This window comes from Gymnodraco acuticeps, unplaced genomic scaffold (assembly GCF_902827175.1).
Source record: "Gymnodraco acuticeps unplaced genomic scaffold, fGymAcu1.1, whole genome shotgun sequence".
Taxonomy (NCBI): domain Eukaryota; kingdom Metazoa; phylum Chordata; class Actinopteri; order Perciformes; family Bathydraconidae; genus Gymnodraco; species Gymnodraco acuticeps.
In genome coordinates this window covers 10,194-154,372 of record NW_022991444.1, presented here as the reverse complement: position 1 = coordinate 154,372, position 144,179 = coordinate 10,194, and the positions used below count along the sequence as shown (strand labels likewise).

Genomic DNA, 144,179 nt, shown 5'->3' with positions numbered 1-144,179 from the left:
GTAAGAAGAGTTTCACACTCAAATGTTTCCCCGTTGTGACTGCCTTTCCCGTTAGGACACATCTATACACTCATACTGTATCAGCAATTTTAAGTACATAAGAACACGTTTTGTATTAGTCTGGGTTGGATCCTTGCATGTAGTTGTATATTGTTATTGGGAAGTTTGGTTATGTTTGGCCTTGCATTGTGTCACAAGTTAGACACTTCTATTATTGTTTGTTTGGTGGCTCAACTAAACTCTCCTGTCATTTCAGATCCCGCCTTCCTCCAGGCCCTTGTAATCAGCTCACTTCCCTCACCTGGTCTCCCCAGCCCTTCCCCTCACCTGTTACTCATTCCCTCATCACTCCACAGTATTTATACCACCTCACTATCACTGGTCCTTTGCCAGATTGTCTTGTCGTTTCCGCCAAGCTCTCCAGTGAGTGTTGTATTCTAGCCTAGATTTTTGTCCTGCCAGGTTTTTGATCCCTGCCTGCCTGTTTACGGATCTCGAGTTCCTGCCTGCTCCCTGTCTGGTTTTGGTTGCCTGTCTGACGGATTTACTGGTTTTGACCCTGCCTGTCCCTGACCTGAATAAACTGAACATTGCTATACACTGGTTGTATCTGAGTCGTGCTATTGGGTTCTGATCTGTACCTGTGATCGTGACACATTGCCCTTCCTGGATTTCCTAAAGTTAAAGTTACTTTCAGGCCTAAGTTACAGCCTCCTGTGTTTAGGTCCACCCTGCTCCACTTTCCAAAATCAATTCTTTCTTTTAAAAACATAATTCAGTTTGGACAGTCCAAACAGCCTTTGAGTCACAGCAGAGTCAACAGAGCATGTCAGAACATCTTTAGCAGAGTGCAACTCACAGGGATAAAGTGCATACGTTGTGATTGGCTGTCCCTAGTGGATGCAGGGTCACAGATTCACAATATGAGCCTCACTGACAGAAACATTGCACAAGTCAAGGACTTTTCAATGCCTGGCGGCGCGAGACACCGATGATGAAAATCCCTAAGAGTTTCTGACATTGGACGTTTGTTAGTCTCCATAATGGGTATCAGACATATGGATTGTGTTGTCTGCGTCGCCTTGAAAAATAGGATCTCTGCAGCACGCGTCATAAAGCATCCAAACGAATAACAGGAAAACCTGAGTTATATCTGCAGGGCAGAGAGACAGCAGCGCTACATCCTTGGTCCGATCTGATAAGGCCTCTATCAGGAGGATGCAAGCGGTTTTATACCATCATTTATGTAGACGAGACACGTCTTCTATTGATCTGTCAGCAATCCTAGGTGTCACGGTGCATGAGTAAAGGTGTGCGGAACCTTTCAATTACAACATCTGAGGCCAAGTCCCTCTCGGTCAAACATAAATCTCTCAAACCTTGCAACTTGCTCAAACCCATGCATTTGTAATTATACTGCACATAATAATTTCCCTTTTACTGATCTTCACCCTGTACGAACTGCATCCTCGATTTCCTGAACTACAAAGGAGTTTTTACATGATTCTTATTAAACTTCTGCTCAGATTTAAACTAATGAAGTCATGATGGGAACTATATGAGGTCCCCACAGGTGACATACTGAAAAGATAAAGGGATAAGACGTCCCGCCCCCACAGGTGCAACAGAAAAGTGAGGGTGATGCCAGTCAGACGCTGTCCAAAGTTGGAATTTGTGTCTTTGGGAGTGTAGGAGCCATTTTAAAGGACGAGGACACAGGAGGAAGAGCATACCGATTCCACCAGCCCGGCAGATGCTCACCACAACTATTGACTGTATAATTACACCTTGGTATGTACTGTAAAACGCTAAATAAATATCATTCTAAACTGCAGCAAAGGACCGGAAAATCATCTGTTTGTGTCTGCGTCTGGATCATTCTCCAGCCTTCCTGTGAAGTAATGGCAAAAGGATATAGGACATTGTAATAATACAATTGCCATTACAGGGAGTTCCAACTTAGCAACGTTTGATGTGAATCCAAACTTCAGACAATGGGAGGACAATCAATATGCGATTTATAAATAAATCAAATGTAATAGTAAAACTGCTTTTGGCAACATCACCAGCACACCAAAGCTCTTGAGATTACCTTTAGACATACATTTCGACCCCTGGTGCGTGACCAAAATCATCTCTATGACCCACAAACACACTTTAAAAAAAATTAAGAAGTATTTTTGGAGCTTATAACTTGCTGGCGATGCAATGCAGTCCACTCAAAAACCTGTTATCCCTACTCGATTTGGCTGCAACTAATGTCAGATTTTAAATAACTATTCTATCTTTATGTACAAAAACAGCACAGAGACATCATGCCTTTCAGTCAACTACATAGAAATTAGGAGATTAAATAGTTCTATCAATATACAGAGATCTCACACGGCTACATGGGTCTTAACGTCTCAGAAGAAATTTAGCAAATGTTCACTTTTATGTAGAATGACATACTGTATCTACAGTTATGAGTCGGGCTAAAATCCTGCAACATGGATGGATATTTGTCTACCCCATGTTGACACAAAGAAAACTCCCAAGACAATATGTAATAGAAAGTTGGAAAAATAAGAACTTTCAGAAAAGAGTTTCACAGTCAAAAGTACAATTCTAAGTTAACCTCACACTAATCTCGTAATGATTAAAGCAAACATTTTATTAATGCAAGATCAGATCTAATCAGGCAGAATAGGTAACAATTGTGTGGGTGGTACCACTTTACAATAAGACTACCCTTATAAAGGATTCATAAAGGGTTTATAATTAGGTTATTAATGAGGTTGTAAACACTTTATTAATCATTAAGAACCATTTATAAACCAGTTCTAACATAGTTTTCATACATCAACACAGGCTCACTATTTGGCAAGATGACTAAGCCTTATATTGGCCAGTGTTGGGGAAGTTACTTTTAAAAAGTAGTGTTTGCTCGTTACTCGTTACTTCTTTAAAAAAGTAATCCCTTACTTTACTTAGTTACCCTCCAAGGAAAGTAACTTTTTATGTTACTCGTTACTTTTACGTTACTTTTATGTTGCTCGGCTTTGGGCAGAACCCCATCTCTGTTCCTAAATGTGTAGGCTTACATAAAGTTCTACTATGGAGGACATAACAGATATTTCTTTTGTGCTCTTTATTATAAAAAAATGCCACAGAGCACTTAACAAAACATTGGGCTATAGGCGTCAACACCACCACTAAACAATAATATCAAACAATATCAATATAAAATCATAATCATTAAGGGTTACAGGCTAGCCCCAAAATAGGTGCAAAGCTAGTGCAAATCATATCAATAGGCTACTAAATAGGCTTGGACTCGAAATATCATCATTTCCCCGGGGATCTTGAGCTACTAGCTTCATGCTAGCATGTTTTCCTTTCAAATGCTTGGTGAGGTTGGCAGTTGAGTTAACGGCAGTGGACACAAGTTTCTAGCCAGGGCACAACGTACACCTTACTCTCACATTTTCCCCCTTAGTTTCAACAAGTTCGAAGTAATGGGAATACCTCCATCCCTCGAATGTTAGCGTTGGCTGCGCCTGCTTCTCGCTTGCCATCACTGCTCTTCAGTCTTCATGCCACCACCAGCGGCCAGCCTCTATCACGTACAGTGTGGAATGAGAGCTCGTGCCTAATGCGTAAGCACGCAGCTGAGTAGGCAGTGTCACTGTCACTCGTCCCTGGGAAAAGTAACTTTGCGGCGAATTGAAGAAGAAACTACGTTATGTTACCACATTTTCCGTAGTAGCGCGTTACACTACTTTTTACCCGGCAAAAGTAGTTACGTTACTGTAACGCGTTACACCCAACTCTGATATTGGCACTAGCTTACTTCGTCTTCTTCATCAGCCAGCATCCTCGGTATCTGTAGTTCACTGAGTTCAGGGCCCCCCCCCCCAAATGCAGACACTCACTATGACCCGCGCATGCATGCACGGTTGTGGCATGACCACCAAAACAGAAAGATATGGACACAAGATGTGTACAAATGTATTTAGTATCCTATCCATTTGAACATGATTTAAGTGGGGGTGGACCTAACCTCCTCTTGGGGGGTCCGGGGGCATGCTCCCCCGGGAAGATTTGTTTTTAATATTGAAGTTAAAAGCATCAATCTGGTGCACTTTGAGAGCAACATTAAGAGATCTATGGATACATCTCTCAACACCCATATGAAACAGAACTGTAAGCAGATTTTTTTTAATTTATAGATATTTTACAAATCACTCCCCTTTCAAACTGTATTCTTGTTTATTAATAACAACTTTTTTTACTGTCATATAGTATTTTATACTATAAGAGAATAGATGAAAAATCTATTCTCTTATTTTTTAACTATAATGATCATATAAAGGTGTGCCTTTACCTCACTGAGCTGAGGTTATCAGAGCCTCTCAGTCTGCACACTAAATTGCACACTAAAACCATTATTTTAAAAAAAGAACTATTTCACATAAACCTCTGGTTTTTAATGGGGCTGGGGCGGTTCAACTTGATTTAGGGGGGGGGGGGGGGTGCACTATTGTTTATGGGAGCTGTACGCAATATAGGCGTAGTGCTGTTAGTATAAGATAATAAGATGTACTTTGTTGATACAAAATCGGGAAATTGTGTTGTTATGAAATACATTTTATTTTTTTAAATTTCTAACTTTTTTTTTTCTTTCAATTGTCGGCGCCCCCCATTGATTGATGCGCCCTTAGCATTCGCCTATACTGCCTATGCCAAGGGCCGGCCCTGACTGAGTTGATTCTCCCCCCTTCCATCTTGATGTTTCTTGGCATCTCTTCATGACCATTTATTTATGAGTTACTAAGATTTATAACTTCCAAAAGGGAGCCTTGTAAAGTGTTAAACAAATCACCATTTATTAATGAGTTACAACCATTTATAATTGGTTTAAGTTATATTAAGCCTTAAAGTTATGCATAAATTAGGGCATGGTCACATTGAGTGACAGGTCATTCCAGTGACTGCTGTTGTTAGCTTCCTGTCGATCTGCTAGCAGCTCCGTCATACTAGGACTCTGCCTGCTCAGCTCATCCGGGGAACATAACTTGAACTCGGCCGTGTTTGTTGTGCTGTTGCCTTGTGGACTATTCTTCATGCTTATTATATCGGACTATTGTGACTCGCTCCGCGTTTAAAACAGACGGTGCATGAATGCGGTTTTGTGGTAAGTGAAATTCAAGGACTTTATTTATGTGTTGCTTATGTTTTGAGTCAGCTAACGTTAATGAATGTTAAGGCTTAGGTTAGTATGTAAGCAAGTGGTTGCTACATATGTGCTAACGATGCTAATCGTAGCCTCCAAGTTATAACGTATTATTACATGGCTTAGTTGAATACTCGATTCTGATTGGTCAATTCAGAACACGTGACACGTTGTTAATACCGAACAGACTTATTGACCGTTGTTAAGGACGCTCACATCTTCAGAAAGAAGTCCGGTCGATTTAACTGTATACCGTTGGGCCGAAAAGCAAACTGCATGCAGTTTGCTTTTCGAACTGGGACATGAAAAACAGCGCAGAAGTAACGGGGCAGAAACCCTCCTTTTTACGCAGCGGAACTGACAAGAGACGCTTTTCAAACTGTTTTTCAAATGTAACAGTTTGAAAAGCAAGCAAACTGTCTGATTGTCTTTAGTTTTCCGCTGTCGTGTGATAGCAACATGGAGGATTTTAACATTAATTTTTATATATTTGGAGAGCACAGTAATTTGGAGGAATGGTTAGTGGCTGATGAGTCCCCAGTGAAGAAAAGAAAAAGACAAGAGGGACAAGAAAACAGCGGAGAAGTAACGGGGCAGAAACCCTCCTTTTTACGCAGCGGTCCAGACATAGACATCAAACGGCGACACATATTCAGTGTGCAGTTCCTTTGGCATTAGGGCAGGGATATCTAGATACTTTCCAAGGTTTGACATAATGAATTGTGCTACTTTTAAAGCAAGCAGCGATGTTTTCAAATCTGTAATCAAAAAGCTCCTCAAAAGCCCTATGGAAGCAGTTCCTGCCGTTGCTACGTTAGTTCAAACAGTAACAACGGACTATTTTTCTTAGCGGATGCATGTCAATTTAAATCAATACAACTATTTTTTAAATCAATAAAATAATTTTCTAAATCCATAAAAGCATTTAAATTAATATTGGGATTCATAATGTTACTTTGTTGAGAATGTGGCCATGTAATAAGCGGGATAATGTGCAGCAACTTGGTCATTATGGGGAAAAGAACACCTTCATGCCGATCTAGATCCCTCCGCTTCGCGTCGGGCTCCTGATCAGCCTGTCGGTGTTCTTTTCCCCATAATGACCGCGTTGCTGCACATTATCCCTTACATAGAGAAGTGTTAAGCATTAAGTGGGATAATACTGTAATAAACGGCTTCTGTTTGAGGTTGGTAAAATAAGGTCATCCTTGTAAGTTAGAGATATTTTATTAGATAGGTGACTGTATGCATCGCTAAGGTTGTGTATATTACAAATAATAATGTCATATTTCAAGATGATTACTTAGATATTACAATATGGTTGGTTGACCTGGAGTTCATTATTGAGCTTACACGTTAACGTCACAGTCATATCTGAAGAACGAACTCAAACCTTGTTCTTTTTATTAATTGTATTACCAAATTGGTATCAAATAAATAGTAAGTATTGGTAACACCAATGCTGATAAAGTAAACTATTTTATTTGAGTATTTGTCTCTGGGAGAAGGTACTGTACCCAGTTCCTATGTTCGGCAGTTACGGCCCGTCCACACAGCGGCGTGCGTTGAAGCTTGCCGGCGGGCGTGTCTGAAACTCGACCAACAACCAATCACATGAATCTCCCGCCCCTGACACACAAGCAGCAGTTTGATTGGCTAGAGCTTGTACTGGCATATGATTCGATTGGCTGACACTTCTGCCGAGGCGTCAAAAGTTGAACATTGCTCAACTTTTGCAGCGAGCCACGCCAGCAACGCTCCGCGTCGCTTCCCACAATGCAGTTCGGCGAAAAGTGACGTCACCCCATTCAAAGTGAATGGTGAAGCGTCAACACACGCCGCTGTGTGGACGGGCCGTTACGGAGCGTCCACACAGCAGCGTGCGTTGACGCTTGGAGGTGGGCGTATCTGAAGCTTGGGGATTTTTTGCGAGCAACGCGACCAACAACCAATCACATGAATCTCCTGCCCCCGACATACAAAGCAATAGCAATGTTAAAACGAAGTAAACTGGATATAAAATCCCCAAACAGGCGAAAACCTACCAGATTCACCCACTGCCTCTGCCACCTCCCTCCATGCCTCGCTCCTCCGGTTTGTATCCCGGTAGATCAACAGAGAATCATACAGCACCGGGTGATTCACTACCGCTATAATGAATTTTCCCTCCATTTTTTTGAATATGAGGAAATGACCTGCGTAGTCTCTCCCAGCATACACGCGGTTTGATTAGTGCTTGTACTGGCAGATTTGCATAAACTGGATTTCATTGGCTGACGCCTCCGTAGAGGCGTCAAAAGTTGAACATTGCTCAACTTTTGACGCCAGCTACGCCAGCAACGCTCCACGTCGCTTCCCAAAATGCAGTTCGGCTAAAAGTGACGTCACCCCATTCAAAGTGAATGGGCAGAAGCGTTGGAAGCTTCAACGCACGCCGCTGTGTGGACGGGCCGTTATAGACTGGGCTTTCTTGTACAAGAGAATTAAAAAAAAAATCAATATGGACCATTACTGTATAATTATCCTCAAATTATGTTATACAATGCACCTAATAAACAAGTATTGCATTTTGAAACATGATGTGCAACAATTTTTACTGTAATTTGTGTGCATTTTGTTGTTAACTAAGATGATGTTATGATTTATTGTTTGTTATTACATGGCTTAGTTGAATACTCGATTCTGATTGGTCAATTCAGAACACGTGACACGTTGTTAATACCGAACAGACAGACCGCTGTCAAGGACTTATTGACCGTTGTTAAGGACGCTCACATCTTCAGAAAGAAGTCCGGTCGATTTAACTGTATACCGTTGGGCCGAATAGCAAACTGCATGCAGTTTGCTATTCGAACTGGGACATGAAAAACAGCGCAGAAGTAACGGGCAGAAACCCTCCTTTTTAAGCAGCGGTCCAGTCCAGACATAGACATCAAACGGCGACACATATTCAGTTGCCAGTTACTTTGGCATTAGGGCAGGGATATCTAGATACTTTCCAAGGTTTGACATTATGAATTGTGCTACTTTCAAAGCAAGCAACGATGTTTTCAAATCTGTAATCAAAAATCTCCTCAAAAACGCAAGCAGTTCCTACCGTTGGCTTTTCAAACTGAAGACAAGAGACGCTCTAACTGTTTTTCAAATGTAACAGTTTGAAAAGCAAGCAAACTGTCTGATTGTCGTTAGTTTTCCGCTGTCGTGTGATAGCAACATGGAGGATTTTAACATTCATTTTAATATATTTGGAGAGCACAGTAATTTGGAGTAATGGTTAGTGGCTGATGAGTCCCCAGTGAAGAAAAGAAAAAGACAAGAGGGACAAGAAAACAGCGGAGAAGTAACGGGCAGAAACCCTCCTTTTTACGCAGCGGTCCAGACATAGACATCAGACGGCGACACATATTCAGTGTGCAGTTCCTTTGGCATTAGGGCAGGGATATCTAGATACTTTACAAGGTTTGACTTAATGAATTGTGCTACTTTTAAAACAAGCAGCCATGTTTTCAAATCTGTAATCAAAAAGCTCCTCAAAAACGCTATCGAAGCAGTTCCTGCCGTTGCTACGTTAGTTCAAACAGTTACAACGGACTATTTTTCTTAGCGGATGCATGTCAATTTAAATCAATACAACTATTTTTTAAATCAATAAAATAATTTTCTAAATCCATAAAAGCATTTCAATTAATATTGGGATTCATAATGTTACTTTGTTGAGAATGTGGCCATGTAATAAGCGGGATAATGTGCAGCAACTTGGTCATTATGGGGAAAAGAACACCTTCATGCCGATCTAGATCCCTCCGCTTCGCGTCGGGCTCCTGATCAGCCTGTCGGTGTTCTTTTCCCCATAATGACCGCGTTGCTGCACATGATCCCTTACTTAGTATGCACGTGGACGCTTTGGACATACCTGGAGAAGGAAGAAATGGGTCTTCGGAATGATGGGAGTTAAAGACAAAAGGCGGAGACTAGTGTTGAAACTAGTGGAGAAACGATCAAGATGCCACCTTGTCCCTCTGATCAGACGGCATGTTAAGTCAGGAAGTAGCATTATGAGTGATGAGTGGAGGGCATACAGGAGAGTGCTGAGTAACATGGGGTACAACCACTACACCATAAACCACAGCAGGTGGTTTGTGAACCCCCAGACGGCAGTCATATCCAACATATAGAAAGAGCTTGGTCGACCGTCAAAGGACATGTCTGTAGACTGAGAGGAATCTGTACATAGAGTTTGTTGGAGAAACACCTCAAGGTTCTTGAATGGTCATCTTGGCTTGGCTCTGCTCACCCTGATGGACTGCTTGGACGCTTGTTCAAGATACACAAAGCCTTTCCAGTCTTACCAAGTCTTTCATTTATGTCTGAGAAAAGCTTTTATGTTTAAATATGTGTATCAGTCATACTAAATAGCAGTGGCGAGCCGTGACTTTTATACCTAGGCCCTCTGACCCCGCCCCCCCCCCCCCTTCCCTCGAAAAAAAAATAAGAGTTATTACGTCGCAGCGTATACTTCAGCGGGATATCAGAACAACGGCCCGGGATGCAAAACGCATCAATGACAGCCACCCTCTACCACACAAAACAACACCATTTATATAAACACCTATCATGACAGGGCACCCACAGCCAAGTAACAATTACAAATGAATTAAGTCCATCCTCCTGTCCTTTTGGATGAAGCACTTGATGGCGAGTCATACAGCTGATCCTTTGCCACTCCAGTTTATCATTGTAACTCAATCTTGAAAATGACTCGGTTAATAATTTCGCAACGATGTCATCACTATCACTGACATGAGCCACCATGAACGAACTTATGCTAATCATAAATCTATCGATCATAAATCTATCGATTAGATTTATGATTGGTCAATTGTACTGTCATTTGACATTACTCTCTCATTGAGTTACTATAGCGGGCCCTCTGTGAATATACAGAGGGACCAACAAGCTCTCCCGTCTTCACATAACTCGAAAGGACGGTATTTAACCCTTCACATTCCAAGAGTGTCAGGGTGCGTGGAAAAGGTAGGACCCAAATGCAGAATTTTAACAAAAAGAGAGTTTTATTAAATAATAAAAGCTGTGTCAAAAGGCAGTATCCAAAATATCCCCAAAAAATGAGCAGCACAAGGAACATGGACCGTGGAATAACATGGAGGGAAAACAATGGACCGACATGGAACACAGGGGAAGACTAGACTAAATACACAGAAGGGTAATCACAGTACAAGACACAGCTGGGCAGGGGAGGGAGAAACACAAGGGCAACAGGTGAACACAATGAGACAATCAGACACACCAGGGAAACTAACGACAGGGAGGAGGACCAGACAAAACACAAGGAGGAAGACAAAACACCAAATGAACAGATTTACAAAACCCATAACCAGACACTAAACACTAAAACCGTGACATAAACCTAGGAGTGTGACAGAACCCCCCCCCCCCCCCCTCAAAAAAAAAGTCCAGCAGGGTGGGTGGAGGGGGACCGGAGGAGGGACACATAATTAGGGCCAAGAAAGGGTGGGTGGAGGGGGTCTGGAGGACGGGTGGAGGGCGGACGGCCCGGGGGCAAGGCAGAGACCAAGGAGGGGGTCTCGGGCGGGAGGCCCGGGGGCAAGGCAGAGTCCAAGGTGGGGAACTCGGGCGGACGGCCCGGGGGCAAGGCAGAGTCCAAGGTGGGGAACTCGGGCGGACGGCCCGGGGGCAAGGCAGAGACCATGGAGGGGCGAAGGCCACAGCGGGCGAACTCAGGGGGCCGAGCATGAGGGCAAAGGCAGCGGCAGGAAGAGTCAGGGGGCCGGGCCCGAGGGCGAAGACCACGGTACTCAGGGGGCCGGGCTCGAGGGCGAAGACCGCGGCTCTCAGGGGGCCGGGCTCAAGGGCGAAGACCAGACAGCTCCGGAGGCCGGGCAGAACCCGGTGTCGGCCGAACAGGAACCGGAGCCAGTGGGACAGGCTTCGGCAGGATCCCCCACAGAAGAGGACCAGGAGTTGGCAGGACCCCCGGCGAGACAGGTGATGGAGGGACCTCCAACGGAACAGGACAAGGGGTTGGCAGGACCCCCGGCAGAAGAGTTGTCGGCGGGACCCCCAGAGGAACAGGACATAGGATTGGCAGAACCCCCGGCAGGAGAGTAGTCGGCGGGACCTCCAACGGGACAGGACATAGGGTTGGCAGGACCCCCGGCAGGAGAGTAGTCGGTGGGACCTCCGACGGCACAGGACATAGGGTTGGCAGGACCCCCGGCAGAAGAGTAGTCGGCGGGACCCCCAACGGGACAGGACATAGGGTTGGCAGGACCCCCGTCAGGAGAGTAGTTGGCGGGGCCTCCAACGGCACAGGACATAGGGTTGGCAGGACCCTCGGCAGAAGAGTAGTCGGCGGGACCCCCAACGGGACAGGACATGGAGTTGGCAGGACCCCCAGCGGAACCTCCAACGGACCAGAACATTTGGTAGGGACTTGAGAGGGGACTCGAGAGGTGACTTGAAAGGGGACTTGAGAGGAAACTCGAGAGGAGACTTGAGAGGGGACCTGAGAGGGAACTTGAGAGGGAACTCGAGAGGAGACTTGAGAGGGGACTTGAGAGGGGACTCGAGAAGAGACTCGAGTGGGGACCTGAGAGGGAACTTGAGAGGGAACTCGAGAGGAGACTTGAGAGGGGACTCGAGAAGGAACTTGAGAGGAGACTTGAGAGGGAACTCGAGAAGAGACTCGAGTGGGGACCTGAGAGGGAACTTGAGAGGGAACTCGAGAGGAGACTTGAGAGGGGACTCGAGAAGGAACTTGAGAGGAGACTTGAGAGGGAACTCGAGAGGGGACTCAAGAGGAGACTTGAGAGGGAACTCGAGAGGAGACTTGAGAGGGGACTCGAGAGGGAACTCGAGAGGGAACTCGAGAGGGGACTAGAGAGGAAACTTGAGAGGGGACTTGAGAGGGAACTTGAGAGAGGACTTGAGAGGGGACTCGAGAGAGGACTTGAGAGGGGACTCGAGAAGAGACTCGAGATGGGACCTGAGAGGGAACTCGAGAGGAGACTTGAGAGGGGACTTGAGAGGGGACTCGAGAAGAGACTCGAGAGGGGACTTGAGAGGGGACTCGAGAGGGGACTCGAGAGGGGACTTGAGAGGGGACTTGTGTCGGTCGGTACGCCGACAGGACACGGGGAGCTGGCGTCGGCTGGAGAGCCAACAGGAGACGAGGGGCTGGAGTCGGCCGGTACACCGACAGGACTCGGGGAGCTGGCGTCGGCCGGTAAGCCAGTCCTGGAGCCGAAACTGGAGTAGTGACCATGGCTACTGGGGCCGGTACTGAAGCCGGAACCATGGCTGCTGGGGCCGGAACCATGGCTGCTGGGCCTGGTACTGGGGCCGGAACCATGGTTGCTGGGGCCAGGACTGGGGCTGGAACCATGGCTGTGTGGGCCGGCACTGGAACCGGAACCATTGGAGCACGGGCTGGAATCTTGGTCTTGCGTCTCTTAGAGATCCGTGGGCCTCCCAAGGCCTGGTCATACCCCAGGAAAGGGTTAGAGGCTTCGGACAAGTCCTCAGGACAACTTGTGAAAAGTTGTAGCCACTCAGGCAACATGCTCCTGAGCCAGGGCTTGCGAGCAACCTCCTGACGTGCCTCCTTCAACGCAGCCTCTCTACCCCGTCTAGATGAGGCACCCTTCCAAGTATAAAAAATGTACTCCAGAGAGTACCCAAGACATTCCGCCTGTAGAGAAAAATAATCTGAGTCTGCTGAGTCCACAGTGGGTCGGTCCATTCTGTCAGGGTGCGTGGAAAAGGTAGGACCCAAATGCAGAATTTTAACAAAAAGCGAGCTTTATTAAATAATAAAAGCTGTGTCAAAAGGCAGTATCCAAAATATACAAAAACAAATGAGCAGCACAAGGAACATGGACCGTGGAATAACATGGAGGGAAAACAATGGACCGTGGAATACAAGGGAAGACTAGACTAAATACACAGAAGGGTAATCACAGGACAAGACACAGCTGGGCAGGGGAGGGAGAAACACAAGGGCAACAGGTGAACACAATGAGACAATCAGACACACCAGGGAAACTAACGACAGGGAGGAGGACCAGACAAAACACAAGGAGGAAGACAAAACACCAAATGAACAGAGTTACAAAACCCATAACCAGACAGACAACACTAAAACCGTGACATAAACCTATGAGTGTGACAAAGAGAAACTGAACAGGCAGATTCGAAGGATTTATTTCTTTGGAAATGTTATTTTATATGCAATTAAATCAAGTTATTTAGGTAAAACTAATGAAAAATATATATATAAAAAAAAAAAAAGAAGATATTTAAAAAATAATGTTTTCAAATATGTTATTTTAGAATATCTTAGGGCCTCAGAGAGGGCCTAGAGGGCCCTGACGGCTCGCCACTGCTAAATAGTCATTATTTTGAGTCCTGATTTTCTTCATGTGTGAATAAAATGTTTTGCTTGGCTCTTTTGCATCTTACTTTGCATTTCATGTGAAAAATGTGTATTAGGTAAGCGTGAATGTTATAACTCATTCATAAATGGACATGTGTATTAAACTTAAAAACAACGCACCCTGTCAGTATAAATGTTAGTGACTCATCAATAGATGGTGATGTGTTTCACACTTTGCCATAAGGCTCCCTTTTGGCAGTTATAAATGTTAGTAATTCATTCATAAATGGTCATAAGAGATGCAAAGAAACATCAAGATGGATGGGGGAGAATCAACTCAGTGAACAACAAATACCAAGGATGCTGGCTGATGAAGAAGACGAGTTAAGCTAAGTAGCCAATATACTGTAAGGCTTAGCAGTACAGATACATGTGGGCTCACTATTTGGCAAGCAACCGGTCACAGTTGCCCTGTTTATCTCATGTCTTATAAAAGCGTATTAATGATTTATAAAGTGTTCACAACCTAATTAATACATTAATTACAAACTATTCGTAAACCCTTTATAAGGGTAGTCTTATTGTAAAGTGGTACTGAAAAAACATATGCTTACAGTGGCGAAGGAAATGCTCTCTTTGAGTTGCTGAGACTTTGTCTTTTGCTTACATTTTTTCAAAGAAAGATGTCAAAACGAATATTCCAATTTAGAATGACCAGTTATTCCCCTATGGTATCCCCATTATTAACTGTCACAGTCATATCATATTCCTTATCATATTATCCACAAAATGCTAGATTGAACTTCCAATAAGCCTCACTAACAGCGTGTCACCTGGTTCAGTCTTCAATAACAGACCGACTCTGCTAATGACCATATAGAACAGGCTTTATTTATACCATGACCTATTCTTCTTTCTTCTCTTTACTAACAATGTGTTGCATCTCTCTTATACACAGATCCACCTATACACCCACGCACACACACATAATGACGTGATGCAATTCAAAGTAAGAGGTTGCTCTATAATGAGGGTCATCATAGCAGACATGGACCCAGTTTATTCCCACATCATTATCACCTTTTCCTCTCTGCTCTTTTAAGAATAACCCTGTTATCTAATTGTACTCGTAAACATGAAGATACAGGCATGCATGCAAATCAAAGTATACTGTATCATAGTTTCAGTACAACTTTTGCAAAAATACCTTTAGTAGAAGCTATGCTCACAAAATCACCACTGCGAAAAGACACAACATCTTTGACACCCCCCCAAATTCCTTTAGTTAAAACAAAAACTTACATTTTTCAGAAATATTCAAATATTGGCAGTTATCTGAAACCAAACATGTCACACCTTAGTGAAGTATAATTGATAATAGTTGCATTACACTATTCATTGGCTATCAGGCTGAACATATTTGAGCAGTTTGGGACAATGGACAACATTTTGGGGGTTCATCTGGGTGTATCTGCGCCATTTTCCATCAACCAGTCATTGTTGCAGTGAGATTAGCAATTAAGCAAGAATGGAGTTGAGAACTAATTCAACCGGATTGTTTCACAAGTAACCAGTTTACAAGCTCATTAAGAGCTGAAAACTAAATCACTGTAAAACTTTATCCGATTAGCTCTATTACATTTCATCTCATAATCAGAAGATCGTGGGATCTAATCCAGCTCTACTTGAACATATCCCCACTAAGAATGTGACCTTCAAATACCTTGTTTTTACTATGAAAACACTGCCACAATACATTATGAAGATCATGCAGCACCACAACATTTATGGAAAGCGAAGAGTACCACAATACGCAACTATTTTACTAATTACTACTATTACGGAGTTTTATTATAATCCAGACACTGAAAACGTTAAGGCGTGTGCGGGTTGATCTAGTTCATTAGCTATCTTATTTTATTTTTGATTTAATAACAGACTATCTTAAACTATTCCATACTGTCTGATGAAACTTTATTCAGACATGGTAACAATATCCCTTTCAAAATCTGCTTAACGGCTGAATTTTTTTGCACGATGCCGCCAAACACTCATTTTCTCTGAGGGGAATTTTTTTGTTTATATTATCGCTTTACTACAGCATAACATACATTTAGTTTTTTATAGTTTTATGGTTAGGGTTTTTTTATTATAGTGTGTAAGCTTAACATTTTAAGCATATTACAGAAGTTTTCTAATGGTTCTCATTATAATTATATTTTCATTGCTGGTAAATATACACAAAGACTAAAATACAACAAAAGGGCTCTGCTGGTGCAGGCCACCACAAGTGTGTCTGCAATGGGAATCCCAAAAATGCTCAGCAGAGAGAGATTTGTCCAGTTTTAACAAGGTTGCTGGACAGTACATTTCCCCTTTAGCTTTTCTTCATAAAGTCAGAACCTTTTTGGCCTAACAAGGTGGAGGCCATTTAATGTGACAGTGGCTGTGAGAGCAAACATTTTGACAGCAGGGGAGTGGTTGTCGGTTTGTTAAAATGTAACAAGGCTGGTGTACGGAGGAATGTCTGCCTGTCACACAATGGGAATGATGCATCTCACTGTTATCCAGGATTTCCCCCCAAGAAATGCACAGCACAGAAAGTGAGATACAATTACAGGTCGAAGCAAATGAACACCTCCATTTGGTAAAACAAATACTCCAACCCGTTTTCTTTGTGACAAGAGATATTTACAAAGCTCAGAGTCTAAAACCATGCAAAAGATAAATCGTTAACTAGGGGTGTCAACATATAAGAATTTAGTAAATGACTGGTTAGTCTTGCCTATCGTCGACTTATTGGTGGATCGGTGGGTTTTTTGGTTGATTGTTCCCCTTCTGTTTTCAATCAATCAATCAATGTGTATTTATATAGCCCAATATCACACATTTTACATTTGTCTCAGTGGACTTCACAGTTTGTACAGAATATCAGTATGACAATACGACACCCTCTGTCCTTAGACCCTCACATCGTACAAGAAAAAACTTCCAGAGAAAACCCACAGTTTAAAGGGAAAATGGGAGAAACCTCAGGGAGAGCAACAGAGGAGGGATCCCTCTCCCAGGACGGACAGACGTGCAATAGATGCCGTGTGTGAATTGAAAAGATAATACATTTGCAACATAGGTAGTCCAAATGTTTGGAAATGCATGTTACATTACATTACATTGCATTTAGCTGACGCTTTTGTCCAAAGCGACTTACAATAAGTACATTCGACCAGGAAGACACAACCTTGAAGGAAACAGAATCATATAAGTACATCAGGTTTCATAGAGCCAAACATTTCAAGTGCTACTCAACTGGCTTTAGGTAAGCCAGTCCTTTATTAGTATAAAAGTGCTTTGTTAATAAATCTAACGCTCGAAGTGGAGTCGAAAGAGATGAGTTTTCAGTTTGCGCCGGAAGATGTGCAAGCTATCTGCCGTCCTGATGTCAATGGGGAGCTCATTCCACCATCTTGGAGCCAGGATAGCAAACCCACGTGTTTTTGCTGATGGGAACTTGGGTCCCCCTCGCAGCGAGCATGTGTGTATAATAGGAAGATGAATCCACGAGGATATCCATCCAGGACCTATGTTTTATGTTTCTTACAAGATATTCACATACAGCATAAAGTCAGCTTTTTATTTCTGCTGATTGCATTTACGCTCCAAAGAAACCTGTGTTGGCCACAAAGCTTATATTCTGATATTCCGAATCCAATGGGAAAAGCCCATTGCCTTAAGTCGAGGGAGCCCTTGCAACGCTAACTTCCGGGATGGCTTGCAACAATATGTCATCACTGCATCTATTTAGCCTAGGGGGTAAAACAAACAAAGGACAGAGTCTTGAACAGTATGTGTCCATACCCTGTGCTTGTATGGCACGTTAATGGATGTTTCAAACACTCTAACATACATTTACTGGCATCGCCATATGTGACAACCAGAACAAGGAGAAAGAAACCGTATTTATATTTTCAGTTTATTGCCTATTAAGGCCTTTTGAATTTTTACAAAAAAAGGTTTGACGTTTTCATACAGAAGTTTTTTAACTCTTTCTTAGTTTCCAATGAAAATAATAGACTAAAGTTGCCAGTGGGCACAATGCCGTCTTTGACACTTGCACTTCTGTCTGTTCAAAATAAATAAAAAGAAAGTATCATTGTGCATTTGTTTTTTGTTTGTCAAAATTGCAACAAACTGTGACTCCAAAGACCGCTAATAAGAATATTTCTGAAAATGTTTTCGTCCCTTTTGAGTGGTAACATGTGATTTCAATGTTTTAATCATTATACATTGAACAGATTTCAGCACTAACTGCTCATGGACAGTTATTTATGTAGACAGTACCATTTCAGCTGTGCACAGGCTTAACTACGGAAGCCCTTAGTCCCTAAGAGAGAGTAATGACAATAGGCAGATAAAGGGAAGTCAGCACATTAAACAGCATTAAGCCACTCAGTACCAGACGCATTACAGAGAGAGAAAGAGGGAATGAGCCGGGAGAGAAAATTGCAGCAAGGCCCAGAGAAAGGAGCGAGGCAGTGATAAATCGCAGGACTAATCCGAGCTACTACAGAGGGATTAAATCGTTCTCTGCTGCACGCCGGTCTGCTCCGTCAGACGGCAGAGGTTAAGCAGACCGTTCTCTCCCTGTCCTGTTTTTCTTTCATCCACTCTTCTTTTCTTAATCCGTCCAATGGCATTAGAGAGGTGTCTCACACACACACACACACACACACACACACACACACACACACACACACACACACACACACACACACACACACACACACACACACACACACACACACACACACACACACACACACACACACACACACACACACACACACACACACACACACACACACACACACACACACACACACACACACACACACAGTGTTGAACAGATGGAGGCTAATAGATGTCAGTGTTTCTGGTAGTCTGATGGGGGAGAGAGATAACAGAGTCATTGATTTCCCTTGTGGAAATGTATGTGAGTGTGTGAGCACGTGCTGCTATGTGTGTGTCTCCATTCCAATCGGCAGTATTATGAAGTTCCTTAGGAGAACAATACATTATATTCTATTATATTATTTAAATGTTAAATGGCTAAGCAGGGGAAATGGTGTACTAAATTGAGAAACATGTTATTAAAGCAGTATTAAAGTAGTAAACAAAAATAACTATTATTTGAGATTAAAGTTGTATATTGAATATAAACATATGCATAATGAGCTTTTTTTTAAATGAAACTATACGACTCAATAATATGTTTTCATGTTATAGGCATTAAGTGGGATCACAGTTCTGCATGTAGACTACAATGTTTTAATGGAGGGATAGTGCAGCATGTGTTACAGAGCAAACATAGAGTTACTAACATAGTTAAATAGCAAGGTGGTTGACTATGTTGTGTTCCTATATTGTACATTATTTCTCTAGCATTCCCATTATTTATAATATTAATTTAAGCATCACGTTTATTGCTGAGATCAAGCATGGATTATCAATAGGCAAAAGTGTTCAGCTGCTGTGGGAATACCCCGACCCCCAGGTGATCCAAGGGCTCTACTTTAGGCATGTCACTGTTTAGTCAGTGGTTAATAACCGCTCTTTTTGGCTGAGTGATACTATGTCTCTTCTAAAGTTGGAACAAATTAAGTTTACTCTCCGGGGTTCCTCAGATAAGTTTTACGCTCATTGGAGGCCACTGATCAGCTATGTAGACCGTCTTCCCCCTGATATGGTGTCGCTGTAGGGATTCTCCCTTTATTTATCCGTCTATAATTCTGATATGATTACTCCCCTGTCCGCCACACATGCAGCCTGTGTGACATCCCTGGATATGTGCTAGTATGTGTACATGTATGTATGTATGTATGTATGTATGTATGTATGTATGTATGTATGTATGTATGTATGTCTGTATGTATGTATGTATGTATGTATGTATGTATGTATGTATGCAGGTATGTGCATGTATATTATTGTATCTATCATTTTGTATTGTATTGATGTACTGTTGCCTCAGTACTCCGGGAGAGGGGTGGTTGGGATGGGGCGGGGTTAAGGGAAAGTGAGTAAGGGTTTTTTTGGGGGGGGAAAAATGAAAATGCCTTAATTGCTGTAATGCACTGTTACACTTTTTTTTTTTACATGTGAATACAAATATTTGGAAAAAAAATAAAAAATAATAACCGCTCTTTATATGGCACTTTTTTCCAAAAGGCACCGATGGCAGGGAGCTAATGTAATATGCAAGGCAATGAAAGAAACATCAGGAGCAGTTTAGGTTCTGCTTTAAGAACAGGAGAAGCTGGAGATCAAGATACTGAGGTTATTATGGCAATTGTATGCATTGGGAATACGTTGTTAACACTGTATACACCTCTGAAGCTCATTATATACAGAAGCTATAGGGCCTCAAATCCACACCTGCATTATTACCTCATCTTGCAGAGGCGCTGTGTTCAGACTTTATCCAGCCTCATTACATTATGTTTAAATTGTGTTTCATTCACAGAGTTAGGCATGTGCAATAATACATTATACTGTATACTGTGTATTCCTATTATTGTTCAACAACCATCACACTTTGCCAACTTCCCTGCATTATGTTTGTCCTGCTGCTTATTTTTCTATGCAATAAGGAATTATGAGCAACATTACAGCAGCACTATAGTTTTCTGTTTAACTCCAACTGAAGCAGATAGTGTGGCAAGTGTTAACCTGTTGCTTTCCTTGTCTAACTTCGTGGTAATGCCTGTTGTGTTCCCGGATCTTAGCAATTACTTTGGTGATTAAACTGCTATCAGGACTGTTCGAAATGCGGACACAAACTATGATATGTAGGCCACTGTTATATACACCACAAATGATGTATTTCTTGGTGGAATGTCATTAGGATAAAGATATACGGGAATTGAAATAAAAACACCACTTTCAACAAACATGCATCACCGAAAGAGAATTGTGAGGGAATAATTTAGTCTTTACTCCTAGATATTTAACCTTATTGCCTGTTGACGTTGATAACCAACCAATATTCTGTTATCTCCTTTAAGGAATGTGCTCCAGCACTTAAGTGTCAGTTTTATGGCCTGATGGGGGGGTTTACGACTGTGAGAATGCTGGCTTCTAAACACCACTGACAAGTGATTGAGTATTTCTAGTTGGGGGATATCTCTTCTAGCTCCACAGATGTTTACGCCTCCCCCAATATGCTGATTACCTCTCTGTAAACTAGTTAAAAGGTCTATCGAGAGATAGGCTGGGCAGAATTGACATGACAACCCACCCGTGCAGTCAGAACCTTTTGCTGCTGTGACTTGTGATATGAATTCTCCGGCCGTTGACTTGTAATAAACTACCAGTGTTTGACATCAAAGCTCCAACTCTCCTCGTGTCTCTCTGAGTCCTGACTCTCCATTGCTGCAGAAGTTTCCCTTACAAGAATGATAATATAGTGCAGGGGCTACTGTGTATGTAGAGCTGAATCTGTAGTCCACACACACTCTTTTTAAATTTCACAGGGAAGTTGTCACCCACAGAAATCTTCGCCTTACGCACGTTCTCTTGAAGCTGCAGATAAGAGAGATTTCTGCCACAACCTTCCCCTTGTGAATGCGTAATGACAAGCGTGGGTGTTTACCTCGGCGCAGGGAAGGTTCAAGCGTACACCATAACGCTCCTCTTTTTCCTCTTTCTGTATTCCTTGTGCAACCCCCACCCCCGGGCCCCCTACACCCACTCAACACCCCCCCCCCCCCCCTTCCCCTCGCTGCAACGGTAATTGGGTATGACATGGGATCAACTTGCGGGGAGCGAGGATGCATTCGAATGCACCTCACGTCGTCTTCCTCACGTCTCTTTTCCTAACCTGCTGCCTTCCAGCCCCTTGCTCACCGCTGTTACCGTAGCAACATCTGCGTGACTGCATCCCCCCCTCCCCCCCCCGTGTCATTTATTTTATTAAGATTGGCCGCTAGTGCCCAAATGTGTGCGTGTGTGCAACAGCTCGACAGCGAGGTGCATAGCAGCAGAGGGTTGCCAACATCCGAGCCAATTACCGCAGCCTCACTACAGAAACGAAAGCTACAACTCAAGGAAGAATGAGCAACGAGCAGAGAAAAATGTAGCCACTCGAGTCAAACTTGTTACATTAAGTCAATCGAGTACATTATTGCACACCTGGGTACAACCATATTTGGCTCACAGGAGACACACACCTGCCACGGAAAAGTCCACACAGCTTTGGCAAAATAATCCACATATTTCTTCTTCTCATGTCAAAATAATAAACACGAAAAGGTGAATTGCAGTTATTTTAAGCATTCAATTTCTGTTTTCAACCCCGCATTTCTTTTTCTCTATTTATTTGCAGCTCAAGCCTGAGGACAGCAGTTTTCTTTGTCTTCCTAATTATTTTTGATGGTATATCCCACAGGCTAAAAAGCTGGGAGGTTGAGGACTAGCAGCTGTTTGTAAGCAGATTAAATATGAATCGTGATACAAATGCATGTCTTCTAAGGGGCGTTGGTTCATGTTCATTGTCAAACCATCTGTTGCATGACTGTGAGAAGACCCTACTGAAACTAATGTTTGCCTCCTGTTTCAAATTATTGTTATTAGTATTTTGGTATGTCTTTGCTTCGGAAGATGAAAGAGAATGTTTGTTTACCTTTGTTATAACCAAAGAGAAACCTGACAAAATGTACTTATATATTCAGAACATTCCCTGGCTAACCCTGACCCTAACCCTAAGATCGATCACAATACATTTTCTAGAGAGCCATTCCAGACTGCTTGAGGACATCACACATTTGAGTTCACGGTAGTCAATGGGATTTCTACACCGGATTTCTGAAATATTGCACAAAATATGATCTTAAGCAAACGTTTATGATACTTGCACATTGTGTCCAGCAAGATAATCTCCGCATATAAACATAATGTTATGATTTTTTAAGCAAAAAAGGCCATACCCAGAGGTCAAAAGCTAACGTCTGGCTGTAATCCAACTACGTCACGGTTACATGGCTGCGAGGGTATGAATAGCACATGTAGCAGAGTTATTAGTAGATAACAAGATGATAATACTCACTTATTTGTGTTGCACCTCACAACTAAGACGTCTCGAAACTGAAATAAAGTTCAAGTTCAAATTGATATGACATGTCTCAGAAATCTGGAAGCAGCAAACCCTTGTGGAGCAGCTATTTTGTCAGAATACAGAAGCAGAGCACTGGTGTCTGTTTAGAGCACAGCAAAACAATGTCATGTTTTTTTTTCATGCCATGAAGAGCCACAAAATGATCACATGTTGGGATTGGAATAAGTCGTTTTCAACACATCAGTGCACAGTAAAAATAATTACCTTTCTTGGAGTTAGAGGTGTGCAGCCTGTTGCTTTGAGCTCTCCATCCAACAGCTCTCTGTGGCTGCTCCATAATTGCCTGCAATTATTCAAACTGGGCCACTGACAGTGTTGTAGAAGCATTTTGGGTCAATAATAGTGGTCAGCACTCACTATTACTGAATGAGAAAAAGTCCCAGTTTCACCAGTTCAAAGTTTTTAATGTGAACTAGCTGTAGTAGGAGTTTTTGTTTCCAGCAGTAACTTTATAAAGCTCTACTAGAGGAGGCAACAGTAAGTCAATGGGTTATATTACTTCATCAAACAGTGTTTAATGCTGTGTTAGTGTAACACATTATTAGCACCCTCTGCATACAAGTAGTTCATGGTTTCCACAACTTCTTTAAAATGAAATTCAAGGACTTTTTATGGACTTTCGAGATGTTTTCCCCTTAAAATTAAGGATCTGAAACGGCACATATTGAGACACAAATCAACATACAATGACCAATTTCTATTTATTTTCAAAATCTTCAATTGTTCTATCCAATATTTAGACACTTTCAAGGATTTCAAGGACCCTGGGAACCCTGTTGTGTAAGTATTTGTAAAATGTCAAATTTTAATGTTTTGCTTTGTCTGTACCTGCATATTTAATAGATGATCTAATTCACAAACATACCTTCATATACCTGAACTACTCAACCTGTGCCATACAAATTAGCATAGGTTAGGTGAGAGTTTTGAGGTACATGTAGGTATGTTCATTGCTCTTTAGTAATCAAAAGATAAACACCAATTATACTTGATTTTTACAAAAAGGAAAAAACTTTAAAAATTAAGTGTAAGTATACATATAAGGGGAAATATAGTGTGAAAGAAAGAACTTTAGACACATACTGTACCGGATATGAATGGTTTAATAAAATCATACAATACATCACAGGTTTGGTGGATTTAAGTCATGGCCAAGATTACCTGAGCTTATTCCTGTGTTGTTAAAAAAATATAAAACCAACAAACTCAATAGCGATAAAACCGAATCAGTTCTTCTTTTTCAGTCAAAAATCAAAACAAGGACGGTCCCTATGCACTCTTCATCTCACACCTGAAATGATTTCCTTCCTTTTCATACCGACAAAGGAAGCAGAGGTTTGGACGAAAACTGAATCTCACATTCAGATGATGACCCTGAATGATCTTCACAGCACAAATCTCAGAAATACTTTCCGCTGATCTTGTGAATGACTGAATAGAAAGTGTACCGACTCCGACCATAAATCTAATACTCACTCATTTCTCTTTCGAAAAGCTTTCCCTGCAGAATATAACAGTGCAGAATAATAAAGCAACTTTACCAGATGATACCGCAGATAAATAGCATAATAAGAACTTTTTTCTTTTAAAACATGGCATGCTAACAGCAAATCTCTCTCATAATTCCAAACAGGAAAGCAACAAGTGCCGCTCCTAGTGCCAAAGTGAAAGCCTACGTCAATAACACTTTTACCCTTTTCCTGCCACTCTTCATCCGTGATTGACCAGCAGGTTCTAAGAGAAAAAAAAGAAGAAGAAAGAACCGAGAGTTAGTCCATCTGCACATCTGCCACACCCTCCGACCTTTTGCATGCTCTCAGGTGAAAGGACTGTCCGTGTTTTCGGCACACTTTCCCAGCTTTAACGGAGCAGAAGTGAAAGGTCAGAGCTGCTAATAGTAGGGTTAATTATCTCAGTGATGGAAGTGAACCTGCTGAAAGATGTTCCTCAGCTCTACATCGATAGTTCACTGGCTTTCTCATGTTGGGACAAATTGCACCTACGAGAAGACAAAGATGTGTCCTTTGTCTTGGTATGTCTTTAATGATGTGTTACATATTTTATTTAAGAAACAAATAAGGCTATTTTTCTTCCCATATATTGTGTATTTTGTCCAATGTACTTCAAGTTTAGGCCATTTAGTTCTACTTTACATTTTAAACACATACAATCTGATAGCCAGGCCTTGATTAATCATGTGGTTACATTACTTTGTATATGTTGGGTATGTTTAACAACAGCAAAGTTTTCAATGTGGTAGAATGAAGGGAAATATATAAACTCAAGTGAGTGGCATCAAACAGCCAATCCTACAGCTCTTAATAAGTGTTGTCCCAGCAAACGCATATAGACTTTCTCATATGTCCTAATTGAAGACGATTCGCCTAGGTAATACAATTCACATATCATGATTTGTAGAGGTAGCATATCATAGTATGTATTGTTTATCATGATGTGCAGTTTGATTTTGGAAAGAGATTCACACAATAACCTTTCACCTTTCATAGACGCGAACCAATACAGGATTATCGAGACCAATTTGGATGTTTGATTGGAAAGATTCCCATTAACAAGGTATCTTCCATCATGCTTGTTTGTTTTTTTATCATTTCAGTGCCTGTTGCCTTTCACTCAATCCAAGTAGTGCAACCTGCATATTTCACCCAAAGATCAATGAGGTCCTTGAAACCCGAGCGTCTCGTGTCCCTGTGAGAAGACGACAGGTCTGACAATAAGGATTCCAAGCTACATTGCGCAATTTCGTCTCAAATACTGGGAAAGGCCTACAATCAGGCAACTAGGATCAATTAAAACCTTGAAATCCTGGCAAGATAATACACGAATCGGGCCAAGGTGATAACTAGCCAATTGAATAGAGCTTCACCACCATTTAGTCCAATTCTTATAACCTTGAGTGCAACCTATCAAAATGATCAATAAAAGCTGGTGATATACAGTACCTTTTAAGTGAGATGGTCTCAATAGCAGTATATTGTTCTGTATGGTGTTAAATGGTAGGTAATTGGCCTTCATTGAGAAGATTGATAAACTCTTTGAAGCCTTGGTAGTTATTTATTATGTTTTCTAAGGGAGACAACCGGATGGCTACTAGCTACGATTATAAAAGCGGATTACCACAGGAAGACTTGACCCTGACTATTGCATTGGATTTTTTTAAATGCAGATGTGACGCATTCAGCTTCAGACATATGCAGTTTTTTTATTGGACAGCTGCACAAGGCTGAAGTGGCAGTTTTTAAATAGTATTTTTAGTGAGTGTTTGCAAAGTGCGCCGTCATTAGTGCCGATACCCTTAAGGAAGGATCATGCAAGTAACAGGTGGAAACGCATCAACATAGTGTCATTATTATTCCAAATAAAAATAACAATAAAACACATACTGGATTTATACAAGCTGGTGAAAAAACATGTATTAAATAGGCCCGATTAGCATTACGGGGCTTTCCCTTTCCCTTTAGTGTGTTATATGGGTTTTTGTGGATGAAAATGGTGTGCAAAGTCCCAAAATTGACGCCAGACAGAGTTTCTCTCCAAGACACCCCCCCCCCCCCCCCCCTGCCTAAAACACCTCGATTGGACTCCTTTGTTTACTCCTGTAACATAATGACTTCACTATGTAACACTCACGCTTCTATTAGCTAGCCCTCCACTCATTTTACGTGATAGGCTAAGGGGTGGGACATCTCTTAGCGGTTGACCAATCACAACAGAGCCGGCCAGCTAATAACGCGTTAACGCAAAAAAAAAAAAATCTTATTTTAACGCGATTAACGCATGTGCATATTTTGTCCTCGGCCGCCCCGTAGTTTCAGAGCGCATCGAGTTTAAAATACTATCTATACAATCCAAGCACACTGCTGATGCCGACAGCCCCGCTCCTGCCGCCCGCTTGCAGCAAACCACACTTGAAAGTGTGGGGGGGAGACGCCTGGACACGTCTACGAGCAGCAAACTTTCAACAAAGATCGCGAAATGGGTGGCGACAGCTTGCAGGCCAATTAACATTGTGGAGGACGAGGGGCTGCGTGATATAAGTCGGGTCGCATCCAACGACTGCACTTATGAATTGCCTTCCAGAGCCACCACTGTGTCGAAAATACACAACTTGTATGAAGTCCAAAAAGCGATTGTAGAGGAGGATTTAAGAAAGACTTCCACAGTTGCGCTCACCGGAGACTATTGGACTTCACTCAGTAATGACAGTTACCTCTGGGCCACAGAGCATTATTTTGACCCACAGTGGGAACTTCAATCTCATGCTTTGACAGTTATGAAAACAGAGGAGCGGCATTTCGCGCGGATTACACGCACGCACGCACGCACGCACGCATGGCTGGTGAGGCACTGACTCTTTCAGAGTCAGATTTACAAATCTTATATTTTGACCTTAATCGAAATATTCTGTTATTTTCAAAAGCTTTTTTAGTCTGATGCTTCAATTCATTTTAAACAGACCGTTCAACAAAAGGATACCCAACATCTAAATATTGGATTGTTCTTTCTTAGTAAGATCCCATGTTCATTACCAATGTGGTCTTACCTTGACTTGAAGATGAAGTCCATGCTATCCTTCTGGACAACAATCTCTATTACTTTTTTGTAAAAGTCCTCCTTATCTTCCTCTAGTTTCAAAAGTCTAGTTTGTTGTTCGCGTCTATACCGTCTCTGCATAGAATAACAGTAGCAACAAGAACCTGTGGGCTCACGTGCGCCCCCTTCAGTGCGGCAAAGGTTATGGCTGCCTCTCCTGGTGCTTTTTTCATTGCCGTTGTACGGCGAGCCTAAATATCATATATACGTGAAATAAGTTATTTAGAGACTATGGATGGCGAGGATAAATGTAATAAAGGGATCTACAAACATTACATTGGTGACACACAGGGAGATGGTGCAGGCATGCGCTTAGGGCCCGCTTTCCAGCCAGTTTCTGTGGGGTGACGCATTCTGAGGTGAGGCAGAGCTCATCTGTGCCTCACCTCACCACACAGTAACTGGCTTGAGCGCGCTCACAAAATAAGTGACCGCGCTAAATTAGTGCCCGCGCTCCAGCCAGTTACTGTGGGCTTACATGAGGCAGAGCTCGTCCCTGCCTCATCGCTAGCCGTAGTTGTAGCGGAGCTCGGCAAATTTGCTGATTTTGACTATAAAAAGCGATTGGAATCATACATAAATCACATTTACAACACAGATCAGTGGATACATTTTATTATTATTACTATTTAGTTTTTCTTTAGTTGTTTTTCCGTTATATTGGAGTATGACAGGTGAGGCTCTGCCTCCCCTGCCTCCCCTGACTGCACGTCGCTGATTCATGAGTATATTTGTCATTGTTCAAATGATAATAAACAAACATTTGCATAAAGCATATTTGTCCACTCATATGTTGATAAGAGTATTAAAAACTTGAAAAATATCCCTCTAAGGTACATTTAGAACAGATAAAAAATGTGCGATTAATCGCGATTAACTATGAACAATCATGTGTTTTTACTCAACCAATTCATGGTTTTTACTAACCATTGTCAGTATTTTGTTACTTTGGCATCATTTTGAAACGTGTATTATAATTAAATCACGGTAAAATATGTTCATTTTGTTGTAGTTGATATAAGCCCCGCCCCCTCTCCAGCACGTAAACACAGCTGACAGCCGCAGTGAAACTCCAGCGATTAGAGCAATGCGAATATTCATATCGCGTCCGTTGTGAACGCAGCATAATGCAGTTCAGAGACCAGACCACTGCTCTGCCGCTTTTAAAGCAACTTCGAGATTTTAGCAGTGTGAGGGGCACAAAGGCCATGGTGCCCCCCACTTTGAGAAACACTGCACTAGAGGCACAAAATACAAATATGAAACTGAAAATGTTATTATGTTATCTCTAACTTTTATTCTGCAGGAACAGAGGATGAATTATTAAATCCACCCGAAAACACAACTCTCCTTGTGCAATTCTTTTTTCATTTAATGCTTTGTTAAAAAAACATATTCTGCATTGACCATTCAAGTTATCAATAGAAGAGTAACATATATTATTTATCCATGATTCTTTATCATAGACTCGAGCTTAAACCATATTCTCTTTTAAATGTCCTGTGGTGTCCTATTCAGAAATCAATAAGGTTTAGCCCTGCCTGGCTTTGGATGGTTTCAGAATCACTACTGGTCTGAAGTCTTCTAGTAACCCATGCGCAACAATGCAACGAACTGAATTGACTGAGGGCCTGGGGTGCATTGACCTGTCTGAGAGGCATTCATGTACTTTAGGTGCATGCATGTGTGTGTAGACTAGAGGCTCATGCTATCTGTTCTAAACACTGCAGAGACCGTTCCAGCTGTGAAAGTCAGACCATTAAAACCACAGAGAGACTCAGGGAGCAGGGTGATCAATATGGCTCCTCTCATCCCATCCCTCCGATTTCCTCTACTCAACTTACATTCTCTTCCCTCCCTTATCTTTGGATTTTGCCTTATTCTGCGCTTGAACAAGTAGGTGTTTACACACGCTAAATTACAATAACTGAATATTTGTTCAAAAGTGTTTGAATAAACTTCAATTAAAGCTTCAGTACATGAAGTGGTGACTTTTGACCAGTCAGTTCAATACTGGTGAGTCAGTTTTTAAACATCTCCTTTGAAAAAACTATTTTATAAAAGCACAAACTATAATTAAAAGGAAAAGACAACCTCTTTGTTTCTTAACAAAATTGAAACGTTTTATGTTTGTGCTAAGAGTGTTGTTGTTATTTGTTTGTGCAGTATTGGCAGTCCAATACATTTGGAAAACTTCAAGCCAACATGGTAAAAAAAAGAGTTTGTTGGGAAATAGAAATGTTATCATTGACAACCGGGCAAACTGATTTGGCAAATTGTGTCATGTGGTTAAAAATCCTTTGTGGTCAGCTTTTTTTCTTGAATCTCAAAAGATACGTATGCGTATATGAGAATGTCTTAAAAGATTAGCTCTTAATTAAATGCCATTTTATAAGAAAGGAGGGTAACATGATGGCGATGGAGGGGATGTGTAGGAGAGAATTATCTTCTACAATCAAAAATACAGGAACTAAATTCATTATCAACTAATCTGTGATAATTTATTTTTGGAGTATTTAGACACTCCAAAAAACTAAATTATCAAATGTATATCAAACAGAGATAAATAGCAAATCCTCATACTAGGGTTGCCAGAAACTGACCATGATCAAAATCGATTATTCGGCAGCCCTGGCGAATAATAATCGATTATTCGACCGACCGACATACGTGCAGTTATTTCACCTGCACGCATGTCATCACAACGACGTGGCCTTGAAGTGAAGTTGGTAATGGCCGGCTGTGCTGCATCTTTCTCTGTAACCTCTTTGGCGTGCTTCGCACTCAAATGCAAACGCATTGTTGAGGTTGAGCTGTGATAGACCAACGTCTTTTCGCAGAGCTTGCATTTAACTTCCTTTGGACTTGTAAGTTCGAAGTAGTTCCACGAGGAGGAACTCTTTTTACCTGCCGCTTTGTTCATCTTTAGTCGCACGTGTGAGGGAGAGGGGGGGTGGGGGCGGGGTCGGTGTGTAGCGTGCTGCAGCAGCAGTCTGCTCTGCACGCAGGCTTCCTCCAAGTTTACAGTAAAACAAACTGGTGGTGTGAGCAATGGCCATTTACAATTATTAATACTATTACTATTATTAGCATTAGTCTATATTTTGGTTGAAACTAAGCCAGAAAAAAAACAAAAACATAAATAATAATAAAAAAATATATAAATAAAATCGATTTTTAAAAATAATATTAGATTATGGAGACTGTAACGAATATTCGAATAATCACTGGCATCCCTACCTCATACTTGAGAGGCAGGAATTATGTTTTGCATACGATAGATAATTGTGTAAAATATGTCCCCTGCCTCCCCTGTCTAAATGACACCTCAGTTTTAGTGCTTTAGGATAGCCACAATTATATAATTGTGTATTGATGCACTACTGACCACGGCATTGACAGAATTAGCAATTAGTATCCATACATGTTCTGAAAATGGAATCTGTGGACTTCTACTCCATTAGAAAAAACTTGTAACACTTCAGAACTCACCCACTAACAAATAAATGGATTTCCCACCAGTTGCTTTAATTGAAGATCCATCCTGAATTTAAGTATTGACTAAGAAGACTTTCTGGTGTTACACCACACTGCTTCCCAGATAGCAAATTGGTATCTGTCCTTTTACAAGAATACTTTTTTCATTTTCACATGCACCTAGCCAGCAGATCACACATGCCTCTTTCACACCAACGCGTTTTCAGCTCCGGCTCTCAGCTGGAGCCTGAAAAGTACCGGTTTTTCCTGTTCACACCGCAGAGGCGCCGCCTCTTAGCTCCGGAATCCGGTTCACCTCCAGCTCCAAAAAATTGTCGGTATAGAGGCAAGAGCTTCGGAGCTAAGAGGCGGCGTCGCTTACGTCTCTCTTACGTCGAGGCAGGGGCATGGGCGAGATCAACCTCCTGAACAACAACAAAATGCCTGCGTGTGATGTTTGTAAAGTTCCAAGTAAAGTCGTCCCTTGTAAAGTCGTCCGATGCCTTCCATTTCGTTTCGTAAGAGGATAACCAAAGCGAACAGCGCTTCAATACAATCGGCCATTGTTGTTGTTGTCGATGTGAGGGATTTCCGCGCAGTTTGGATTTTATGAAGCAGGCACGTAAACGGTGACGTCATGACGCAGCAGCGGCAGCTCTGGGCGGTGTGAACAGAGCGGGAGCAGAAAAGAGAAACCGGAGCTGAACCAGAAAAACTCCCGCTCGGAGCTAGAAAGGGAAAAGCGCTGGTGTGAAAGCCGCAACAGAGAGGGTGAGTGCAGGTAGTGGGAAAGAAGAAGAGGGGCCGAACACAGTAGAAGATAGAAAGAAACAAAACTAACTAACAACAAACAGAAATTCAGGTGAGGTAGAAGAAGTCTGCCTGTTCTCCAATCTGCCTGACCCAGTGTAGCAGCCTTGACTCAATTGGAAATCCATTTTATCTGATGACTGGCAGGCAATTGGGGCTCCCAGGTGATAGACTGAGGCGCTGTGGTTGATAGGCCTGACCACTCCACTGCTGAGGGATGGAGGAATGAAGATGGGGGGAGTGGGGGTTGGAGAACATATACCCGCAAAGATTGTCTTCGCTAACAAAGTTCATTTGAGGTTACATGGATAATCAGGCTCCTCCCATTCCACTGCCCTAGCCGACACAAAAACGAACAGATATTTTCATTATCAGTTCATTTGTAAATAATTTTTACAAATAATCTATAAACCTTCAACCCAAATGTATTAAATATACAATGTCACAAAACACAGAAAAGTGGAAAATTCCAATCTGGACGATGTACAGTAACCGTGTAAATCACGATTTGTTTCCCCTTTTCCAGGCCTCTTCCAGGTTTGAAGTGTGTGAGTGTTAGATCGTTGGTATCAGATGCCCCTTTCCCACCAAAGCAGTTCCAGGGCCAGTTTGGAGCTAGTGCCCGACTAAGCACCGGTTCTTCCTGTTTCCACCGCAGTGGGGCTGGCTCGTGGCCCCCGAAAACCGTTTCTTATCTGGCCCCTCTCGACTGCCAGTCAAGAACCAAATACGTTAGGCTTACATCACAGGCGGGGGTAGGGGCGCTGAGTAAAGTGACAAGAACGCGACCTCACACTTAAAAAAAAAAATCACACTTCACACATATAAAGTGAGGAAACATAAACCAGGCATAATGTGATGCTGTATGTTTTTATCTACTTTTAATGAACATCCTTTCGCTGTTATTTCCCGTTTTTTAAAGGTCCCATGTCATGGCCATTTCTACTGATCATAATTCCATTGTTGAGGTCTACTAGAATAGATTTACATTGTGTAATTTTCCAAACTCACATTGGTTTCTCATACAGCATCTCTGTATAGTATGTGTATTCACTCTCTGTCCTAAACGGCTTGTTGGAGATCCTGCTCCCCCCTCCCTATACTGTGCTCTGATTGGTCAGCTCGCCCACTCCGTTCTGATGAGTCCACCACCGTTACAGCGGCACATCAGTGATTATCTGTTACAATAGCGTTAGCAACCAGAAAAGGACACCAGTAATGACAAACAGATGAGAATGCTGCGTGGGGTCTGGGTGCCGTGTTGGTGGGACGTTGCGCGGCTCGCTGCTGTGAGGAGCGGACAGTGTGAGCTGGGTTCATTTCCTGTTTGCTGCGTGGGGTCAGCGATACAGCGAGACATCGCGAATGGACACGGGAAGGGGGACGGGGTGCTGAGGGGGCTGCAGCACCCCCATCTGCGAGGCTCCACTAGCACTCGAATGTTGGAAGCACAGAATGGTAGATTTGATTGGACACACCATATGACAAGTTCAAGAGCCACTGTTTTCGGACAATGCAAATAAACTACCGCCGTGTGTACATTGCCTAGATCAGGGATGGGCAACTTTGATGGTGGTGGGGGCCACATCATTGATGTACTGGCCACCAGGGGGCCACAGATTCACTTGGAACACACACATACAAAAATTCCATGTGTTGTATGTAATTATTAACAAATATACTAAGTCTGACATCTTCATTGACATTTTACAATCAAAGGGAACATCCCCAAACAATGGGAACATCCTCTAATAAGCTCACTAAACAAATATCAGTTCACAGACATTTTATTTCATTTTTACAAGTGGCATGTTTGTATTGAACAGGTTATTAAACAGTGGAATAAAACTATTTTAAACTATTGGAAAGCACGGAAAATGTGTGTGTATTGAGATTAACCATTAGATGACATACATGAACACTAACCCAGACATTAGTTGTCTAACTTGAACCTAAAACACTTGTGGCCTGTCTCTGCATTCCCCTTATTCCACAATAAGGGGAATTTGTGGAATTTGTGGAATCAGCTTCCTATCCGTTTTTAAGAGTGCGCTTAAGACCTTCCTTTTTGATAAAGCTTATAGTTAGGGCTGATTAGATTCAGCCCCTAGTTTTGCTGATATAGGCTTAGTTTTTCGGGGGACATCTTACTTCTTCCTTCTCTCTGTCTATACCTGTGTACTCTCATGTTCCGATTAACCCAGCTTCCCCAAATTTCTTTCTTTTTGGTGTCTATATACGCTGGGATCCGGAGTCATGGATGATCCTGCGGTCCTGTGTCCTGGATTGCGAGCCCTGGATCTTGAGTCGTGGCTGTGGTCCTGGATCATAGGTCCTGGATGGATATCCTCGTGGATTCATCTTCCTATTATACACACATGCATTTCCAAACATTTGGACTACCTATGTTGCAAATGTATTATCTTTTCAATTTACACACGGCATCTATTGCACGTCTGTCCGTCCTGGGAGAGGGATCCCTCCTCTGTTGCTCTCCCTGAGGTTTCTCCCATTTTTCCCTTTAAACTGTGGGTTTTCTTCGGAAGTTTTTCCTTGTACGATGTGAGGGTCTAAGGACAGAGGGTGTCGTATTGTCATACTGATATTTTGTACAAACTGTGAAGTCCACTGAGACAAATGTAACATTTGTGATATTGGTATATATTTGCTATATAAATAAACATTGATTGATTGATTGAATGTCAACACAGACACCTGTCAGCCCGCGCACTCTGCTGTTCCTCAGCACCACTCCCCCTCCCTCCCGCTGAAATTAAGAATGAAAAGCGTAGTAATCATAGATAACACGGCAGGGTCCGTGACAGTTTGTATTCATCTGATTTCAAATAAACAAAGTCTTGGTTTTAAGAATATTAAACTTGTTTCGCCAAATTCAGATGATAAAAACAACTTTTAAGCTTGTAAAGGCATAATTACAAGAGGCAACTTAACGTCACAGCAGGCATAACAACAGCCGGTGTTTCTTGTGAGGGTTTCCCCGGGAAACAAACACAATACACACAAATGCGTCACAGATTATTTCGCGGTATTTGAAATCATCTACGCAGCTCGCGACGTAACTAGGAGTCTAGTGGACGGTATCAGTACTACAAGTAAAACAAATTAAAAAAAGGGCCGCAAAAAGAGGAGGTGGGGGCCGCATGCCCATCCCTGGCCTAGATAATGAATCGCAAACACCTGCAGTACTGCTATAAAAAAGCAATTTCCAAGTTTCACATGAAAGTGAACTTGTCAACATAGCTCTGGGAGTAAACAATAACACAATGATATTTATTTATTAACAAAAAGGCCAGCGAAAAAAAAAATCGATCTCTTTGGGAGTACAGGGAGTGAATTGGAGAGCAATCAACAAAGGAGAGGCAGGCCTCGACTCAAAAAGAGAGGGAGGAGGGGGAGAGACAGACGGATTGAGTGACAATGGGACACAAAAGACAGGCTGGTACAAAGTGGACTGTTCCGATAATGTTGGGGCTGCTTGCAGGCTACAAAAGCCAGTAAAAAAAACCACCTAAAAGCCCTGCTGTTGTCCTCTCTTATCCCAGCTGGTGGTCTTAGTTCCACAAAACCTCTTGCTAAGCGTGTCAGAGAGGGGGGGGCGATAAAATGCCAGCCAGAAACGTGGCAAGAAAAAGAAAAAAAAACAGTGTGTCAATTGCTTATGCAGCCGAGGTGGCTTTCAACGGAGCACAATACAGGGGATTGTGTTGTATTATTATCTGGGGCCCCCATCAGAGAATGCAGAAAGAGGGAGAGAGCGCAGGGGGTCTCGTGGCGCGAGCCGACAGGGGTGGTGGCGCTCAGAAAGGTCAGTGAGGTGAACAAAAGCTGGTGAAAATGCACTTCCTCAGGAGGCAATTGTGAGTACCCTCAACTCTACCCCTCCCTCTATGTCTCCACAACCCCGGCTCTCCCCTGGTTTGAGGGCTTTGAGGTGTCTGAGGGCCACTGGGGGCCACGAGGCAGATAAAAGGAGAAACAGATTTGGCTTGATGTGCGATTCGATCGAACACAACAGTGCAACAAAAGACAATAAATAAAGGAGTGGGGAGAGAAAGGGAGGATAGAGGCCGAATGAGAGGTGGCAGAGAGACTCGGGAGTTGTTATGTCTCTCAAAGAAAAAGAAAGTAAGAGAAAGTTCCACGTGTAACACAAGGGTTGCAGAAAGTAGTGGAGGACATTCTTTGTCAAAGACAGGCATCTGCGGGGATTGTTAAGTGTAACTATTTGCAACAAGAGGCTGCGCTAATTTCTTCTGAAAGGTTTGTGATGCAGTTTTCTTTTAAAGACATCAGATGTCTGTCTGAATGAGCCATTTTTCACAACACTTAAGCGCCTCAGGCGCAAAAAAAACTAAAATAAAGAAAAGCCTAATTCACTAAATACATAAATGTACTAAGTTGAGTGCTGGTTTGATACATTAAAAAAGAAAACCCACAGAGCACACAATACAAGGCAGACAAACAACAAAAGAGAAGGAGCGAGAGCAGATAATGACGCTCGGCGGTGATTGGTTGTGATCGGCTGTACAATGATCAATGCCGGCTTGAAAGGAGGCAACGCTGATGGTTTATGACAGAGAGAACAACTGCCAACAGTATGAAAATGAAATCAATAAGTAAACTGCGGTGCAGGGAGAGAGAAATGAAGGAGGCGGCCAAGAAAAAAAGAAAATATAGGGGTTTAGAAAAAGGAAAACAGATAGGAGAAGACAGAATAACACAAGAGAGACAAAGAGAGTGGAGTTAACCAGAAAAAAGAGAGATGCAGACAGGAGTAGAAGCTATGAAAGGCGTTGGTTTAAAGGAAGCAGAAAAACAAAATTGACAGATGAAGGAAGATTCATTAAAGATGGATACAAAAGAGAACAGTTTACAGGCAAAACAAACAGATAAACCAACTGATAAAAACGTTTTCAACAAACTCTGGGAGCCGATTTAAGCATAGTTGGGCATGTCTGTTAAGTACTGTAAAAATAGGTTAGGTTAGGTAAACATATTTCCATACAGAATATTCTTCCTTATTAAAGATCAGGAAAACCGTGTCCTTTTATAGAGAGCCTTAGAAATACATACATATTTATATGAGGACCTTTTACAAAGTACTAAATAAAGCATTTTAACTTTAAGATAAAACTGCCTAGTTTGTTGACTTGATTTATAAGTCTCATACACCTTTTCCACCTAAGAGCTCCAGGGCCAGTTAGGAGCCAGTGTCTGATGTGAACCAGTTCTTTGAGTTTCCACTGCAGCACGGCTGGCTTTCGGTCCTGAACATTGTTTGGCATTTGGAACCAACAATCTACTTGGCTGGAACCAAGAACCACATAGGTAAGAGGGTAATATGGAGGCTGAAGCAACAGTACATTGTGATGTAGCGAATAGTAGAAGTGACGCAATGACGTGGCTCCATCCGGGCACTGGGCAGTGGAAAACGAGGGGTTACGTATGGTAACCCTTGTTATATAAGCACAGGCGGAGCCCTCTACTGGACTCTATGGGTACTACCCCTTGATCATATCATGCAATAATTTATCCACTGAGACTTCTATAAACGTAGCCGGCCCCGGGGCGGGCCTACCTGAATGCGCGCGCATCTCACCGCATAAAAGGAGGCCTCGCCTCCTGACTGTCATCCTACACCTCTCTTCAGCGAGCAGCATAGGACCGGCAGGGCCCCGAGTGGAGGGCTCCGTCTGTGCTTATATAACAAAGGTTACCATACGTAACCCCTCGTTATATCTCTCACAGGCGATGTATACACGCGCTGTCATCCAACACCTGTCGTTCCATCTCACTGCCCCTGACCGGCTTTCTGGTTAGAAGCCGCTGCGCCTCACTCACCTCTACCTCGGTTGTAACCGTGGAGAAGTCCGGGCTGCGGCTGACATAGCACTCTGGCGCGCTTACCTCGTGGAAAGTGTGCTCAGAAAACAGTGCTGAGGGCTTCCCCCGTCCGCCCATAGGCAGACGGAGAGAGTCCCCAGCCCCGTATGGGCTCACTGTGCACCACCTCTCCCGAGTCCCTAAGGAGCACGTGGAGAGCGCAAGTGCCCCATGTCCCCCACACTCAGACACGCTTACCCCGTGAAGAGTGTGAATGGACTATAATGTGGAGGACTCCAGCCCCGTATGGGCCCAGTACGCGCCACAGTACACTGGCGTCGACCAAGACGCCGCCGTGCATATGTCCTCCACACTCACGCCGTTAAATAAGGCTGTTGACACAGCCACAGCCTGTGTAGAGTGTGCACGGACCCCCGTGGGGAAGGCTCTCCCCGCCTGTCCGTAGGCATGCGAGATGCACTCGCAGAGCCAGCCTGCCAGGCGCTTCTTGGACAGAGCTTTACCGGCCACGCCGCCCCCAAAGCACACAAACAGCTGTTCAGTGCGTCTAAAGGCAGCCGTGTGCTCTACATAACATGCTAGCGCACGCACCGGGCAGAGGAGGTGCAATTTATCCTCCCTGGCCCCACTATGGGGTGGAAGATTAAAGCCCCCCAACTGAATAGGCCAGGGCATGTCGGGCAGGTCCGGTGCTCAAGGAGTGGTGAGTCTACTTTTCTTCTCTTTCTCTATTCACGTCTTTGCGCAGTGTTCACTTCCGCTCGCTGAAGAGAAAGGGATAACAGTCAGGAGGCGAGGCCTCCTTTTATGCGGTGAGATGCGTGCGCATTCAGGTAGGCCCGCCCCGGGACGGCTTCGTTTATAGAAGTCTCAGTGGATGAATGCTTGCATGATATGATCAAGGGGTAGTTCCCATAGAGTCCAGTAGAGGGCGGAGCCTGTGAGAGATATAACCAAACTGGTTTCTATTTGGCTCTTGGTTGAACGAACTGCGAACCAGCAAGGAACTAGAATGTAACTGATTTTCAGATGAGAAGGGGTATTGGTGGTTTATATGAGTTCTTATGCCTTGTGTGTGTTCAAGCAGACATTAATGATGGCCCTCAACTGATTGATGATGTCCAAATAGCTGCTCAATACATCTTAAGCTTTTATTGTTTTAAGCATGCTGTGTCATTATTAAAAAAGTATTAAAGTGTATTCAACCATATAACACTTTGATGGTCCATTGCGTTTAAAAGTCAACACGCTGCCAACGTATGACCTGCATCATGACGTTTGTCAGCTCATTATAGTAATAATAATAATAATAATAATAATACATTACATTTATAAAGCGCTTTTCCTGGTGCTCAAAGCGCTTACAAGCAAGTAAAAGAAAATAAATTACGAGCATCAAAGCTCCATAAGACTCAGACTGCAAGGAATCTGGGTGTGACCCTAGATAACAACCTGTCCTTCACTGCAAACATCGCTGCTACATCCCGTTGCTGCAGATACACGCTTTACAACATCAGGAGGATACGTCCCCAGCTGACACAGAAAGCGACGCAGGTTCTGGTCCAGGCTCTCGTCATCTCACGCCTAGACTACTGCAACTCCCTCCTGGCTGGTCTACCTGCATGTGCCATCCGACCTCTGCAGCTCATCCAGAATGCAGCGGCTCGTCTGGTCTTCAACCTTCCTAAATTCTCCCACACCACTCCGCTCCTCCGCTCCCTTCACTGGCTTCCGGTAACTGCTAGAATCCACTTCAAGACAATGGTACTTGCGTACCATGCTGCGAATGGATCTGGCCCTTCCTACATCCAGGACATGGTTAAACCGTACACCCCAGCGCGTGCACTCCGCTCTGCATCAACCAAACGGCTCGCTGCACCCTCGCTGCGAAGGGGACCCAAGTTCCCATCAGCAAAAACACGTGGGGTTGCTATCCTGGCTCCAAAATGGTGGAATGAGCTCCCCATTGACATCAGGACAGCATATAGCTTACACACCTTCCGGCGCAAACTGAAAACTCATCTCTTTCGACTCCACTTCGAGCGATAGAACTATTAACAAAGCACTTATATACTAATAAAGGACTGGTTTATCTAAAGCCAGTTGAGTAGCACTTGAAATGTTTTTGCTCTATGAAACCTGATGTACTTATATGATTCTGTTTTCTTCAAGTTTGTATTTTGTTGGTCGAACGCACTTATTGTATGTTGCTTTGGATAAAAGCATCAGCTAAATGCAATGTAATGTAAAAATATTATCCCTACATTGGTGACGCTATCTGTCATACATTGACTACGTCTTCTGACCTTCATGGGTAAGCTTTAACTTCAGGAATATAAGAGAAAATAAAACTTTTGGTCAATCGAACTTCATCACTGCACAACACAACTTACTGCTGTCTTCTGTCAACTTTTGTTCAACACTGTGAGCTGGGGTGGAATAAAAAAAGTTAAAGGATAGCTTTTTTATTTTCTTGTCTGCAAGCAGTCACAGCTAATGAGGCACAAACAGACCTTCAACTGAGAGCAGAACAGAAACAAGAATCTGACAAAATTGTCCTCCAAAAGAACGCTAAATGTTTGAATTAAATCTTTTCAAAAAAATAAGTATTAAACAATTTGTTAAGAATTTAGATATGTTATGTCTGTTTTATTTCGGGTTTCTTCAGTGGGCACAAAGTCACAATGGTTAAAGCACCCTGAGTCACAAATAGAATGTCAAAGGATTAAAAAAGTGCCATCTGCTCCATGGTACATCAACTTTGTAGAAAAGTTTGGCACTTTGAAAGAGGATATAAAAACACTGCAAGACTTTAGCCCCAATTAAAGCAACCTACACTAATTTAAAAGCTCGGTGAAAACTTCCATGCCTGAGATTTTATTTTTTCTGTCTGAACAAATATAAAAATCGGAACTCTGTTCGTTAATTAGGCCTAGTTTAAACAGAGCTACACGACACTTTGCAATGTTTACTCACGCATAGCAACGAGGTGAATGTTGAGTTTGACTACTTGTACGCTTCATACAGTTAGTGTAAAAAAATTGGAGGAAGAGCTCATACCTAAGTGAACTGTGTGTGTGTGTGTGTGTGTGTGTGTGAGTTTGTGAGTTTGTGGTCAGTTTCAGGTCCAGCAAGCAGCACTCATTCTTCTTCATTAGTGTTGACTGCTGAGGGGCCTGCTATCTCTTTTTCTCTCTAACCCTTCCTCTATAACTGCTTACCTGCTCCCGATGCTTATCCCTTTCTCCCCCATTACTCCAATTTATGACATGAGCCTCGTGCCTCCTCCACCCTTCCCACTTTCCCCCCTATTGTGCATCTTCCAAAACCTTTCTCCTACATTTTCTCTCTTAACCAAAGTTCCAACCCCATCTCCAATCATCCCTTGTCTACATCGACCTTTGTTCTTCAGTGACCACCTCCTTCTCTTCATGATTTCTCCCAACTACTGTGCTTCCTTACTATTTTTTTCCCTTTTCCATCTTCAACTGTTCATTGTTTTCCATAATGTCTACAATGCAAACAAAAAATGGTCTCGCTATATTAATTCTTCCTTGCTTTTGTCCTGCGTTTTTCAGTTTTCTTTTTTAGAATGTCTCTCCAAGCAATCAGCGTAAAGATCCCAGGAATGGCGCCGCCTGTTGAAGCACATTTTCGTAGAGGACAAACAGTGGTACTACACATCCACAAGCAGAGTTGGGCGTAACACGTTACAAAGTTACTGTAATAATATTCCTTGTGTCGGTAACGGAGTAGTGTAACGCGCTACTTTTATAATTCAGTAATCACACTACAGTTACTAACATTGCCCCGACACGCGTTACTTCGTTACTTACTAAAAATCAGTCATAATCAAACCTCAACAAACACCTGCAAAGAACACATGCTAAGGTGAAGCTAACGCACAGCTATTTGTTGTTTGTTTATATCACGTAGTCTGTTCTTCTTCTCTGTTTTCCGGTTGTTGCCTGTTTTGAATGACGAATACACACTACCGCCGCCTGCTGGTAAGGAGAGTTATTGCCACTCACGCATGCGCAGTTCGTACGTGCTCGGCTGAAGTCTTTGCGGTGTGCTCCAGTCTGGTTCCAGTGCAACACATGGCCAACACGCAGGAGAACACGCCGACACAACAGCGTGAGCAGAGATAGACTGCGCAAAATACAGATATCAGGAGACAGAGGACAGCCATGGTCAGCTAGGAAAACATTCAGGAGCTGGATCAGTGTTATGCGACAATGGAAACTGAACTAAAGAGAACATTTGAAACTTTAGCAGTCTGCGTGATCTGCCTGCAGGGAGGGGCGGGCCGGCCCTGCGAGTAAAGTAACGAGTAAAGTAACGAGTAAAGTAACGAGTTACTTTATGTAGAGAGTAACGAAGTAGTGTAATATATTACTTTTTTTTAGTAACGACCCCATCTCTGTCCACAAGGTCATTAGGGCACAAATTGTCACGATCTGTCTGTGTTGTGTTTTGTCTTGTATTTTTCTGTCTTTGGTTTCATGTTTTATTTTGAAAAGTGTTCACCCCCTGTCTTGCCTGTCGCTTTCTGTCTGTTTTCCCTCCTACCTGATTACCCGATTGTGTTCACCTGGTGCCCCTGTGTTTTCTCCTCCCTCCTCACCTGTGTCTTGTTTGTGTGATTAGTCTTGTGTGTATTTAAGTTCTGGTTTTTATGTCTGTCATTGTTGGTTCATTGTTTGTCGTTGACTGTGTTCACGAGGTAGTGTTCTGTTTGTTCCTTAAAACCTTGAAATAAAGGGATTTTTTCTGTTTATTCTGCATTTGGGTCCTGCCTGCTTCACTCACCCTAACACAAATACACGTTATCATGGACTTACATTGGGAAAGGAACATCTGTAAATCAGTCGGAAATGTTATATTCCTTTTGTTAACCCTAATTAAATTATTCGGTCTACAAGAATGTATATGCCCTAAAAGCCGAATACAGAGTTATGCTACCTCTCCTTTATTTGACTGAGCCGAGACTGGGAGATTCAAGGCGGGGCTTAAGGAAACTCAAGTATCCATGCTCTATGGGCCCAGGGTACTTTTTCTACCTACAGTCAGTCCATTTTTGGCTTCATGTACCATTGAGAAACACTTTATCCAGTTTTCTTTATAAATCCATAATCAGTGCGTATCCCAGCATTCATCTCCCCTTTTTCTTAACCTATTTATTCATTTGAACCTGCCTATAGAGGAAGTCTGCTCTATTATTTGTTTCACTTAAACGGATATCAAGCTACTTCGTGTTACCGTTTAATCTTAGGCTTCACTTTACACCTAATCTTTTCTTCTTTCACTGTCCTTTCTTATCATGCCTTAGCGCTCCTCTCCTCTTCTTCCTTTCCATTCATCTGTTTTTATGTTCAGTGTTTTTCAAGGCCTCTCCATTTATTCATCACTGGCCTTTCATATATACTCCACTAACAGTTTCTTGGTTTATCTACATCATGTTTTTTTGTTCCTTCTCTTTGTATTTTCATCTCTTTGTTTGTCTATCTGTCGGCAGAGTAGCTGAGCCGCTGTGATCTCTGTACCAGCATGACTCCTGTTCAATCAACAATAAAACTGAAGGTAAAAGAAAAAAAAATCAATATAAGGTTTTATACCGCTGTGATTCACTGGCTTTGCGAAAGTCTGTTTGCATTCAGATTGGCCGCAGATACAGATTTATTATCAGTGTATCAGTACTGTCCATAGGGTTTTCTTTTGAGAATGGACTTGTCAAAACTTGATGAAACTATTTTCTCTTTCCCCTTATCTTCTGGTGTGCTGTCCACAGGGAATCATACTTGCACACTAAGCATGCCTCAGAAACAGAACAGATTCCTACACAATAGTCTTACTCTCTCTTAATCCTCTTCGTCTCCAATGGGACCCAAGGCTTTGTTGTTCTGCCCCTATCAAGACCTACCATTTTGAATTAAATCAGTCTTTTAAAAATTCTACACCATCCCGCTGTGGAAAGCTTGCCCGCATTGACTACAACACGTCCCTCCCCAACCCTAATTATATTAATAAGATAAGAACAAAAAAGATACTGCAAACATTTCTTAGTAAATTGCAATGTTGTCAATCGATACTTCCTCTGGTGCTAGGAAAATTCCAATGTGTTATATCAAAACGTCTCTAAGAAAGATAGATATTTTCAACAAAAGGGGTTTAATGACACCTAATTTAAAGCTCAGTTGAACATTTCAATGACCAAGTTGAAATTTGCAAACATTCATCTGAAAAATGCCAATATCCATCAACTAGACAAGCCTATGCATCATCTTCATAGCAACGATCACTGTAATTCTAACTTCCAACTTTCTTGGTAAGAAACAGTAAAAAATAAATAAACAAGATAATGGCCAATTCGGGCCGTCCAACCGTTGTGCAATGTGACCAAAGGGCCTGTATTTGTTGATCACATTTCTTAGCCTTGTGTCAAACAGACATAGTTTTCATAGAATCCTATCTTTCCTATGTCAAGAACGCTGCTCTTTAAACAGCTATTAATTTGTAACGGACTTGAAACGTACCAGTTTCAAGTCCGTTACAAATTAATAGTCACTGAAACTTTTCCATACAACGTTTTAAAGGTTTTTTGTCACGTTCAAATCATTGATCTGAGCTTGACTTTAGTTGTATACTATGTTTTAGTTCCTGCTTTGTTGGCAACCTTCTGAAACTAAATGTTGGCACTGCTTAAAGAAGGGATGTCCAAACTTTTTTCAAAGAGGGCCAGATTTTATAATGTGAATATGCCGTGATTGGTCCGCGGGCTGGAATTTGGGATGGGACGAAAAAAAATGTAGGTTCCAGGAACTTTCAGAAAAACAAATGCAACGGCTGGTTCGCAACAAAAGCAAGTAGGATATTACTAACACAGGACATTATTTAGCAAGCACTGCGTGGAAGTGCTATAAAACCGGTTTTATTTGGAATTTCTGCACATTTGGACAATGTTTTGTAATAGATGATCTAAAATCAGCTTGTCACCAGTTTGACTACATTTTTTCAATGACGTTGGGCATTGGCATTTTCAGTAAAAGTGTGTAGTTGTTTTAGTATACTCTAAATCAGGGTTGGGGAACCTTTTTCCTCTCAAGGGCCATGTCAAATGTTTCAACATCCTCTGAGGGCCGCACAAATTATTGACCTCTGCTTAAAAATACTAAAATTACAGCCCATTCATTTCGCCTTTCTTTCATGCTGTGCAAAGGAAAAGCAACCTCTTAATCCAGATATCTTGCCATGACTCACGCATGCATTCACGTGCACGGTTGTGGCATGACCACCAAAACAGAAAGATATGGACACAAGATGTGTGCCAATGTATTTCGTTTTCTATCCATGTGAACACGATTTAAGTGGGGGGGAAGATTTTTTTTTTTTTAAATGTTGAAGTTAAAAGCATCAATCTGGTGCACTTTGAGAGCAAAATTAAGAGATCTCTGGATACATCTCTCAACACCCATATGAAACAGAACAGTAAGCAGATTTTCTTTATGGACATTTTACAAATCCCTCCCCTTTTAAACTGTATTCTTGTTTATTAATAACAACTTTGTTTTACTGTCATATAGTATTTTATACCTGCTTACTTTATTCTCTTATTTTTTTATAACTATAATGATCATATAAAGATGGGCCTTTACATCACTGGTTGTAGAAAAAGCTTCCTATATTCGTTAGCATAGCTAGCTAACCAGATGCTAATAACAACAAAGTTATTGACTGTATGATCAGTATGACAGATGAACAGATCGCCACTGGGCTTTCAACTAAAGACACAGCCACGCAAAAACTGCGGCATGTGTACGGCTCCTTATGGGTACTGCAATTTGTATAGTGCTGGAGCGGCGTTCCGGTGCTCTCCGTCAGAACTACACCCCTGTCAGACGAGACATATACCACGTGATGACACGTTAGGCTCGTGTTGTGTTCAAGGACCCTGACCTTGGCCAGGAAAAACAGGCACTCGCTTGTTTAATTATTTTGCGGTCTAGATTTCTTTAATTTTTTTCTTTTTTGCGTGTTTATAAATTACCTCGAGGGCCGTACCAAATGATCTCACGGGCCGTATACGGCCCGGGGGCCACAGGTTCCCCACCCCTGCTCTAAATAGTCAGAACAATTCAACAAACTGCTAGATGGAACAGATTATTGCATGACAATCAGTTGTGTAGCAGAGTTTTCTGCACATCCATGTCTTCTGTTTCATGTAAAGTGACAAGCTGATTTTACATTATGGTAAGGGACCGGTCTAATGTTCTTTTTTGCTCAGTTTTTGACCTCCTACTGCGGATGGGGTCACCTCTATTAATTTAACGAGACAGACATTTAAAAGTGGGATGTGATTCATGTGCAAATTATACAACTCTGAGAAAAGCTCCATCTTAACACAGCACTTAATAAATCTGTAGTGGCCTCTGATGGACAGTGGACATGACATGTCATCATTCAAACCTCCTCCGCTGTTTCAACTAGCCCTGGATGTCAAGACTGTCAGCGAGTGAACAGTCCAACAACTTAAATTATAAGCTGAGCAGAAGAAAGGGGAATTAAAGGTGTAATTGAATGCCTCTCGCGCAGGAGAAGGACAGTCAATCTTAATGTACTGGGTAATCTTTGGAGAATGTCTTACAGTATGATGGCTGACAAATCTGACATCTAATCAGCAAGTCCTCTTACTGTCCCTCACATTGGCTGTCAGGGATCAAGGACTTCAACTACTTCGACAGGTAACCAAAACACATAGGAAAGGTAAAATTACAAGAACAACTGGTCCTATTTAGTAAGAATCTACAGATTATACTAATGGGCTGAGCATATCTATCTCCTTTGTTGATGAATGTGCATAGAGCAAGACAAATAATATTCAGCCTTATTTTCTCTTGATTCCTTATATGACTGTATGTCTGCTGTTCAACTGTTATTCACGTTATACATCTAACAGACATGTTTTTTCCTTTTGTATTATATTCAGAAAAATAAACCTTGATCTAATGCTATTAGTCAAGGGTTATGTCTGGCTTTCCCTGTAATGCAGAGAAAGATCTCTTCAGAACAGCCACCCTTAACTATTATCATCAACAGTCTACACACATAATCTGACTTTTCACATTTGATTAAATCTATGACTTGAAAACATCAGATGTCCTACCTATTCAGAAATAAAATAAAAATAAAAGCAACTCTCCTGCCTGGCTGTTAAAAGCTCAGTCAGTTGATCACAAGGGACGTTGGTAGAGGAACGGAGTACTTTGGCCGTCTTTGCAATAATTTTGCAGCAAATGAGCTCACAAAAGCAAGGCATTTAGCACTTTACCATTACCATTAAAGTCAGTTTTGAAGTTAGGCAAAATATGAGACAATACTTGAATTGGCAAAAATAAATGAATTACAATGGTTTGACTGCAGGAATTAGATTGGACATTAGGCTTCTTCAAGTGAAGTTCTGCGGTAACAAACCTACAACAAGGCACTGAAACAGTCCGGGGGAAAAAGACTATGGACGTTCCTCATTTGCTGTTTCTATATGGCCATTATGCATGAGATCAATACCAATTACTCTTTATACACGATGTTTCCAAATCTCCTTTTCAATCACCCTGCTGCTCCTCAGCACTCTATAGTTTTTTGTCTCTCTGATTCTACCTCATTCTTTTTTCTATGTTAGGTCCGGTCTATCTCTCCAGTCTGACAGGCAGCTTTAAACTTTAGCCGTAACTCCCTTGGGATTAGACCCAAAGCCTTGTATGTCTGTACTCCGCAGCAGGGCTCCAGACATCAACGTGTGTGTGTGTGCTTCAGTAGTTGGCCTTGCTGGAGTGGAAAATAACGGCGTTTAAAGTTTTTCTGAGGTCTCAACTTGCGGCCGGTCAGATCCCAACCTCGCTGTAGCTCCTGTGACACCCTCATTTCTCTATGTTTCTTCCAAATCTCTTTACTCCCTGTATATCCTTCAGCTTGTCTTCTTTTCCTCTCCTTTCAGGTATTTCCTCACCTTTTCCAATTGTCTTCGTTCTTTTACCACGTTCTCTCCTCTGATATTGATCAGCATCAGAGGAGGCCTCTCTCTGAGACTGGCTCAAAATGACTTTAGAATCCCACCATGCACATAGACAGTGCATGCATGATTGTGCGGCATATGTATTCCCATCCGAGATTGCAGATAAATGACTAGAAAATCCTGCCGTGAGTCTGGGCAGAGCTACATGTAGCTGTGCCCACGTCAGACCCAGACTCCCAGAGGGTAATGACTGGTGTTCGTCTTCTCGGTCTCTGTGGGATCCTCCACTCATTTGCCATCAAACACGCACACATGTGCACAAGCATACACAAGCATACACAAAGATGGTGCTGTAACCCAGTGGGAAGTCGTCTGTGATTTGCAGGCCTGTGCACTGACCTGCTGCGGCACTGATCAAAACACATCACAGTCGCTTCTGTTAGGCTGCAAAGACAAAACAAAAAACTGGACAACATTCAGTCCCACTGAATTCCTCTTTCACAAAATGTAAAAGCCTGGGAAAGACAAGACATCATCTGTTTGCTTATTCCCCTCAGATGCTTTATAGTATCATATCTTTCTTAATTTATCTTCTCTTGCTTTTTCCAACATTTTGAAAGGTTTCAAAGCCATATTAATGGATTAGAAGAAATAATTTGTCCTCATTATTTTAAATGCAAAAAATTACTAATCAGTATTTCTCAACAGATTGTTGAAATGTCAAAGTTTTTTGGCTGCAATTTCACAGTTACAAATAGACGTATGTAAGGCTAGATGTTATTAATGATTTTTTAATAATTAGTTATAATTAGCATAACATGACCTTTATTTGTTTGTTTGTAGCCTTTATTTAACCAGGTGAAATCCCATTGAGATCAACGATCTCTTTTTCAAGGGAGACCTGCAGCACATTGGCTACACAGAAAAACAACAGAAAACAAAAAGGACATCAACTATAATTTATAGCAATAATGTGACTAACTACATGAAAATACAAAGCCAAGATTTGACGTTAAACTAGAGTTATGCTTTACAGTAAATAACATGACAGCTCCACCAATGAAGTTGTGTTTTTAGCGAGATTACGGAAAGTACGTGCCCGTTTTTTTATAAAACTTGATGAAAGGGTGAATGGTCCAAAGAAGAACCCATTACATGTTGGACTCATTCTACACCATGCGTAAACTAACCCTCATCAAGATGGCCTTGGCAGACGTCTGCACTCTACAACAGTGCTTCTCAAAGTGTGGTCCGCGGACCACTGGTGGTCCGTGAGCGCCCCCTAGTGGTCCGTGAGTATATTGGTAAAATTTCACATTTTAAATAAATACATTTTAAGTTTTTCGCACTCTCGCGGGAATATCTCCGCAATGGAACGAGCTTAAGTTTCACGTTCGATTGCATGATATAGCCCAGATAAGCACCTTCATCACACATGTTGCCACTTGTTTGTACAATTTTCAGGCGATTTGTAAAAAACGATGTGTTTTTGGATATTTGTGGAGTTAGGTGGTCCGCGAGTGTTTTTTTATTGGTTAAGTGGTCCTTGGTATGAAAAAGTTTGAGAAACACTGCTCTACAACTACGTTTCTAGTTTTTCTTAATTTAATATCAATATGCTAGATTTTGTCGCAATTGTAAATGTAGCTGAGGAAAGTAACAATAATACACAATACACTTTTGTTTGTCAAAGGGCGTTTCTATTCAGCTCTTTCTAGCTATGATAGCTACATATTTTCCTTTTACATGCTACTGAACAAGGCTAAAAAGCTAGCTAGCAAATAGACATATTAAATCTATAGCTTAGCATATGACATTCATTCATATGAACATATTCATTCATTTTGAGATTTTCCTATGATTAGCTCGAAATTCAATTTAGATTAACGACAGCCAACTTGCAGCATGTCATGACAATGCTACCATAACAACTGTAAACATCATAATAGAATAATGTCCTAATATTATAAATACATGTAAATCTAAGGAAACGTACTGACGTTGATTTTAAGGACAATACAGACTCAACATAATTTGATATAGAACATTAGGATTAATAAGCATTCATTAATTATTACTAGCTTTGCATTAAAAAGGCTATTTTGTGTTTAAACATACTGTAGAAAGTTCAACATGACGAGTTGCTTTATTCCTCCAACAGTGGGTCAGACCTTTTAGTTCTTTCAGTTAAATCACGGCTTACTCTGTATCTACTCCACTGGAAAAGGAAAACCAAGTCATCAGTGATAACTGAACTGTGACAGCTTCTAAAGACACATAATGGAGGAAAAACTTTCAAACTTCCAAATTGACGTTGAAATTGGGTGAAAGTCAGGCAGACGCCTGAGGGGCTAATCAGGAAGAAATACATTGATGTGTAGGTTAAAGCAGAATGCATGTTTCAACACACACACACACACACACACACACACACACACACACACACACACACACCACACACACACACACACACACACACACACACACACACACACACACACACACACACACACACACACACACCACACACACACACACACACACACACACACTACACACACACACACACACACCACACACACACACACACACACACACACACACACACCACACACACACACACACACACACACACACACACACACACACACACACACACACACTCACACACACACACACACACACACTTCAAAAATTCTTCCCTTCACTCCTCGTTATCACACAACAGCTAATATGAAAATAGACACATCACACATACACAAAAACGCACGACATCAACGCTTTTCAGGACATTTGACTTGGCACACATACAAGAAGACAAACAAAGCTTTAGCTGTGTGTATACAAAGGTGAGTTTTCATGGGTTTTACACAAGACAGAAACAAAGCTATAGATGCCATTAAGAGTTCACACACCACCAGCATAAGAGCAGAGGAATCGAGTTACAGCGAGCTGATTATCACATGCTGTATTACTGTATGCCGGGGAAGCCTCCGTGCCCCTGAGCAGCGCAGGGAAGGGCATGCTTCCAGTTTTCTCTCCTGCAACTTCCCCTCCCCAACTTTCTGTGCATATGTAACTTAAAGCTGCTGCTGCACACGCTTGAGGAGAAGAACCTTGTCTTCTGTTGATTAATAAAACAGTAGAGCCAATTGAGGAATGCTGAGAGATAAAGTACAAAGGCTGGATTTTACAGAGTGCATGCATAAGCAGTGGTTCCTAACTGTGTTTCAGTGTGGGTGAAAACTGCAAAAAAGGAAGCGTGATCTCATTGACTCACTGAATACATTGTTTACAACTTTACTTTGAAACCGCTCTAATTGAAAGACGATTACTTTTCCAATCAGAAAATGGCAAACCAAAATCAACGTATTTGAATTGTGTGCCCTTACTGTGACATGTTTCCATGCTTTAATGTTCAGAAAGCTCTTTTCTCATACTGCCTGTGCTGCAGCACCTCTTTTCACCCTCTGTATGAAACGTTGGGTTACGTATTGTAACCCTTGTTATATTAGCACAGGCGGATCCCTCTACTGGACTCTATGGGTACTACCTTACCCTGCGAGCATTCTCCCACTGAGACTTCTATAGACGTTGCCGGCCTTGGGCGGGCCTACCTGAATGCGCACGCATCACACCGTATAAAAGGAGGCCTCTCCTCCTGACTATCATCCTACACCTCTCTTCAGCGAGTGGAATAGGACAGACAGTGCCCTGAGTAGAGGGCTCTCGGCAGGAGGAGAGCAGCCCTCCAGCCCTGTAAGGGCCCAGCGCGCCTCTCGCCCATCCCGGGACCCTCAGAGGGCCCGGGAAAGGCGACGGCGCATCACGTCCGGGGAGGGGGTCAGATGCCAATTGACCCACAACCCCCCCCTACAAATCCTGTGTTGCCCCAGCAAGCACAGACGAGGAGAAAGAGCCAGACATGTCCAAGAGATAAAACCTTATGAAGGGGCCTGGCGTCGACCAAGACGCCGCTGTGCATATATCCTCCACACTCACACCGTTGAATAAGGCTGTTGACACAGCTACAGCCCGTGTGGAGTGCGCACGAATCCCCGTGGGGCAGGCTCTCCCTGCCTGTCCGTAGGCATGTGCAATGCACTCGCAGAGCCAGCCTGCCAGGCGTTTCTTGGACAGAGCTTTCCCGATCACCCCGCCCCCGAAGCACACGAACAGCTGTTCGGTGCGTCTAAGGGCAGCCGTGCGCTCCACATAACATGCTAGCGCACGCACCGGGCAGAGGAGGTGCAGTTTAGCTTCCCTGTCCCCACCATGAAGACTAAAACCCCCTAACTGAATAGCCCTCGACCTGAACGCACTCCTTAGGCTCTTGGGCACAAAGGAGGGGCTCGGTCTGAGTGTCGCGCCGCTCCAATCACCCCGAATCAGTAAACAGCTCGGGTGCACCGACAGAGCGGTTAACTCGGACACTTTCTTTGGCTGACGTTAAGGCAAGAAGCAAAGCTGTCTTCCACAACAGTGCTTTTAGGGAGGAGAACTCCAGAGGCTCAAATGGTTCTAAGACCAGAGCTCCGAGCACTAGGGGCAGGTCTCACTGCGGGGTGGAGGCATGCACTACTGGGCGCAGCCTCCTGACCCCCTGTAAAAACCGCAACATCAGTGGTTGACTAAAGGCTGACCTGCCGCCAAATCCCTCATGGCAGGACGAGATGGCTGCTGCATACACTTTCACTGTGTAATGCGCAAGCCCTCTGTCCACCAGTAACTGTAAGAAGGAAAAAAATAGAGCCTAACTCACAAGATAGGGGCTCTATTCTCCTCTCCTCACACCATCGCTGGAATCCTAGCCACCTTGGCCTGTAACAGGCTGTGGTGGATCTAGCTCTAGCTGCCTGGATAGACTGAATAACACTGTCAGACAATCCACCCTGTCTCAGCCTGTCCCTCTCAGGAGCCACTGGAGAGGTTGGCCGAGAGTGGGTAACGCCCCGATTGCACCTGCCTCTTGAGACATCGCCCCCCAGAACTGGGGAACCGCCCAGGGCTGGCCCACCTTCATCTTAGGGGTTTCACCAACTAATCGACTAGTCGACTAGTCGACTACCTTTACCACTAGTCGGCGCTGTAGGCCCTAGTCGACTAGTCGTGAAAAAAATGGAGGTAAACGAGGTGCTGCAAAATGCTTCAAAACACGTCCGACATTCTTATGTATGGCAGTACTTCAACAAAGATGTAACCAACTCCACAGTGAAGTGTCAGTTGTGTACAGCTGTACTGAAGTACAACAAAAATACATCTGCTATGCGCAACCATCTGAAGATGAGACACCCGCTGCCGACAGCTAGCACTAGCAGTAATGCTAGCACCAGTGAGCAACGGACCGGCGTCAGCACAGGACAGAGGCAGACGAGCAGCAAGAAAAAACGGGTCAACAGTGATGCGGATGATGAGCTAGGGTTTACTGCCAGCGGACACTGCATATCCCCACAATGGATAACCCACTGGAGTGGTGGGCAGAAAACGTGCACCGCGTCCCCCGTTTAGCCAAGCTTTCGAGGAGCTATTCCAGCCACAGGCACCCCGAGTGAGAGGGTTTTTTCCCTGGCAGGCAACACTGTCACCCGAAAGCGGTCAAGCCTCCTTTCCTCACATGTCGATGCTTTGGTGTTCCTCAACGCAAACCAAAAATCTGGAAAGGTGGACGTTATCGTGGAGGACAGCGAGTAAAGTGTTGCGCAATGCTCTGTTGCGCACTGGATTTACATGGCATTTCAGTAAACAGTTTTTTGCTGTCGATTTTGGTGAGTCCAGTTACTGTTTGTTATTTACTAAGTCCAGTTACTGTTTGTTATTTACTCAGCCATGTAACACAAATTAAAATGCAGTGTTTAATGTAACTGTATGAGTTCCGATATAAAATACAGTTGTACACCTCTCTTTGTGTGTCTTTATTATGACGTAACGACTAGTCGACTGCTATTTTGAAAAACGTGTCGACTAGTAAATATTGGTAGTTGTGAAACCCCTACTTCATCTGTGTCATCTCTAAGTACCACAGCGCCCCGACGCGGTCCGGGGAGCCACTAGGATGACTGACAGACATTCTCGCCTCCCTCTCCCCAGGAGAGGGAGAATGAGACGCAGCGGTGGAAAGGCATAGCAGCTTCCTTGGCCATGGCTCGTGTGCATCCGGGGACCCCCAAAACCGGAGGTTGCCCTCCACTGAGGGGGGGTGGTCACCAGCCGCCGTTTGTGCCTCTTGGGATCCAAACCCAGGCAGGAGAACCACCTCTGCAGGCGGCGCATATACAGTAACCCCAGCGGGACCACAATGTGAGCAGCCGCCATGAGACTCAAAGTCTGCATGACAGTTAAAGCTGTCACTGTCGCCCCCTGTCGCAGCCTGTGAACCGCCCGGAGAAGGGACGCACTTCTGCTCTCTGACAGGGTGGCGCGTAGCACGCCTGCATCGAGCACCACTCCCAACTACAACGCCTGTTGGTGAGGTATGGGGGTGCTCTTTTTTCAATTGATCGCAAAGCCTAATTTGGTTAGGTGTGTGATCAATTGTGCTGTGCAAAACATTGCCTGTTCCCGGGACCCAGCCATGACTATGAGGTCGTCTAGTAAAATAAAACTCATGCCATGGGCGCGCAGCGGTTGAAGCGCAGTGGCCACACATTTGCTGAATGTGCATGGGGATAGGGAATAGCCGAACGGCAACCTGTTGTACTCGTAGGCTATCCCCTGGAAGGCAAAACGCAGACACTTTCTGTGCTCCGGAGCAATTTCTACATGAAAGTACGCGTCTTTCAGGTCGATGGTGGTGAACCAATCGCCTGGCTGCACAAGCCCCAGTAACTGTTTCATAGTTAACATGCGGAATTTCCTGCAGGAAATGTGGCGATTCAGGCCGCGGAGATCTAGAATAGGTCTGAATTCCCCTGTCCTCCTGAGAACCAGGAAGTACATTGAATAAAGACCCTTTTCTCTGTGCTGAGGGTGCCCAGCCTGTTTCTGCAGACACAGCCTGTTTCTGCACCAGAGCCTGAATCTCTGCTGAGAGGAAACACATCTCCTCTTGGGAGGACAGATTTACCTCTCGCATGTCCATAAAAAGAGGTGGGTGTGGGACACCCACAAGACAGTGGTCCATGTGATACATTGGTACAGTGTATAGACATGTGGTACAGTGGGACGCTGCAAAACTGGAGTGAATAGCGTCCTTCAGCGTCCTCCTGTCCCTCCACCTTGTTAGCACACAGCTGAGTTTCCATTCCCCAGAACATTGTGTTAATGGTCAAGCCCTCAGCCGTGGGGCCGCAGCTATGAAGCTGTGATACTCTCTGGTGACCCGTTCCGCCGCAAAAACTCCCCGCGAAGGGAAGATTTGCCCATGGAGGGTTGACACAGAAAGGGCAGATTATTTACTGAGGACCCTGAACGCACCGCCGCGCGCTCTTGTGTGAGTGCGGGCTCCGCCATAATGCAGCCTTTACCACCACGGGTAAACTGCATTGGAGTCTTGCTCTAGGCATAGTGTGTTCTCTGACAGCAATACGCCAGCCATAATGTCCCTGTACCCGCATAGCGCTCTCCTTTAGATAGCACTCCCTGCGGTTCATCCCTCTCATCTGCGCATGCCCACTAGCCACCTCCTTTACAGGAGCTACAGCTGGGGCAGCGAATGGGGAATTTGTACGGTTAACATTGTGTGTAGGCCTAAGTGTAGCCTTTGTGGAAACAAAAGACACTTAGATTTGGATACAGATCAACCTCAAACGTAGTGATCTGTGCATTATACAGGGAGGAGGCGGGATTCGCTCCCTCGTCCCGGGCGGAGAGATTTTCTCCCCCCGCCAGTCAGATCCGTAAAGACGGAAAGCCCGTCCCCGTGAGTGCCGGCACGCCGGTTCCACGTGGTGGGCCGAAGAGGTGGAGGGCGCCGCGGGAACGGGATCTCCGTGCCGGCACCTCTCCCTTCGTCTCACCTCTCTAATGAGGTATTTGAACGCACCGTGGCTCGCCCTCGGGGGAGGGGGGCCGCGCGCGCCGTCACAATGCCGTCTCTTTGAAACGGACATTATGTGGAAAAGTGGAATTGTGGAGAGAAATAACGCTTACTCTGGGATAAATGCAATAGTCTTTACTGAATGCATTTTTCCCACACACACACCTCACTCCAGAACTAGAGTTTACAAACGTAAACCTCTCACGAGGGCCGCGCGCCCACGTATTAACGCTGTATTTCCCATTGCAACGGTGAAATGCATGAATCGGAGCTATTATACCAGGCAAGGTGTGTTTTCTGACAACAGCACGCCGGCAATAGCGTCTCTTGAACCCGCACAGTGCTTTGACAGCACTCAGTTTATTCCACTCACGTGCACACGCCCACCTGCTGGCTCCCTATACTGGGGTTTACAGCAGTAAAGGTACTATATAAATAAAGGGTATTATTATTATTATATTTATTATTACTATCACAACATCATATATTTTTTTATTTTAATTGTATATTTTTTAAATCAGGCAGTCTCATGAACAGTAAGACTTCTATTACACCATAAATATAGAAATAATAAGAATAATTAAAACTGCGGTTACAGTCGTGCACAGTTGTGGACGGGCCCTCGCGTCTTTGCGCCTGTCGGGGAGGGTCGATGGTCGTCTTGGTCGTCTCGTCCATGCACACCAGTCCTCCGAAATGAGCCGTTTGTCATTTCTCAAATGTTTGCGTGCTCGACTCCTCGGTCCTCGGGCAGCGACCCGGAAACGGATTTGGGCGCGCCGTCTCGAAGGAAAACTAATTTCTCTAAAGGCTCATCGAGGATCGATTATCGAGGAGGCTGTCTGGAGGAGCCGTAACCGAGGATACACTGATTTACAGGAGAGAGGTGAGAGGAGAGAGGAGTCTCTCTGGTGGAGCTATAACTGAGGTTACACTGATGTAGAAGAGAGAGGAGAGCGAAGAGAGAAGTCTCTCTGGAGGAGCTATAACCAAGGGTACACTGATGTATCCTCCGGAGTCGATTTCAGGCAACAGTGATGTTTAAAAGAGGCATGACGCATGGCTGGACTTATGTCAATATGTCAATGTGACTTATGTCACAGCTCTGCAAACTGTTCCTGTTGTGATTATAAGTTATTTAAGATGATCAAATGTGCATCAGACTTTCTGCCCTTTACCGTTTGTTTACTCACTAATCACATCTCCCCTGGATTTTTTTAATACAACTGCTTTCATTGTGACGCAATGTTTACAGTGAGAACAGCTGCTGGGGTCAGTGCAGAAAGCAGAACAGTGTGTATAATATATAACACTCATTAATATATGTAACAGGCCTACATTAAGCACTTAAAATACACTAACGTGCATGCAGTTACCAAGGCATTGCAGGTGAAAAGGATAAAACAAAAAAACACATCACTTCACAACTTCCCCAGATAGTTACTTACGTCAAGTCAGTATTTTCCCCTGAAATGTTATGTTTAAATATGCAGATTAGCTTTAAATCTATAGATGAATTCAGACATGGTAAAATGAACACCATTTATATGTGTTTCTTGGATGTTTTATTTCCATTAGAGTGAAAGAAAACGTGGAAGCAAAATAGACCAAAATAACAAGTACATGAAAAAAGGATATTTTTGCCTGTAATGTCCCCAGGAGGAGTTCGCAAAAATGTGCTTAAAATGCATGAAAAACGACAAAATAGCCGAATGTGCCAAGATTCGTGAAGTTCGGAGGAACTATATGTGACTACCAAACAATAGGGGGCGCTACTGAGCTGTTTTAACAAAAAATTACGATATTTATTTTGTACATTCTTGAACCACTGACTGAAGTAGTGGTTCTGTCTTTTACATGTAGGATTCAACCCCCCTTGTATTGATTTGTTTTAAAAATGAACAGACACTTGAGTCATTAATTTGTAGTGATAGAATAATTGTGGGATTTCTATTGCATCCACCTCATCTGCAACGAAGGACGCCAACGCAATTTCCGCCATTGCAAACCGAGTCAAGCCGACTCCGAGCTGTCCGACTTCAGGCGAGCTTTTTGAGACCTCCCCCGGCTGCAATCGGCTATTCTCGTCTACTTTCGAGGCGAGACGCAGCTCATCTCAAACAAGCGTATTGTCTAAAAAAAGAAACAATTATTTCATCCATCTGTTCTTGAGTTATACATTTGTGGTGGTTTTGGCGCCCCCTATAGTCCAAAATGAAAATGCTTTGGTGTCCCCAAGACAGACTGAACCTATATGTGATATTTGGATACATTGTTGATGAGTTATGAGCATTTCTTTCTAAGCCCCGCCTTTTTGCAAATACGTTTTGATTAATGGCGGCCATATTTATCGACTGAACATGCTCATTTCCTAGGGTAATGTGTGTGACCCTCCACCGATGCTGTACACTAAGTTTGGTGTCGAAAAACCAAAAATTGAAATTTAAGTGAATATTTCACTGTTTTGAACATTATGTTAATTTTAAAAAGGCGGAGCTTAGGGGTCCAAAAGGATAATTTGTAGAGCAGGTCGAGACGGATAAGTGTGCAAAATGTCTGGTTATTCGGACTTACGGTGAGACTATGTACCTTTTTCCGAAATGGGATTTTCATAGGTGGCACTAGCGAGCAGGTTGGACAATTTGAACCCATCGACTCCAGAATGTCAACATTTTTCCCGGTCCTGGCATCCGTGCAAAATTATTCAACTTTTGAAGCGTCCTAAGGCCCTCAAAAATGGGTTCTAAGGACGGGAAGAATAGTGAAGAATAATTCCTACAATAACAATAGGTTCCTAGCACTCTCGTGCTCGGGCCCTAAATATATATATAATATGTTGTCCTCATTGCTATGATAAGAGACTGGGTTACAGGAATTGTAACTTAAAGGGGACATATCATGCTATATTTGAACAATATATTGTAGGGCCATACCTATTTAAAGTATATAAATATATGTTTTTTTTTCAAAATACCAAACAGACCCTGCATTTTAGCCATGCCTCATTTCGCTCTATTGGCTCTTTCCAGCCCTGTTTTTGCAGGGGGCTGATTCTGTGAGCTGCAGCTGACCACGCCCCCCTGCAGGAGAGAGGAGCGTGCTCTGAGATCAGCTGCTAGGCTGCAGCAGGGAGAAAAAGAGATCTCCGCCCTCTGTGTTTTATTCTTATAGAAGTAAGAAGTTGGCATAAGGGGAACTGCTTTAGGCTGGTTACTAACAGCTGGTTATCCTAACTCGGGCCCCTCCTTTGCAGGGGGACGTGGTCAGCTGCAGCGCATGCAAAGACAGGGTAGAGGAGAGCAAAATAGAGCGAAATGAGTCATGGCTAAAATGCATGACCTGTTTGGTATTTTGAAAAATAAAACGTATAAATATACCTTATATAGGTATGGCCCTACAATATATTATTCAAATATAGCATGATAGATCCACTTTAAATAATCATACTCACAGTCTACAGTGCAAGTTGCTATATTTTCATAGATTTCTAGTGATGAGACTACAGTAAATAACGCTGCGTCTGACTTTTTTACGACCCTATCTGGTTTATTTGAAATCAAGTGAACTACTTTAAGGATTAGTTTTCAATTCTGGCAATGTTAATAAATTTAGTTGCTGTCATATTCAGGAAATACCCAAGATGTCATGTCTGGGAAAATGTATAGTTGTACGGCTTGTTAGACCAAAACCATCATAAAATTAGACCCAAAAGGCTGAACGCCGCAGTGACAAGCTGAACTGCGACTGAGGACTGATGCCATCCCAGAAACCCAGACTGTGTTTGAAAAAGGTGTCATTTTCAGCAGTGGTAGGAAAACAAGTTTGGTAGCACTGGAGGATTGGATTTCATACTTTTACATCAGACATTCATTTGGAAAGCTCTTTCTAATGACAAGACTTTTCTCCGTGTAAAAAACCTAAAGTGACAGCACTCAAAATCCTTAACTTGGATCCTTAACTCCCCCAGAATAAGTTTGACAACTTGAGTTTCTTTCTTTTACATCAGACATAGTGCTGCCCTGAAAATAACACTGTGTCTGTCGATGGAAAACATCAAAAGCCACCACTCCGACGGGGTCGTCATGTAGCAAACTTCATGTAAAGTACAATATAATATTATCTTTACATACGTATTATTTTTTAGTAGAAGGTTGCAATAGATATGAGTCATGACTATATATGGGAGTAAGTACAATTTGTGACGGTACTTTTGTTTTACTAACCCTTTGGATGTTCCCTGATATTCCCTCACTCACCTTCTTTGCCGCATTGATACACTGCATGTATTGCTTGGCCAGGTCGGAACACCTTAGGGTCTGGTCTCCGTTATCCCTGTAGCATGATAGAATCTGAGCCTGCAGGCCAGAACATACCGGGTTCATATTGCGAGACCTGCCGAAAACACAGGGGTAAACAAAGATGGAATCATGAGTGACGTTAGCATAATTTTAATTACAGATTTTAAAGCACAAGAACCCCAAAGAGCATAATGACAAACAAAAATCCAAGAAGATAGCGCTTGAAAGGATTACTAGATACACTTATTTCCTAAGTAGTTCTCGATGGAAAAAACATAAATAAAAACAAACAGGTCTCCCTTGAAAAAGAGATCGATGATATCAATGGTTAAATAAAGGTTTAATAATAAATACAAATAAAAAACAAAGTACAACATACATTTCGAAAGACATCCTTTTTGCCCCTTTTTTAAACTCCCTTACTTAAAAATGAGCAACAACGCTCTTGTAAAAGCGTTGTTGCTCCTAACCTTAACCCTTTTTTTTGCTTTGTCAAATGCACTGATTTTTAAATGTACTGTACATTATTTTGGCTTGGATATTTTTGGGTGTTTATTAGCTGTATTAAATACTTTAAATACCCAACAACTTGATATGTAACAGCAGAAAATACACAGTTAGAGATTATCTGGGGAACATTTTGAAGCCAAACAACTGGATATATTTCTTAGGAGTTGGTATGAAATAAGACTGATTTGCTACTTTTTTAGTAGCAACCTGAATATGTAAGCTGATGCAAAGTGCCTTAAACCTCCATTATTTCTAATAACCAGCAGGGGCCAAACGTCCATAGGTAAAAAAGAGGTACGATTATATAGAAGTTGACATTCTTACAGTATATACAGTCTAAAGGAGATTACCCGGACATTCATTATTATTTCAAAGTTTGAGACCGAGAACTTTTCTCTTCTTTGCATGTGAGAAAAACAACACATTTACTCCCACAGCAATGATAACAATGTATGACTTCAAAAGACTGACTGGTACAGTTCGCTTTGTCCAACTTGATGCAAAATAGAAAACTATTAAAAAAGAAGAAAACAAACATGCAAAAGAAAGAAGTCTGATTAAAAGAGGCAAGACAAAGGAGAAAAACAATTAACAACCTCAACCACTGACACCGGTTTAACAACCTATGGCGTGTGTGGTGCATGCTTCTTTGCAAATCATGCAATTAGGGCAAAATCACATTTAATTGAGTGGGTAACATTGTTCTGATCAAATACAGCAGAAAAGTGAGCCTTGAGAGACAGAATCAGCCGTGCTTAATTTAATGTCGGCTGTATTATAATTGGTCTTTGCCTGTCTATCTGTGTGATTGTTAACTATGACAGGCCTGCTGCTTGGGTGCCCTGCTGTAATGGATTCTTACTGATTGAAGCAGAGACAAGCGGGTTCAATACACCCACGAAAGGCACATGCACAGATGTACACACCTACACACAATTTGTAGTACACCGTTAACATGAAAGCACCACAAACTTGTGCACACCTCCAGACATGCCGACTTGTCGATCTTCTCTATGCAGTCCCCCCTGCGTTTCTCAGTAAGGAGCATTTAACACCAGTTTAATTGAAAGCCAAATTAAAGGGTCTTTATGGCTTTGATTCACAAAGAAGCGCTGACCCCCGTTTCAATTACAGCATATCCATATCCACAAAGGCACACACGTGCACTATATCATCTGCGACAGTATCATGAATGCAAAGACTGAGTTTATCTGAGCATGGGTGATAGAGGTTAAAGTGAAAAAGGAACAGAACAAACATATAAAGGAAGGAAGTAAGATAAAACGATGAAAGGGAATGAATAAAGCTTTCTTTGGTATTTAGGCCCATTTCCAAAAGATGACAGCCTATCCGATTACTCCCCCCCCCCCCATACCACCTCCAATGGCTTATCTTCCATGTTTGATCTGTCTTTTCCCACTTTTTGTCTCTGTATTCCCTCCAACTCCTTTCTTACTTCTCCCTCGCTCATCCCCCCCCCTTTTTGTCACATTAACAACGTAGAGAGGACAACACCAAAGCGCGCCATCTTTATCTCTCTCGCCGTTTGAGGCCACTGAAGATAAGGAACTTTCCTTTAATTTGAAATAAATGACCTTCATCAGGGAAAGCCAAAGTCTCCTGATAGCGCTGCATTGGTTTATTAAAGGCGCTTGGAGCAGAAAATTGGCTCAGTCGCAGCGAAAGCTAAAGCCCTGTCCACATGCCACACCAAATTGAAGGTGAGGTCTTAAATCAACAATATTAACTGAGCCGCTTACAAAAATAAATAAATAAAAGGAAGTGAGAGAGCTTTGGTTTTTTCGCCGGAACGAGCAGCATCCCTGACAAGCCATGTATTTTCTCTTGAAGTGAATGTGTGTATGTGCTGCGAACGCACTTTATTGTGAGAGGGAGCAGTCATTTTTTGGGAGAGTTCTCCACGCATCTGTGAGCGGTAAATATGACAAACAGTAAGATTAGTGTCTTAATTAATGGTACTGCCCATTATTTTTATCTCCGGCAGCGAAGGCGGAGGCGGTTGGAACACAGAGGCCTCAGACTTCAGGACCACGCAAACCAGCTTACCGAAACAAAGAGAAATTAAAGGGGGAGAAATTTGAAAATGGAAAAGACACAAAACACACCACCAACTACAAAAGCCTCTGGCAAAGCTACGAGACTGATAAGAAAGATGCTTTTTATGGCCTCTTATCTCTTAGAGTTAGCGATGTTTTTTGTGTGTTTTCCTTACTGGCTTTGGCTATGAGGCATTGTTTGTCCTGCATGCCATTTTATTTTTATCCTGTCAACTACAAAGTATTGCTATCTGTACTGTGTTTCAGGCAGCTAATTAGAAAATGGTGTTAACATCTCAAAGGAAGTAGCGCCCAAGGAAAATTAAGAGAATCCAACATTGTTAGTGACTAGAGGGCTACAATACCGACAACGTTTATTATGTGTATGTTCTAGACTTTTTGTTATTTTGCTTGCCAATACCACATAGTATTCTCCAAACAAACAGCAAAAGCGTATATACCCCTAACCCTAAATTATAACCCTAAAACTCTCAGATTGAGATGTTAGAGGACCACTTTAGGACAGGATATTTATTTGGGAAATGGGTCGATTAACTGAAGTCATATTTAGGTCAGACCTACCATTGTAGGAGAAATGTAATTGAATCAAATGTTTCTGCTAAGAAGAATCCATGGTGGTTCTGTTGAGCGTAGTTGGTTTCATTATTAAAGGTTATTGAATCCTTCAGTAGTGAGGTTGGAGTTCAAGTTTGCTATCCCAACATCACAACATACAGCCCAAAGACATTTTCTTTATTTTTATTACCACGGTAATACAAATCTGCTATTTTCGAACAATAAAAAAAGAGGGTGGTTGGTAGGAGCCATCAGTTTGTCTTTAGTCTTTAGTTTTTCACAAAAAGCCTTGCAAGAACTGTCTTAATATCATATACTACACATTTCTAGGGTCAGGCATCTACATTGACAATCATTAAACCATGGCATTTCGTCTGGTGGTTCTCGTATCCCTGAACAACTTGAGCCTCAACTGTCAGGATTAAAATAATGTTTGATTTAACACTCGGCTACATTCACACACTAGAACTATTGTGAAGTCCTCGTCCGACCTCTATTGTCAAGGACATTGCAGTTGTTGTAGCGACTGCAGTCTTTTCTGCAATAGTCCGCAACCTGGGTGGACAGGGATTTTACAGACAAGGCATATTGGTTACATCTGCCAAGCCACAGATGAACATACAACTCTATTTAATGAACCAAGATCAACAGAGAAAGAAAATTGCCAACATTTTGGGAAATACGCTTTGCCGAAGAGAAAAAGTACATGGTACCTGATTCTAAGATGAGAAGATGGATACCACTCTCATGTCTGAAAATTGTTTAAAAATATCACGGTAGTTAAATTAGTTTGCATGTTCATGACTAGACCAGAAAGGATGGATCAGGGATCATCATCTCAAAACTCCTGTAGTTTAAACCCAACATTAGTTTGACATAAATACAATTTAGCCTGGTTCTTCTCATTGCTAAAAGTGTATCAACACAAATATGTAATACAATGTTTTAAAGCTTTCCCAAAGGCTTGAGAATGAGCTACTTCATTATTTCTATATGATTACTTACTTTTATAATGCTGCTACCGATATTTTCTACCTTGAATGTTATTAGATTTTTATTTTGTAATGTGTGCTTCCCTCTTTTTTATTGATAGTCTACTCTTTTAGAAAAGAGAACAGTAAACCTGAAGTAAACAGGTCCACCCTTATCTATTGAGGCAGGAAATGGCATTTGACATGTTCAGAGAGCTAGAATTCCTGGACACGCTGTTTTACCATTAACCAATTGATTAAAATACTCGTGTTGTGGTGAAGTGAAGTGAAAACCGAGATGATAAAAAGGACGAAAGAGGGCAGGAGAGGTGAAGAGGAAAACAGCTAGAGAGACAGAGATGCCTCTTATCTCTTGCTTGTAGCTTGTATGCACCTGCACCCTGACAGCTTTTCAATTGGCTAAGGGCACACATCCTCTTCTCCTCATCTTCTATCTCCAAACCTCTTCAGTTCTCCATCTACAGTATCCATTTATATCCCAACCAGGAAGACAGGGTCCTCTATAGCAGTGGTTCCCAAACTTTTTGTGCCCAAGGCACACCAAAGGACAAGTAAAAATCTCAAGGCACACCTATTGTGCAAAATAGCCGTTATAACACGTGTTATCACTCATATCATGTAAAATATCTGTAAATGTGCATAATTATTTACTAATGCCAAATAAAATGTGACAAAGACAACTATATTACTCATGACATATTTATTAACGAAATATTTCAGAAATTATTTTGAAACTTTATCAAATTAGGCTTCATCAAAGCAGCAACACACTCAGTTAAACTAGACAGGTCACAACATTAAAAATGAGGCAAAGCAAACTCAGCAGAAATTCAGCACAGAGAACTGTCAATGCAAGGAAGCTGCATTGTCCATGGTCCTGAACTACAAATTATAAATGTAACATTTCAGCAATCAGCATTGAAACATGTGCTATTGTAAATATTTGTGCCGACTTACAAATTAGTGAGATACATGTGCCTGTCGGGGCGCGCAGAATGTTTTAATCCTTGGTGGCACTGAGGAGAGGGCCACTCGCAAGTCCTGTTCAACAGAGAGCCGTGACCTCCTGTTGTTCTTCATGTAAATCAGAGTAGAGAACGCCAACTCCAGAGATGGGGTTGTTACTAAAAAAATGTAATATATTACACTACTTCGTTACTATCTACATAAAGTAACTCGTTACTTTACTCGAGCACGTACGAACTGCGCATGCGTGAGTGGCAATAACTTTCCTTACCAGCAGGCGGCGGTAGTGTGTATTTGTCATTCAAAACAGGCAACAACCGGAAGACAGAGAAGAAGAACAGACGTGATATATATATAAACAAACAACAAATAGCGTGTGCGGTAGCTTCACCTTAGCATGTGTTCTTTGCAGGTGTGTGTTGAGGTTTGACGTGGTGTTTACAGCAGTGGATAACAGCTTCTGGCCTGGACACAGTTTGCACCTCACCGTCACATTCCTGTCTATTCTTCGGACGAACTCAAAATAATGGGCATACCTCCACCCCTTGAAAGTTATCGCTGACTCAGCCATGTTTATGCAGCACTGCACGTGGAGATGTGGACGCGCAAGTCGCGCAGATTACGTACATATAAACCTACAAAGTACTGATATAGTCAATTAAAAATTAAATAATTATTTTTGTGTAGTTGTATATTGCAATAATAACGTATGGTTGTCACAAAATCCCACGGCACACCCGGACTTGCACACCGTTTGGGAACCACTGCTCTATAGTACTCACACTACACTTTGTCTCTCATCTCAAGTATTTAAGCAGAAGAAAAGTGCTTAATTTCATTAAATACTTACTTTAGCTAATCCTTTAAAAATACTGTTTTTCAGAATATCTTTTCTTTCAGATTGTTTAGGCACATCTAATGATTGGTCATAGCTTCTACTAAATAGAAAAAATGTTTTTAAAATGTTTTTTTAAGAGTTTGTTTTTGTGGTTTTTGCTGCTCGGAAATGTTGCCCCTATGTAACAACTTTAATTTTGGCAACTTAACTTTCTACTATTTCATATAAAATGGGAATATAAAGGTTTGGCACGTCAGATTCAGGAAATTACCATAATGTTCAGTAATTTTATGTCGAAAATGATTTGTATTAACATGATGAATACATTTTAATGAGCAATCCTGACAGTTTAAAATTAAAGAATGGCCTTAGTGGCATAACTGCTTTAACTTTTTATTCCCTGTCCTTCCTAATCAGGCTGCTTTATAACTGTTCTGTCGGAGATTCAGTGGCATGAAACGTACACGTTTAAGATATATCAAAATCTGATTTAAGTGAGCTAGTGGGCGATATTGAAAAATATATTATCACGATATTTTTCAAGCAGTATCACGATAGACGATATATATATCACGATATTTTTTCATGTCGGTTATTATGGTTATTTTTCAAGTTACTTAACAGTACAAGCACCTACAAGGTAACAGAAACTAAAACAAAAAGGAGTAACAGACCAAAATAGCATTTCAAGCTGGTTTTATTTCTGAAATGAATCCCTGAATGAACAATTCAACATTTTGATATGGCTTCAAGGCACAGTTTCTCAGTATAAAAATGAACTTTCTGAGGTACAGTAGCACTAGCGTGTCAAACAACTCGGACTGAACTACCAACACGAAAGCAGAGGTGCGCTGACATTGTGAAATCGATCGGGCTTGATATATGGTGAAATTAAAATCAGTAGGTGAGGCTGGGGGAGCGGGAGGGGAAGAGGCTCTCCGTCCACTGTCATAGCCCCCTGCGCCGCGCACGGAGAGCCTCTTCCCCTCCCGCTCCCCCAGCCGTTCAAATCCAGTTTTGGACAGTCTGCCGTGGTTCCATCCCATTTCAAGTGCTGTTCGAGGCTCGGCGTAACCCTCGGAGCACACTCTCCAATCACAGAGCTTGAGGACTATCACGGGGTTTGTCAAACAGAGCACATGGTGTAGTCCAAACGATAGCTGGGGATTCTGGGTAGTGTAGTGTCTTCTGCCATCCTTTACTCCGAAAACATATTTGTTTCTCCGAATCGAAGGGGAAAAATACAAAAGCATTGCACACAATTTAAACTAATCAATGTTGTGTAATTAACAAGGATAATCTGGTGTTTTTTAGTCGATGAGTAGTGCAGATATCACTAAAATAAATCGACAGTAAGGGGAATACTTACTTCCGGGTGCAGGGCTCGACATTATAAATGGCCCGCTGGCCCGGAAGCACTATTTAGACACCCCGGGCCAGCATAACGTACTTTCCACTTGCCCACTCGGGCCACTAAAATATTGTTTAAAATTTTTTTTTTCCTGTGGTATTGGTATTTTGACTAGCAATTTTGTTAAATTGTTTCGTTTATTAACGCTACAACATAGCGTTTCGTGAGTCGCTTGTCGTTGTTGGGTGAAAAGCAAACAGCTGTTTGCTGCGGAGCGCAGCGCGAGCAGGCTCCAGTGAGCGTGAGCGGGCTCCTTCACTACAGACTATCGCGCCACCTAACCATTCGCCAAAATGTTTTTAATACCAGTGGTAACCGGCCAAGCGCCGTGCAAAAAACAATCTTCAAATAAAAGAAAGTCACCGGAGGAGTTAAAGGAGAGTGACAGGGAGCATGAGAAGAAGAGGGAGATAAAGTTTCAGCCAGCTTGATCGATGGAGTTGGCTTCTATAGAGTGGTGCAGTGACGCGTCCTAAAACCCTTTTTATAATCTATCGATTAGATTTATGATTCGAACATTATAAAAGTAGGGTAGACATGTGGAGATTATCCAGCTGAACAAAACGTGCATTTATCAAACAGGTTTGTTTTCCACAGACCTTATTTCCAGCTATTTTCCAAAACCCTGTGGAGAAATTCCATTGCTTTTTGTCGAGGGAACCAGCAGCTTACTTCCTGGTTTTAAGACGCGTCACTGGCTGCACCTCTCAATATGATGCCAATATAAACAAGGTCTTCTGTCGGCTCTGTACATCAATGCCGACCTATGCTGACAAGTAAGTGAAGAGTAGAAAATATAAAGGTATTGGCTATAGGGAAATGTCCCAGCAGTTTAGGATAATGAAGGATCTAATCTGATCTATAGCCATTACATTTCTAACTCCTGATGACAGGAAGGCAGAAAGTGCATTATACAAATAATAATACTCATAATAATAGCAGACATTTTTTAACAATGACCACAATATCATTATTTTAATAAACCAAATATGAACAATTGAGGAAAATGAGGAAGAACTGATTGTTCAAATGTTGTAGTACAAGTAGTAATGTAGTTTGTGCATAAATTACTATTGCAACAAATGTGTTAATTTTCTTCATTATTAGTCGATTTTTTTTTTGGACGAATGCTCCGGGCCAGTGGTTACAATGGTGGGGCCAGTGACAATACAATTCCACCGGCCCGGAGGGCCAGTGGCTTTTTACCCTTAATGTCTACCCCTGGGGTGTACAATTCTCCGTTATCCAATGAGAATGGACGCTCACATTGCCTTTAAGGGCAGCCGACACAAACGAATGCCGTGCTTCCATGAGCGTCAAATCCCGCCGCAGATGGGAATACATTGCAATCAGTTGAAAGCTATTTGCGTCCCTTTATGAAGCTGAAGGAGCCTAGGAGCGTCACAACTGCACGCCACGGGACCCTGACCAAATGAAATGTATGGAGTGAGAGTGTGTTGGCTAACCCTAACCCTAGCCGGACAGGGGATCGTGTCCGTCTCTGTGGCTTCAGGCTTGATCGCCGTTCAAATGACAGTTTTAATGATCTCAATGGGAATGGTTAGCGTTTCATATGCACGCAAATAAAATATAAGCTAACAGAATCAACCAAGACAATAAATGAAGTGCAATACTGTCTGAATCCTGACTAGACAGCTTTAGAGCACGTCTTTCACATCAGTTTTTTTTTTTTAAAGTTTTTTTTTAATTTATTTTTTATCACGATAGATACGATATCTCTGAAAAAGCATATCGTGGAGACCTAACATCGTCACGACGATATATATCGTCATATCGCCCACCCCTAAGTTACTTTCCAGTTTTTTGTATTCCTCTTAAAGCACAAACACACTGTCGTAGTAGTCCAAAAATGCGCTTGTGGATCTCACATTTCTGTTTGTGGATCTCAAATCTTTGCTCGTGGATCATCTTTTTACACACACAGAGATTTGAGACAAACTTTCCGCCGGTCTCGGCTAAAATCTTTTTTTCGGAAACCACGTGATGGCGACATTTCCGCATGGTTTTCAAAGTAAGAGCATGATGGTTTGTTTAATGCGCTGTTTTTTTTAATGAACAGCGGAACGTTAGATGCATTCTTTGTCAGAGAGTGGATTAGGCTCTCATTTATTCTGTAATCTAGTCTAAATCTAACCTCCGGGGAATTCGGTAGTATTTCTTTAATGGGTGGTTAAGATGTGAGGATAACAGTGTGTCTGTGTTTGGGCTGAAATAAATATTGTATTTCACCTGTATACTATATTGGCTACAACATGTCCACTTCAAAAGAACTGAGCCATAGTAAATGGTTCAATGCCTGTGAATCGGATACAAATTTGTTTGAATACAGTGCATTTTGTATCTACAAGGAGCCCAAATACGTCAGGCAGGCAAACAATTGCACAATTTGATTGGAGGTTGATGATTGGCGTCGATATATTGTGAGATTACAAACAATAGGGGATCAATGCTCTAACTAAACTTGATCTAGGACTTTCTTGGCTTGTCAGTGTTTAATATTTCAATGCAGAATCAACTTTCACTACTTTTGACTTTTAACATTACAACCGTTTACATTTACAATAGACGTTAACTTCATGAGCATCATCCTTTAGCAGTGAAGAACTGTTTCCCATATATGTATATTTAGTGACTTATTGGTCCCATTGTACTCTGATTTAAGAGAATCTTCTTAAATAACAACAATTTTGGGTGCAAAAAGGCTAGACACTGATAGACACTTTGAACCATTTGTGTATAAGTAACAAAAACAAAGTGCCATTATCTCACATTATCAACCAGAGTCAGCAAACTTCTTACAGACTCTGGCTTCAAAACTGTTTGAGTGAAGTTTCACAGTGTGCATGACTCCAAACCCCGTTCCATTGGCCACTGTCTGTGTCATTCTGTGTTCTGTTTGAGTAAGTGTGTATACGTGCCTGTATGTTTGTGATGCGTTAATCCACAGTTAAATCCTTGTAGCAAAAAAGGAGCTTTAGCTGCCAGCTCTCTGGGGTTTGAGCGGACCCGAGAGCACAAGGTCACTGTCCTGTAGCACTCTGAAATGTCAAACTCAACAGAGCATGAGCCTAAATAATGTTCTATTTCTCAATACACATTTAGATGTTCCCATGCAACTTCTAAACTAAAGTTTTGCATGAGGTTGGATGAATTTAGGAGTGAATGACAACTGTGGCAGCAAGCATTAAGACTACTCTGCATTACTTACAACTTAACAGAGGTATTTAGCATTGACAAGCTTGACCTACCTGTAGAATAACAGATGGAGTGTAATAAAAATGAGGCTTGAAACTATTTTCTTTTTGAGTCTGGATGCGTTTAATGTGTGAAAGTAATCAAGACACTATCCTCTTCAGTTGAACATATTAGAATGACAACTGAGACAGAGACAGACGAGGCAGATAACCTGCGTCAAAACGCTCAGGTCAGTATCCAAGGAATTTGAACAAGGCCAGCTGTCTATTTATGGGCTTAGATATGACTCATAATAATTTGTGTGAACATACAAATAATTTGTGTGTAAATATGTGATTTGTAAATGTAAAACACCATCCACAAATGCATTTAAAAGATTTGCAAACTCACAAATACATTTGCAAATGTAAAACGGATCTGCAAATACGCAAAATATGTTTACAAATTTAAAAAAAGATCTTTGAATACCTCGTTAACATTTACAACTTTCGATCAGGTATTTGTGAATCCATTTTGTATTTGTCAACCAAAAATACGCCTTTGGATCTCACATTTCTGCTCGTGGATCTCAAATCTCTGCTTGTGGATCGTCTTTTTACACACACAGAGTTTTGAGACAAACTTTCCGCCGGTCTCGGTTAAAATCTACTCGTGTCACTCGGTTATATTTCGGTAAACCAAGTGATGGCCTGCTGATGACGACATTTCCGCATGGTTTTCAAAGTAAGAGCATGATGGTTTGTTTAACGCGCTGTTTTTTTAATGAGCAGCGGAACGTTGGATGCATTCTTTATCACCACCATCATCATGTTATAGTGATACAGTTAGTTTGTGGTTCAACTTTCTTCATTGTTTTTTGTGTAGCGGGTCAAAGTTACAAAGCACTTCAAATCTTATTAATCGGCCTAGTTTTACCTTACCAGTGCAGTGGTAAGGTAATCTGTAGAAAAGCACCGTATTTGAAGCCCAAACACAGACACACTGTTATCCTCACATCTTAACCACCCATTAAAGAAATACTACCGAATTCCCCGGAGGTCAGAGCTAGACTAGATTACAGAATAAATGAGAGCCTAATCCACTCTCTAAAGCCTGTATATAATTGTCCATAAACGTATGATACAGGAAGCTTGCATCGTTTTATCTTCTATGATAAAACGCTTGTGGATTAAGAATAACCTTCTTTCAACTCCACACACACCACCTCCGAACGAGCAGAGGATTATTGGTATTACTGTACGGATCCCCCAGAGGTACTGTAAGATCACCTTGTCTTAAGCATCAGCACAGATCAAAAGAATGTTGGTAATGCTTTAAATCTTTCTGTAATGGGAGTCTGGTATTCCTAAATTGCAGATGTCATCGTTCAAATTAACCTAAAACCCATTCTTGTTATTGTTAAAACTGAGGTTAAGGGCTTAAGTGTGAAGGTGTAGCAGGTACACTTCCATTTGGCAGGATGGTTATTCAGAATTGTACCCCTGATGCTGTATTATTGAAATGTTCCTCATATTTTACTTCCAGTGCATCTGCAAGTCGCTGTCAGCTACTGGTAGCAGGCAAGTACTCTCACTGGGTGAGGAATTGGTTATTCCCAAATGTTGTTCTTTTTTGTATCTTTGGCCATCTTCAGTTGGCTATAAAAGCATTTTACACTCCAAAGTCATTGCTGAGATCTGGGAACATGGTGGCACTGCTAGAAAAGTCAGATGAGCCAAGAAACTCAAACTGTCAGGCGATGAGATGGGTTCTAAACAGGCCAACAGTTACAGCAGTTTGTCTGAACCATTGTATTAAGTGATGAAAAATGGAGTTCAAGTATCATGTGGTTTTTTTCACGTTATGGTAAACGGGTTACCATTTGGAAAAGTGTATGCCTAAACACTGGCAACATACAAGACTATTAGGGCACCTGATTTACCAGATGATCTGAGTTCAAACACTCACATATACATTTAGGTATGAGATCAAGATTCAAAGCTCAAGTCTGTCTGTAAGCTTCCATCAACCTTAACAAGCATATGTTTTGGTAATCATTTTACTGATTGTCTTTCTTTTTGCTTAAAGGTTGTGGTGTTTGACCACAGTTGTTGCTATGACACTTGTTGAGTACAACCTCTGCTTTTGTTTGATCTTCAAAGGATGTTGTGTTTTTGGTTGAGTTTGTTTATTATTGGGATTGTTTGTCTGTCTGTCAGCAGGATAACGGAAAAAAACTTGGGGGCTGTGGGTCACCATGGGTCGGGGAGAAACTCCCTCTGGAGCAGTGTTTCTCAAACTTTTTCATACCAAGGACCACTTAACCAATGAAAAAACACTCGCGGACCACCTAACTCCACAAATATCCCAAAACACATCGTTTTTCTAGAACAGATTATAAATCGCCTGGAAATGGTGCAAACAATTGGCAACATGTGTGACGAAGGTGTTGTGCTGGGCTTTATCATGCAATATAAAGTGAAACTTAAGCTCGTTCCATTGCGGAGATATTCCCACGAGAGTGCGGAAAACTTAAATTGATTTATTTATTTCAAATGTGAAATGTTACCAATATACTCACGGACCACTAGGGGGCGCTCACGGACCACCAGTGGTCCGCGGACCATACTTTGAGAAGCACTGCTCTGGAGGGACCTTTGGGAATTTAGCTTTTGCAGATCATTTACATGCAAAAAAACCTTTATATCACACTACAGGAAAGGGATGGACTGTCCACTCCAAGTAGGGAATGAGTCCTTACCCCAAGTGAAGGAGTTCAAGTATCTCGGGGTCTTGTTCTCGAGTGAGGGAACAATGGAGCGTGAGATGGGCCGGAGAATCGGAGCAGCGGGAGCGGTACTGCAGTCGCTTTACCGCACCGTTGTGACGAAAAGGGAGCTGAGCCAGAAGGCAAAGCTCTCTGTCTACCGGGCCATTTTCGTTCCTACCCTCACCTATGGTCATGAAGGATGGGTCATGACCGAAAGAACCAGATTGCGGATACAAGCGTCCGAGATGGGTTTTCTCCGCAGGGTGGCTGGTGTCTCCCTTAGGGATAAGGTGAGAAGTTCGGTCATCCGGGAGGGATTCGGAGTTGAGCCGCTCCTCCTTCGCGTCGAAAGGAGCCAGTTGAGGTGGTTCGGGCACCTAGTTAGGATGCCACCTGGGCGCCTCCCTAGGGAGGTGTTCCAGGCACGTCCAGCTGGGAAGAGACCAAGGGGTAGACCTAGGACCAGGTGGAGGGATTATATCTCTTCGCTGGCCTGGGAGCGCCTTGGGATCCCCCAGTCAGAGCTGGTTGATGTCGCCAGGGAAAGAAAAGTTTGGGGCTCTCTGCTGGAACTGCTACCCCCGCGACCCGACCACGGATAAGCGGGAGAAGATGGATGGATGGAGGAAAGGGAAAACCCCCAATACGCTTAATATGGCCTCTTTAAATCCAAATCAACATGAAGATACACAGACAATGTTTAACTAATGGAAACAGATGTCAGATGTCTGCATGGATGTCTAGTTTTCATTAGGATGAATGCAAAAAAAAACAATAAGAGGACAATCCAAGAATATAATTAAAACACAGATAAACACCCTGGCCACAAGTCGGTTAATAAAACTTAATGTAACAAATATTATTTTCCCGTCATCTATGAGTACTTGCAGGACTCTTGTTATTGGCAAGCCCAGTTACTGGTGTAACACAAAATCTAACAGCAGGTCAAGACCCGGGTGTTTTTACAGACTGCAGTTGCAATAATTAGCTTGCTTGCCAGGCTGTGGCTCATTACAAGTCCACAGCGAGAAGCAAGGACGGGGATACAGGGTATTGTTCAATTCGGCTTAATTAAAGCAGCCAATTAAAACACTTATCGCATTAGTCAGGTGTGCTCTAGGGAATGTTTCAATTTGACTTGTTAAAAAAAATTGAAAAAACCAGCAGATTACTATCTATCTATTGCTACTTATTATTCTGTGTGTGTATGTGTGTGTGTGTGTGTGTGTGTGTGTGTGTGTGTGTGTGTGTGTGTGTGTGTGTGTGTGTGTGTGTGTGTGTGTGTGTGTGTGTGTGTGTGTGTGTGTGTGTGTGTGTGTGACTCTTACCTCACATTTGCTTCCGTCTTGGAGGCAGCACTGTGGAATTCCTCCTTGCTCTGTATGTATTTTTCTGAATTCTAAATGACAAGACAGGGAGACATAAACATAATGCATAAGTTGAGCTTTATTTTTTTGTTTATTATATGTTACATTTAGTCACAGTGTCGTATGTTCAAAACATTATCACAATCATATGTGGGTTACCAGATTCATGCTGTACACCTGTTCGACAATGTTGAGCCATATCAGATATAACGATATATATGTTATAAAATGTGTTAGTGTTTGGCAACTACAAATATTAAGTATTTTCATAGTAGGCTACGAGTTTAAAGTATGAAATGTTTGACAAAGAAATTTGGACATACTTTTTGTGAGAACAAAATGAAAACATTAAAGTCTGTTTCTGTATAGGTTAAAAAAAGAGATATGACATCTCCAGATGTGCAGGTAAGCACAGCGCAGCTAGCTTTTCCCCCCTTCCTCCCCTGCTTTCTCTTCCCCTATTCCATATAGCAGCTTGCATTCTCCATTGTCTTTCAATTTTCCACATTGTAGCTTCGGGCTTTGAACTTCTAGACTTATGAGTTCAAAGCTGCAACTCTGAATTCCACCTGTGATTTAACCTGAATATTACCTTTACTCTAAGATGAACCACATGGGAGACCCCGGGCCAAAGAAGCAAAGCTACAGTGCGAAGAAAAAGTTGTGGAGCTGTATTTTCATCCTCAGGAAAGCTATGCAAATCCAGCTTCTTCCGGCAAAACTGAAGCTCAGCAGTAGCAAGTTGCCTTACTCGTACATTTTTAAAGAATTGGTCAATTCTGACTGTGCAGCTTGCCTGGTGAGGACAAAACCCCAAGCACGCAGGCAGTGGTATTATGATAAAACAAGCAGCTAATCCACAACAACTGCAGCCTTTCCTTTGCTGATCCTCCTAGCTTAGGCCTCCCAGCACCAAGTACCCACTCCCCAGCTCCCAAATATTTAACCAGCAAACTGTACCAGCTGGGGAGGAAAGAGGCTAGAGGGGAGGTAAGAGAGGAAAGAAGAAAGAAAAGCAGCAGAAGGCATGACGGTAAGAGGCAGGAGAATATTTGTGTTTGCCTTGACTTTTTAAATTGGATTGGGCCCAGTGTGTGCACGTGTCTAAGATAGGCAAGGTACAAAAAGGAGTGCTGCCAGTGCCATATGTACACTAAATTCCTTATGCAGTGGACAAAAAAGTGAATGTAACTGAGGAAAAAAGGGATTACAAAACACACCTACATAGCTATGTTATGATTAATCTTGAATGGTTTGGGTCAAAATAGCCTATTGGTTATGACATAGGACCTGACCCAAGCATGGACTTCTAACAAATCCAATCGCTTGAAGCAGGATTTGCTTCATAATGCCTTTCAAGAATACACCACGATACTTGAATGATTTGAAAGTCCACAAGAAGACCATGACGCACAGAATTGAAGAGTTCCTGTGGTACTTGGTGATATCAGACCTGAATCATCCATGTACAAGTGTGTGGTCTGATTTTTTAGCAGCCTGGTGTCATCTGCATTGGATTTAACCAAGGTAAACAAGACAAAATATAGAAATGGCAGAGTGCCCTGATGCAGCACATGACCGAAACTTTTCCATGTGGTTCCGAGACGTCTTATCTCATTCATTGTGAAATTGAGCGCACATACACAAGACTGACAGTTTACCATAAATGACCATGGACATGCCCTTAATCTACATTTGCATATTGATACATCTGCCTATTCAACCACTCATTAGACCAGTCATACCTGCCAGTGAAGAGAATGGCAAAGAAGCAGTGTAACAAACAAATTGGTGCTTTATAGTCTAACCAGGCCACCATTTCTTTCTCCCTTTACCCATATTGCATTTATATTACAGCCATTGACATTCGCAATTCTGGTTTTCTGGTCTTAAATAATCCAAAAATAATTATATTGGAGAATTGACCATGTAATGGAAATGTTTTGTGTAAGGGTCCAAAAAAAAAAAAGTTATCTACCCTGCTTCAATGAAAATCAGACACAGATGAAGATTAGAAATTCACCATGGATGAAAGCCTCAATATAAAAGAGATAAAGATGGATTTATAAAGGCTTGAGAAACAATGTTATTCAATAACTGAGATAAGCTAAATCCTGTTTCTATCTCAATATAATGAGGCACAGCATTAGGTTGTTTAATTTGAACAGACAAATGAACAAATGGCATAAAAGGAAATAATGGAACACTTGCATCGAAGCTTCGTCCAGACCAACTATTACTTCTTGCTTCTCTTGTCCTACCACAAATGTTCCAATGTACTTTCCTTTGTATGCTGCATATATTCACTTGTTTATAGGGACTTTGAATACAACTATTAGGCCACCTGCAGCCTTTTAATTTAAACGTTCCTATTTCCTAGGCGCTCATTATGTTCACTCATTTGACGTCATGAAGACCTGTCTTGTCCTCTCTTGGTAGCTTAGTTTTTTAAGGCCCCGTCCACACGGAGACGATATCTGTTGAATCTGCTAACGTTCTCTATCGTATAGACGGTTCGTCCACACGAGGCCGACACGGAAACGCGGACACGGAAACGCGGATTCGGAGCCCGAATCCGATACACGTTGATAACGGCTCCCAAAGTGGGTAGGTCTGAGGACGAAACGCTTGTGGCTCCGTGTGTACACCCGATACGATCATTCCCTGAAAACGATAACGCCATAGCCCCGCCCAGCGTTTCCGCCAGGGGGGCGTCTTGCCGTCATTTGACGCCCTTATTCGGCTCGGGACGCCCTGAACTCGAGTCGAGGGCGTCCAAAAATATGAATAATTTGAGAGAAGATCGAGAGTTTTTATCGCTTGAAATAACGAAAAGGAAAAAGGACAAGGACATCCATCTGTTGGAGGGACAAAGGAGTCTGGTGGGATTCTTTTCGGAGTATTGAAGATTGTTTCCCCGACATCGGCGGTGCCTGCTAAAGGACAACACACGGACGCGATGAGCAGTGCTAGTGGAGCACGCGCGTGAACTGCGAGCGCCAGAGCCTCGCAGCGGCGAAACTGAGGCTCCGTGGTAAACTGTGGTAACATGAAGAGCCGTGTGGGAGCCGAAACAGCCGGCGCTTTAAGAGAGCCGAGCCATTTGATCCGGCTCACTAACTTTAAAAGACAGTATCTGTAAGGGACGGCTCAAGTCAAAATGTAAGTGTCTCCCCCCCCGCTCTAGGGGTGGACGCCCTCTCAGCTCTGATCTGGCGGAAACACTGGCCCCGCCTCTCCTGCTCACCCCCGCGTCATTGCTGATGCGTTTCGCCAACAACAATGGCGGATCACAGGGTTGCGTTCGTGCTCCAGACGCTACTGACCATGATACAGATTTTAGTGCAAAATGTACAGCTCCTCTACCACAACCATCAGCAACAATAATAATACTAATCGTCATCAGTCTTCTTTGCTGCTTTTGGTATATTTTGTGGCGGAAGTACAGCGCCACTTACAGGCCCGGCATATGTACTACAGCGTCTCCAGCGGGTCGAGCAGTCTCGTGTGGACGGACACGTTTCTTAAGCCAATTCCGTGTGGACGGAAGACTTTTTTGATATCGAATTTGGTTAGTTTTCGTCTCCGTGTGGACGGGGCCCAAGTCAATTTGGTGGTTTTCCTGATTAGTAGTCTTTAGGCACAAAAAGTGGTCCCAACATCTGAAGCTCTAAATGCCATTATGCTTTCCATCTGAATAATGGTGGCATATGGTCGATATTTTTGAGCGAATGTACCATTTCCTAACCAGGGTTAGGGCTAAAAGCAAGAGGAAAGTTGATGTGCATGGGATAGGAAAAAAAAGTAATGAAGGAGAAACCAATGCTCATTACTTTTTTAAAGATGGCCATATAAAAGCGTGCAAAACATAGCCTATGTGTAGAGTGTCAAAAAGCCTGTTAGCTGTAAAAATGTGGCAACAGCTGCACTTAACAGTCATCAGCCATCAATAACCAAACAGATTTCTGCTTCCCTACTGATGATGATTGCAGCAATTCTCCCCAGCTGTCTACACATGTTTACAACCATCCTTCGACTATGGGATCCTAAATTTGGTGCTTGTTTGGAGTCAAAGGCAGCCTCAAAAGTAATGAGGTAGATTTGTTTAATAGTGTAGTTCCATTGCTGTTCGCTCATTAAAACAAGGTAATTATGACAGAGGTAATACTGAGCTCAGATCAGGATATAGAGCATCTCACTCTATTGGTCCATGTAGGGCATTGATAAGGTTGATGTATCCTGGCTGAAAGTATCTGCTATGAAATAAACACATATGGCACTAATGTAGGATAGACACTTGCCAAAGCAGCAAAAGGCTTAAAGAGGCCACTATGCTTTATTGGGGTTTTCTCTTTCCTATAGAGTATATAGGGTTTTGTACATGTAAATGGTCTGCAAAGGCTAAAATCCCAAAGGTAACGCTAGAGGGAGCACAACATCACTATGTAACACTCACGCTTCTATTGGGTACTGCTACACCAAATACTATATGATATTCCGACATATCTCTAAGCAGTTGACCAATCTCAACAGATCCAGCCAGCTAACCAATCAGAGCTCTTGTTTTCAGATGAGTATGAGAAAAATAAAGCGCTTTTTAAATATGAATGCATGTTAACGTGTCACAGAAGAGGCACAAAATACAAAAAGGATCCTGAAAATGAGCATAATATGTCCTCTGTTCATTTTTGAACAAATCGCAAACCTTGGTCAACAAGTTGGTGGCTAAAAGAAAACTAACACACACTCCCACAAACACTCCCACCTCATCTAACCTTTTGGTATGACCTGAAAGTGGCAGAGGCATTTACTGAACCACACAAAAGGATTCTTGATGGAGTCACACTATTGACCCTGGGCTTTGAGTAGAACTGTATATGTGTGTGTGTGTAACATGTGTTACGTCCTTAAACAAATGTACTTCCATTTATCATTCTACTTCTTTGGTGTGTATGTCCTAATGTATATTGTATACTGTTTTCTAGCCCTTGAGGGGTCAGAGATGTCACTAATGGAAAACCTAGTCAGCTAATAGTTATGACTTACAACTCTGGCAGCATTAGTTTGGACCCTACAGAATGTATGGACAACGGTGTAAAAAACGGGGTTATGTAACATCTCTGCTTTAGAATGTAAGTTTAAGATAAACATCATAAGTGGATTCAAGTTCAATTTACAGGTAAAGTAATTATAAGAGAAAATGCTCTTGTAGTGCATGGCAGATGTTAAACTTAAACATTATCAGATATAAAACACAGTATAAATCATGCATTTTACAGCAAAAAAAATGTAAGACACAACTTCAAATTCACCCAAGAGTGTTTACCACAACGTACAGAAGTACTTTATTTTGTTGCGAAGGCAAAAATAATTAGGTATCAGGAATGGAAACCACAACTCTGCAATGTTTAGTGATGTAAACTTATTTTGCAACTCATATCTTCATCTCCAGATGGGTGCAGCCTCAGAGGAAATATTGCTAACAAGCTCAACTAATAGGCACATTGGAAGTCCTCGCTGCAGCATATTGAGCAGATAGCTTTTCACAGGATGAAAGCGTTAAACTTTGACTCGGGCCCAGGGTGTATTCATTTCCATAAGAAAGTGCAACACAGCAAAAAAGTGGAGTTTTAATACGGTACTAAAAAAAAGTTCTGATTAGAAAGCCAACGTGCCATTGTTACCGCGTGTGTGTACGTACAGTATATGTGAATATACAGAATGTGCATAACCAGAGTTCTCCTCTTCTCTGTTTGACCAGGGAAAAGGTACTGCCATCGGCTTCATTTACTGCTAAGCTGTGTGTGTGGGCCAAGTGGCAAACTCTGGGGAACAGCCGGGACGCCAATACGGAAGTGCCACACACTGCAGTTCATACATGGGCCGCTAGGGACTGGCTGCAGAAAGGAGCAATGTCCATAGACCCGTGTTAAATGTTAAAATGCCCAACTTTACAGCAGAAAAAAACATGTTTCTACCCATGGATGCAATAAATATTATTATCGATATAGTTAGATTCCACCTTCATGATTATGAATCTGTGAGTGAATTGTTTTCTAACACGACCATTTTATTTATATTAGGTCTTAACGTTTTTGCATAAATTAGGGCGTGGTCACTTTGATGGACACGTACATGCCTCACTGTCAGCTAACAGCAACTTGTTCACTCTGCTAGGCTACAACCATAGAGGCTACAACGTTAGTTAGTCATAGTACTGTACTTGACCCTTTAGCTTTAGCCATGTTCGTGGTGATTGTGCCTTTTAGGGAATATTGTTACAAATACCAGACAATTAAAATGTCGTGCTGTGTGCTTGAATGTACTAACAGAACTTCCAAGAAGTCTAAAATGATAATATTATACATGTTAACCCCGTTCGCAGATGTTTGTGTGCTTGGTAGCTTAGCTTGTTACTTATTAGCCAGCTAAGGACGTAACCCTTTATGCATACATATACATTTTAGTTTATGATTCAGCCTTGGGTAAGACTTTTATAGTCTATGGCTATGACGCCCATAATGCTAAACGGGAGCAAATGTTAATAGGGGACCCAATTATCCCAGTGGTGGCCGCCGGAGCTAACGGAGCCGCAGGGGGCTAGCTCCAGCCGGCGTCCCGGAGCTAGCCCACTAGTCCGTCTTTTCTCAATGTGTGAATGACAAGCATTAAGAATAACAAAATATAGCTAATTCTCTTGCAGATTGTCTCATTTGATTATGAATGTAACGTTTATATAGGGGAACTACACTGTTAGCAGTAACTTGTTATGCATGTATTTCATGTTAGCTTAGCTTCTTAGCCTGAGCTAGCTCTGTTTACTTCCAGTTCGGAGGCAGCAGGTCCCGCCTCGGCTCCGCCTCTTTGCCCTTATTTGGAGCAGGCGGGATTAGACTCTGACGTCACAGTCGAGCCGTTAGTGGCCGACTCCGCCTACTAAGGGCTTCTCGGCAACTCTGCAGAATCCTATGGGTGACGTCACGGACACTACGTCCATTTATATATACAGTCTATGGTGTGGTCGTGTGTCTGTATATTTCCAGTGCGCTACATGGAGGCGCCCGCTGTGAGTGTGTCAAGGAACCTGTCAGACTTGAAGGAGGATTATTATTATCCCCTCCTGTATGCTCTATTTCCACCAGCTTCAAACTATACTTTACCATAACAGGAGTGTGCGTGAGAGAGTGAGCAAGCAAGACGAGACGGTAAGAAGGAAGAGTAACATATATATCAAAAGGTGCATGTGAAACCAACAATAGACATGTGCAAAAATCAAATAAAAAATTGTGCTAATACATTTCCTGTATTGACATTAGTGTTACGTGCTCCCCTCTTTTTTGTCTTCTCTGTCTCTCTGCTGTGCAGGTACACCTGGGTTGCGTTCCAATAGTCCATTTAGCTTAGGAACCTTCCTAACGGAGTGAAATGACCCGGAAGTACGTCACTGGCAGCCATGATAAGTGCCGTTCCAATTCTCTAAATTAAAGGAAAGGAGGTTTCAAACTTCCTTTATAACCTCCTTTAGCTTAGGAACCACTGGACCTCCCTTACCGAAAGGAGAGGAGAAAATGCTGCCCCACAATGCATTGCAGCCGCAGCATTTGCCGTCACTCAACAGTCGGCCGTTCACGGAAACAAACGATTATGACCGAGCAATTATATAATGAAAGTTACGGTGCTTATTAAGCATTTTAAAACGTATGTGGTAAGTTGCCAAAGTGCTTTGTTTTGAACGTTCATCAGTATTATAATCAAAAAGAGAAATATGAACGTTAGTTTTTACTGAAATTATCAAATAAAGTCAGCATTTCACAGCCTTTACTGAGCTGTGTGGGGTTTGTTCAACTTTTAAAAGATGTTTGAATGGTGATGTACACAGTGATAAATGTTAAGGACAGTGGCGGCCGGCCCAAAGGGGCGCCGCCCCACCTCTTCCCACATACAAAAAAATATATTAAAAAAAAAATAAAATAAAAAAATATATATTTAAAAAAAATACATTTTATATTTGTATTTTTAATTAACAAGGTAAATATCATACAATTGGTATCAGTAAAATGTATAATCTACAATAAAATCTCGTTTAAAATTGTGTTACGATGTCTAAAGTACTGATAAGTCACATGTTTCCTGCCTGGCCTTGCCCATGGCATTCGTTTATCATTACCGGGCGGAGCCCCCGAGACAAACAGCAGCAACCAGCACGTTAAAAAAGTCTCAATAGTAAACTGTGCCGCCGAAACATGATTTCAGCCAATCAGCGCCGTCAAATATTTTGGTCACGAGGGCGCTGACGTTGGCGCCCACGTTGCTTACGTGCCTTGACGTGAGTTGTTTTTTAGACCAAGGTGACGCAGTATGAGAATATATGAGAACTATGAGAATGGCATCGTGTGCAGGTGGAGTCGACGGACCACGGCCCGCACCCAATTCAGTGCAAGAGCTACTCTCCAATCCTTTTGAAAGGCGAAGTTTGGGAGATAAAATCATACTTAAAGACCTTGGACCGGACCAACCCGATTTGTGCATATCACAGAATGCTCGTGAGAAAAGAAAATCATATACGCGAAGTTTCACATGTAGCTGGTACAGCAGAAAGGCTTGGCTAGCTGGATGCAACAAGGTAAATGCTGTCTTCTGTTTTCCATGCTTGCTATTCAAACAGCCGGGGACAGATACGTCGTGCCCGTGGACTGTGAAGGGGGTAAATGACATGAAACATTTGTCCGAAAGAATTAAAAAGCATGAGCGCACGAAGGCACACATGACATGTACCATTAAGCTAGCCATGCTAGGCAAAGCTAACATGGCTTTGATCAAGGGTACAAGATCTCAGTTATGAAGCACAACGAAGAAGTAGACAAGAACAGGCACGTCTTGTCGAAGATTATTGATTGTGTGAAATTTTGTGGGGGCTTTGAACTGGCTTTGCGTGGCCATGATGAGACCGACACGTCCGACAACCCCGGCGTTTTTCGGGGTTTAGTTAACCTGCTGGCCTCGTTAGATAGCGTCTTGGAGGAGCACCTTAAAGCGGCTACCGTTTTCAAAGGCACCTCAAAGACGGTGCAAAATGAACTGTTGGACTGCATATTAGCAGTTACTAAAAATTACATTATGGAGGAGGTAAAAAATGCCAGTTATTTAGCTATTCAGGCGGATGAGACCACTGATATTTCCACCCACTGCCAGTTAGTCCTTGTGCTACGCTACATCGATCCCCATAACAACGTCCAGGAGCGTTTTTTTGAGTTCATCCCTCTTCAAAATGCGAATGCTGACATAGTTGCCACCGCGCTGATGGAGAGGCTGGGCACTATACTCCCCGATGGACAACAGGGCAAACTAATCGCCCAAGCCTATGACGGTGCAGCGGTGATGAGGGGAGCTAAAGGTGGAGTTCAGCGGAAAGTGAAGGATGTTTACAGTAGTGCGCACTACATCCACTGCTATGCGCATCAGCTGAACCTCATTATGCAGCAGGCAACATCCCACATCCCCAAAATAAGTGCATTTTTTTCAGACCTTGGTGGATTTGCTGCATTTTTCTCCAGGTCTTTTAAGAGAACTGCGATCCTGGATCAAGTGGTGGCACACAGACTTCCTGGCACTTCCACAACACGATGGAACTTTCACAGTCGTGCTGTTAACACTGTGTATGAGCAGAAGGAGAACATCCTGAAGTGTTTCAAGACAATCAGAGACTCAGGTGACTTTGATCCCATAACAGTGAGAGAAGCTGGGGGCTTTGTGAGAATGATGGAAGATGACGTTTTTGGCTTTTTCCTGACATTGTTCCACAAGATAATGCCACATGTAGACATGCTGTTTAGCCAACTGCAGAAGAGGAACATCGACTCTGTCTACATCAAAGGACTCATCAAGAGGTTCACCAGCAGCATACAGACAATCAGGTAAATCATTATTTACAATGGCTGAGATGTGCTTATTATAGGAAATCTATTAAACCTAAATGTGATTTAGCTGAACACAATAGACCAACTCATACATACTTGTTTAAATATCTTAAACAGGCTAACTGGAAATGTATATATTATATAACGTTTATAAGGTGTATCTCTGACTACTATTTCAAATAGTCAAACCTAATTTGTCAATTCTTCCCACAATGAGTAATTGTACATGGTTACTTGTGGTTTGGATCAGGGACTCCATTCCTCCTGATGGATCTGTACAACAGCCGCCCACAACAAAACGGAGGGGACTTGGACATGAAGAGCAACAGCGGTTGGCTAGAGAGGTAAGCAGTAATAGGAAGGTGTTCTATGACCAAAAGCTCCTTTAATAATATAGGTAATTTCATATCACAATAATGATACATTTCACAATAAAGCCCATTTTCTGTAAATTCAATAAATAGGTAGGCTAGTTAAAATATCCACATAAAAGGCCTATTGCTTATTACATTCTGAATTGTATACACTTAACAAGGCCTAAACTGCAAAAAGTGTCCCACAGTCTCTACATTTCAAAGGGGATCATCAAGACAGATCAGAAAAGGTTTAGGCCTCCAGAAGCAACCACAGGGGACAGAAAGGGCCCAACAATAAATGAATGAAGTGTAAACAGTCATTAAATGTATATATTGTAGTGACTTAATTTTAAACAGTAATATTGTTCTGTTGATGCTCAGATAGATGTCCTGTTATTCTGATAGGTTCCATTCACAAGAAAGCTCTTTGTTTGTTACACATCGTATAGGGAACACTAATGACATTATGACTGATAGATGTGAAAAGGTGATTCTGTTATTTATTATGTCTTGATTTTTTCATTGTGCATTATTTCATAGGTATGTGATACCATACTGAGTCACGCAAAGGAGAGATTCTCCTTCACCAAACACCTGATCAGCGCCACCCTCCTGCAAGGAGAACTGTTCGAGCAACACAGCCAAACATTCCCTGAAGCAGCGCTGAAAACAACTGTGGAGGCCTACCCTCTACTGGACAAGGCAAAGCTCAAGACGGAACTGTCCCTCGTCTATGACACTGACCAGTTCAGGGCTTGCAGTGGTGCTGTTAATCTGATCCAGTTCTTTGTTGACAACAATCTGCAGGAGACATTCACAGAGACTGTCAGTCTTCTGAAGGTTCTTGTAACCACACCCATGGCTACGGCTGAGGCAGAGAGGTGCTTTTCCACTCTGAAAAGGATCAAGACTTTCTTGAGGAACAGCATGACACAGGATCACCTGAATGCTCTGGCTATGCTGTCAATTGAGAAAAAACTAATTAGCAGCATTCCTGACTTCAACACCAGAGTCATTGAGAGGTTTGCCACTCAGAAGGAGAGAAGGGCAAAATTCCTCTACAAATAAAGACACACACATACACACACACACACACACACACACACACATACACACACGGCCAACCCTTAAAAAATAAAATGCGTTTTATTAGAGAGACAATTAAACGGCCGCAGAATGTTGTTTATTTTACCTTTTATTTAACCAGGATAGGTCTCATAGAGATTAAAACTCTCTTTTTCAAGAGAGTCCTGTATTGTGAAGTTACTTTTGGATACCAAAGATGTTTTCAATGTTGTTCAACCACAAAGTCCAGGAACATGAGGACAGTTTGGAAACCTGTTGCGTTCGACTCATTTACCCCAGAGGAACAGTTGTTTATTGTTTCCTTTTGTTTTTGTTATTCAAAGCAGTAAAAAAGGTGCTATAGGCCAATAAGCTGGATATCACTTTATGTATGTAGAGAGGAGGTTTCCCATGGTTGTGTTAGAAGTTTATTAATAAGTGGGCATTTATCACAGAAGTGATTGTTCTGTCTCCACGTTTGTTGCATTGTCTGTGATGTATTTTCCAACGGTTATAGCTCCTCTTGTCCTGTCCCAGCAACACTACACGGTTTGCAGCTCCACCACATTTTTGGTTTATCTTCGGTGTCGCTTTAAATCTGCTTCCCATTGGACTAAAACCTCCACGAAATCTGAAGACAGATACTTGAAGTTATTTAAACCTTTTGCAAACTTATTTATGTTCTTTCTTGCTCTAGTCTTGCCAGTTACATTGTACATAACAGTTTTAAGAAAGAAAAAAACAAAGACCAGTTCTGAGAATACAAATTCCTGGTAAAGTGTAGATGTTCAGGTTGATAAATAATATTTTCCACACTGAAGATTATGGAGGTATTGATCAGTCTTCTCATATTTGTAAGCCTCAATGTGTCTTCTCCCCCCCCCCCCCCCAACATCACCAGAAGTCATAATTTCTGAAGAAAAAAAATTCCCCCCGTGGAGGGGAGCCCTACCAGAAAAATAGGCCACCAGCCGCCACTGGTTAAGGACTTACGTTTATAATAAATACATCTGTATTGATTTTAAGATCTTTTCATAGTTCATACAATCATACGTATTGGGATCATTTGTATTAATGTGGACCGGAGGGAGAGGGTGACGAGCATAAGTTTCACTTTCCTTTTTTATTTCAATTCTAACTTTGGTCATGAAGAATATGTTTCTCTGTTGTCCACATTCATAAAGCATAAAACAACAGCATCAGAGCACGGTGCAGAGTCTCTAGATGAGTTTACAGTAGTCCCTCGTTCTTATTAAACATCCATGTTGTAGTCCGCTGTATAGAAAACTGTAGTTTCCATAGTTTCCCCACAGCAGCAGACGCACATTCATGACGTCCGCTGGCGCATCATAAACACGTCGGATAGTCAAAGTGCATTCGGATTCTCTAAAGTACCGCAGTCTCTTCTCCTAAGTCCTTTTGAATTCTCCTATCCACTATCCCTTAACCCTGTGACGTTTCACTCAGAGGTCAAGGGATAGACGATAGGGTTAGACATTAGGAGCTGATTTTTGGATTATCGGAACGCAACCCTGGTCTGCCCCTGGCTCCGCCTCCCCCAGGTGTTCCTAATTCCATTCAGCTGGGTACTTAAAAGGAGAAGCTGGAGGAGAAGAGGTCTCTCCCCCGATCCTGACGCCGAGAGACACACTCTCCTTGGAAAAGACCTTCTTGTGCATTTTTGAGCTGTTGCGTGTTTTGATAGATGTGCTGATGTTTTTCCTGGAGGACCTGGTAGTCCAGTTTTTTCGCGGCTTCATTTTGTTTTCATTAGGGCTGTTAGATTGATTTCTGGTAGGGGGGGGGGGGTGCTCTGGGTCCTACGGCCCGTGTTGTGGTTGGCTCGGGTTCCCTCTTTTGTTTTGTTTATTTTGGCCAGTCTTCCAGACCTTTCTTTTTGTGTGCCGTTTTCGGCTGTTTAAGAATAAACACACAGTATCTAATTACCTGTTTTTGCGTGTATTATTTTATGTTGCGGGTCTCCCCACGAGCCACTACCGCAGAGTAGAGGATGGGCCATAACAAGAGACATGGAAAGACAAAGATGGATTTGTTCTAACAAGAACACCTTTGGTTTGTTAGAAACATAAGGTGCATTCACACCACAGTACTTTTGCCACAAAGGTTCATGAGAACTTAGTTCATGAGAACTCTTTAGTTCAGATCGCGTTCACACTGGAATAAGTTCCTGGGGAAGGATTAGGCAAATGAAGCCGCTGACGTCACTTCTTCTTCTTCTGCTTTGGGTTTACTGGCAGGCCGCAAACAACTTCACGGCGTATACTGCCACCCGAAGTCCCCGGCCGGAAGTCAGAAGTGCTGTGCTCCACATGTACCAGCCATTGTTAACCAATCAGAAGTTGCCCATTATAGAAGGTGATAGACAGATTGATCCAATCACCTGCCAAGTATATTTACTTCCAATGGAGCTTTCCTAGATGGTGTGGTAAAACAAACCATCTGAGTCAGGTTAGTAATGCTCCATCACATGTTTTACATCTATTACAGGGTGAATCTTAAACTGAAGCTTGACTTTAAAGCAACCCAACGGAAGTTTCATGTAAGTTTAGTTATTGCACTCGTAGTTCAGTTCAGTTTAAGATTCGTGGCTGCGGGGGTGCTAGAGAGGGGAGCACGTTGATACGACCTTCCTAGCCGGAGATATGGCCGCATTTTACAATAAACTTCCGTTGGGTCGCTTAAAAACAAATATTGCGAATCGCAATCGCAATATTTGTCAGAAAATTCGCAATTAGATTTTTGCTCAAAATCGTGCAGCCCTATAGGGTAGTTCAGACTAGATGCAGTGCCAGGTTCAGTGAATTACTTTACAGGCGAGAAAGCAGGCAATGTATATTGTAATCAATTCAGAATCAAAAAGTCATGTGATCGTCCACATATCAACTGTTTAAAGGGAACATGGTCAATACAGATTGGTGGCCAATCGATTGAAGCACATTTAATGATGAGAAGATCAAAAAGTGGCAGTAAACTTTAACAAAGCAAACAGGAAATACATTGACAGCACACAACATTAAATAGTCAGCACTATGAAATGGATAGTTTGTGTGTCATGTCATTTTCTGTTAAGCGATTTTTCGGTCTTGTTGTCATTCCATGTTCTTCTTTACTCAATACAAGAAAACAACAATCTCTATTCTAATGCTTCCAATTAATCTTGTCAAATTTTGAACAAGTTCTTGCCAGCAAGTATGTTAATGCAAAGGTGTAAGATACTGTAACATAGTTATAAGCCTGGCTCAGTTTCACTTTACCCATCTTGGTTTAGTTCAGCTGAGCAGTTTGAGAAAACTAAAGCTCAGGCATTGAGAACACTTGGAGCAGTCAAACAGAGTAAATCCACAGCATTATGAGGCTACTGGTGCGGTCTGCAAACACACCGAGCCTGAGGATAGAGACATAATTCCTCCATTTACATATACAGTACACGTGCACCTGAATATACAGTATGCATACATATCTCTCCGTATTACACACATACACATAGTGGTCTGTCTCCAAACATCCTAAGCCCAACGACAAACACAGCTTGTGCCACCCGTACGACAGCCTGCCAGTCTCCTACTCCCTATGCAAACCCACTAATGAGACAAACATAAATAGCCAGGCTTCTGAGTCCAAGACTGTCCAGAGCCTGTTTTAGATATTGTAACTACGCAAGGAATAAAAAGAAAAAGTGGTTACCTGTTACAAATACCTGTATCTGGCTTGATGATTGTCTCACTTTTAAACGTCATGTCAATAACCTGCTTAAAAAGCTGAGGGTTAGGCTAGGTTTCTTCTACAGGAACAAGTCCTGTTTCTCGCTTGAGGCCAGGAAAAGGCTAGTCACTGTGACCTTTCTACCTGTGCTGGACTATGGTGATTTGATGTATATGAATGCACCTGCCCATTGCCCGGTCAAGTTAGATGCTGCGTATCACAGTGCACTGAGATTTGTGACAAACTGTAAAGCATTAACCCATCACTGTACCCTGTATGCAAGGGCTGGTTTGCTTTCACTAACTGTACGGAGGCTCAGTCACTGGTACATTTTTATATACAAAGCCATGTTAGGGAAACTTCCATCCTACATCTGCTCCCTGATCTCACGGCAAATTGTAAGTGGCTACTGCCTGAGATCGCATGCTGTGGTTTTATTAAATGTGCCAACTGCTAGGACTGTCTTAGGGAAGATGGCATTTAGATGCGCAGCTCCTCTGTCTTGGAATAGTCTGCAAATGAAATGGAAACTGAGAAATCTGGTGCCACTAAATGTTTTTAAAGCTCGGTTGGATGCTACTCAATCGGAAGCTGTTGGTACCTGCACATGTGGATAGTTATGTAAATTGTAAACCCTGTAATGATGCTGTATGATGTCCTTTTTGTTGTTCTGTTTATGTTTTTATGTTTCATGTGGAACCTACTTGAGCAGGTCTCCCTTAAAAAAGAGATCAATGATCTCAATGGGATACACCTGGATAAATAAAGGTTTGAAATGAAATGAAAGACCTCTGTGTGTGTGTGTGTGTGTGTGTGTGTGTGTGTGGCCTATAAAATCCACAAAATAATTGGAGGATATTGGTGTTATGTGCACATTTTCACACTCAAACACACACACATATACAGTGTACATGCACACAAAATCATCTTCCATCCATTTAATCTCCAGCATGCTTTGACTCTCCACAGCCATATTATTATTCTTTCTCTCTCTCTTTTTCTAATTCAAATCGCTTCCGTAGCATGACAGAAATACAAGATTTGGGTAGTATACAAAACTGTCCAGCTGGTCAGAAAGTGGGTGGGCCTCAACACACACTCCACACGGGGCATCATCTTCCTCCCATGTGGAGAGGGGGGGCTGGGAGTCCCCAATGTCGAGTGGACCTACATAGCCACCAGGCTAGCCCACCTGATCCACATGCTTAATAATGATGATGTCACCATAAGAGAAATGGCCAGGGCCTCACTCGTGCTGGATCTACAAAGAAGGAAGATCCCCCTGGCCAGTGCAGACCAGAACAACTTCCTCGGCTTCAGGAGGAAAGACTCTGGGAAACTGGACTCTCAGGCCAGGGGCTTCGGGGTCTGACTGGCCAGATCTCAATGACCTCTGCAATCGGACTGGAGTCCAGCTGAAATGGACAAGACTCAACACACTGACTGAAGTAGGTCTGAAGTCTGAAGTCAGAAGGACTGAAGTCTCTGATGAACTGATCACAGACCCCAGTGTGGTTGTGAAGGCCGACATCACAACACCTCAGGAAGAGACTGTGGAACTGCACAGAGACTCTGCAAGGAGGGTTCTGCTCAGCATGAAGCAGTCTGAGATCAGGCAGCACTGGTGTGGACTCAGATTACAGGGAAAGCTAGCCTGTTTGGGGTTTGCTGACCACTCAGTCTCACACTCAGTGTTTAAGAACGCCGCTGTTGGTGAGGATGTTCTGACATTTACCATCAAAGCAAGACTGCAGGTATTACCCACTAAGTACAATCTGTCCACCTGGTACCCTCGCATTCACACTCCATTCTGTTTAAACCATCAGGATTCACAACAACACCTAGAATCCATTGCACACATAACAAATGGATGTAATGCATACAAACGCCTGTACATAGCCCGTCATGACCGTATTGTGGACATTGTGTCTGATGCGGTACAAAACATCTTACCATCTAGTGCAGCAATGTACAAGCACACTAGAGTGCTACCAGAATGGTTTGGTTTTACCAATGATGTCTTTGCTAACATCCCAAATACACCTGATGTTGTTTTTGTTGACACCAACCACAGGGAGGTGCTAATATTAGAAGTAGGATGTGCCTTTGACCTGTACATGGACCAGACTTTCCAGGACAAGTATATCAAATACCAACCACTGCTTGATGTGATAACCAGCTTTGGGTACAAGTGTAGATATAGCATACTCATATTCGGAAGTCTTGGCATGTATATAATGCACCATGATTGGTCTGAGATATGCTGGAATGTCAAAGAGAAAAGCCAAACAAATTGCCAAATATTGCTCTGTTTCAGCTATTATTGGCAGCTTAGCCGTGTGGAGAAGGAGATGTATGGAGTCAGATTTGGGTCAATATTCTAGTGCGCAAAACAAGCTACTCACGAGCGGAAAATGTGCTTTTACACGCGCATGAAATGACCCTCGCGCGCAGATTAAACCCCCGCGAGCGGCTATGCGCTCGCTCGCGAGCGGCTATGCGCTCGCTCGCGAGAGGCTATGCGCTCGCTCGCGAGAGGCTATGCGCTCGCTCGCGAGAGGCTATGCGCTCGCTCGCGAGAGGCTATGCGCTCGCTCGCGAGAGGCTATGCGCTCGCTCGCGAGAGAGACAGCCCTCTTGCTCCCTCGCGGGAGTGTCAGCCTCACTCGCTCGCGGAGTCTGTCTACGCTCGCGTGAAAAGTTTCTGGCACTTTGGGGCGGAGCCACTGGACTTTGATTGACAGCTGCCAGGAAGTCCGGAGTTGCCAGGTTTGATAAATGCCTGAACTACCAAGAGCCGAGGAGTGACAGCTGCAAGATCAGTTGGACGCGATTGAATGGTAAATGTGTCCATAAAAAACTATTATATTCGTAAAGTGTACAGCTAATATATATATATATATAAATTAATTTTATATAAAACAATATATTTTTGAGTGGGCTGTATATGTCGAAAACTGCTAGCTACTGTCTGCTGCACCTCCCTTACGAAATGAACTATAAATTAACTATAGTATTACTATAGTATATTATAAGAGTTGTATAGTGTCCTATAGTCAGTTTGTAGTGTTCTGTAGTATTTTTCACCAGCTATTGTATTACTATAGTTTTTTCTGTAGTGCCATTTTATTAGCTATAGTAGCCCTATAATATTTCAATAGTAATACTCTGTATCTAGATCTTTGTAGTATTCCTATATTATTTTGAATAGTATAACTATAGTATAATATATAGTGTTTATGTAGTTGTTTTAAACACACTATAGAACACTCCTAATAGCATAATATTGTCATAGTGAATGCATATTATTACTATAGTGTTTGTAAAAGTATTACTATAGTGTTTTTGTTGGTGTTTCCGTATTAAGACTATATTATTTTAAATAGTACTACTATAGTATAATATATAGTAATAGTATGATGTTGTCATAATGAATGCATATTATTACTATAGTGTTTGTAAAAGTATTGCACTCCTAGAATTAATGTCATTTATTTATATCAAATGAATTGAGATATATATATAGCCTATATATATATATTAGCTGATAGTTTTTTATGGACAACTTTACCATTCAATCTCGTCCAACTGATCTTGCAGCTGTCACTCCTCGGCTCTTGGTAGTTCAGGCATTTATCAAACCTGGCAACTCCGGGCTTCATGGCAGCTGTCAATCAAAGTCCAGTGGCTCCGCCCCAAGGTGTCAGAAACTTTTCACGCGCGCGTAGACAGACTCCGCGAGCGAGTGAGGCTGACACTCCCGCGAGGGAGCAAGAGGGCTGTCTCTCTCACGAGCGAGCGCATAGCCGCCCGCGGGGGTTTAATCTGCGCGCGAGAGTCATTTTATGCGCGTGTAAAAGCACATTTTCCGCTCGTGAGTAGCTTGTTTTACGTGCTAGAATATTGACCCAAATCTGACTCCATGGAGATGCTATGTGTTCCCCTAAGTGTTCTGTGCTGCTTAGCCCCGATATATTTGATTCCCTGTCTTATGTAATATAATTTGTGGAACCAAATAAAGGTATTCAAATGTGTGTGGGTGGTTCTATAAAATCCACGAGAAGAATTGATGGATAGTTGGTGTTATGTTGCACATTTTCCACACACACCACAACACACAAACACACCACACACACACACACCACACAACACACACACACACCAGAACACACGACACACAACACACACACACACACACACACACACACACACACACACACACACACACACACACACACACACACACACACACACACACACACACACACACACACACACACACACACACACACACACACACACACACACACACACACACACACACACACACACACACACACACAGTGTACATGCACACAAAATCATCTTCCATCCATTTCATCTCCAGCATGCTTTGACTCTCCACAGCCATATTATTATTCTTTCTCTCTCTTTTTTTTCTAATTCGCTTCCGTAGAATGACAGAAATACAAGATTTGGGTCGTATTATGTGAATATGTTGTGAATATAACGGTGGAGGCCATTTGTCTCTGAACCTCTTCAGTCCTTTCTCTTTCTCTGCTTGCTTTTATTCTTCTTTCACTTAGATTGTGTTTTTCTGGCATCAAAACAAGTGATACTGATGGAGGCTAGTAGCAAAGAAGTCATTTTACAAACTTGAGGCTAATATCAAAGAAAATAAATCAATATTCTTTAGCAATGAGTCCATAGAAAAGCTTCTCTTTTTGTTTTTCCTTCTCATACCTCTATACCCACCTCAGTTTTCTTCTTCACCCCCCCCCCCTTTTTCCAAACTGGACTAACATTTTTTAATTTCAACAAGTCTTCCGAACTCGAGGGAAAACGAGTCATTTGTCATTTTCCTCCAAACAAAAAGCCCCATCGACATTATATATCAATGTCTTCCAAACCAGAAGCACACGTGATTAGTTTTACACTGGTTCAGGTTTTCCCAGGTTTAAGCAAAGGAGTTAATTAAGGTGAGGGAAAGATCATGGTTTGGGTTTAAACAAGACAAAGGTTCTGTGAGGCTTTCATTGGCCCAGTGGAGCTTACAATGCTAACGTTACAATGAAACCAGCAAGCTGATATAGATTGCTTTATTGTTTATCTTGTAAACCATGTACATAATGTGCCAAATACTTTTGGATTATTGTCAATAATATAAAACAGTACAGCTGAAGCTAATCCGTCATTATTAGTTATATGATATTTTTGAGTTGATGATAGCCAAACCGGAAAAACTGTTTTCACCAAAGGAGATCAAAGTTATTAAAATCATTCATCTGGAGACCATGAATATCAAGTTATATCATAAATAAGGAATAAATCAAGAGAAAATGTAAATATTGCCATCACTGCTACCCGCTAGAATGGCTTAGAAATACATGGAAAAAAGTTCTAATGGATTTTGGACCAGTTGAAGGCAATGCAACAAGAGTCAACCCATCATTGACAGATGATATGCAACAATGTTTTTATTTTCTTTACTGAAAAAGCTCGATTTTCCTGACACTTGGTTTGAAGGGGACCATGGGCCTAATGTGAACTATGGCCTATACGAAGTGAATCACATGCTTTGTTGGGTTCCTACCTGTCTCTATAAGTGGTTAAGTTCCCCTGCCTTTGCTTCTGCGAGTCATCATTCAAATGAACCAGGGTCTTCCATGAGGATTTTGTTTTGGACAATTTCACAAGCAACCAATACTTTTGCTTTTCTGGTAACGACCGCAACAAATGTATTCTGTTTCTTTTTCTCTTATCTTATATTTTGCCTTTTGTACTACTGTCTTACAACCTCTTCTTATATATCTTTCTTTCCTTTTCTCACTCTCACTGCACTCTTTCCCTTGCTCTCACACTCACCTTTTTTGTCTCTTCAGATGTTTTTTTAATTTGTTTCCCTCTTTTAATATTGCTTCTCTTTACTGATTTTTCTCCTATTTCGCCTTCCCCCCTCTATTTCCAAGTCTATAGTTTTGTGTACAACTTTGGGAAAGAATCTAATAAATGTATGTGTGTGTGTGTGTGTGTGTGTGTGTGTGTGTGTGTGTGTGTGTGTTTCAAATGTGTCTAAAGAATTTTCATTGGGTAATCAATGTTTATTTAGGCTGCATGCATGATAATTAGAATACAGATGTTGTGTGATGATGCTGTAAACCTGTCAATGGAAGAAGACGGAAATAGAATCATGGGGGAAAGCATGAAAAGAAAGAAAAAAAGAAAGAAGCAAACCATTTACTTGTTTCAGAAAGCCCAAACTTCAGATTTAGCCAAACAGAAAAAAGCCCATTGCTCGAGTCAGTGGCTTCCAACAACTCTATCCGCTTTTGGTAGCTTATGGCAGACACTAAATATAAACTCAACCGACATGCACATATGCACACGGTTTATTCCAAACCTGCTGTGAGATTTTCTTTAGTTCAATTTTCCAACAGTACTCTGGAATTAACAAAAAAATGAACCTGTACGTACACTAAAAGAAAAGCCAATAAATAAGCGTTTCCCTTTCTTTGAGGGGGGTTAATATACAGTAGGTTGTTGTGCATGTAAATAGACTCCGAAGGCTAAAATCACAAAGTTCCCTCCAAAGGGACTTTCTCTCCCACACACACTCCCCCTGCCTGAAACGCCTCCATTGGACTCCTTTGTTTACTTCAGTAACATAATTATATCCCTATGTAACACTCAAGCTCCTTTTGGCTAGGGCTCCTACACATTGTACGTGATAGGCTGAGGGGTGGGACATCTATGAACTGACCAATCACAACAGAGCCGTCCAGCTAACCAATCAGAGTGAGCTGGGCTCTGGTTTCAGACAGAGGGTAAAAAGAGGTAGTATGAGAAAAATATAGAGCTTTTTGAACATTAAAGCATGTAAATACTTCTATAGAGGCACAAAATATATGACCCTGAAATTAGATAAATGGGGCCCCTCTAAAGGCTGAGTATATGATTGAGTAGGGCTAGGTATCAGTACATTAAAAAAATATTGGTAACTTTTTTTAATGTAATGTTACGTCACCTTGATTAGCCCACTGCTTCAGCTGATAAAACGCATACAGTCTGTGAAGTTAAGTTTTGTGTGTGTTTTAAATAAAACAAATTTTTACTTCAACACTTGTATTCGTATATTTGTAGAAATATGTTAATGGTAGGGAGAGGTGGTGGCCTGTTATTCAACTGTATTCCCATAATGGGTTACAATGAGTTAGAAAAAAAGAAAGGCAAATTAAATACTCTGTTGGTATTCTTTCAAAAAGGTACTATTTCCTTAACACTGGTATTATCATTTCTATACGGTACAAAGCTACAAACATATGACCCACAGAGGGTAACTGTTGCACTGCAGGGATGGCAGTCACATGGCCCGTGTGACTCCATCTGCTCCCAACACTCATTTTGCAGGACATGCTTCAATTAGCCATTAACCCTAACCCTAGCCATAAACAGAACACCTAGATTTGACACATGATGTCCTGCAAAGGTCTTCTCCATCTAAGAACTAGAGGAGCACTTCCCTCAGAGAGCCGGTCCATCGTGTGCAGCTGAGACTTAACTCGAGGCTTCCACACCTTTCCTGCCTGCTAAATGTCAGCCGGGCAAATGAAAGGGGATGAAAGGGTTTGTGAGGGCTCTGTGGAAGCGCTCAGGTTAGCTAGAATCTGTGTTTCCTTTTTACCGACACACCTTGTGCTTTTCTGACGGATCTTTGTAGGATCTTGCCATTTTTTTTGGCTAGTTTAACTTTATGTTATACAGAAAAAGTGCATGCAATAAAACCCAATAAATAGCTTGGTAACAACCCACCATGTTAATGTCACACAGTGCTATTTTTACAAGGTATGTTTCTGCAGATGTGAATGACAGGAGTCAGACAGCCAATGCCATTCATTTTGCAAAAGTTATCGATCAGTTACGTCCATTTTCAGTGTTGTAGTGTGCTAAGTGGGTGAACTTTCCCAAATCATTTGGACAATAATAGCGTATGCACTGTGCCTGCATTTGTCTGAGGGTGTTTCTTTATGTGTGTCACAAAGCTGAGTCTGTCTAAGTTCCAAGTCCATAGTTCTGTGTGCAACTTTGGGAATATGTGAAAGAATCTAATAAATGTTGGTGTGTGTGTGTGTGTGTTGTACCCTCTTCTCCAGTTGTGCCATCTGCTCCTTGTAGAAAGCATCCAACGCTTTCAGCTGAGCATCTTTCTTCTGTAGCTGCTGAGCCTGAAAAATAAACACACACACACACACACACACACAGACGGGATTAAACTATCTGTAATACTACGTATTCTCCCTATAAGGTAGAATACCAGTCAAGTGTGCATAAGAAGTAATGAACTTTTTTTTCTCAAATCTTAGTAATTACATTCACTTAGTAATAGTAACATGATACAACAGTGTGGGATACATACTGTGGGTCTGAGGAGGGCAACACAAAGTGTGTGTGAGTAGGAGGGAGGGAGGGGCCTCTGATTCTAACATTTGTTTACCTTTTGGTATTCACAATTTAAAGTTTTCTTTACACAATATTGTTTATAGCACTAAAACGGGATTCTCCAAGATCATGTAATAGGTCACACACACACACACACACACACACACACACACACACAAAACAACTACAGATTGGGTTGGAGGATTTGTACACTGTGGAGCAAGCATGTGGAACAACAAAGTTTCTTGAAAAAAAAATACGGTTGCCTTTTATTGATAATAATGTCCTTTATGTATGTTTTTATATACGACACTGGATCCATAGACAAATAGAGACAAACAGTAAGGAAAGATGCATGCAGGACACATAGAAATAGAAGAAAGAATAAGAAGGAATGATGGATGGATAAGGAAAGGTAAACATATATGTATCATTTCAATGGACTGACAGAAGGGATAATAAAACCAGATGCCACCTTGAAGATAGGGAGATGTGGAAAGAAATGAATAGAAAAGTATCAATACATCTTTATACCAAGAACTGAAAGGCTCATTGACAATCATCAGCAAAGACATTTTGCAAATGGCCAAGTGGGAAAGTAAGACACTGTGATGGTTAGAAAGCAGCAGGATGGAAAGATGGATGGTATGGATAAAAAAGCAGGAGGTTAAAGCGAGCTTACCATCATATCTATCTCATCTGGAGACTTGAAGTTGGGAAATAGAAAGGGAAAGAGAAAGGGTAGAAAAGGTAAACACACAAGCAGGTTAAGAAAAGAAAGCCCACAGAGGGGGAAGAGAGAAGCACAAATGGTAAGAAACACAGAGCAGCTTGGCGTAGGCCTGTTAAATGGTTATTATTTAAATTGCAGTAAAAAAACAAAACGTATATTAATAATTGAATCATGAAATGTAGCATTTAAGTGTTTCTCAGTTACTGTTGTTGTTTTAATAAATCAGACACTGATGGTGTTGCGCTGTACTGTACCTCTTTATATAGGCGTTTTCCTTAACAAATTGTTTTTGCGCTGATCAGGGGGTACTTGGCTGAATTTTTTTTTCAAAGGGGGTACATTATTGAATAAAGTTTGAGAACCACTGCTTTAGAACATGTATGTAGTATTACTTATTGAACTCCCCTGTTTTTGCTGAACCAAGCAATAACAAGTGGGGATACATTTGTAAAGTAAAGATTAATTTAACTGACCATGGTGCAGTTTAACCTACTACAGTAGCTATTTGCACTCATTGTTAAAGTTTCAGAATGCATTATCTCTTGGAGATACTCACAAGTATAGATATAGATTGTTTTGTGGATGTTTGGGAAGCATGCGTGGATTCTGGGTAGAATATGTATGTGTAATGTACAAACTGAAGAACGTTCTTTGTGCGGTGTGTGTGTGTGTGTGTGTGTGTGTGTGTGTGTTTCAGCAGCATGGGGTAGATGCTAGCTTAGCTTCCAAATGACGCAAACTGGGTGCGTGTGTCACATCGGGAAAGTCAACATGTAGAACGTTTTAATAAGTATTTCTGAGACTGACAGCCTGTCAGACACTATCTCAAGTTCTGAACCACACTAATGTGCTAACTCTAACACATCTGGTACACCCAGCAAATTAATGCCAGTCAATATTTAAAAGGCAAATTCAAAAGGCACTATTGTCCCAGACTAACGGCACTGTGGCACTGAACACAGCATCAGCACAGAAAAGTGAAGAGAGTCTACGTGCACACGCGAATGGAGGGAAGATTCATCATAATTATCAGGGCTGCTGAATCAAATCAAATCAGAGCTGATCGTCTGTGTTTCATAAACAGACCTTAACTGGGGAGAGACAAAGAGCGGGGGGCTACTGATTTGAGAAATACTTTCACTGTCGGGTGTGAGCTGCAGCTTGCGCTTGGTAAAAGGTAGAATACGAAACGTTTCGCGTGAGAATAAATAAACGGCTACACCTATGACATAGATTTTGGGTTGTGTACTTACTGTACATCGCCCTAAATGTTGCAACAAGATTAAAACCGTGAAAAATCTGTAATTTTGTATAATATAACAGTGCGTTTTATTTGGTCGCCTGCCAATGGCGTTATATCTCAATATTAAGGAAGTCTGCTACCCACTATATACTGCAGTTGACTATAGTTTGTATTGCAATCTTGTGACGGATCACAACTGTCATTGCGTTTGCAGCACGTTTCAAGGATGTCCCAACAAAGCGCACATGTTTATATCTTACGTTTTTTACAGCTAATTCATTAGGGTTACGTTTTCAAAAACCTCGTCGATAAACATATTTTCTGAGTCACGTCATCAATGGTGGCTGTTCAACATTGAGGGCAGCAACTCCCATGATCCCAGGCTAATTCTATTCACATTATCAAAGTCTAACTATTGTTATGTTCGATTGAAAGCCCCCTTGTTGCAGAAATGACATACTGTGTTGAATCAGTTAGAAAAAGGGACTGAAATTGTGTTATACATGTGTTAATTGTATATGTAAGACAAGAATCTGTTCGGTAAGGATTAGGCAGAAACTGAATGTATTTAATTAAAGAAACACTCAGTTTGCCTTCCTATCAGTGTCTATGTTGGTCCTGTTTTAATTTGCAGTCGGAGAAGAAACTGCAAGGGAATCACATGACTCCTCTGGTGTCCCCCCAGGGACCTGCGAGTCTCTGGTAGATAACAGCCAGCCAGGCGTGACTTTACACACAACACAGCACACACACAAAAGGATTGCTTAGGCTTATACACTCACCTTTCTGGTGGGATACCTTGGTCCTTAATTTATTCACTCTAACATATCTGTTCTCATGTGTATCATTGAGTCCATCTGTAATTTGGTTTTCTATTAGCAGTAGCCTATTTTATTTTTATTAAACTGAAGACTACTGGAGCAGAGGGCTGTAATTCAGCAAAAATATTTGGCTCAACTTGTATGCAACTAAACAAACTAACTGGATTAGATTTGTTTGATCCAAGGGTCAGTCTACCTATTCAGGCCTGACTGATAACTCAACAACCATTGGATGATTACCATGGGATTTTAGACAGAAGTCAATAGTCCTTACAGGATTAAGCCTAGTCATTTTCGTTACCCTCTATTGCCACTGGTAGATTAATTTTCCAGCTTTTAGCTTATTTGTAAAATATATTTAGATGGATTGCCATTACATTTGGTACAGACAATCAAGTTTGCCTTTAGGATGAATTGTACTCACTTTTGTAATACCTGAGATCTTTCCTCAAGCATCAGCTTCTTGGCCACTACTTTGGTTTAGGACCAAAACTAAATGCTAAAGTAAGATGACTAAAATGGTTTGTGGTCAGTATCAGCATGTTAGCGTTGCCAAGTAATGCTTCCGTATAGTATTTTTCAAATTGTCTTGTTTGCTTAAGGTAAGGTACGTTTATTTATATAGCACATTTCAGACGCAGAGGTAATTCAAAGTGCTTTATTTTATTTATTTTGATATACTTTATTAATCCCTGTGGGGAAATTGTTTTTCTGCATTTGACCCATCCTAGTGTTAGGAGCAGTGTGCTGCCATTTTGAACGGCGCCCGGGGAGCAGTGTAGGGAACGGTGCCTTGCTCAGGGACACTGAGTAGCACTTGGTCTTGCCGGGACTTGAACTGGTGACCTTCCAGTTGCCAAGCCAAGTCCCTATCGACTTCGCCACCACCGCCCAATGATCATTATCACTTAATAGTAAGACAACAGAAAGAAACACAATAAATAAACATAATGGAATAACAGATTATGTATAAATGAGATACAAAATAGTTTAAAAACGACATTGTAAATACGGTAGGTGCTAAAACAAGTTAAAAGGCTTCTGGGTAAGCAGCTGTAAAAAGTAGTGTTTTTAGCCTCGACTTAAAAGAACTTCTCTGAGGTCTTCAGCGTTGGTGAAGACCTCAGGTTTTCTGGAAGTTTATTCCATTTGTGGGGAGCATAAAAACTAAAAGCAGCTTTGGCGTGTTTGGTTCGGAGCTGGGGAACAATGAGTAAGCCCGCCCCCGATGATCTCAGAGCTCTGTGTGGCTCGTAACAGGGCAGCATGTCGGACATATATTGGGGTCCTAAACCATTTAATGCTTTATAAATTAGCAATATAATTTTTGAAATTGATTCTGTAAGCTTCTGGTAGCCAGTGCAGAGATCTGAGTACTGGGGAAGTGTGTTCTACTATTTTTGTTTTGGTCAGGACTCTGGCAGCGGCGTTCTGGATTAGTTGTAGTTTTTTAACCGATTTCTTACAGAGACCTGGAAATACACTATTACAGTAATCAAGCCTGCTAAAAACAAATATGTGAACTAGTTTTTCAAGGTCTTGTTAGGGGTGTAACGGTTCACAGAATTCACGGTTCGGTACGTACCTCGGTTTGTGGGTCACGGTTCGGTACGGGTTCGGTACAACAAGAAAAAGCAAAAAAAAAGTCCCAGATGCATAATTCCAGGTTTCAACAGTAGTGCAAGTTTCAGTTTAAAAATAAGGAACTCTAACATTTTGAATAATTAACTGTATTACACAGTGAAAAACAAACCACAAACAGTACCACACACACTCAGATGGCCATATTATCTATAATGGCTGATGTCAAACAGAAAGGTTTCATCAAGCTGTAAAACTAAAAAGAATGTCTTGAAGATATTACAAAAAAAATAATAAGAAAGTGTTTCAAGGGTGCATAGCCGTTGAAATATATACAGTGGGGCAAAAAAGTATTTAGTCAGCACCAATTGTGCAAGTTCTCCCACTTAAAAAGATGAGAGGCCTGTAATTTTCATCCTAGGTATACTTCAACTATGAGAGACAGAATGAGAGGAAAAAAAATCCAGAAAATCACAAGAATTTATTTGCAAATTATGGTGGAAAATTTGGTCAATAACAAAAGTTAATCTCAATAATTTGTTATATAACCTTTGTTGGCAATGACAGAGGTCAAACGTTTTCTGTAAGTCTTCACAAGGTTTTCACACACTGTTGCTGGTATTTTGGCCAATTCCTCCATGCAGATCTCCTCTAGAGCAGTGATGTTTTGGGGCTGTCACTGGGCAACACGGACTTTCAACTCCCTCCAAAGATTTTCTATGGGGTTGAGATCTGGAGACTGGCTAGGCCACTCCAGGACCTTGAAATGCTTCTTACAAAGCCACTCCTTCGTTGCCCGGGCGGTGTGTTTGGGATCATTGTCATGCTGAAAGACCCAGCCACGTTTCATCTTCAATGCCCTTGCTGATGGAAGGAGGTTGTCACTCAAAATCTCTCGATACATGGCCCCATTCATTCTTTCCTTTACACGGATCAGTCGTCCTGGTCCCTTTGCAGAAAAACAGCCCCAAAGCATGATGTTTCCACCCCCATGTTTCACAGTAGGTATGGTGTTCTTTGGATGCAACTCAGCATTCTTTCTCCTCCAAACACGTCTAGTTGAGTTTTTACCAAAAAGTTCTATTTTGGTTTCATCTGACCATATGACATTCTCCCAATCCTCTTCTGGATCATCTAAATGCTCTCTAGCAAACTTCAGACGGGCCTGGACATGTACTGGCTTAAGCAGGGGGACACGTCTGGCACTGCAGGATTTGAGTCTCTGGCGGCGTAGTGTGTTACTGATGGTAGCCTTTGTTACTTTGGTCCCAGCTCTCTGCAGGTCATTGACTAGGTCCCCCCGTGTGGTTCTGGGATTTTTGCTCACCGTTCTTGTGATCATTTTGACCCCACGGGGTGAGATCTTGCGTGGAGCCCCAGATCGAGGGAGATTATCAGTGGTCTTGTATGTCTTCCATTTTCTAATAATTGCTCCCACAGTTGATTTCTTCACACCAAGCTGCTTACCTATTGCAGATTCAGTCTTCCCAGCCTGGTGCAGGTCTACAATTTTGTTTCTGGTGTCCTTTGACAGCTCTTTGGTCTTGGTCATAGTGGAGTTTGGAGTGTGACTGTTTGAGGTTGTGGACAGGTGTCTTTTATACTGATAACGAGTTCAAACAAGTGCCATTAATACAGTTAACGAGTGGAGGACAGAGGAGGCTCTTAAAGAAGAAGTTACAGGTCTGTGAGAGCCAGAAATGTTGTTTGTTTGTAGGTGACCAAATACTTATTTTACCGAGGAATTTACCAATTAATTCATTAAAAATCCTACAATGTGATTTCCTGGATTCTGTCTCTCATAGTTGAAGTGTACCTAGGATGAAAATTACATATTTTTAAGTGGGAGAACTTGCACAATTGGTGGCTGACTAAATACTTTTTTGCCCCACTGTATGCCAATAACTTCCGCTGTCGAACAACACCGACACACCTTCCTCGTCCTATCCACCACTCGCACTCCATCGTTATTGTAGTCCATAGTGATGTTACTTATTGCGCCGAGGCTTCGGAGCGTGTGTCGAGTAATCCCCGAAGCTTTTTGTGAAGCTTGTATCGAGGCTTGTATCGTTTTGGGCCAATGAAGTCACCGATGACAAACGAAGCCTTGCTGCCCCTCAATACCACGTGACTGCTTCAGAAAGTGCTTTAGAAAGTGCTATATAAATAAACTTGCCTTGCCTTGCCTTGCCTTGCCTTGCCTTGCCTTGCCTTGCCTTGCCTTGCCTTGCCTTGCCTTGCCTTGCCTTGCCTTGCCTTGCCTTGCCTTGCCTTGCCTTGCCTTGCCTTGCCTTGCCTTGCCTTGCCTTGCCTTGCCTTGCCTTGCCTTGCCTTGCCTTGCCTTGCCTTGCCTTGCCTTGCCTTGCCTTGCCTTGCCTTGCCTTGCCTTGCCTTGCCTTAGATCGGTTGAACCCATAGATGAGATAATGTAGTTAATAAATGCATTATTTGATATGGTTTAGCCTTTCTCAGGCTACAACATGGTTCAGTTTACGAATATTATTAAGGAATACAAACCCCTCTTTGCAATGTTTACCAGCCTCCTTAGGCTTTTCAATCACAATCATTAAACTGGAATAAATACAATATTGTTAACATGAAAATATGATTTTATGTTCGTTGTTTAGAGTTATTCTAAGGCTTTACTCGTTGGGAACTCGGTATGAGGGCGGCTGGCAAACAGCTTTTAGGCGCAATACCGGCCCCTGGATTATATATAGTGTAATGGATACTGCCCTGAGTGACAGACTTTTTTCCCACTCATAAAAAAGGCGTATTCGTCGTGTGACTGCATGTGCTGAACCATGACGTCCGAACCGTGACGGTACGGGATGAATACGGATACCGTTACACCCCTATGAGACATGAATGTTCTAAGTCTGGCTACGTTTTTTAGGTGATAGTATGCTGATTTAGGCTGGAGCCACATGAGGACGATAACGCAAACGGACCGAAATCAATATCAAAAAAGTCTTCCGTCCACACGCAATAGGCACCAGAAATGTGTCCGTTCACAGGAGACCGCTCGAAAGCGCTGGAGACGCTGTAGTACAAATGCTGGGCCTGTAAGTGGCGCTGTACTCCTGCCACAATAGCAGCGAAGAAGACTTTCCGTGCATGGTTGCCATTCTGTTTATTCTCCGCTGTGGACACTCTGGCTCTTTTTCTCCCTCCCCGAGGCAAGCGTTTGCTCCTGCTGTAAATCTCTCCAGTAGTCCACCAGCAGATGAAAAAAACCACCATAGTGGACAAGGGGACCGTGCGGCAGAGTTTCAGTTAGATTTTTTTCCGCCGGTCAACATGTCCGTTAAAGTTTAAATCTTCCGGACAAAATTAGGTAAGTGTCGGTCAGAGGTCTTCTTTGTTATTTATTGAGCTTTAAAACAAATTGATAACGACTCTATATAATAATATAAGAAGAAAAAACGGAGCCTCTCTTTTCCTCCCCCTCTTCTGACAGCCCAGCAGCTGATCTCTGAGCAGCAGAGGTGGGGAGAGGCGGGGCTATTGCTTCAACGTTATCAGGAAATGATCGTATAGACGTAAACACAGAGCCGTTTGTCCCCTGTGACGAATATGGCTTCGTCACTGTGGACTGACGGCTTCGGGCTTTGTATATTGCACATGTGTTTTATTTTGAAAAGTGTTCCCTTTCCCCATGTCTGTTGCTGTTGATTGTGTGCACCTGGTGCCCTGTGTTGTCCAGAACTACGCCTAGATTTCTCACCTTCTCTGATGTATTTAGTAGTAGGGCTTCTAGTTTAGCGATCACTTCAGCCCGTTCCTCCCTTTTGGCACCAAAGATAATTGTCTCGGTTTTGTTTAATTGTGGGAAATTGTTGCTCATCCAGCTACTAATTTGTTCCATGCAGTTGGTGAGGGATTGTAATAAGGTTCATGGCTCAGTGTAATAACTTCAAAATAAAGCTATTCTCATAATCTAATAAAAGGTGCTTCATTGTTTCCATCCTCATATCCTTAAACCTAGGTGACGCCACATGACCATCCTTTACCAAAGGAAAGGTCATGATGCCATCCCACAATTCTTTGTAGCACTAATTCCAAAGCGACGTGCTGTTTGGCCGTCAAAAACATCAGTCAGTGCTGTTTAAATGCACCCTGGATGAATTGAAGACATCCTTTTTTTCCAAGGTACTTATGAATTCTCCTTTACATCTTTCCTTGATTTTTTTTTTTCTTGGAGTTCAAGAAAGATATATAGAATAAATAGGAAGTAATGTTTTTTCACTATTGGAGCTTGTTTCATTCAAAAAGAAGAAAAATAAAAACCTATAAAACTTTTGTACTATTCTTTGTAGTTTTTATCTAATAATGACTCATTGGCAGCCTTAGTTTTGGTAGTATAGGGACAGTTTCAATCCTCCAAATGATTCCCCTTTTTCTCAATCCTTTACCCAGTGCTATGCCTGTGTTTTGTATGTTTAGTATGGTGTCACATTAACCATCAGTATGACAAAATGATCCAGTTTACAAGAGAAATTATGTTTGATGTGATTCTTGCAATGCTGTGTGAACATTTTAGGGGGATATTGATCTTAAACGTGCTATAAATATGTTTCATTTTATCCTGATTAAAGACAGAGCATGTGTACAATGTAACTACATAATAGATATTTAAAGCACCATTATGATCACAATAGACAAACAACGGTATTGTGTGAATGTCTTACAAGATTTACTTTTGTCATACAGGATATCAAATTCATTCTATTCTGACACGTTTTCAAATTGCAGGAAAATGTCCTTAATGAATGAAAATAAAATAGAGTAGGAACTCATCCAGTTGACAAGGTCAGACAGGAAATGCAAGAGACAAGAGGAAGCCTAAATAGGTAACAAATGTAAACAAGTGCAGAGAAAAACATCCTTAATTATTAAGCAGGTGCATAATTGAATACGGCAGCTGCTAGCCATGAGCTAAACAGGAGATTAGCTTACAAACGTATTATCGCACATTCTTCCTGCTTTAGACACCTTCTGCATATGAATCAATTCATATCACAGCAAGAGGTGTGAAGCATCTATTTAGAAGTGAAAAAAAAAATGTGCTAATGTCATAGACAGGAAAAGGGAAGAGGGAGTAAGTGAGGGGGATACGAGCTGAAAAGGTTGAGGGAAAAGGAGAGACGGGTTAATGTCACAAATAAATGACAAAGTGAAACAAAACAAAAATCACAGCAGGAATGAGGGAGCGTGCAGGAAGGAGAGATGAGACCTTTTGTCCTGGAAACTCACTGTAGAACTTTAAATCAAGCAGAGAGATTTAAGCAGTTGTTTGCAATGCAGTTTCACTTGTTAACTGGAGATACCTTTTTAGAAAATTGTGACAGTTCTTCTAACAATCTAAAAGCTCTAAGCTGGAGACGGAGCTTCTGTGAGATACACTTATTTCAGGCAGGTATACAAATACTTTTAAAAGATTCAGGAATACGATTTTTTGATTCTGTAAAAATTGGGTTGTCATTGAAATTGATGGATAAAGACTCCTAATGTTGTTTTTTAAAAATGTCTTTTTAATGCTGAACTGCTCATTGAAAAACGGATATCCTATATACAGTACTTGTGTACAACCAAAGGTAAGGCCTGTGTCTATAGGACCTGACACACCAGGCCGAAATCGGCCGTTTTCATTAGTCGGACGACGAAGCGTGCCCTGTCGCCCAAACTCAATTTGGTGTGTCCCGCACCGTCGGCAATGACACGCCTTATTTGGCCTTTCATGGCCGATTCAACATGTTGATTCAACATGTTGAATCGGCCGTGCGTCGGCCACAGGCAGTCGGACAAAGAAATCACTCTGATTGGCTGTTCAGCTAGCGAATCAGTGCATGAGAAGCAAAACGGTTGCTTGAGAATGTCTTCCACAAGCAACACTCCAATGGCTGATAGCTCCAGTACCGCACGAAACATGTTTTCGATGGACGAGAGTGAAAATGGAACGCACACGATATTTGTTGTTTGTTTAGATCACGTAGTCTGTTCTTCTTCTCTGTCTTCCGGTTGTTGCCTCTTTTGAATGACGAATACATACTACCGCCGCCTGCTGGTAAGGAGAGTTATTGCCACTCACGCATGCGCAGTTCGTACGTGCCCGGCTGAAGTCTTTGCGGTGTGTTCTAGTTCGACACATGGCCAAGAGAACACAGCGACGCAACAGTCGCCGTCTGCGAGTTCTCTGATGACTGCTTGGTGTGTCAGGGCCTTATAAACTCGAAACAAAACTGCTTGTAGGTATTGCCAACCTTTACAAGCAGGCATTGTTTATTTGTGTCTGATGCAGCACAAGGCTCAATCTCCATACATCGTAGACTGACTAAGTAAGGACTAAAATAAAATGTAGTATTGTCAGTTTCATTATTTTGTTTGCTTATTCTTTTTTGATTAGATGTTTTTTATTGAAATGTCCCTATTTTAGACTCTTTTGTTTAGGTTAATTTCTTGCATGGCTGCCTGTGTTTAGATAACAGTTGAGAATACCGGCTTCTCGTTAGAAAGGATTTCGTAGGGAAATATGCCTACATTTCTCACAGAAAAGTCCATTTATAAGTATGTTTTGGAAATGTGTTTAAAAAAATATTCAGATAAGAACAGTGGTAACGTAAGTGCATTTACTGTAGAACTGTACTAAAAACTATTTTTATGTTATTTTACTTCGAGTATTTCAATGTACTTCTTATTTATACTTTAAGTCCACCGTATTGCACCACTACATCCATCCTACATATTTAGTTACTAGTTATTTTACAAAAAAAGTACAATCCTGTTCTGAACTATACAACAGTGCAGAAATACTTGTGACATATTATAATATCATCGCTCTGAAAGGGACCATCCTGCATAACAAGTACTTTAAATGCTAATAGTTTAGGTATATGTTAATGATAATAGCTTTGAACTTTTACTTAAGAAAGATTTCTATAGCAATTCTATAACTTTAGGCGCTAGAATGGCACGTACAAACAAAGCTTTTATACCTAATTAAACATGGGAGAAATATAGCCTCAATGAATGTTTAAATCAGACATCCTAAAACCAAACTGTAGCTCAGGGGGTAAATGCACTAATCTACCAATCACAGGGTCAGTGGTTCAATCCCATCCCCTGCAGTCAACATGCCAAACAGTTGGAGATACCCAATCCCAAATGGCTTCCGTACGCTTGTCTACGGTATTTAAGTGTTTTGCAAGTTGTTTTGGCTAAAAGAATCAGCTAAATAATGTAAATTGGAGCATATTTTTTTACAGTGCTCAGTACACCGCAGGTTTTGGAAGCTGCGCTGTAAGGACAACAGATGGCGGCTGGCTGAGCTGTTAGCAGTGATATCAGCGACGGAGGGCCAACACCATGACCCAGTACAGAAGGAGCCATGAAGAGAGCATCGGAGGGCAGCGTACCAAAGTTCCCAGTTCAATGGATCAGCGGCACAACACATGGAACGCCAGTGTTTGGGCTCGCTGGGACTGACAAGTATGAATAGACACTCACGCGTCTCACTCTTTCCCTGTGGGCGCTGTGTTGCCATCTGATAGCGGCAGCAGTCTATTCTCCCCCTCTCTCTATTTACTCTGCTGCGTTTATTTAACACATAGCTCCCAGCGAGGCAATAAATTAGCTCTCAATAATAATCTGCCTGATAATTACAGCTAGAGAAATTAGTAGGACAATAATGGTCCTTCTTCTATTTATTTTACCCTGACTACGGTCTCCGTCAAGTTGTAATTTGTTGTTAAACTGTATTTTATGATTCTAAAATGTGGTCTAATGTTACAGGGTTAGGGATATAGTGGTATGAAATTAGACCACTATCATACCTGGTGCATTTGCTTAGCTACTAGGGATGTTAAGATTCACCGATTCGCATCGGTGCACCGGCATAAACGTTCAAGATGCGAGTGCACCGGTTGAAAGAGTGCACATCGGCTACAGTTTGGGTTGAACTCGCGATGCATCGTTTGTAGCGTCTTTGCATCGGTAAAAAAACGATTCATTCATATAATATCCCCTCATCCTGTCAGCACTCAGCAGAGACGATCTTTGATCTTTGCTTCGCACTACGGCGGCCGAGAGTCTCAGTTATCAACAAACATGGAGGTCGAGGAGAAAGAGAAACACAGCGCACCGAAAAATACCTACACATCAAACGTTTGGCAACACTTCGGATTTTTCAAGAAGGACGGACAACTTGAAAAATCGTTCGCAAATTGTTAACGATGCCGTGCCGCTTTAAAGTACACAAGTAGTACGAGGAACTTAGCAACGCACATACAGAGGCGACATGGGGTCTGCGGCTGAAAAGTAAAACCTGAAAGTTAGACGTATGAGTTAAATCACTCAGTGAGGTGTTCTGTCAGAGAGAGTGGTGTTTAGTTTACAGCAGACTGTGACTGCCAATAATAGTTTAAATGTCTTCCTTACAACTGTAAGCAGTTATGAAATACCTGTTTGTGAAAGGTTATTTGTATTTGTTATTGTTCATATAGAAACCACTGCTTTCTGCTCACTGGTGAGTTAGCCTATGGATGAGTGCTAAGCACATCGGGCTGGCAGTTGTGTGGGCATTGCACTGTGGTAGTTATTATTTGCACATTGTTAATCCTGGGCAATGCATCCTTAAGTTGTTTAACTGTGAGGTGTTATACAATTGTACTTTGCTCTGGAGACAGAGAACACTACTACACTTGTGAAAAGGCCAGTTTGTGAAAGGTCCAAGTTTTTGTTTTGTTTAAGGTAAAAAAGAAACAGCATGATGGGATGTGCAGTACTAGTAGAGAGAACCAAATATGTAAATCACTTTTTTGTTAATTTATGATTTGCTGCATATGAGGAATACAACTAAAATCCTCTGTCGCACCATATTGAATTGTATCATTATTTTTGCATCGTGTTGAATCGCATCTTATCGCCCCGTATCGCATAATGTTGAATCAAATCATATCGAACTGTATTGCAACAGGGGTGAATCGTATCGTATCGCATCGCCTAGTGTTTCAAAGGTATCGTTAATGTATCGTTGGCAGCGTATCGAGATGCGCATCGTATCGGCCTCAGTGATGGAGATGCACATCCCTATTAGCTACAGTATTTTAAACATTTTAAAAATCAGGGCGGTTTTACACATTTTTACATTTAAAAATGGTTGATACTTTCAATTGTATTACATGTTTTGTTATACAAAACAAATCCTTTCCGTTTTTATTTCTTTAAGGGTTATTGTGGTTTTTGTTTGATTCATTTAAAAATCCCAAATTGGGATCAATAAAATCCTTCTTCTTTTAAGTAATATTTATTTAAATTGTGGCGTTTCAGCTTTTATGGAGGTAAACATTTATTTAATCATCCAATGCAATTGCTATTCCACTTTGCTGAACAGGTCCTTGATCCTGTCGGCTGATGCTCAACGTCAGGCCGAGTTGCATTGGACAGTCAGGTTATCATTGATGTCTGTGAGAATTAAAGACTTAAGAACAGATCAATATATTTAGATTGTAAATGGACTGCATTTATATATTACTTTCCTAGTCTTGCAGGCTTTACAACACAAAGGCTTCCACCTGCTCATCAGAAGGAATAAACGTTCACACACACTTTGTGGCCGTGCCATCGGGAGCAGATTAGGGTTCAAAATAGATTTTTGAATCTTGAAATATGCATCCAGTCCAGAGGCACTTCACAGTTTACCCATCTATATACTAGAATTACAGTTTAAGAACTGTATCATGTAACATCATTGCCCGTTGAAAGCTTCAGTGAGTAACAGCGAACACATGTGACTTTTTTTCAACTAAAGTGGCTTGGGACTAGTCATTTTTGCATTATTCAGATAAAAGACACTGACTTTTATTCTTTTCTAAATCTGTCTGTTTCTTTTGTAACAAATATTTACTGGACTTCCTGTCCTTCTGCCTGCTCACTTAGCTCATCTTACAAGATTATCTTTGAGCACTCACAGCCAGTCTAAGGCCCCGGCCACACGAAGACGAAAACGGTCGTTTGCGTTACTGTTTAGTGTCATATAGACCGTTCGGCCACACGAGGACGACCGAATACGGCACTAAACGACTGCGGAAACGATAACGGGTCCCAAGGTGGATAGAACGGCATACGCAACGCTCTGGGGGGTCCAACGGCTCCGTGTGTACGCCCTATACGATCATTTTCTGATAATGATGAGGCAATAGCCCCACCTCTCCCCACCTCTGCTGCTCACCCCCGAGTCAAAGTAAACTGCACACTGAATTCAGATTATTTATCTTTCTCTCGATATGGACATAAACGCGAGTGAAGTCTAATCTGACAGGACGGAGACACCTCTCAAACTACCTAAACTAGTTATAAATATGTTTATTTTTACTGTCGGCCGGGTCACTCATTACTGGATCAGCTGCTGCATGAGACAGACACTGACGCTGTCCGAAGAGAGGGAGGAAAAAGAGAGGCTCCGTGTATTTTATTATTATATTATATAGAGTCGTTATTCATTTGTTTTAAAGCTCAATAAATAACAAAGAAGACCTTTGACCGGCACTTTTATAATTTTGTCGGAAGATTTAAACTTTAATACACGTTGACTGGCGAAAAACTCTGCCCGGTTCCCTCGGCCCCCACCGCGGAGAATAAACAGAAGGGCAACCATGACAACCATGCTTCTTCGCTGCTTTTGTGGAGGAAGTTACAGCGCCACGTACAGGCTCCTGCATATGTACTGCAGCTTCTCCAGCGGTTGGAGCTAAAGGGAGCTGTCTCGTGTGGACAGACACTATCCGTTGAATATTGCGTGTGGACGGAAGCTTTTTTGCGATTGCGTTTGCGTTAATCCTATGCGTTTAGCCGTTTTTGTCCTCGTGTGGCCGGAGCCTAATAGCTTTACATGCAGAACCGTGTCAGTTCCTGCAGATTACAATTACTGATACACTGTGGGCTTATCTGTACCTCACAAGCTCCCTCACCCACTTCGAAACCTTGTTTTCCCATCATTCTTACTATGTTCTGGACATCCTTTCCTTTTCCTCTCTTAACGTCTTTAGATTTTCTCTTTTACTGTTCTTACGCCTTCATACATTCTTACCTTTTATTTATGTAATAATCATGTATGAATTTGAATACATTTCCTATGAATAAATACAAAATTAAAGAAAAAATGTGTTTTGTATTCATACAGTGAGAATATTCAGATTGCTTTAAGGATGTAAATCCATTGGAATTCAAGTTTAAACCCGTGCAAAGCAAAGCAACTCATTTAACCTGTTTTTCACTCATCTAAACGGTATAATCGCCGCGTGTTACCATATGTTTGACTAAATAAGCAGTCAGGGGCGTACATGATAAAACATCAAGCCATTCACCAGCTCATATGTACAGCTATAATGAAGCATGTCCCCATCTGCTTCTCTCCGAGGTATGTGTGTTTGAAAACAGCTGTTTCTCTCACACACCATACCCAGAGTCTGAATGAGTTTCCTGAGTGTGTGTGAGACAGACAACACAGTCGCTCCATCAGCAGAGAACCTCTGGCTGATTACATGGGTTTAGGTACAAACAAGGGATACGGGTTTGTCCAATCAGAGACAACATCTGGCTCATTCCAGCAAGGCTGCTGCACAAACAAAAAGATAGGAGGGATACCAACGCTATCTCGCTTTGGAGTGAAGCTGACGCCTCAGATCACTGCTAGGAATCAAACATTTGGGATTCAGCTTAACTTTGGTCTTCTTTTTAAAGTGTTGCTAAGGGGAAAATTACTGAGACGTGGACAATCTCTGCTAGAGCGTTTGATGGGGTTTTGCAATGACAATTATCAAAACAGTACAACAAAAAGACAAAAATCAACATTTTAACAATATTATTAGGTTATGGCACAATTTAGAGTAAAGATAGAAAAATGCAGCTACATTCTCGAAATAATACAACTAATGCTCTACCTTTTATTAAGTTTACATCCTTAACCCCTCAAACCGTGCAAATTCAGAGCAGATATTTAAAACAATGGATGGTATAGCAAAATCTGCATCTCCATGTACAGGAAACTCATTATTGCACCATAAACAAAAAATGTTTGCATAAAATAATGAAATAACTAAATGATGTCATCAGGGTCATCTTGGCATTGGCCTTGAGAACTTTTAAACATACTGGGACTTGGCTTGGGAAAGGGTTAGCCACCAATTAAAGTCCTGATTGGATAAAAGAATACTGGGTGGACTGCTGGAGATGTGACAGTTCGCCTCCTAGAAACTGCTGAGGTTCATTTTGAAAGAGGTGGGCCTGTATCAGGAAAGGGAGTCTAATGTAAAATGCTGTTCAATTGAATCATGGGGAAGTTTCCAATCGTTTTGGAAGTTAAGGACTAGAAATATTGATATCTCTTTTGCTGCTTTAGTTTCTTATAAATCCACTGTAAGAGTTCCAACTTTCATAAAAATATCTTAAAATACTTGTTTAAATTGTTTTGAATATAATACATTAACCAACAGAAAGTAGTTTGTAAAAGAAATACAAGAAGCATGTTGTATGTCAATCTTCATTCATTTCTCATGCATAACTACAGTCAGTTGGCTCTGAAATCTGCCAAAACCCAAGTGACATACAGTCAACGCTGTGCCTGAACGTATCCATTGTATACTTTTAACAATTTAACTTTTGTGGCCTTTAGTGGGCACAATTTACCAGGTATGTAAAGTAAGTAGCAGTGTAGTATTTTACTTCAATAGAGAAAGATGGCTAAATGAACTGATTCTACTACATACGTACACACTCGGAGAAAGAGTGTTGTTAAACCAGCAGAGAGACACACAGCTAGTTACTATAGTGACTGAAACTCAAATTGACTGTTATTAAGCGTGTTACCTCCTGTGGAACAATTATTTTTGACTGATATTCTTTCATCCCTACGAAAGCAGGTGAGACAACGAACGTCTACAGCGTTTGGCAGAATTCACCTCGAGGTTGGAAGTCATTTAAACTTCACGATAAAATGTTCTCCGTCACTCCTGTAGCAATAAAAACAATTGGTGAGATGAAAGGTCATTTTTCAAGAGAGATTAGGTCAATCAGATTAACACGGGGGACCTGTGCAATAACATTTGTGACTGGCTGTTCAACAAGACAATTTCACACTTAACTTAATATAGTGCATGATGAGCAAAGACACAAAGCTGCAGACAGCGAGAGGGAAAGTGGAATAGGCTTTTGTTGCCATCTAGTGTCACCTGGAGGAACTGATTAGTCCAGCATTTTTCAACAGCTGCCATTGAGGAATAATATATATATATAAAAGGTACTCTTCTCCTTGCAAATCTGGATTTTTTTTTTGTTTAGATAATGTGATTATTGTATTACCTCTTGCATCATAATTCCACTGTGGTTTAAATGACAAGTTAAATTATAATAACTTGGAGAGTAGTGCTTGTAAAGTATGCATCTTATGGACCTTTAACATTTCAAATGCAGTATTTATAGAGGTTAAGCTTTTCTATCAATCTGCCCGCCCATACAATTGAACATACAATTTCCAGCGGTTGTTTGTCAACATTGTCGCTTATAGCGGCACAGATCTTTTGAAATACTGCATCAGATTACGTCATGATTGGGGTGGCTTGTTGTAAAGAAAATGTTTCCTCAATCTACAGATCAATTTGTCATTGTTCTCTCAGTGAAACAAAAGATAAAGCTTCTTTAGGATCTGTACTGTGACACAATTCTCAGTGAACGGAATATTTTAGCAAGTATTTGAGGACTTCTGGGTTACCCACATCTCAAAGTGAATCGTTTTTTAAACAAGTATTCGGTTAGATGGATGAAATAAGGTCTGTGGTTAACATAAGCTTAGAAGATTTTCACGTTGTACTACATCATGAAATGCATCAGTAGACAACCCCGGGTGAACGTCTGAAGCTTTGTCTGTTCAAAAAGGTGGTTACTAACAAGCCATCATGCCAACATGAGTGCACAATATGACCGCGATAGGATCTTAAAGCCTCAATAAGCTGTTGGGCTTCACTGTTTTGGTTTGTTAAATCCTAAAAGGTGATTTATAATGATATTTCAACTTTTGATTGCTGCTCAACTGCAAAGAAAATCAGTTATGCAGGTTTATCTGGATATAAAAAGTAGTTTGTTGAAGGATGATTACTGTACACCAATTTTCTATATTTTTCAGTGTTTCAATAATCTGTTTAAAAAATGTATGCATTAAGACGTGAAAATGCTGTGATGTACACATAGCTAACATTTCTCTCTGCCACGTGCTTTACAGGGTGTTTTTTATAGAATGAGAAAAGCTGGGTGGCATTCAGAATCAGAAGAAGAATCAGAATACCTTTATTAGTCCCACAGAGGGGAAATGTACGTATTAGCTGAAGCTCCATTAGAGGAAATTAAAGGGCAACTAAAAAAAAAAATAGGATTCCTAATTGTTCTGCAAAAGAGAGAGAGATTTTCCGTATGCTAATTTGGCTTATAACCTTTTTCCTGCTTTCAAGAGGCACCAAAAGGCCATAACACATTATAAAAAGAGAAAATCCCATTTAGCCCTTTAGTTCGACTTGCTTCCTTTCTTCACATTCTCCCTTTCCCTTCGCTCATTCTGAAATTAATCTGCAGAAGATTTGCTAATAACAAAGAATATTCACAGAGCGCAGCACAGTGGGCTAAAAGATGAAGAAAGGGAAAGAGGAATGGCGGGAGCAGGCGTTCACTCAGAGGAGGACAAAAGCCGGGTAAGAAATTAAAAGTATCAGAAAAGAAGGACGCAACTACATAGCAGAAACATTCTTGCCTGACTTGTGACTCGGAGCTCCCACGCACCTTCTCTCCTTTCTCCTCACACCTTTGTTCCACACTCAAGGCTAAACTCATACCATACAGTGATTCCTTTCCACACATTTGTACTATACACTTCCCTGACCAATGTATCCTCACCTCACCTGTTCCACTCTTTCAATCTCACACTAACCTCTTTTTATCCTGGAGTTAGATGCACTTTAAAATAGTTAGTTCTGGTGCTGATCTATTATTTGAATTTAAATTGACATCGCAATGGTAGGCCTTTGGTCCACATAGTCTTTCTTCATGCAGGGCACTGGGCAGAGCCTTCTCCCAGCTCTTTTTTCAACAAAAAAAATGTATGACAACGTTTCTCACCTATGGGCATGAAGGATGGGTCATGACCGAAAGAATGAGATTGCGAATACAAGCGACCAAAATGGGTTTTCTCCGGAGGGTGGCATCTTAGGGATAAAGTAAGACGTTTGGTCATACTGGGAGGGACTAGGAGTAGAGCCACTGCTCCTAGAAAGCAGCCATTTGAGGTTGTTCGGGCACCTGGTAAGGATGCCTCCTGGCTGCCTCTCTAGAAAAGTGTTCCAGGCTCATCCAGCTGGGAGGAAACTGAAGGGCTGACCCAGGACCAGGTGGAGGGATAATATCTTCACACTGGCCTGGGAACGCCAGAGTCAGAGCCAGTCAGAGCCAAGTCAGAGCTGGTTGGTGTGGACAGGGAAAGGGAAGTGTGGGCCCTCTGCTGGAACTGCTACCTCCGACAACCGACTCTGGATAAGTGGTTGACGATGGATGGGTGTATGAATGGATAGATGACAACGATATCTTGGCAAAGAATCGCTGCTTTTGTATGACAAACTAACTTCTGCTCCTTGCCTTTTATCATCTATTTCTGCTCACTTGTACTTTTTTGAAATCTTTTATGAGTACAAACTGGATTTCTTGTTCTCACACTTTGTATGAATGAGTTTGTCATAGCTCATGGCTGTAGAGCGAGTAGGACACATGTACATGTAAGGCGATGAAAGTCCAACAATCACCGGCAGCACTGTCCAGTGTTAACCGAGCTATACGCCTAAACAAATTGTCTTTAGGTCTTTGTTATGATAGTTTCCATCTGAAAGAAAAAGTCAATATCAAGCTTCTTCACCAGTTTCTACAGTGAGGTATGTAGTCTATAGGTCTATAGTTGATATATGTTCAACTGGAAGATCTCTTCTCTTTGAAAACAACTGAAAAAGAGTTGTGTTTTGTAGAGTTAATTTCGTTGACTAAAACTATGACGAAATATGTTCGTCAACAACCTTTTTTTCCATGACTAAAACGAGACGATGACGAGAAGGCCCCGACGGCAGTAAACAATAAAGTTACGAAATCATGATGCAATATCGTTGACGAAAAGTGACGAGACGAAAATGAAGTTTACTAAATAAAAACTATGCCAAAATCTCTCTTTACTTTCGTTGACGAAAAATGAGGAGACGAAATATTATCAAAGATAACGTTACATCTCTGATAGTCCGTTTTTCTCCCAGCAGTTGCATTTCCGGTGCTGCGGCTGGGCAGCAGCTGTGTGTCTGTGCTGCGCGCAGCGGTACATTTTAATTACACCGGGCCAGCAGCACACCGTGAACTGTCAGGGTCTAACTCATGGTCTAACTAACCTTATTTAACAGAAAATAAAATGGCAACAACAGGGCTTGGGAGCAGTGGTCGCGTTAACCGAATATCCCCCACCCCGTCAGCGCGAGTGAGTGACGAGTTGTGTACAGACTCGACGGGTAATAATGGATTATGACGGAAATGTTACGATCCTGTCCGTCAAAATGACTGACAACGAAAAAGTCTAACGCCACCACTGCTTGGGAGAAAGAAACGATGTGATATTTGGGCCCATTTTCGCTACAATGAGGCGGAGAAAAAAAGCGAATGCATTGTTTTATCAGAAGGGAAGCAATGTGGCCATAACACAGCTGGTAAAAACACCACAAACCTGACCAGGTACTCTCTGCAAAGCTACATTCTTAATCATTCAACCTGTGTTTTTCATCAAATAAGGACAAGATATAATCTTATTGTGAAATACGTTTGACTAAAATGACAAATTATTGGTTTTGGCTAGACTAGTTTGACTGAAATGTTCTATATAATCTGATGACTAAAAAAGACTCAACAGTTTTAAATAATAAAATAATTCGTTTTCTTTGACTAAAATATGACTAAAATGCTCAGACTTTTAGTCGACTAAAACTTGACTAAATAAAAACAGGATGAAGGTGACTAAATATGACTAAAACAAAAACGGAAATTTAACACAGGACTAAGACTAAAACTAAATTAAAAAATAGCTGACGAAATTAACACTAGTGTTGCCTCTTTAACCATTTGTATTACAGTGATGTTAACTCGTCTATCAAACAACTTTTTCTTCAAGGTGAATGCTGGGCAAAGTGTTTCTCTCCTCCTTTCTGTCAATACTCCTCCTTTCTCTCCTATTTCTCTCAGTGCTCTTAATTGTACAAAATGCCATCTTGTAACTTTCTTTCCCCCATGCCTCTCTCCTTAAAGCACTGAAGCAACATCAGTATTATTCACTCCTTACTTCTCATCCTCCCATTGCTCTGCTCTTCCACTTCCTCATGATTCTGCAGGAAGTCACTAAATGATGCAGGAAACGCACGTCATCTTCTCTTTCATTTCCATTTATTCTTGGCTCCTCTTCATTTGTCAACATTCACAAAATGTGCAGTCACTTCTTTTTCATCCTCATATCCTTCTTGCTCCCAATTACTTAGTAAATGCTTAATCAGCTGTCCGCTCTCATATGTTCAATCTTCCACATCCTGTTTCTCAAGGCAATATTGCATAACTGTCAGCGCAATAAACTTCACCCTCAGAGGCTGTGATATTAACATGGGCCGCCTGCTAGATGTAGGTTTCAGACCAAAGCAGCGCACATTGTTTTTGAGACACAATCAGCCATATAGTAAGGTATGGGTACCCTTAGCCTATCACGTACAATGTGTTGGAGCGCTATGTTACATAGTGATTTGAGTCGATTCGAGGCATTTCAGGCAGGGGGGGGGGGGGGGAGTGTCTAGGAGATAAACGTCCACTGGAGGGAGCTTTGGGATTTTAGCCTTTGCAGACCATTTACATGCACTAAAACCTATATAACACAATACACGAAGGGAAAACCCAAAGAAGTGGAATAGGGCCCCTTTCATTTCGATGTACAATGGGAAAGAGACGTATGTAACCCAATATGAATACTTGAATATCTCTTTTTTAAATAGTTAGGGCCTGAAAGTTGCTAGTTATTTTTCCTCTGCATTCATTTGAATGAGCAAAGATTGGACATGATGCCATACATTGGAGAGGGGGGTTCAGGTCAGCGGAAGTACAGAAGTAACAGGATTCTGTAAAATAGTGTTTACTGATTGGCTGTGATTTTATTGCAAAACTCTGCCATTACTTCACCCTGAGATGTGATTTCATACACTGTCTGATTTTACATTTAAACTGACGTTCCAATATATTAACAATAATAAATCAGGTGTACAAAATGCAACACCACCTTCCTTCTTTGTTTTATGGATCTATTACTTCAAACTAAATGAAGTCATATTGAAACTCAGATTGAATTGTCTTAGAAATAGCTATGAATCATTTTAGGCGGGAAATTGGTTTAAAAAAAGACTCAACAGTATGCTGTCTTTGTGGTATGTAAGTCAAATATCATTCTTATTATTATTATTATTATAATTATAATAAATCAGCATTATGTTTTTTTGGACAGGGCCTTCAATAACAAAAGAATATCTGTATTGCCAAGGTTTGAAAAAAATGCTTTCATACACTGATTATAACCCTGTTTAAATCCGGACCAAGAGTACCAGACTCTGGGACAGTTTTAACCCAAAGTCCCTTGCAGTCAACATGTCGCTGTATCCTTGGGTAAGATACTTAAACCCAAGTTGCTCCCAATAGCATGACCAACGGTGGGATTCAATTAAATTCAATGATTCTCTCTTCTAAACCATCAACGTGTATGTTAGACCCAATTCCAACTAAGCTGTTGAAGGAAGTTTTTCCATTAATTAGCACTTATTTATTAAATATTATGAATATGTCTTTATTATCAGGCTATGTTCCACAATCATTCAAAGTAGCAGTGATAAAACCGCTTCTTAAAAAGCACAACCTCGATCCAGAGGTTTTAGCCAATTATAGACCTATTTCCAATCTTCCGTTCCTCTCAAAAATTCTTGAGAAAGCGGTCGCAAAACAGTTGTGTGATTACTTAAAAAACAATGATTTATTTGAAGATTTTCAGTCTGGCTTTAGAACACATCATAGCACAGAGACAGCTCTGGTTAAAGTCACAAATGACATTCTAATAGCCTCTGACAAGGGACGTGTCTCGATTCTTGTTTTGCTCGATCTCAGTGCTGCATTTGATACTATCGACCATGATATCCTATTGCAAAGACTAGAGCACTTAGTTAGCATACAGGGAACTGCTTTAGACTGGTTTAGGTCCTATCTATCTGAACGCTCTCAGTTTGTACGTGTCAATGATGAATCTTCCACGCAAACCAAAGTTAGCCATGGAGTGCCACAGGGCTCAGTGCTCGGACCTATTTTGTTCACATTATATATGCTTCCGTTAGGCAATATTATAAGGAATCATTCTGTACATTTTCATTGTTATGCGGATGATACTCAACTATATTTATCAATCAAGCCTGATGAAATTAATCATCTAAATAAAATTCAAGACTGCCTTAAGGACTTAAAAACGTGGATGACTTTAAACTTTTTGATGTTAAACACGACCAAAACTGAAGTTATTGTACTTGGCCCGAAGAATCTACGAAACAAATTATCTAAGGATATACTAACTATGGATGGCATGAATTTGGCCTCCAGTGAGACTGTAAGGAATCTTGGTGTTATATTTGATCAGGATTTATCCTTTAACGCCCACATAAAATCAATTTCAAGGACCGCCTACTTCCATCTACGTAACATTGCAAAAATCAGGCATATCTTGCCTCAAAACGATGCAGAGAAACTAGTCCATGCATTTGTTACTTCAAGGCTGGATTATTGTAACTCTTTATTATCAGGGTGTACCAAGAAGTCAGTCAAGTCGCTTCAGCTGATTCAAAATGCTGCAGCTCGTGTACTAACCAGAGTTAGGAAAAGGGACCACATTACTCCTGTTCTGGCTGCCTTACACTGGCTCCCTATAGAACACAGGATAGAATTTAAAATTCTTCTTCTCGCCTACAAAGCCCTTAATGGGCAGGCGCCATCTTACCTTAAAGAACTCATTATACCCTACTGTCCTACTAGGGCATTGCGTTCCAAGAATGCAAGGTTGTTGGTTGTTCCTAGAGTCTCTAAAAGTACAATGGGAGCCAGAGCCTTTTCTTATCAAGCTCCACATTTGTGGAATCAGCTTCCAGTTTGTGTTCGGGCGGCAGACACCCTATCCGTTTTTAAGAGTGCGCTTAAGACCTTCCTTTTTGATAAAGCTTATAGTTAGGGCTGATTAGATTCAGCCCCTAGTTTTGCTGATATAGGCTTAGTTTGTCGGGGGATATCTTACTTCTTCCTTCTCTCTGTCTATACCTGTGTACTCTCATGTTCCGATTAACCCAGCTTCCCCAAATGTCTTTCTTTTTGGTATCTATATACGCCGGGATCCGGAGTCATGGATGATCCTGCGCTCCTCTGTCCTGGATCGCGAGCCCTGGATATCCTCGTGGATTCATCTTCCTATTATACACAGATGCATTTCCAAACATTTGGACTACCTATGTTGCAAATGTATTATCTTTTCAATTTACACACGGCATCTATTGCACGTCTGTCCGTCCTGGGAGAGGGATCCCTCCTCTGTTGCTCTCCCTGAGGTTTCTCCCATGTTCCCCTTTAAACTGTGGGTTTTCTTCGGAAGTTTTTCCTTGTACGATGTGAGGGTCTAAGGACAGAGGGTGTTGTATTGTCATACTGATATTTTGTACAAACTGTAAAGTCCACTGAGACAAATGTAACATTTGTGATATTGGGCTATATAAATAAACATTGATTGATTGATTGATTGATTGATTGATTGATGGGAGAATGTGTGTGATGTTAGCTAACTTGAGCAAAATGCTCTGTATGAATGATGAGTGGTTTTAAACATCTGATAAATCCAGACCATTTAACATTCATCATTAATTTTTCTTATAGCACATACATCTGTTTTTATTCCACATATTGACATATTATTACAATAAGCAGTGTTTTATTTCACTGTACAGTATATAACTGCACTTTGTGTCTGATCCTATTCTGTTTTACATATAATAGTTCACTTTGAACCAGTGTGTGCACTTTTTAATGTTTCTTTTAAAAAGTATATTGTATGCTGCACTGGTAAAAGAGCCTGGGACTTAAGATGTACATTGCCAACAATTGTGGTGTAGATATTGTGCATATTACAGTTAAGCCTTTCAATCTAAATCACATTGTGAACAATTGAAAAAGTTCAAAATGTGGGGTTTTAATAGGACAAATAGCAAGTGGACGATTATGCCCTCGGATTCCACATCAGGGAAAAAAATGTAATATGAGCAAATCATGAGTATGTCTGTGATGTATTCATTGCACTAGCAACAGTAATTACACACAGCTCTCAGCATGGGGGGGCGGTGCTGCTTGACCGGTCATTGTGTTCACGCCGTCCCTCCAGCGGCTTTCTATTAGCGGAGGGAGTGTGTTGGGGGGGAGATAAGGCAGGTACTACAGCGTGTCTCAAAGAGGAGGTGGGAAAAGCAGGTAGGAGAGGAGGGGGAGGGAGGGAGAGTCACAGGAAACAGGCGCCGTCAGGTGTGTTGAACAAGCTCTCCCCTCCCCACGTCTATACCTCTAACCCCCCCCACGCTCCTATCTCCAGCTGCAAGAAACTCTCAGGGTGCAATTTACCGCTTGCGCTGCACTGATAATACCGTCTCCAGGGCAGGAAGGAGAGAGTAATAGGCAGGGGTGGAAAGAGGGAGATTGAGGGTGGGGGGAGGGGGAGAAGACAGAAGGACAGCAAGGGAAAGAGGGAGAGGGAAAATGGTTAAGAGAGGGGGAGATAGAAGGAGGTGAAAGGAGGGGAAGGCAGAAGGAGCATCACTACGGAAAATACAAATGTAAAATGAAGTCTTAATTTATCTCCAACGTGTGATAAAACCATAGAAAACCATCTTTATCACTAAACCGCATGTAAAACAAAGTGTTCAACTTGAAGGTGCTGCAATGATTTTGTTTTTTAACGAAACAAAGATTACAACAGCTCCACAGGTCAGTTGTGGAAGTGACAGCGAGAAAATTATTGTTTTTTCCACATTCCTGGTTATTGTTTATCAGAAATGCATCAGCATTTCCTGTATTGTAAACCTCTAAGTTGCATGTTTTCACTGATTGTATTGACTTCACTTTTTGTATTCTGTCGAGGGAATACAGATAAAAAATACATGATTTTCTTTTATTAATAAATAATTTGATGATGAATGATTTAGCTCTCCCCCAAATGCCGAATCTCTTTTGATTTCCAACAAGGCTGTTATTAATAATGACTTTGACAGGGACTTTTGACCCGCTCTATGAAAACGTGTGCGCATGTTGTGTTCTTGCTCGGTATTAATGTCACTTGGGGCTGCATGACATCAATACATTTTTAGTTTACATTTCGACGGGTGACCATCTTACTGCGCAGTACTACACCCAAAACAAAAGCATGAAACAGCACTGCATGTAGTCAGCAAAGTCATGCATTGCATTTTAAATGTGCAACTGATGTGTGTGTATGTGTGTTTTCGGTAAACACGCTTTAGACTAACTCCCACAGCCTCAGGTACTAATGGACCACCGTTTGTAAAGTGAATGCAGAAACTAGTCCCTTAAAGTTGTCCTCTAAAAAAAACGGTTGGTTTTAAAGGGGCAGAGAGTGTGTGTGTGTGTGTGTGTGTGTGTGTGTGTGTGTGTGTGTGTGTGTGTGTGTGTACCAGTTTTTGGGCGTGCTCAGCTTCCATGCGTTTCTGCATCAAGGCTTTGGTCATCTCCTCTCTTGCTGAATCTTTCTCTCTTTTCTCCACTTTGGCCTGTTCCGCCTTCAGTGCAGCCTGCTGCCGTTCATACCTGAAACACACAAACACACACATACACACACACACACACACCTATACATTAATACACACTGTGCTTCCATAAATTGCATACTTTCATTGCTTACTGCTTTCTAAATCCTTTCCTTACTGTCTAAATTACTTGGAACATATTTCCACAAGGGGGCAGCATATACCAACTTTCACCAGACCAGTCAAATACATGGAGAATATAAACTGTACTATAAGCAGTGTTGGGACTAACGCGTTACAAAGTATTTTTGGCAGTAACTAGTACTCTAACGCATTACTTTTTTAATTCAGTAACTCAGTTACCGTTACTACAGGGTGCGTTACTCCGTTACTGCGTTAGTTTTTTTATATAGTCAACAGCCAGGCGAACAGAGATGAGAACTGTACTTAAGTACAGTACCTGAGTAAATGTACTTAAATACTTCTTGTGTCACATGCGGAGACGGGCTGTGGGCGTGTTTGTGTTGTTTACTAACAACAAGACTATCATGGCGGCGGCGGAGCTCAAGTCTAGTTCTTTATTTTTATATGTCAAATTCTTTTATGGGTAGGATCACTTCCTGGACTCAAACAGAGTTGTTTTGAGGGGCTTTTTTTTCAAAAGGACTCGTGTTGACGGAAAAAGTACTTCAAGGCCTTCTTTTTCAGACTATTACAATTGGTACGGGAGTATATACGTAGGCGCATCTACTGAATTAAAAAAGAACAAATGAACCAAAGAAAATGAAAACCATAAAGCAGATTCAGGCAGTAGGCCTTAAAGTATTAGCCTATAGCAGTACAGCTTACAGAGAAGTGATCAAATTTGATCCTTTTACAACAAACACTATATGCTCTTTTACTAACGTTGTAATCCTGCAAGTAATCCCCAATTGTTTTAAATGTAACAGTCATCTGATTCCGTGTTTTCTTATGTAACCGTAAGGGAATAGTTACCCTATTTTTGTATCCTGATTACATAATCCTGTGACATGTAATCCATTACTCACCAAGCCTGACAATACACTATTAAAAACAATTTGAGTGTACGACCCGGAAAGGTATCAAAACAAGAAAAAGCAACAGAAGTGTAAATTAGTTATGCACTTAATTGGGATTTCATGAGATATTGTTCCTTGTCAGGCTTCACCTGCGAAGAGATTCAGTCTTTGTGTTGCAATGAAACATTATGGATCCTATTGACAGACTGCCTGTCCTACTTCCTACTTACAGGGGGAATGTCTGAATAAAATGAACATTCACTAACTGATTTTCACTGTTTATAAAATGTAATTTAAAAAAACACCAATCTGTGTTATCCCAGTTTTAAGATATTGACAGCCATTTTACTAAAATGTAACTTAATCTTTAATTTCCTTAGCTATAATGAGGGAACAATGACACGACTTTACATTTGCCGTATGTACAGGCATCCATTTATATAGCAATGAGCACTCACACAAAGGGAACATGGAATAAGCAGCTTAGTGAGGGGAAGGTACAAATTGAATGTTTTCTTTGTACAATACTCGTGGCTTCATAGGTGAATTTTAGTTGCCATTGATAACAGGCTTTCATAACAGTCTGCATATTGACGCTGAGAAAGTACGAGCCAACTCATATCTCTGATGTCTGATAATGCAGCATAGTTGTGAAACACGAAGCTTTAAGTAGTTTATCAGCTAGAGTCCTTTTTATGATTTCAGAGCAGAAAAGAGGCACTGTTGGGGGCTTAACACATACCAGGGTTTTGTTTTGTTTTTATGCGTGCCCTTTAAAGTTGGCACAAGGATAGGCAGCCAGTGGCCAACCGACGAGCTTTACATTTTCTATAGACGATTAAAGATGCAGCATTAGTCACTATGAATACAAAGAAATAATGAATGCTTGTCAACCGTTTACCTTTTCTGCTCTTCCTTAGCGTAGGAGGCAGGTTTGCTACTGCTGGGCTGGGGGCTGGGCTGGGGGCCGGGCTGGGGGCCGGGCTGGGGGCTGGGCTGGGGGCCGGGCTGGGGGCCGGGCTGGGAGCCGGGCTGGGCCTGCTTCTTGGGGCTCTGCTGGGGAGGGGGGCTTGAGCTAGCGCTGCGAGAGGCACCTGGACAAAGAACAGGGGTAAAATGTAAGCATTAAACAGTCCGTTTATTTACTCATTCCTGCCTTTTCTTCATAATTGTATGGTGGAAATGTCTTATTAAAAGGGAAACACAAAACGCAGGCACAAGATCACAATTGAAGATATACAAAAATGTGATATAATGCAGTAAAGCTCTCAGGCACCCTATAATGCTTTTAAATATGTATGATATTCCAGCTAAGTGACCACACATCTAGACCTATAATTAATGTATGAATCAGCTAATGGCTATTCTATTAAATAAATAAATAGATTTTAATAATAAACCTCATATTTTAATAGCTCATGTGTTTGAGCAAGATTCCTGCTCAAGTTCACATATTATGCAGATTTAAATAAATTGCCACGTAAGTGTTCTCCAAGATTTTGAGAATAAAGTTGTAATATATATACAATGAAAATATTTGATACAGAAAAAGTTGTAATATTAAAAAGAAAACATTATTCCATTACGAGAAATAAAGTTCAAATATATTCATCCCACAGCGGGAGAAATGTAGGTTAGGAATCAACAGTAAGGAAAAGTTGAAGGAGCTGGTAATGTTAACAGATTAGTGCAGTGGCGTGCATGTGGGTGGGCCTGGGCCCACCCACATCCAATCAGCGCGTTATAGCGCAGAGCCGGGAAGCTCAGAAGGAAGTGCCACAAACTGCAGTTCTTCTAGTGGCCAACAGGGGATGGATGCGGAAAGGAGCAATTCCCATAGACCCCCATGTTAAAATGCCCAACTTTACAGCAGAAATAAACATGTTTCTAGCCTGGATCCAATCAAACTTATTCTGGATATAGTTAGATTCCAACTTCATGACAATAGAACAAGGAGTGCATTTTTTTAACGTGAGTAAATTAGTAAGTAAAGTAAGTTTTGCCGTGAGTGACTTAAAGTCTTATTTCTTCTTGAGGTCTGCAGTGAAGCGTGTACACATTTGCTGAATATGAAAAGACTCTCTCAGTGTGTGCCCACTGTGCGACTGTCAAGGATAAACAACCTGTGGCCGCCGAGCCAGTCATGTGTAGGGATGGGTACCGAGCCCCGGTATTAAACGGGCCCCAGGGCTGAATTATTAAAGACCGTGGTACCATTAAGCTCCGACCTTATCGGTTGGTACTGGAGAGAGACATGTAAAAAATATCTGTCATATGTATTATTGCTACACAAACATTATATTGCAGTTTTAGTGTCGCCAACTCTGTTTCTGTGTGCGAGGGGGCGGGACAGTTTACACACACGCAGCTGCTACATGCAGCAACACACACACACGGAGGAGATGGCGGAGAGAACGCGCTCCGAGGTGTGGTTAAACTTTACCCGTCTCGATGCTCGTTACCAAAAGTGCAATAAGAGTTTAGCATGTAAGGGCGCACGAGCAATTTGTCTAAACATTTATCAAAAGTGCACCACATTCAGACGGAGGAATGCACCGGGTTCGACTGTCTTTCTAGTAGCTCTGTAGCTCCATCCACGAGTAACGTTTCCACGTCAGGTGTTATGTATGCTAGCAGCAACACACAGAGTTAACTCAATGATACAAACATGGGCTAATGATTAGAGGTAACTGAGTTATTTATTGTGTTAAAGTTTCAGCTATTCTGTTTACAGTTCTGTCATCAGGTTATTTAATACATTGTTGTTTTTTTTAAATTGAAATAAAAAGCAATGTTAGTTTTGTTCACAATTTGTTTAGTTAACCTTGTTTTTTTCTCAAAAAAAACGATAAAAATCCGTTAAAGCACCGAATCGATAAGCGGTATCGATAAAAGTAGTAGTAGGCCTACCGTTAAAACCTTAACGATACCCATCCCTAGTCATGTGGATATCAGTTTTACACACATTCTGAGGTCGCCGTGCCTATGTTTTTGTTTTCACTGTTAGTTTATGCTTATGTTCAATTAGTGCATTAAAAAAATCATTAAAATCATTAATGAAGTTTCAGCTCAGACCCCACGCTTAATAAGTCTCCCCCTGGCCCACCTACATTTCTCCAGGCCCACCCATACAATAAATCCTGGCTACGCCACTGGATTAGTGTACTAGTAAACCAACCTATACAGTATGACCTATTTCGTATATGAATATTGAGAGGTAAGGCTACAGGTATTGTATTGCTTTCTCAGGATATCAACTGTGCACATGTGCAGTGACATTCACCTGGTAAGCATGTCACTTTAAATGTCTATATCTCTAATGAAACGCTGCAAGGTGCATGATACAGTACCTGTGTCTTTCTGAGGGCTTGAGGTTGGTGAGGCTGGTGAGGTTGGGCGGTCTGGAGCGATGTTGGCTACTCCTCTCATCCTCTGGAGAACATCTTCTGACAGCTAGGGAGAGATCGAAGCCATGCATTTAAAAAAATCAAAGATGAATAAAGACAGAAAATCAACAACACAGGATTGCCCAACTTTGTGCAAACATTGGGAAGTAGAGTAACTTTGGCAACACTTTTGGCATAAAATATAAACCTGCAAATTAGCATAAAAGCTGCAGCTGTACTTTACATTTGAATGTGTGTGTCCGTCCAAGGAAATGGTTTGTTTCTTTAAAAACCACAGTAGGCAGCACTGACTCACTGTACCTATGACTCACTGGATTTGAATGTGCATGCAAAACTGGTAAAAATAGGATTATCAGCAAAACTCGTTCTTTCCATGTTTTACAAATATTTTAACTATTATTATGATTTATGTTACTAACACAACTATAAAGCTCTAACTTTATTGAGTTTCATAGGTGTTTCTTTTATATTACAGTAGCTGTAGAACTCGACTAGGTTGCATTTCAGTATAGCTACAGTGAATGAGACGGTGCCTTCAAACTTATAGGAAATTAGGACACTACACCTACAAATTCCAATAGACCTTTTAGAAAGCAAGAAATTGCTATGGCTTCGGTCACGCTACACTGCAGTGCTTCTCAAAGTGTGGTCCACGGACCACTGGTGGTCCGTGAGCGCCCCCTAGTGGTCCGTGAGTATATTGGTAACATTTCACATTTGAAATTAATTAATTAATTAAAGTTTTCCGCACTCTCGCGGGAATATCTCCGCAATGGAGTGAGCTTAAGTTTCACTTTCGATTGCATGATATAGCCCAGCACAACACCTTCATCACACATGTTGCCACTTGTTTGTACCATTTTCAGGCGATTTATAAAAAACAATGTGTTTTTGGATATTTGTGGAGTTAGGTGGTCCGCGAGTATTTTTGTATTGGTTAAGTGGTCCTTGGTATGAAAAAGTTTGAGAAACACTGCGCTACAGGTATGTGTGCCCTTCTTGAGTTTGCATGCCTGTGGCTTAATATCTTTATTTTTGAAAGAAGCCCAAAAGTTGCACGTCGTTTTCAGTAAAACAAAAGTTCAACTGGAAAAAACTATAATCGTTTTGGTAAGAAAAAATATAGAATTTTGAAAATAACTCTGGGAAACCCCTAAAATAACATAAAATAATCTTACCTGTGAGAAGGGGAGGATGTAAGGGGGGAAATGGTCTAATAATAGAGTAAGCTAAGATTCCGACATTTTCAGTTGCACTGGAAGGCAGCAGTGTCAGTGGCAGAGCAGCACGCCAAACCTCATTCGAAATATCCCAATTTAAAACATAACCTACGTTATGAACAATAAGCTACTACAACACTATTTTTAATCTCTTTTTGATTTAGCAATGTCTCTATTGTGTAATTATATTTAAAAAATTCGACGGAATATAGGCAAGCATTAACGATTTGTTCGCTTAGTTTCTACCTAAACGTATTTAGCGCTGGTAGCAAACGCTGACAGCTGCTTGGGAATTATACAAATGTAAAATGTATACTAATGAACTGCTTCTGGATGGGTAATGTATATGCCGAATTGACAAAAAGAGCCTGAAGGTTCCTAGATGGTCCTGGTAATATGCCAGAGTGTCTTATGTTGCCGATAAACAGGATACAACGTAAACTGAGGCATAGTACGATATACGTTTGGTGTAAGGAAAAAAGGGTTGTTTAAGGTCATACATCAACCTGCCCCAGCCCCTCCATCCCTATACATCCTCCTCATATCAGCAGTCGCTTTAATGGTTGTATACCTAACGTATATTAAACTCAGAATGAACAAATAACTTAATTTGCTGTGCAACAACAGCTAACGGCTAGTTAGCGCTAGCCGTCAGATTAAAGTAATGTTAGCATGGTTTATCAAACGTTAGCTTGATTCGCGTTACCTTGACACCACGAAGAATCCTGACTCGGTCCTCATCATCGACACCGAAAGACACTTTCCGGGTCGTACTCTCTCCTGAGCCCATACCTTCTGCTGTTAGGTGACCTTGCGTAGAATATTGTTACTAACATGAATTGATGTTGTCCTGCCCAATGACAAAATGTGTGACAGATTAAATGCAGGTTGCCAGGTTCAATTTACACCATCCCCCTTTCAAAGACGCATGAAACACGGAGCATCATTTTTTCTTTTTTTTTAATAATAAAACTGAGCCAGCGACTGGAAAAGGGTATGTTATTAATACAAATCATTATGATAGGTTTGTTAAATTAAAGTTTAAACGGTTAAAATACTCTAAATTACCGTTTAACAGCCCAACCTGGCAACCCAGATGCATTACACTAAACTTTATTTCAGTGACTAAAACTCTTGAATGAATGCACTTCAGGTTATATTTATGAATTAAGCAGTACGTTTCAAATGTGTATTTGTGCATGGATGTTGCAACTGTACAGATCATTGACAATACTGTATGTCAATATGGCCATGCTAATAAAGCTGTTTGAATTTAATCGAACTGTCAAGAGCCAATCATATTGCATACTATACCATACAGACATAGGCCTACATACATATAGATGTTGATGCACAGACATTATCACAAGAGTTTATTTGTTGCATAAACACAAATATGTGTCTCATATTCATCCTAAAGGTTGGTGTCCACGCACATCAATGTTTACAGGAAATAAAGATCACAGACAGATAACACACAATTCAAAAGAAATGAAGGTAACTTCATAGACACACTACAAATTGAAATTTAAGAAAATGACAAAAAACAAAACAAATAAAATCCCACAAAGCAAATTCATGTATGAAAAACATTAATGTACTCGACAAAAATCACCCTTATCATTAACAAAACATGTTTTGTAAACAACTTTCTTATGATTGAATGTTACAGTACTGTAGGACAGTGGTTTTGTATAAAAGCATGGCATTATAAAGCATTGTTTTGTATTTATGGAAGACAAATGTAGGGATTTAACAAAAAGGCCTGCACAACAACAAGCTAATGTCTGACTGAGGTAATTTTTTTCTTACTTTTGACACATAAATGCACTATTTAGGATTGATTCCTTACAAATATGGCATTTGTTAAACATGTATTTTATTAGACATTTGACAGGGAGCAGTACAAATACAAAACAATGCTGATGTTAACACCCAAATCAATTCTAAGCATGTAAAAAAGCAAACAACAGAAGTTATGTTTACATCCCACTGTGCAGTGTGATCCAGGACTCTTGTGTGTTTGAATGGATACTGAACGCTGGGTAAACGGGCTCCTTGAACACAACCCTGAAGGTGTGCAGGTGCTCCCTGTGCCCTTTGGTGTTATGGAATATTAAAGTCCCAGCCTCATAGTCCAGTGCTATCTCAATCCTGAGCGGGTGATTGGTAATTTCCCCCAGAGCCACGTTGCAGGAGGACTGGCACACCGTCAGCTTGTTGTTTTTCCACTGAAGCCGCCAGGAAACAGAGTTGTGTCCCAGGCGGCTGTGGTCACCACGGCGAAGGATGCTCTTGTAACACACGCCCATGGACCACATGCTGCCGGGCCCCACTTCCACCACCCATATGTGCTCCCCACTGGAGAACCCCTGGCTGCACAGAATCTGGGGTGCGCTTGTAAAACGCTCTGGGTGCTCTGCGTACGACTGCTTGCTGGGGCTGTACTTGACCGTGCGCAGATCATTGGACACTATCAGGTTCTGGTGGGCGGTGCAGAGGTTGAAGGTGAGGTCCAGGGGGTTCAGGAGGATATGGAGGGAGTTCAGGAGGGGGATCATTTCGGAGCGGAAGTCTTGGGTTTTGAGGCCTGCCTGCAGACGCTTGGTGTTCAGCGGAGCCTTCAAGGGGACCACGGAGGGAAAGTTGCCTGTGGAGACCTCTTTCAGCTTATTCTCAATCTGCATGAATCTGGAGAGCAGAAGAGTTCTCTCAGTTGAGGATTTTTACATTTTATTCACATGCTTTGGTTCTGGCATCACATGTCTTTACTCATGTAGGCAGACACATGTGAGGACTTATCTGCTAGACTCATACAAAGTAGTAATAGCTACTAGCTCACGCAGGGCCGGCCCTAACCAATTGGCTGCCCTAGGCAAGATTTTTGCTGGCGCCCCCCCCCCCCCCAAAATGCAGACACTCACTATGACCCGCGCATGCATGCACGGTTGTGGCATGACCACCAAAACAGAAAGATATGGACACAAGATGTGTACAAATGTATTTAGTTTCCTATCCATTTGAACATGATTTAAGTGGGGGTGGACCTAACCTCCTCTTCCCCCGGGAAGATTTGTTTTTAATATTGAAGTTAAAAGCATCAATCTGGTGCACTTTGAGAGCAACATTAAGAGATCTATGGATACATCTCTCAACACCCATATGAAACAGAACTGTAAGCAGATTTTTTTTAATTTATAGATATTTTACAAATCACTCCCCTTTTAAACTGTATTATTGTTTATTAATAACAACTTTTTTTCCTGTCATATAGTATTTTATACTATAAGAGAATAGATGAAAATCTATTCTCTTATTTTTTAACTATAATGATCATATAAAGGTGTGCCTTTACCTCACTGAGCTGAAGTTATCAGAGCCTCTCAGTCTTTCAGGAGAGAGCTCTCCTCCCTCCCTCCCTCCCTCCCCCCCCCCCCCCCCGCGGCCGCTTACACAGTAAATTTCAATGTTAATAAAAGCTGTATACGTTTTTTGGGAGTTTGATTTATTTTAAATGAACACAAATACAAAATTAAAACCTATAATTGCACACTAAAACCATTATTTAAAAAAAAGAACTATTTCGCATTAACCTCTGGTTTTTACTGGGGCTGGGGCGGTTCAACTTGATTTGGGGGGGGGTGCACCATAGTTTATGGGCGCTGTACGCAATATAGGCGTAGTGCTGTTAGTATAAGATAATAAGATGTACTTTGTTGATACAAAATCGGGAAATTGTGTTGTTATGAAATACATTTAAAAAAAAAAAAATTCTAACTTTTTTTTTTTCTTTCAATTTTCGGCGCCCCCCATTGATTGATGTTCCCTTAGCATTCGCCTATACTGCCTATGCCAAGGGCCGGCCCTGAGCTCACGTAGTTATCCGGCACACTTTTAAATGTAACATTATCTAATCTCAATTTGGAAGCCCTGAGAGGCAAGTGAGGAAGAAAACAAATTATGTTGATTTATAAATCCAATTGACTTTTCTTTCTTTCCTGTGCCTATGACTTAAGAAGTGGTGCATTTTGTATGGATAATCTATTAAATATTATTTTGTTATGATACAGTTTTTAAGTGTTTGTTACTGTAATACTAATTCTGGCCACTAGAGGCTGAAATGCATCACTATCCTATTTTCTAAGTACACAAGAGTAATGTTGAGATCAGACTTTCTTTCTCAATTTTCTCTCAGGAAAAGCTTATATTGTTAATGAAATCAAGTTTAATGGCACATGTATGAACCTTTGTAAATAGACACATATAAATGCTGTCAATTCATCAGTGAAAACATGTTTTCCTATATTATTAGGAACTACTTATTTCACATGATTTTGGACTCATATATTACTTCTTTTTTTTCTCCATTTTTTTTTTTTAGCAATATATTCTTGTGTACCTGTGTATGAAGACGCATGGGTCTGTCTCACTGAGGACCTCTTCAGCGTTTCTCTGGACCTCCACTAACTGCTGCTGCTGCTCCTCCAGTGCATTGAGTCCATACTGCCAGCTCTGTCTGCGCAGGCTCCTCTCCTCCTCCAGCAGCACATGCAGGCGCTCCCTGTACCTGAACACAACACAGCGGCAGTTCATCAAAATCATGGTAAACTGGGAACATCATCATTCCCACCAGACTATATACTACTCATATTATGGCATTGTGTGTATTACTTCAGCTTTGAAGAGCCTTTTTTAACAGTATGTTTATGTGCAAGGACAGCACGTTTTAATGTTTCTAGGTTTTCTCTAATCGTTGAAACTTTAAATTACTGACTCAATGGAATCAGTCTCACAGTGAAAGCTGAAAGGTGATCTTAAAGAGCATATGACACTTGACAACGTTTCCAGGCAGTCTCAAAATGCTGACAAACTGGATCCATCGCATTAAGTGACTGTTCAGGACTGAAAGAACATTTGCTTCTGTCAATTGTACTCAGACTGACTTATCACATTAATCATATAACCTGTTAGTAACAGTGCAGGCGTGGTTTTACTATTTTATTGTACTTTTCTGCTTCAGTGTTTGAAAATATGTTTCAATTCATATTAATTTGAAAGGGCCTTTTAAGGTTTTAAGGTTCCTATTGTATGTTGTGCCTCTACTGTGACATGTTTCCATGCTTTAATGTTCAAAAAGCCCTTTATTGTTCTCATAGCCTACTGCCTGTGCTGCAGCAACTCTTTTCACCCTCTCTGTCTGAAACCAGAGCCCAGTCTGCTCTGATTCCGTACGGGGCATAACGCGTTAATTGGCCCCTAAAATGGGGGGGGGGGGGGGGGGCGCTGGGGGGCTTTGTTTTTTCCAGAACCCCGGGGACACCCCCGAGACCCCTGGGGGGTCCGGCTATTTTACAAACGTCGGGCGGGGGCGGAGTAATTGGGGGGTCGAGCGCAGGTTGTCCACTGCCTGCATATTGCGATGGCAGTGGGCTTCCATGTTTGTGGTGTGAGGGGAAGGAAAAATATATATTTTTAAACAAATATTATATTTTTAGAAAAAGTAGTCCCATTTGACCAAAGAATATAGAATGATGAAAACAAGGCTTTATCTCGGAAACTAAATACAATCAAGTATTGGGCAGGTGGCGCAGTGGTCTGTGCATCCGATCATCAGATCAAGGGGGAGTGCTGGGGAACTCCAGTTCGAAACCCGCTCCTGCCGCCACTGTGTCAAGCCGTTGTGTCCTTGGGCAAGACACTTCACCCGGATTTGCTCCTGTGGGTATTGTCCACAGTACATGTATAATACCAATGTGTACCTGTAAAAGCGCCTCGATGTCTTCGAGGTGTGAAGATGGACGGTGTGGCGCAGTGCGCTGTGCAATGATCATCAGATCAAGGGGTGAAACCCGCCGCTGCTGCGTCTGTAAAGCCGGTGTGTCCTTGGGCAAGACACTTCACCTGAACTTGCTCCTGTGGGTATTGTCCACAGTATCTGACCATTGCATGTATCATATATGTGTAATGTGTGTATATGTAAAGCGCTTTGAGTCATTGATAAAGCGCTATAATAAATGTAAGGAATTATTATTAATTATTATTATCAATAAACTAGTTAAATGCACACATATGCAATGTAGAAAATGTTTAATATAGAATACTTTTTTCCCGCACTTGTAAAAATCCTGACATTGACTTTTAATAAAAGTATGATCCTTCATGTGATCTAAAAATGTTGAAGTTGTAAGACACTTTGTCAATATTTAAAGACTTTGGAGCAATTAAGAACAAATGTAAGGCTGTTTTTCCTTATACTTAATACTACAGTATGTTACCTGTCCACCAGTGCAGCCATACTGTCCATGATGGCGACCGCCTTGTTCACCAGTTTGTCTCCGATGGCTTCAGACGCTCCTTGCTCCTCTGCTGTCTTTTGTAGGACACTCTCTGTGATCTTCAGCCTGAAGGAAACCACCTGCACACATGTTGCTTGTTTAGCACTTTGTATTTTCCATATTGCAAGAAAAAAGAGATGTCTAGTCATGTGTACGTGACATTTCGGTGAGATGATTTTGCACTTCTTCCTGGACGTGATCTTATTAATTATTAAGTCATCTGGAACGGAAAACTCAAGTCAACCCTGTCAGAAGTCATTGGGTGTTTCTCGTCAGCCGGACAACTTTTGCATTCTTATCATTCTACTGTAATGCGCCATGGGAGTGAGCCAGATGGCCGCTAGCCACTTTATTCAAACCTCCGATGTCTCGTTTCATTGTGCAATCTCTATTGTTCTCCGTTTGGTAGCAATTTATTGTTCAAGGCAAGGCAAGGCAAGGAACAGAAAACATTTCATGCATGAGGCCAAACGTGAAGTGTCTATTAAAGGAAAAACAGGAATTTATTTAAAAAAGAACAGTTTGATATAAGCACAGTCAATTCAATATTCATTTATTATCAGAAACGTTTTTGTTCATGTTTGTCAAATGTGTGTGACAAACTTCACATGTTCCCACGTTCAGTTGATCTTCACTTTATTACCAAAAAGAATCGCTGGATTACCAACCCATTGTTTCTACAATTTACATACAATAGGCCTAAGTACTTTCTAGATCAAAAATGTGATCGTAAAAGAACACATTTAGGGTAAATGTATTTGACTTTACCCTGTGTTTTACTCTGTCCCAAAGTCCCAGTTTTCTCAGTGTTTGCAAGACTGATGCTACGATAAAAAAAGGAACAAATATCTCTCCTTTAGTAAACATAAATGAAAGCACTACCTTGCTGCGGCTCTCCAGCGCCGCCCTCATCTCCTGCTCTGCAGCGCTGAAGGTGAGAACATCGTGGTCGTAGTGGTGTCCCTCTATGAAGCACGTGCTGCACATCAAGGTCATGTCGTTGGAGCAAAAATACTCAAAGGGACGCCGGTGAGTGGCACAGGCCTTCATCCCCAGCTCCTTCAGGGGCTCCACCATGGCGTGGGCCCTGAACGCCTCCTTCTCGTTGTGCCTCTGAAGGTGTCTGGAACACAGCGACACCTCGCACTGCAGGCACGTCTTCACGGCTGCCAACCGCTCGTCTATGCAGTGGTCGCAGAAAACCTCCCCCCCGACAGTATCAGGCTGCCAGTCCAGCTGTGGAGCGGTGGCTCGGTAACCCTCGATGATGCTGCAGAGTTTGAAGTTCCTCTGCAGGGATTCAAACCCTTGGTACTCCTCGCGGCACTCTGGACACCGTGGAGGTGTTTGGTCCTTGATGACGATGCTCTTTCCGATACAGGATTGGCAGTAGTTGTGTCCACAGGGGAGAACCAAGGGATCGGAGAAGAGCTGAAGGCAGATGGGGCAGCTTAGCTCGTAGGCTAGCTGCTCCTCTGGCTTGGACAAAGACATGGTTTCCGTCTCTTATTTCTGTCCAACCCCACCTCCACCTCTTGTCATGAGACTATCTTCTTTACTTTGTTTCTGCTTTCCACCCAGTGAGTCTACAGTGACAACAGGCAGTATACAGAGCAAACAAGGAAGTCAGCAGGCAATAACAGTTTACCAGAATAGCAGGAGGTGTATCCACAATGTGTGCAGTACAGCATTCCTTTCAATGATGCCCTGCTGTCTTTGTTACCTGAAATTCCCACCAGCATAGGGGTGGCTGTTGATGGTAAAACAAACGCTTCACGTGACTCATGCAAAGTAATTAAAGTGCCAAGAACTATCTTCCCATGAAACCATAGAGCAGGGGTGCCCAACCTTTTTTGAACCGAGAGCTACTTTTAAAGTTGCCAGTCTGCCGAGATCTACCAGTCCAAATAGAGAGGCATAGCCATTACTGACAGCCTAATACCAGGTAAATATACACTTCTACTTGTATAAAACTGACCTTTGTACGATGAATACTTCATAAAATACTGCAGATCCTTTATCTTACCTCTTTCTAATCTACACACATACAAGTATTTAACTGAAGTTACACAATTGTTGTTGATACAGAGTTGGAGTTCATTCACATGTCACATACTACAGTGGGTAATGTTTTCAAGAAACATTGAACAGTGCTGCCACATATGACACAGGAAAAAAAGAAAAGACTCTGAACCCTTTCTTTGCCATTATATAAAATTAGTGTTGCTACAAAAGTATAAATTAGGCTTACTAATAAGACAACTCAGATCTGAAGCTACACAGGAATCTGCTGCCAAAGTGCAATAAAAAAAGACAAAATTAATAGAATCAAACCCTTTTTTTGTTGCATTTTAGTAGAGTATAAAAAGAAATACCTTTAAAATAGGATGCAAGCAACACTAGTTTCTTAACCTGAATTGATAATAGACTATAATCAATTTAAACAGAACAGATCTGAATGTTTGCATTCTTATACCATTGTGTACAATAATTATAATGAATAAGTTCAAACAAACTAAAACTTACAGCTGATTAATAACGGTATCTAACTTGAGTTTTTATTATATCAAAAACCTGTTGAAATGCTACTGTTATTTTTTACTGTCCCCCAAAAGCGTGTCGGCAGCCTCCAGGAATGCTTCTTTCACAACTTCGCCGTCTTTGAAAGACTTCATGTGTTTCGCAAGAACGTGACTGACACGATAAGGTGCTATGGTAGCAGCCTTGCTCTTGTTGTTGGGCCTGGTGAAAATGGACTGCTGTGCATTTAGCTGTCCTTTCAGGCCCCTCTCCTTTTGGAGCGTAGGGCAGAATTAGGAGGGAATTCCGTCTCGTAGCGTTTGTGCACTGTTTTGAAATGCCGCTCCTAAATTACCCTTCTTCGATAAAGCCACGCTCGCATTGCAGATGAGACAGATGGACTTTGAATTGGAATAGATACAAAAATAATCATCCTCCCACTCGGAGTGAAAATTATATAGGCCTATGTTGGGCTTTTTTGCTTCTGCCATAATTGCGGTCTTGTGTGTGTGCGGACTGTCACTCCTGTTGACACGGACAACGTCAGCGAAATACTGCCCAATGCCCACCAGCCACGCCCCGACACATGGGGTCACGCCGGCCAATCACAAAGCTTTGATGCATTCAAGTGCATTATTCTGGACAGGAAGATTATGTTTCAGGACAACATACAACAGAATGTTGTTGTTCTATTTTTAGACACATCTCGCGATCGACTGGGAATCTCCCCGCGATCGACCGGTCGATCGCGATCGACTGGTTGGGCACCCCTGCCATAGAGCATGAGATCTTTACTCGAGATAATGTAAGTTGCACATCTTGTGCAGTACTGGAGCAGACACCTTTGCACAGGTATTGCAGGTGTATGAATTTATGCAAGACTGAAAGAAGATAATAAGGAACTAATGGAAACCCCATACTGTACACAGTGGTTCTCAAATGGGGGTACGCGGACCCCTAGGGGTACGTTGGAGTACTGCAGGGGGTACGTGAGATTTATTTTTATGCTAATGAAAAAAATACAAATACAAATTTTAGGAAAAGTAAGAAAGTTTGAGCAGTGTGGGTTTTATATTAACAGAGTTACACATATTTCAAAACGTGAAGTGTAATAACTGCAGTGGCCTTCCTGTCACTGAGAATAACAAAGATCCTCAGTGAAGCACAAGCCCATGTTTCTCACTAAATTGTAAGTACAACTTATTAAAAAGATCAGTTCTATGCAACTAATGTCGTCTTAATGTTATTGCATGATGTTAAAATTGGTTTGCCATGAATTTAGTGATGGATTGTAAACATTTGAAATGTAGCATTTAAGTGTTTCTCAGTTACAAGGTTGTTGTTTTAATAAATCCGACACCGATGGTGCAGCACTGTACCTCTTTATATAGGCATTTCTTCCCTAACAAATAGTTTTTGTGCTGATCAGGGGGTACTTGGCTGAATTTTTTTTTCAAAGGGGCTACATTATTGAAAAAAGTTTGAGAATCACTGCTGTACAACATTGTCAAGTCAGTTTAATAAATTCCACAAACACAGGACTCTCGATCATGGGATTGCTGTGTCCTGTGTGAAAACAGAGTCAACATTTTACGACCATAACTAGACAAACATTGCCAAACAATCATAATTGTTTTAAACCTAACCTAAGTAGATTTGTTGTGTTTCTGTTTTATTTAAATTCCAATTCACAAGTGTGAAACAAGTGTTTTAAACAGCAACTTAATCCAGGACAAAATATGTTTTACTTTGTAGAAGAAAGCGTTGCAACTATTGCTTCCTCTCTGGTGCGACACTCACTTGTAGGTTCTTTATTTTTGACCCTGGTTTGAGCAGCGTCTCCGATATTGAATGACAAATCCAGCCGAGGAAGTCCTTTTTACTGGCTTGCTTGATGCTGGGATGGTCGGCACAATCATTGCTAGGAAAATGTTTTGTCAACTAATCATGCTTGATCATTTACATATTACAAATATTGCACGCCTATTTCAATCTGATTTCCCCAGAAAAAAAGCTATTATCTTTTTGTTTTCAACCTGATAACCCCAACCCATTTAGTTCAGTTTACCAATGCCTGTGAATTTATATACATTGATACATGCTTTACCTGTTTTTACCACTACTTTGTTGTGGTTCAGTGGGTTCCAACGTGGGTTAGGGTGTAACCTTCCCTATCCTGTGCTGGACTTTGCCCCTTCATAACATGGATTAGACTTCAACAATCTACAACCTAACCCACCTTTATTGAAAATAAGAAATGCTTGACACTGATGTTGGTTTTATCTATCTTCAATATTATTTGGCCCATTGTGGATATGTAAAAGTGTGTTTCTGCATAATACTCACATGCGCTGATGTCTCCTGGGACTCATCGCTCGGTCCAATGTTGTTACGTTTGTATTACCAAGGTAAACGGTGCATGCAAGAGACTTTGGTTTAGGTTTCAAGGTCACCCAGCAACAAAAACCCAAGCGGAAAAAAAGTATTTCTGCAAAAGTAAAAACTGTTATCTATAATTAGATACACAGCCGTTTGAAGGTGCTGGCTCTGAATGTTTCTAAAGCAACTCCAACTGCAGGTACTGTATACCTGACAAAAACATAACCCATAAACCTTTGTGATATATTGAAGCCTAAAATGTAGTTCCTGAAATAGAGAGATAATATTTACTCAGTGGCTTCCCATATATTTCAAAAATAAATTAGATCATCTGACATGCTTCAATATACAGTTTTTTTTATAAAGCATGTCTTGTTGGTGATTTCCATTCATTGCCAACTCTCCATTATAATAAAGATCAACATGGCATTTTGATTTGTCCTTCCTGATGCATGTCACAACTTTCCACTGACCAGTTTGACAACACATGTGTGAGTAAGGCTTTAGACTACAAACATTGATGTGACACTTGATACAAGGACATCAGTACAGGAAGGACATTAACCCTTAAAGACCTAGACGGAATTTTTGACTGCTTGACTCTCCTGTATTTATTTGTTTCTCCTAACCTGTTCTAACCTTTTCTAGCAGTCAGCATCAAGTGCCTTACCTCATTTGATTCAGGAGAACCTCTAGTTCAAGTCTGGCTAATTTAAAGTCCAAATTTTACCATAACCTTGTGTGATAATGGCTGAATTTACCAGCACTTTTCAAAAACGCCAGTACAAATGTTGTGTTTTTTTTACTGTTTACTCCGCCAGGAACATAGGAATTTTCTTTTTTATTATTTACAAATCTGCATTTAGATGTTTTAGGCTTTCAAATGAAATGTCATCTGCATATTATGTTCTCTGAGCAAGTTACAGCTATTTATTCCATATTATCCTAGGCGTTTTGTACTGAAAAACACCTAGGATAATATGGAATAATTAAAACGAAATGTATTTCCATATTTAAATGACTGATCATGTTTCTTCTGTCAAAAAAAGGTTGAGAGTAAAAAATTCAACCATAACAGATGACATTGCAACAAAAATAACTTGTTTCAGAGAAATATATTATCATTTGAACATTGAAATACAAACACAAACAGTGAAACAAATTCAAAGTGCAAATTAACAAAGTGCAAATTATATTAAAACTATAAACAAAGTATTAGGAATATATAGAAAGTGCAAATGTACAAAGAGCAAATGATCTTCAAACTATAAACAAAATATTAGAAAAATATATAAAGAGCAAAGGAAATGTATCAAGATTCATCATGGTCTGGGTCGCTCAGGTGTACAGCTCTGCTGATTGCCATGAACCTGTCTCTTGTCATGACAGAAGCAGGAAAGAGAACACTTAGGTGTGATCCCTTCCTCCAATAGTCTCTTACTTTTGGCAGTTTTAGAAGTGCCATGAACATCATAAGGCCGACAGACATGAGGAATTTTACCGGCTTTCCCAAACAAACTTTTCCCCCTTAGCCTGCTCCTTTTCAGCATTTTTGTTTGTGTTCTTGCAGATGATATTTACAGCTTGGTTGTTAAAAAAATGTCTAAATATTTGTGCAGGAGTATACTCCAAACCAACAAAACCTTGGACTCCAGGGGCTCTTTTAGGGCAAAAGTGTGGTAGTTGTTGGGCAGTATCTGGCACCAACAGCTCCTGGCTCTTCTGGGGTCAGAGATGTTTTTTTCCCTTTTCCTCTTCCTCTTCCTCTCCCTTTCACTGTTAGGGGGGCTGGCATTGGTTTGGCCTTTTTTCTGGATGCTGCACCCTCCTGGCCACATTATTTTCCCTCTCGGTTTGAAGGAGGCCTACTGATGGGTGTAGAGGAAACTTCTGTGTAGGCAATGCAGTGGGAGTCACCGACTCAGGAAGGAGACACGGTAGGAGCAGTAGCTTTGAT

At 41.6% G+C, this 144,179-nt stretch overlaps 2 protein-coding genes across 5 annotated transcripts; both read right to left on the bottom strand.

The window, feature by feature from the left end:
- Positions 1-23,885: 23,885 nt before the first annotated feature.
- chchd6a (coiled-coil-helix-coiled-coil-helix domain containing 6a) lies at positions 23,886-131,889 on the bottom strand. Of its 4 annotated transcripts, none has more exons than XR_004566952.1 (9): positions 131,695-131,889; positions 129,712-129,814; positions 127,263-127,455; positions 125,250-125,382; positions 98,710-98,733; positions 97,730-97,813; positions 74,497-74,562; positions 59,807-59,942; positions 23,886-24,534 (listed from the first exon to the last, which is right to left on the bottom strand). XR_004566952.1 is itself a non-coding variant. In XM_034196484.1 (9 exons), the coding sequence occupies exons 1-9, from the start codon at positions 131,776-131,778 to the stop codon at positions 24,511-24,513; spliced, it is 852 nt and encodes a 283-aa protein (XP_034052375.1). In that variant the 5' UTR covers positions 131,779-131,889; the 3' UTR covers positions 23,886-24,510. The 4 variants fall into 4 exon arrangements, 2 of the variants coding, with proteins under 2 accessions (XP_034052375.1, XP_034052376.1); XM_034196484.1 differs by having other exon boundaries at positions 74,492-74,562; XR_004566953.1 differs by lacking the exon at positions 98,710-98,733.
- Positions 131,890-131,934: 45 nt separating this feature from the next.
- On the bottom strand, positions 131,935-139,216 carry LOC117532892 (E3 ubiquitin/ISG15 ligase TRIM25-like). The gene is made up of 4 exons (XM_034196483.1): positions 138,206-139,216; positions 137,264-137,403; positions 135,388-135,555; positions 131,935-133,679 (listed from the first exon to the last, which is right to left on the bottom strand). Exons 1-4 carry the CDS (start codon positions 138,815-138,817, stop codon positions 132,971-132,973), a joined length of 1,629 nt encoding a protein of 542 aa, XP_034052374.1. The 5' UTR covers positions 138,818-139,216; the 3' UTR covers positions 131,935-132,970.
- Between the last annotated feature and the right edge of the window lie 4,963 nt (positions 139,217-144,179).

Coding starts and splice junctions, on each gene's coding strand:
- chchd6a (XM_034196484.1), bottom strand. CDS start 131,778: ATGGGCTCAGGAGAGAGTACGACCCGGAAAGTGTCTTTCGGTGTCGAT. Junction 129,815..131,694: donor GGATTCTTCGTGGTGTCAAG/GTAACGCGAATC, acceptor ATCTCTCCCTAG/CTGTCAGAAGATGTTCTCCA. Junction 127,456..129,711: donor AAGCCCTCAGAAAGACACAG/GTACTGTATCAT, acceptor TTCTTTGTCCAG/GTGCCTCTCGCAGCGCTAGC.
- LOC117532892 (XM_034196483.1), bottom strand. CDS start 138,817: ATGTCTTTGTCCAAGCCAGAGGAGCAGCTAGCCTACGAGCTAAGCTGC. Junction 137,404..138,205: donor CGCTGGAGAGCCGCAGCAAG/GTAGTGCTTTCA, acceptor ACATGTGTGCAG/GTGGTTTCCTTCAGGCTGAA. Junction 133,680..135,387: donor CCATGCGTCTTCATACACAG/GTACACAAGAAT, acceptor TCTGCTCTCCAG/ATTCATGCAGATTGAGAATA.